Source organism: Ursus arctos, unplaced genomic scaffold, assembly GCF_023065955.2.
Source record: "Ursus arctos isolate Adak ecotype North America unplaced genomic scaffold, UrsArc2.0 scaffold_16, whole genome shotgun sequence".
Taxonomy (NCBI): Eukaryota; Metazoa; Chordata; class Mammalia; order Carnivora; family Ursidae; genus Ursus; species Ursus arctos.
Genome location: NW_026622830.1, coordinates 56,483,467 through 56,603,484, shown reverse-complemented (window position 1 = coordinate 56,603,484; position 120,018 = coordinate 56,483,467). Strand labels below are relative to the sequence as shown.

Here is a 120,018-nt window from a genome sequence, read left to right as displayed (position 1 = left end):
CTGTCAAGGAAACACGTGAAGAGATTTAATGCAGCTCAGCCCCGTGTGGGACATTTGGCAAAACTGATTTCTAAAGCGGGAGGCATGGTGGCCTCTTCACCAGGAAGGCTGAGAGACGCACCCACCAGCCCAGGTCTTGTGGTCGGGGTTTGCCGCCTCCCAGAAGGTCCAAGCTGCCTGAGGGGGAAGAGGACAAGCCTCTGGGAGCTCCCTCATCCATCCTGGTCCCTCCATGGAGAGAGGCCTACTCACCTGGAAACCTTCCCCCACGTGTTCTCGAGGCGGTGAATGGAGACACTCTGCAGAGCCGAGAGGATGGCATGTAAGGAGGAGTAGTTCCTCAGGGCTTGACAGGCCTGGGGAGGGAAGAGAATGGGCTGTCATGTGGGGAGCCAGCACCTGATTGGCTCTCAAGCTTCAGTCCCCCTCAGGGGAAGGCGCTCCTGCTGGAGGAAGCCGCTGTCCAGGGACCTGCCGAAGGGCACACGTGAGGCCCAGAGGAGGAGGAGGATTTTACCTCACTCCAAGGAAGGAGCCAGGCAGAAACGGAGCATCCCAGCATAGGGCCACGCAAGGGGAGGTCAGCATGCCCCTGGACCAAAGAGCCTAGGGACTGCACAGTCCTAGGGCAAAGACCAGGGCCTTCCACCCTGAGACCTGATCAAGGGAAGAGCAGTGCCCGAGACTCAGGAGAGCACCTCGGCTGGGCTTCCCATTGCATACCTTGGCCACCTTGATCCAGTGCTCCACCACCATCGCCCTATCCCGGGCTGTCATGCTTGGGTTGCCAAGGCAGGTGGTGATGACACACTTGGCCACACCGTTGAACTGGGCGACAGTGGCCCGGACTGTGGGTGCCAGGTGCTCACTGCCAGGCTTGTTGCGCTTGGACCAGACGGAGCCCAGGCACTAATGGGGCAGCAGCTTCTTGAACAGCTCCTAGAGAACAGGGGGACCTTGGTTCACCCAGCCATTTCCCATGCAAGACGCATGTCCTACGTAGGGGTCACAGGTCAGAGCTGGACCTCAGGGAGCTGAGAATCTGGCCTGAGCCTGGGTGGAGACCGTGGATTTCATTCCATTGTTTTTCACTGAGGGAACAGGGTAGAAGGACAACAGCCCCAGGCATGTAAAGCTCCACTTCCCAACAGAAGCAAGGCACTTCAATATCCCCCTCCAGTCCTGCAAACTATGTGCATTATTCTCTTTTTCTGTGTTGGAACAGCGCCACACTAAGATTCACGCTGCTCAACAACATGATGCAGCTGTGCGATTACTGAGAATCTATTTGTTTTAGGCTTCTAACAAAATATCTATTTTCTCTCTTTTGAACATATATCTCACTCAGTAGTGACAGCTCAAGTTCTTTTTCACAATGAATGATTCAGAAATAAGTATCAAAAACAGATTTGAAGAGAACAGAAGAGACAATTAAAAGATACGGAAACATCCTACTTAATAAAAGGCCATGTATTTATGTTCTGAGTCGAATTTTAAAGCTTTTAAAACATTTTATTCCTATAAATCCATCTTAGATAGCAACTGGACCTCACAGAAGCACTTAAATAAACGTTTACCAGTTGTATCCTGGCGAACAATATTTCTTGCTTTCTCAGCTCCCCGTGCCCCAGATGTGGTGGCGCTCCTCGATAGCACTGGCTCGGCCACATCCGGGTGGCTCCGCCAGCTGAGAGAACAGGATCTCCCCACGGTGGCTCCTTTCGGAGAATAGAACACAGCCTGATAAAGGATAAGAAAAGAAAAATAATCTAAAGGCTGACTTCCTTATCATTCATTGCATAGCCTGTGTTACTCAGCAGATTTCATAAATCCAACTGTATATAATCGGCAGCTTCTCTTGTTGCAAAATTAGGTATCACTTCTCTGCTTTCCTCTCCTAGAGCTCTGGTCAAGTATTTCAAATGAGTGGTCAAGGATCCAAGAGAAATACAGGAGATAAGAGACCAAGACAGAGATTTCTGCACAGGTAATGTGCTGGTGGCTGCCACCTATGGGTGGTTTTCACACCCAGGTTCCTGAGAGTATATTTTGTTTCCACAAATCCAGTGCTTAGAAGGCAAGTATTTTTATAATGAACATTTGAATTTATTTTTATTTTTAATTTAAAAAATTTTTTTAAAAAATATATTATGTTAGTCACCATACAGCACATCCCTGGTGTTTGATGCAAAGTTCGATGATTCATTAGTTGCGCATAACACCCAGTGCACCATGCAATACGTGCCCTCCTTACTACCCATCACCAGCCCATCCCATTCCCCCACTCCCCTCCCCTCTGTAGCCCTCAGTTTGTTTCTCAGAGTCCATAGTCTCTCATGCTTCATTCCCCCTTCTGATCACCCCCCTTTCTTTATCCCTTTCTTCCCCTACTGATCATCCTAGTTCTTATGTTCCATAGATGAGAGAAATCATATGATAATTGTCTTTCTCTGCTTGACTTATTTCACTTAGCATTATCTCCTCATAAGCAAGATGATAGATCAATCAGAAATATTTGCCAAAGGCATTAATTACATAATTGAATTCATTCTGTATCATTCCATAAACTGTTTTTCAGATTGTTTACCTTCCTATAAATAAATACAGCCACTCACAGACTGCAGCGAAGATATTATAAGAATCAGTCCCATTAATGACATGTTTATATGGTTAAGTAATCACCATAATTGGTTCACACCTCCCCACATCCACATCCTCTGTGGGCCTCTCCCACAATGACCCTGGGCTTCATCACATGATTTGCTTTGCTAGCAAAATGAGCAAGCAGAGATTTGAAATGCGTTGGAAAATCTGGGCTTGCCCTGTTGCTGCTCCTGGAAACCTAAAACCTCACCAAAAAAGCCTGAGCTGGCCTGCTGGGCAATAAAAGGTATGTGGCCAAGTCCCCCCATCACTGCCCCAGCTGACAGCTGGCCAACCCTAGAGCTGCCTGGCTGATTATTTGACAGCCTAGCTGACTACAAACACAGAAGGGAATCCAGCAGAACTCCCAACTGTGTCCAACCCAAACTGCCAACTCATAAAATCATGATTTAAACAACTGGCTGTTCCTTTAAGTCACTATGTTTTGGGGTGATCTGTCACACAGGAAAAGCTGATACAGTCTATAATAAGGCTATTGTTGAGGCTATAGTCTACCCAAAGCAAGCAATGTATACTTTATGCATCTTGGGAGAAGAAACTCCTCCCAAGTTTTAGGACCAAGAAAAGCTATGTATCACCTAAGCTGTCGATGTTCCCCATTTGTAATCTGTGATCCTCTGCTGTAACCCTGTGAAGATCAGAGTCACATCTAAGCTTGCTCCCCTTCTCCCTCCCTAGCAAGAATAGGGGGCTCTCTGGCATGCATTCTGGCATCTTAACCACTCCGGCAACTCCGCTCCCTTTAAATTTGCCCCAGTGTCCTTACCCATTTTATCTATTGTATTATAGGTACTTCTATGAACTGCCTCAAAATCTTTACACAATAAATTGGAGTACAAGGGAATTAATCCCAAGACTGTGTCACAGCCTTAAAACAGTAATGAAGACAAATTGTTGTCCCCAGTAGAAACCACCATGGATGTTTTCCACCTTGATCTGACTCGAGGTCTCAAAACAACTTTTATCTAGAAACAAAAAAAGCCAAAATGACTCCCATCTGAAACACTCAGAATTTTTCTACCTTGCCTAAGCAGGCACTGGAATACGTCTTTCTAGTGTGGTGCCTGGAGCTGGACTTTCCCAGCTTCAATTTCTGGCTTTCCCACTTCTCAGCTAGGTACCTTGAGTGAGCCCATCACCATGGACTCTCTGTACTTCAGTTTCTGTCTGTGATACCTGGATAGTAACTCAGAAGTTACCAAGAGGGCGAAGAGAGAGAATACATACAAGCACGAGCCATTATTATTATTCCTGTTGCTACTACTGCTACTCCCCTTCATCTTCTTTCTTCCTCCACAGCCCCTTCATAAATTCATCATCCTTACTACGAGGACAGAGTGCTATGAAACACCATCCGACACCACCATTAAAAAGACACGGCCTGTATGGTTTATTCCAAAATTCCATGCATTAATTGCCTATATGTATAGACACACTCCGCCTCCATCTCAGACATCTGGTATTTCTCTGTAAGAGTAGAAGTACCTTTGTCTCGCTGCTTCTTTTCCTTTTGTTCACTTAGTTTGTCTAGAGGTAGGTTTGTCATCTCAACTCCGTAACAGTTCTCGCCAGCACTGCTGTCTAGGAGTCCATGACGTTGGCCCACTCGTTTATGAGTTCTTCCCATTCCGTGAGGGAGGACAGCACACCAAGGAAGTCATCCCAGAGCTCTTGAGAAATGTACACACACAGGTTTGCTCGGATCCACGCCACCATGAGTGTCTAAAACCAACAAGCCAACAAGAGAACTGAATCACCCTCATTTGGAAGAAGAATGAGTTTTAACAAAATATTTTAAATTACTAGGAATAAAATGAACTTTAAAATAAAAAGCACTTGATCTTGATTTTCTTTTAGCGTCTCAAAATTTATTTGATCAACTGTAATCAGGATCTGAGCTACGGAGAAATCAGCTATTATCATGAACAAAACTACTGGTTCAAAATCCCCTGGTGTCTGCAGCTAGTCCTGGCTGTAACTTGGGAGAAGACAAAACTCTCGGTATAACAACTATTCTACTTCTTTTTTTTTTTTTTTTAAAGATTTTATTTATTTATTTGACAGAGAGAGAGACAGCCAGCGAGAGAGGGAACACAAGCAGGGGGAGTGGAAGAGGAAGAAGCAGGCTCCCATCAGAGGAGCCTGATGCAGGGCTTGAACCCTGAACACCGGGATCACGCCCTGAGCCGAAGGCAGATGCCCAACGACTGATCCGCCCAGGCGCCCCTGGAATTTACATCCTAAAATAATCATTTTGATTCCTGTGGTTTCTGTACCAGTGAACTTGCTACCTGATGGGATTCCTTTGGGCCCACCCTCCCTTCATGGGAGAAAGGAAAAGGCTGGACTCCACAGCCCTAGGGGCCCCTGCCAGGTCAGTCCTGCCTCATTTCTATGCTTTCCACCAGGTGCACACAGAGCTTTCCCTTTAGTGCTGACTCAAGGACATCCAGAAAAAGCATCCAGGGGACACCTGGGTGGCACAGCGGTTAGGCGTCTGCCTTCAGCTCAGGGCGTGATCCCAGCATTATGGGATCGAGTCCCGCATCGGGCTCCTCCATTGTGAGCCTGCTTCTTCCTCTCCCACTCCCCCTGCTTGTGTTCCCTCTCTCGCTGGCTGTCTCTATCTGTGTTAAATAAATATATAAAACTAAAACTAAAAAAAAAAAAAAGAAAAGAAAAAGCATCCAGAACACAGGTGTGGTAACGGGGCCCCACTGAGGACTTCCAGGAGGGAAGTGGCCACCAGAGCTGGTTTGCAGCAGCCCTGAGCACTGAGCACAGAGGCCAAAGCCCACTGACAGCAGGGCTGACCCAGCCAGGCCGCCCCAGGGCAGCGATGGGTGGGAGGAACACGTAAAGGACGGGCTGGAGAGGCATTTTACAACTAGAACTGAGGGGCATGAAGAAAGAGGGTTACAGAGTGGCTCTGAGGTCTCTGTTGCTGACAACGTCTGAAAGCACCTCCTAAGCTGGAGTGATGCGCTCATCATGGGACGGGGGCGTGGGAAAAACCCACAGCACTGTGTACTTTCGGGGTATTATAAATACAGAGACACCAAACAAAAACAAAGGAGAAAAACGAAAACATTTCGCATAAGCACATTTTCATGACGCCACTATATGTTTGACGGTACTATTATTCGGTCATTCTGACAGTCTGTCATTTCAGATAATTGGTTTACCAAAGTGAATTCAAAGCTTCAAATTGGAAGCAATAAAAATCAGTTAACAGCATTTCAGAGCAATTAACAACCGCTCCTGGGCTTATGAAGAAGGATAGAAAACACCAGTTGCATTGCTTTTCCACAAAGCAGTCTGATGACAATTTAAAATGGAAAAATCTACTATTAAGTAATATGACTACTTTTCATTCAGTAACATTTTTAAAGCCAATAATAAAAATAAACTATCAAAGTGCTGGATACTTACCTTCTTCATAATTCACAGAAACTGTTACAGAAGATTGATTATCATCTTACTGTTCACTTTGTAAAGCCATCAGTAAGTGGAGGCTTTGACGTTCTAATTATTATGTTGAAAAACAGAAACATGTTTTACAGAATTAATGAATTTGAAATAAACTTACCATGTCTTTTTATTCATTGTAAGCTCCATTATCATGCGCCTACGAATAATCAAAACAGCTTTACAGGCATCAGCTTGTTCTCTTAAGAGCATGGGAACTTCAGGACATGGTTCCAACAAAAAGACGTTTGCTGCATTGGTCAAAAATACCTTGAAATCAACAAATTTTACAGTAAACATATAAATGGAACTAAACACATAAATCTGAACAAATTTTTCTTAAAGATAATGATATTAATTTCCCTCTACTAAACAATCACCTTGGAGTCATTTCAACTAAGGCAAGTGGTACCAACACATACTCAAGATTCTTTAAAATGCTTCTCTTAGAATCACCTGACACACTTGAAAGACCTTTCCTAGAAAAAAATTATTAATACAAATTAATAGTGCAACTATAGAAAATTTATGAATCAGAAAAGTTTCTGAAGACTTCTTTTTACATTACCTCAAAAGAAAAGGGGAAAACGGTAAGATAGGATCACTGCTTCTGGGTGAGAAATTTTGGGGTCGGGGACGGGGAGAGGAAGAGGAGCAGTGGTCAGACAGTGGCTGGGAAAAACCATCTGATTGCTGTGGAATCTCCCAGCACATGAACTTTGCAGGTAGGAAGCACGGCCAGCACCACCCAACACGGGCGCAGATCTCTAGTAGCTGTAGGGAGGCAGGAAACCGGCACGGCCACATGGTCAACAGTACAGAGCTTCCAGGTGCATATACCTTGACTAGGAGAACGATATTAGGCAGTAGGATATAAAACCTATGTGAATTCTTGAGATAAAAACAGATTTAAAAAAACTTAGATGACCAGCCAACAGCTCTACACTCTACCTCAGACCTTTGGGGTACAAGTTCACTGTCCATTCCTGTCAGGGATGTTTCAGTAGAAAATGGTGAGACGCACAGATGTGGCCTGTTACGTAGTCGTTAGTGACTGCTTAGGGGCACTACAGTAAAGTTACCACTGTGTTACTACTGACACAGACGACACCAGTGACCCTTCAGTTTAGGAGACTGAGTTGTCAGTCTGGTGATGAAGGTGGATGGGTACCATCTACCTAGATCCTATGCCTTCTTAAGTCTCCCTTGTGTTCAGCAGTACAAATTCAAAGGATCTGGGAACAAACAGAATTCTCTGGCTCACCTGGGAATGAAATCTATCAACACAACATCTTAAAATAGATGCACAAACGGACTGAAGAAATTAAAATAAACATGCTCAAAAGTCAAGTGGGTGAATTTAAATATTGACAGCCTCTAAGATTATCTTGTGCAAGATTAAAAAGGTGTCAGGGCCTACTTTTCTAGAAAGAATTACTAAATAAGCACTGTAATAATTGGTAACAGATGATAACAGCAATTGTGAAGACTTTCCTAGCTTTCAAGTGGGAAAAAGGAAAACAAAGAACTTTTTGACTAACCAACTCTAGCAGTGGTAGTATAATTTTAGTGGCCATTTTATTTTTTTACTACCCTGACTGAGATCAAGACCTGAGCTGAGAGATCAAGAGTCGGAGGCTTAACCGACTGAGCCACCCAGCTGCCCCTCGCGGCCATGTTTTTGGAAGACGTATGGCATAGACGATCTGCTGCAAGACAGATCTTTCACTCAAGGTATTTGGTTTCTTGATGTGAATTGGAAACTTTGCATACTCCCAAGTAAAAGTGAGGAGTCTTCATATATTCTCCGCTCATTTTCTTTTTTAAAAAAGATCAAAATGCCAACTCCATGAATCTTTCTTACTACCATGTCAGTACTGGTTAAGGTAAAAATTAAAAAAAAATTAATACGTCCAAATTGTACCTCTCAACAGCAACTGGAGAAGAGTACTAGCTTATTCAACCTGTACTTGGCCACTTTTTCCTAATGAACCAAGGAAAGGACCAAAGATACTGGATACAAAGAGAACAAACACAGCTATTAGAATCCAAACTAAACATTTTTGAACACTGTTGTGCTACAATCAAGTGGAAAGTATTTTTTCTTGGTTTGGCCAAGTCGATGTAACTCATCCTTTCAGAAAGCAAATTAATACTCTCCTGAACCTAGGGAGATACTGGCAGTGGGATGGCTGAGGACGGCATATGGCAATCCACTTGGAGGACAAGGAATACCAAGGGACACAGGCTAGGGACTCTGGCATGCACTTCTCTGGTGAGGGCACAGATTTTCCTAACAACTGGCACCAGAGTTCTCTGAAGCTACTCAAGTAAAATCATCTTCATTTTGTTTCAAGTTGATTTCCAATTATTTGCTGATTTTCACTGAAAAATGAGAAGATTCAATAGTTACAGAGTATTAAACTGCTAATGAACCTGAAAGCAAAAAGGATACCATGACAAGGAATCCTACTGAGAGATGGATGACAAAAGCATGTCATTGAAAATTGGGCAACAGGCAAGCTATGCCTATGCTACCTCAGGTGGATATGGGGTAGAGGGTGGGCGCCAGGGAGCAGGGGAAAAAGAGGCATTCTGTGTTTTCACTTAGAGACCTAACAACCTTCCACGTAGATGGGGGCCAAGAGGTAATCAATCTCCCAATCCCCATTTTTGAGGTAAAATCCTGAGGTCTGGGAAGATTAAGTGATCAGCCAAAGTTGTTCTTTCCAATGTTCCCAAATGGCACTGGTTCTATTTAAATATTCATACAGATAAAGATTTAAAAAGTAGAGCATTTATCATCAAACAGGCAATTTTTAAGAAGAATATTCTTTATGGGATTATAGAATCACCATGCTTGTCTTGCAAATTAGAGTCCAGATGACGGACTAACTCCCCATATGTGTTCAGGACTTGCTTTTTAAGATTTGGATCTCAGTCATTTCACATTCACTGCGTAATAATCCCTCTCAAAAACCTGCAACCGGCTCATAGGTCTCCTTCGACTAGAAAAGAATCTTTACAAACTGAAGATGAGCGGTCAGGAAGAAAACTCAGAATGAGAACTTAAGGGCTGTTTACTGACAGGTAGATACAAATATCCCCGTACTTTAATGATGCTATCACAATAAACAAAATGTTCAATGGACTCCAAGCGGAGGTCTTTATGTTTCCGGCCAGCCACGTACCTGCAGCATAGCCTGGGCCCCGGCTTTCCCGTTCTTATTTTCTTCTTGCGTCACACATCCTCTGCTCACTGCACTCGTGAAGGAGTATGTTCGTCCCCAACTGGAAGATCGCTTATGACGAGAACCGTCAGATGAGGTCTTTAGAAGATAAAAACCAGTTCACGGAGGGGGAAGAAGTACATGTTCACATATTTAATTCCTTACACTTACTAAAATTCATGAGAATAGAGGTTTTAGAAGGGCGAGTCTTTTTTCCATTTTGTTCACCACCTCCAGCACCTCAAACAGTGCCTAGTGTTTAGTATGTGCTGAAGAAATAAACACAGGTCCAGTGACTGAATGAGTCTCTAAAACAGATCTTTAAAATGTGTGATAAATTCCATTTGCTTATCTATTCGTTTTGACCTCATGACCAGTTATTAAAATGATTTCACCAATATTAAAAAATCAAAAATTATGGAATTAATACAGATATTTAAAAGTGATATGCCTTTGATTACAAATAGTCTTAAATGTTTGTTGTTAATTGCTACAACACCCACTTTTAGAAATAATTTCTCAGGGGCGCCTGGGTAGCACAGTGCTTAAGCGTCTGCCTTCGGCTCAGGGCGTGATCCCGGGGTTCCGGGATCGAGTCCCACATCGGGCTCCTTCGCTGGGAGCCTGCTTCTTCCTCTCCCACTCCCCTGCTATGTTCCCTCTCTCGCTGGCTGTCTCTCTGTCACATAAATAAATAAAAATCTTAAAAAAAATAATTTCTCAGACTAGTTTCAAAACAGCATGCCAGAAATAGAAATATGACAGATATTTTGTTTCAGGAAGAGATCCCACTGTGTCGTTTTAGGTTTATCCAGCCTCTAGCTTTACCTAACCAGGACGAAAAGTTCCATTCCAGCAGCACTCACTCTAAGGACAGCACCCAGCCCTGAAGTGAGGCTTCTTAAGAGAGGAGATAGCACTCATTATTGGGTTAGTCCTTTCGGCTGCTCTGGGCAGGCCACTGCACAAGACAAGACTGCCAAAACATTCTAAATTTAGTTTCTCAAATGCTATTTGTTTAAACATGTCAATACCAATACGGCAGTGACATTTTTAGTCTCATACGCAGACGTGTGAACATACGATGGTTCATAAAACAACTCTGCCGCCACAGTGAATGACGAAGCTGCCATGCACAGCCGGACCTAGCCTGAGGGGAAGGAGGTGACCAATGATCCTGAAGACAGCCCAGAAGCAGCCTCACTGAAGCAGGTCCTCACGGAACCCAGCAACTGGATAGCAGCAACTACGATAAAAGAGCCCCGCTGGCCTGTGCCCCACTGACTGGCACCCTCGCCCGATCGGGTAGACTTTGCTAAAATACGGGTACTCCCAACTGAAACAAGCGACAACGTATTACCTCTTTGCTGTCAGTCTCTGAAAATCCTAATTTTTCAGCATCTTGTAGGGCAGCTTCTTTTTTATCTGGTTCTTCCATGAACACAGGTTTGTCCTGGAGGATCCACTTTCTGTACACTGGAACTACCTTCCTTGTTACAGCGATGTCACAGGAAGGCAACAAAAACGCCTAAAATAAAAAGAGAAGACTCTCTTTAACTCCACACCTGCTCAGATCACTGTAACAGACACATAACAGACATTTCTAATCACCACCACCAAGTTCAGACTTTCCTCTGAAACATACGGAGCCAGATATTTTTGTGCACACCAAACTTGCTGAAGAAAAAAGGCATTTTCAATTGGGCCAGAAAATGTCATGCAATTTACAAATAACTTCTGTATTCTGAATATTTTTTTCACAAAAATAGCCAACATGCATGCCTACACAGATACTTTAAGTGGCTACATAAACCATAACAGTTATACAACCCAATGAATTAGAAATTGAGTATAAGACAACAGACAGACTACTGCAGCCAGCTGCAGCCAACTGTCACATCTCCGCTAACTCCATGTGCAGGGATGTCATGCTGATGACGGAAGGATTATTTACACCACAGAAGTTGGCTAATAACTGGAGCCGTTCTTTTTTCTTCCCCTTTGTCTTTCTCTTCCTTCCTTCTTTTTCGCCCCTCCCTTTCACCTTACCATCCCTTTCTGGGAGCCCACATTCACCAGCATACCAATGAGTCAAGACTGTACTCAGGTGTCTGTACTCACTGGTATGCTAGTGAATGCCGCTCGCAGAAAACACATGAAAGAGAGCCTCTGGCCAGCTGTAGCACTGTGCACATTGATGTGAACTTTCTTTTTTCCGATTTCTCACATTTATTTGAGAGAGAGAGAGAGAGAGAGAGCATGTGCCCAGCAGGGGAAGGGCAGAGGATGAGGGAGAGAGCAAGCAGACTCCAGCACTGAGCACAGAGCCTGACACGGGGCTCAATACCATGATGCTGAGATCACTGCCTGAGCCAAAACCAAGAGTCAGACTTTAGCCGACTGAGCCACACAGCACCCCATGAACTTTTGAACATTACAGACTCTCTTTACACATATGCATGTAAGACTTCTGATTTAATGTAAGATTCCAAACATATAAACAAAACGGTAAAGGAGAAATGTATTTGCCTTTTGAGTATTAGCTCTAAGGAATATTTCTGACTGAGGGGTAAACACAAAGGAGAGGAACTCAATACTACAGAAGTGTTTTCATTCCATAGATGAAAAATTAAGCTGAGGCTCAGAACACATGAGATATTTTCCCAAGGTTACAAAGTAAGTTAGCGATGATTCTAGGTCTTGAAATCTCAAGATTCAGAGATTTCATACTGTCCTTAATGTTTATGCTACAGGATCCAATGACAGGCAGACTTTAGTGTAACAAGGATTCATGCAATATATACATTTCCATCGATGTCACATCAAATTGCAGAATAGAGGAGTCTGTGTTATAACAAGAAGGTAACATATCAATGTAACAAATATTCTGACATGTATCTCAAGAAAGATCAATAAAGACAAAGAAGAGTATGACAAACTACAATGGTGTCCCACTCTAATGTTGTTCCAAATTGTATTACAAATATTTTCACACATATAATAAAGTAGAAATACTTTAAAGTGAATACCATGTACTGCCGCCTAGATTCTACCATTAGCATTTGCTAGATTTGCTTACCACATACCTATCAACCCACCCCTATTTATCCTTCTTTCAACCCATTTTATTTTTGATGCATTGCAAAGAAATCTGCAAACATCAGTACATTTCACCCCTAAACATTTCAACATGCATATCACTTCCTTAGAGTTCAAAATTTCTTTATGGTACTTTACATAAAATTTATAAATCAGGAAATGCACAAATGTTAAGTGGACCATGTGATGAGTTTGGACAAATGTAGACAATGAGGTAATCCAAATCCAAAATCAAAGGTATATCATGTTATCCTCCTCCTAAGAAGCAAAGAGAAATGTTCTCTGTAGGAAAATAAGGTCACAGTAAAACCCAAATGATTTGTACAAACTGTCCGGTTAATATGATATGTAGCATATTCATTAAAAATCAGAAATATGAGAAAAGAAGTCAACATTAACAACACCACAATAAAAACCAGACAATACTTTAAAGACATAGGAGATCAGGATAAAGAAAGTTTCAAAAAGAAATGGAAATGGAATTGAAAAATAAAATAACCAAAATGAAAAACTCAGTGGGTATGGATTGACAACAGAATGGACATGGCTGAAAACAGGATGAAAAAACCAAAGGAAACACCCAGAGTGAAGCACGGTGAGACGAAAGGACGGCCTACTCAGAAAGGAAGGCAAGAGAGAGAACACAATGAAGAGCTGCTCCTATACTTGGCTGCAGAGGCACAAGGAAAGAAGATTAGCAAAAGAGGGCAGAAATGATATTTGAGGAGAGAATGCCCGAGAATTTTGCCAAAATTGGTAAAAGATGTCAATCCACACACTCAAGAATCACAAACAAGCAGGGTAAATACAGAGTACCTTACATTAAAAGTGCTGAAAACCAAGAACAATCAGAAAATCTTACAAGCTTCCAGAGGAAAAAAGAGACATTTCCTCCAAAGGAGCAACCACGTGACCTCACATGACTTCTCAAAGACAATGCAACAAATATTCAATGCGCAAAGAGAGAACAGATGCCTGGGTAGAATTCAATATCCAGAAAAACTGCACTTCCAAACCAAAAGCAAAATAGAGAAATTTTCAGATACAGAAATGAGAAAAACTTTTACCAGGAGATCTGACCTAAGGGAAATACTAAAAGTTATTCTTTAGGCAGAAGGAAAATAATTCTGGATCAGAGATTTAGGAAGAGATAAAAGTGCAATAAACAGGTAATTATTTGGATAACTCTAATTGGATAAAATATATATATGAATATATATATATATATAAGAATAAAACTGGGTAAAATAATAAATATGAAAGAGATAATATATGTGTACACATATAAATAATATATTCATAATATGGAATTCCAATACAGATGGTCCTCAACTTAGGACAGTTCAACTCAGAAGTTTTCAACGTTATGACAGTGAGAAAGTCACGCATAGTCAGTAGAAACTGTACTTTGAATTTTGATCTTTTCCTGGGCTAGGGATATGTAGTATGACACTCTCTTGTGGCGCTGGGCGGTGGCAGTGGCTACAGCTCTCAGTCAGCCCTGGGATCGCAAGGATAAACACCTGATACACTTACTACCGTTTTGTACCCATATAACCATTCTCTTTTTCACTTCTAGTATGGTATCCAATAAATTACATGAGATATTTAACACTTTATTATAAGCTAGGCTTTGTGTTAGATGAGTTAGTTTACGTCCATCAGCTCCTCTGTAAGCCTTCCTGTCTGTCTGCCAGGCTGCTCTCTGTTTATATCCTGCCTTACCCATCTCCTCTCTGCCAGGCTCTTATTTGCTTCTCTAGCTAGCCAGGCCAGCAGTCAAATAGACACACGTAGGAATACCTGGAATGATACTCTACAAACATCAACAGTGGTTGCTTAATGGCAGTATTTTGAGTGATTGGCTTGGGACTCTATTTGTCTAATGAACATTCACTTTTTAAAACATAAAGTTATTTTTTAAAACAAAACCAACACCAACAAAACAACACAATCGACAAATAACCTTTAGAGCAGTGCTTTGAACTTTTCAGACCCATAACCTAAGTAAGACATTTTACGGAAACATATATGCATTTGGATAATAAATGTTGTTTTAGAAGGTTTACAAAGAAATACTAATCCTTAGAATATGCAGTGTACTCTGAAATGTTTCAGTCCATCCTATTCTATTCTATTCCATTATTTTAAAACAATACTGGCCTTTTTTTTTAAAGATTGTATTTATTCATCTGGGAGAGAGAGACAGAGCACAAGCAGGGGGAGAGAGAGAGGGAGAAGCAGACTCCTCGCTGAGCTGGGAGCCCAGTGTGGGGCTTGATCCCAGGACCTGGAGATCATGACCTGAGCCGAAGGCAGACGCTTAACCATCTGAGCCACCCAAGCGCCCCAAAAGACTGGCTTTTGATACGTTGACTTCATGACCTACAAATGGTCACAACAGGTAAGAAAAACACTGGTAAGAAGACAAGTTTCCAGCGGAGTGACCCCGAGACCAGAACTGCCCCACCTGAAGCTTCTACCACTCACTGCTAGCCTGCCTGCTGGGGGCAGCAGTAAACTGAGGCTGCCCTGAGCACCACTGAACCTCGTCTCCCCTCACTTACCATCTGTTTCCACTGTCTGCAACCTACCGAACCATCCAGGCCAAGGACACTTGCACAGTTAGCCCCTGCCACGAGCCTCTCTGCGCTCGGGGCCCCTTGTCAGCATTTATTTCGACACCACACCCATGGACATCTGACCTTCTTCCATCATGCACTGTTCTCTGGTGCATACACACACATCTTACCTCCCTCACTGAGAACATGAGCTTGCTGAATGCACATTTTAAACCTTAATGGCCTTTAGGCCTAAATATTAAATAGTCTCTGAACACTTTAAAATTGAAAACGAAATCACTAGGAAACAAGTCACATTTTGCCATCCTGAAAAGAACAATAAAGAGAAAGACAATTATCATATGGTTTCACTCATTTATGGAACATAAGAAGCAGGAAGATCGGTAGGAGAAGAAAGGGAAGAAGAAAGGGGGGGTAAACAGAAGGCGATATGAACCACAAGAGACTATGGACTCTGGGAAACAAACGGAGGGCTTCAGAGGGGAGGGGGGTGGGGGAATGGGATAGACTGGTGATGGGTATTAAGGAGGGCACGTATTGCATGGTGCACTGGGTGTTATACGCAAGTAATGAGTCATGGAACTTTACATCAAAAACTAGGGATGTACTGTATGGTGACTAACATAATAGAATAAAAAAATATTATTAATTAAAAAAAAAAGAACAGACAAAAAAACCCCGCCCCCCCCAAAAAAAAGAACAATACATCATTGACCACAAGAGGGCAATAGAATGCAAATGTTAAAACCCATGCCCCTTCAAGAATCTCTACTTCGTATTTTCACATGCACAACCCTTACAGTTTAAATTTCACATATATGCTTTCAAATTAGATTTGATGAAGAATAATGAGAAGGTGTAAATAAAATGTTTTTTGCCTTCACGGCACAAAGATGTCTCAGAAGTTCGGTCATGAATACAAATGGCTAACAGACACATGAAAAAATGTTCAAAATCATTAGCCATCAGGGAAATTCAAATCAAAACCACACTGAGATACCACCTTACGCCAGTTGGAATGGCAAAAATAGACAAGGCAAGAAACAACAATTGTTGGAGAGGATGTGGAGAAAGGGGATCCCTCCTACATTGTTGGTGGGAATGCAAGTTGGTACAGCCACTCTGGAAAACAGTGTGGAGGTCCCTTAAAAAGGTAAAAATTGAGCTACCCTATGATCCAGCCATTGCACTACTGGGTATTTACCCCAAAGATACAGACGTAGTGAAGAGAAGGGCCATATGCACCCCAATGTTCATAGCAGCAATGTCCACAATAGCTAAATCGTGGAAGGAGCCGAGATGCCCTTCAACAGATGACTGGATTAAGAAGTTGTGGTCCATATATACAATGGAATATTACTCAGCTATCAGAAAGAACGAGTTCTCAACATTTGCTACAACATGGACAGCACTGGAGGAGATAATGCTAAGTGAAATAAGTCCAGCAGAGAAAGACAACTATCATATGATTTCTCTCATCTATGGAACATAAGAACTAGGATGATCGGTAGGGGAAGAAAGGGATAAAGAAAGGGGGGGTAATCAGAAGGGGGAATGAAACATGAGAGACTATGGACTATGAGAAACAAACTGAGGACTTCAGAGGGGAGGGGGGTGGGGGAATGGGATAGACCGGTGATGGGTAGTAAGGAGGGCACGTATTGCATGGTGCACTGGGTGTTATACACAACTAATGAATCATCGAGCCTTACATCGGAAACCGGGGATGTACTGTATGGTGACTAACATAATATAATAAAAAATCATTAAAAAAAAAAAAAAAAAAAAAAGAAGTTCGGTCATGAGAAGTCTGCAGTTACCTACTTGGCCCAAGCTACTTCAGAACTGAATTTAGATTGGAGTGAGGACTAAATGGAATGCAGAATTTAGAGCACCCTCTTGCCAGCGGTGCAATGTCAATAATGGATGCAGACAAAACTTTCCATATAATAAATTAACAGTTTACCCAATAAAGGTAAAACCACATCAGTTTAGCATTATCTCACGTGCAAAATTTACAAGCTTTGTCAATCATATCTAGTCTTACAGTAAGCACTGGCGTCCAAGAGCTTAAAACATTGCTACAGATCAGGGCCTGCAAAGTATGGCCTGTCATCCAAATCCAGCCTGCCAAGTGACTTTCCTAAATAAAGTTCCCCGGGAACGCAGCCACGCTTCTTCGTTATGTGCTGTCCATGTCTCCTTTCTCACTACAAAGACAGAGCTAAATAGCTGTAACAGAGTCCGTGTGATCAACAAAGCCTGAAATACTATGATCTAGTCCTTTACTCTATAAAGAATATGACCTCTATCCTCAATTATATGACCGTAATCACTTGAACTCAAATTAAATGGTTAGAAGTACCTTCCGTGGGTACAACAGGAACGCAACAGGGCAACGTTAACGGACAGACTCGGGTAGATTTTTAAGTCCTGGACTATTATGATAAAACAATGTTTTGTCAGCATGACATATACAGTATAGGCTAGAAAGGGATGACACAGCAGGTGCGGGGCTCCAGGGAGCATGCTGCTAACCACGGCCAAAGGAAAAGGAGGGAGCAGGAGTGCGAAAGCCCCCTGCATGGCTTGTCCAGGGATGGCTCACTGGAGGAGCTGGAGACGAGAAGCACGGGAGGGCTGAAATTAATACGCACACAAGGACACGAGCCCCGTTAAAGAAGTGGTCAAGTCATGAGGAGAAGCTGATGTTAGGGAAGAAAATAAGCTCAGCTCTGGCCTCGTCATCATCAAGACACCACTAGAAAGTCAGACAAGGTCACCAGGGGGCATTTTAAAAGGCAAGTGTGCAAACAAGAAGCAAGGTCCAGACAAAAAGCTTGAGTGAGAGTCTCACGCCACATGGCTGCTGGCTCCGAGCCCGAAGGAAGCAAGTGTGGACTTACAACGAAGAGGCTCAAGCCCAGAACTTGGTCAATTCTTGGAATCTGGGGTCAAAGAAAACAGAGGCCAGGAAATGAGACAGAGAAGACACAGTCAGGGAGTGAGAATATTACACTAATATTTTCTTAAGTCCAACCTTTTTATTCACTAAAATACAAAATACGTGAACACCTCCAGATTGCTGTGGATTACACTGGGACTTTCATTGTTGGTTGATTTTTCCTTAATGACAGTCTCAGAAGTGAAAGGGTTCATCGCTATCTAGAAGTCTTGCCCCTCCTCGGAAAGCTCTTCATACTGCGCATGCACCGGTCACGTGTGTGCACAGGGCTCCTCCCCTTCTCCCCACGGACCACAGGTCTCTGCCATTCAGGGGCCTCACCTTCTGTGCGTGTGCCCAGACTCAACAGCTAGTCCCCATCACATGCACACACCCACAAAAGAGCCAGGCTCTGTCTCCCAGGGCACCGGTACCAAGATGCAGGTGGCCAGTGGCTCCAGCCCACACCACAGGTCTGCTGTCTTCTCCGCTGCACCGCGGGTTCTGTTTCCTCTGTCAGAGCTTCTCCACAGCAGCACGACTAACATTTGAGGCCTGATGTTCCCTGTCGTGGGCTAGTGCAGGCCCTGTCCTATGCCTGTAGGATAATCACTGGCTACTACCCACTAGAGGCCAGCAGCATTGCCCTCTCTCCAGTTGTGACGACCAAAAATGTCTCCGGACAATGCCCCTGGGGGGGCAGAGCCAGCCCCGGTTGTAGCTCAGGGCTGCTAATCGTTGCCCGGCCTCTGGTCTCTCTCTGCCATCTTCTTCCGCACTTGCACCTGCTTTCTTGTTTGTACTTCCCCTCCCTTTTCACTCACCACAGTGGCCACCACCAGGGTGCTGTACCAGCGTCATCCCTTGCTTTCCCCTTATTCCCCTCCCCAGCCAACTTTTTCCTCTTACGTCATAAAAACCTCAATCACACGTTCATGCCATGTGTGTTTGCAGGGAAAGTACAACCATCTGCAGAGCCTCCACAGAGCTCCCTCTGGCCCTTGGGACAACACCAGCCTGGGGCTCCTCTTTGCCATGTTCATTGGTTGATGAGTATTCAGCAAGAGCTTTCTTCCCACCTACCTCTGGGTTTCAAGTTTCTTACCGACACGTGAGGATATTTTTGGAATGATTTGCTCAGATATAGAATTTCCCCTCCACATGTAGGAATTTTACAAAAACAAAATCTTAAAGAATCATACACAAAATCACAACACTCCGCATGAGAAATTAAAAGCAGGATTAGAGGGATCATTATTCAGTCCAGTAATGTAGCCCAACTCATCAGTAGTATTTCTTGCAGGACTATGCGCAAAAGAACAAGAACAAGTCTCTTCAATTTCATGAACTTATCACACACACACACACACACACACACACACACACACACACACACACCTGCGTTAGCAGACGTCAACTATCCGGGAGCTGAAGAAGCCACACCAATTCAAAGTCCCATCAGCCTGGGGTGTTCTGGATCCTCTCCACCCCCACCTCCACCTGGCATTTCTCTTTCACCGTGGTCACTGATATTTAGGGCAGTAAGTGTAGAGAGGACTGGGAACACCCTCATTTGATGACTGGCCATTTTGGAAATCTCCTTTTGTGAAACACCTGTTTTTTCTAAAGAGTTGTCATTCCCCCTCCCCAACCCCCATCTGACCTGTAGGCATGCCTTACATATTCAGGGCACGAGGCCATTGTTAGACTCCTATCTTCTGCCACTCCAAGACCTGTCTTTCACTCTCTTGGTGGTATCTTGCAAAACTTATTTTAAAAATCTTTTTATTTTAATGTTCTCTTTTGAGGAAGAAAGTTCATAATTTTTATGCAGCCCTATTTATTCGTTTCCTTTTTAGGAAATTCTTTTAATGTTTTGTTTATAAAATATCTGCCTACCCAAACGTTATAAGAAGATCTATTTTTTCTAAAGTTTTATTACTGACGTTTAAAAAAATGTAATAGGGGCGCCTGGGTGGCACAGCGGTTAAGCGTCTGCCTTCGGCTCAGGGCGTGATCCCAGTGTTATGGGATCGAGCCCCACATCAGGCTCCTCCACTATGAGCCTGCTTCTTCCTCTCCCACTCCCCCTGCTTGTGTTCCCTCTCTCGCTGGCTGTCTCTATCTCTGTTGAATAAATAAATAAAAAAATCTTAAAAAAAAAAATGTAATAGTCTCACAAGGAAAACATGCAAACAAAGTAGTAAATACAATTCTTTTGGTTCAGTTAAGGGTGGAAAAAATGCAAGGTACACACAAGTTCTGCTAAGAGTCTTAAGTGTCCATCTTCATTAAAATACACAACTGCCGAACAATGAGTTTCCCTTCTACATCTACTCAGAGCGAGGTCAACAATTTACTGCAGATATTCTGCATGGGGCGGTCATTTGTGGAAGCACACCAGAGTTCATTTTGAACCGAGGACTTACCAGGCACTTCACATGCACTCTCTCCTAAGCCACGCAGCTGTCAGAGAACAGAGTGCAGTGAGCCACGCTTGGCAGGCCAGGAATCGGTGCTCTGCAAGCAGCAGCGGTCGGTCCCGAGCCACGCCTGGCAGGCCAGGAGACGGTGCTCTGCAAGCAGCAGCGGTTGGTCCCGAGCCACGCCTGGCAGGCCAGGAGACGGTGCTCTGCAAGCAGCAGCGGTCGGTCCCGAGCCACGCTTGGCAGGCCAGGAGACGGTGCTCTGCAAGCAGTAGCGGTCGGTCCTGAGGCTGCACGCTCAGGGTCAGACAGGACACAGGAGGCTTTCACTAGGAATGTCATCTCATTTAATGATAAGGAAACAGACTCTGGATCAAACACTGGGCAGCCTGGCTGCACACCCCTGCTGTGACCAGCCAGCACCCTGATGATGCTGACGATGGCCTCAACGGACACATCATGACTACTCAGGGCCTGACAGTGATGGTTATGAGGACGTGACCCACAGCCTCCTTGTAGTCAGCCATGGGCCTGACAGAAGCAGGAAGGATGTGGGCTCTGCACCGGGACCGCCTGGGCTGGGACTCTGGCTCCGTGGCCCATCCACGGTCTGCCATCGCCTCTCTGCACCTTGGTGTCTTGGCAAGGTTGTCGGGAGCGCAGAACACCGAGCACACGCACCGGCACACAATAATCGCGGGCTCCACGGATTACTTATCACCCTAGTCATTACTCCACAAATACTGACTCCAGCACCAACCCCATCCTAGGTACAGCTCCCGGGGTTGGGAAGACCCAGTGAACAGAACAGGCAAAGTGCCGGCTCTCTAAAAGTTTATATACAATTTGTGGTGAAAGTCAGACAGCAAATACACAAACATCCGTGGGGTGGCAGTAAGCGTGACAAAGACAAATAAGCGAGTTAAGGGTGAATAACAAGTGATGAAGCATTATTCCACACAGGGTAGCTGGCAGAGGACACTCTGATTCAGTGACATCTGAATGAAGATCTGAGGGGAGGAAAGGAGTCGTTCAGTCATGTGCAGGGACAAGAGTTCTGACCTGTTGGAAGAGAATGGGTGACAGCCCTGAGGCTAGAGGATGTGTGGGAAGGCAAAGGCAGCTCGAGCCCAGAGCGCAAGCACTGAGTAGGAGGGCTGCAGGGAGAGGTAGGATCGGGAAGTGGCAGATCACAGAGGGCCCTGCACGTCCTGACTACGGAGCTCGGAGCACTGGGAGCACAGCAGGGTCGTCACAGGATGTACGTTTCTCAGACCAGGCAGGTGACAGTGTGTAGGACAGACAACAGGGCCCAGAGGAAGAAGCAGGAGGCCCGGAGGCGAGCACAGTACCCTGGCTGAGAAGTAATGAACCAGGTTAGTATCTCACCCTGTTTTCACTGATGGGAAAGACGCTTCAGGGCTTTAGGTAAGTGGCCCAAGGTCCCACAGGTAGGAAGAGGCAGACAGGGATTCCTCTGCAGCGAGTACATGCACAAATGCCGCGGAGCAGAATGAAACTAAGAGAAGGCCCCTGTGGCTCAAAAACAGAGGAAGAGAACTGACCTTACGCTTGTGCTGGCAGGCCAGCTCTTCAGATCGTGGGAAGGATTCTGGTCCCTGCTTCAATCGGTACAGTCTGGCTTGTCTGTCCCCCCACAGCCCTGCTGAACTGCCCAAGGTTGCCTGATCTAATCGCATTCCATCACCCTGGTTCAGTCCTTAAACCACAGCACCCAACCCCCACAGCCTACTCGTCCACGAGTGCTGACATCCCCACTCCCCTCTCGTCCATGAAACTTACCATTCTCCTTACCCTTCCGTTACTATTCTAAGAGCCTGGCTGCATCCTGAGACACATTTCCACTATTCTGCTGTCTGCCATTCCATGGATTTTTGCATAGCAGCTAAATATAACAGGCCCCAAATACATCGTCCTTTTGCTTCTTCTAAGAAATAACTTCCTATTAAGGCCACTGACACTAACCTCCTCAGTCTTACCACCAACAATGAGCACCAAGATATCCATAAGCTAATCAACTAATGGCGAGGTGGAGTAGGAAGTGTTTGGACAAAGAATCTGTTAACCTTGATACTGAGAAGGGTCAGCTAGCCAGTCTGTGTGTAGTGAAATAAACAAACCACCATTTCCAGAAACAACACAGATATTGTTGTTTCTTGATGGGTCCTGCAAATAATGTGGTATTGGACAACTCTTTCTTACAACAGACTTCCATTTAAAAATCCTCAAAGAAGGATAGAGATAGAAATTCATCATTAGGCAAAAATTACAGCAGTAATAGCTGTAAGAATCATCAATAGTACTGAGATTAATGGGTGAAAATCAATGAGAAACAGAATACCTGCATAGTCTCAATATATCCCCCAGCACATACTTCTAATTACAAAAGAGAAAACAGTAACTTCACGGTGGAGAAACCTGGCCAGCACCTTAAACCAAGTGATCCAAGTGCAAATCACCTGTAAAAAGGAGTCGCCTCATCATCACAGACTTCCCGATAAGCTGTGCTGTGACGGCTTCAATAGCCTGGCTGTCGTACTCTTGCCAACAACACGCAACGTCAATATAACCATGAAAAAAACCCCAGACCAACCCCAATTGGCAGACACGGTACAAATAACCAGTCACGATTCTTCAGAAGTGTCAAGTTCATGAAGGACATAGACAGACTGAGAAACTGTCCCAGATTAGAGAAGACTTAAGGAGACCGTGAACAGCCACACGGTATCCTAGACCAGGAAAGGGATGGTAAGTGGGACACCTGTGGAAATCTGAGTAACATCTGTAGATCAGTTAATAGCACTGTATCCATGTTAAGTTCCTGGTTTCAATTACGTACTATGTTTATGAAAGTTTCAACATTTTAGGGGAGCGAGGTGAAGAGTATGCAAGGCTTCTGTCAACTATTCTTCCAACTTTTGATACATATTGAGAATCAAAAGAAATTCGCAGACTGATTGTTCCATAACCGTGGTAACAACACCCATAACACCCACCAGAACCGCTCTCCAACCAGCCTCTCTGGAGCCAATCTGTGGCCGCAGACCCACCGGACACGGACGGACACTGACCTATCTCCCTGGTGCTCGTATCTGGTGCAGAAGCATCCAGTACATGTTTAACACCAGCAAACTGAAAGTCCATCCTCGTTTTAAAGGTATCACTTCCAAACCCGTCAGAGCGCTCCTCTCTTTGTTGTCTTTCTGCTTTAAATCTCAGCAATGCAGGATTACAATGAAAGACTTACTTTTAAATGAAGGCATGAGCAGAGGCAGTGTCATTTCAAGGTAACACAGGAAACCATGAAGCATAAATGAAAGCTTCCTAAACTATCATTATTCATTTTCACTTGTCATCTTTGAAAAATGGCACCTTTCCTCTATAAAAGACTTTTTCTCCTGCCGAGGTCTGAAACCAGTGGTGTCCTTGCAGAGCGAGGGGCTGCTACACGGCAGGGACAGAGCAGCGCTAAGCAGGACCGTGTCTTGGTAACAATGAGGAGGGTACTCTGCACTTGCTCGGCAAAGCCCCACAACACTTTCTCAAAGGCCACACGAGCCATGTCTCAGACCTGGCCCTCGAAGCCCTGGATTCGACATCAAAAGGACTGGACCATTTCCCCCAAAGCTCAGACAGTCTATTTATACCTGACTAAGCCAAACAGACCACTCTACACAGGTGACTCCAGATACCCAAATTTAATTACCAAAATTTGGTTCATTAGAAAGATCTAAGTGCTAAACTTCGAAGTTGAAATCTGTCTGGTGGAAATCTCTCAAAACTGCAGGACACTGTTTGCTGCAGTATCGATTAGGACGGTATTGTGACGTCCTGGGGTGTCTCCCTTATGAAGACTTGGGGGGCAAGCTGCTCCTCCCAGAGAGGCTCTGGATGACTTCCCTCTGGTCCTTTACTTACATGAGCCACATTGTCTTACTTAACTGATGTGTTCCCAACAATATTCTTTTAGGGTTTTTTTCTTCACTTTATAAAAGCTTATCATGCTGTATGTCATCTTCTGGGACTTACTTTTTTTTAAATTAAGGTAAAATTCACATAACAAAAAATTAGCCTTTTTATAAAGTGTACAGTTCAGTGGTACTTAGTGTACTCACAACACTTTCCTGGAAGACTCAATTCTGCCACGAAGTTACGTAGCTAAGATTCGTCCATACTGCTGCACATCCCTACTGTTCGTCCATTTTCACTTGCATGACGTTCTTGCAACTCTAGCCCGGAACAGACACCTAAGAGTCTCTCAAGGACAAAATCTGCAGTGGAAGTGCATAGAGTGGGCAACGCCCGATTTTCAAGCTGTTCACCAGATGGCTGTACCCATTTACCTTCTCACCAGCAGTGCAGGCAAGAGCCTGCTGGAGCCACCGCCTCTCCACTGTCAACAACTTACTTTTGGCCACGCGGAGAGTGGCAGACGGATCGTGCGGCCCAGATGCCCATCTCCCTAATGGGCGAATGAAGCCGACAGTGGCTGCCTATGATTACTGGCCAGACTTGTGTTCTCTTTATGACGATACCGTCGTGTTTCTGGCCCATTTAGTGAATTGTCTGCAATTTTCATATCAACCGGAAGAACTCTTGACACCGTCTTTTGTTCATTACATATGTTACAAATATCACCTCTCACTTGCAACTTGCTTTTTGCACTTTTAAAAATATACCTTTTGATATACAGAAGTTCTTTATCTTAATAAAGTCAAATCTGCTTTCTTTCCATTGATAGTGAACACTTTGGGGGTATTAAATCTTCCTACTGCAGGACCAGAGACACAGTCAACTCTACTTTCCATTAACCTTTTTTCTCACTTGATCCATCTCACATGGGTGTCTGTGTATTATTTGAGGTAGGATCTAACTTTGTTGTTCTTCCCACAAGGAGAGCCGTTCATCAAATCAGCCCTTTCGTTTCCCCAGTGGCGAGTCATGATGCCTCTGTGAGGTCACACTGCCTGCCTCAGTTACAACCCACTGTGTTCTGCAAGCTAGCTCACAGAGGTGTTTGAAGAGCTGAGGACTCAGGAGAGCACGCTTCTATCTCAGGATTACTGGACCATATCAACAGAGCCTATAGCAGAGAGTCCAAAAAAAAAAAAAAAAAAAAAAATCTATGTTCAAAAACCTCCCGAGAATGGAGATTGACATCCAATTATTCTGGTGAGTCCTTTGACTAAGACCTTACTTCTCAAAACTAAAGCCAGGCGTGCGGCTGCCCTCACAAAGCCACCCATGAACTGAGAAGACGCCTGCTAGCGAGGAGAAAACACTATCAATCGTTCATTTCTTGTCCGTACCTGTTTTACACAGGAGTAGACAAGAAACAGCTGAGTACATGGACTCCACTCTCTACCCTCCACCAGTGGAAGCTGTAGGATGTCAAAGAAGCTGTTAATAAACCTCTCAGAACAGCAGGTTTCTCACAAGTAAAGTGGAAAAAGGTGAGTACCCACCCACTTGATAAAACTATCATAATAAGAATTAATTTTGGTAAAGTAAGCCAAGTGCTTCGCACAACGCCCTCCACATAGTAAGCAACATGTATTAGTGTGAAAACACTGCAACGGACACACACTAGTAAAGAATACACGTTACTATTCCACCATACTGTGTTTCCTCTTACTTGACACTCTCATCACCACTAATTCACTTCTCACTTAAAAAGTTTTTACTGGGTGCCTACTACTTACCAGGCACAACTAGCTAGAAATGAGGCACAGATCAGACAGTAAGACCAAGGCCCTGTGGGAGAAAAGTCATCCAGTGGATCGGCAGTGGGCCCTACAGACAGAACGGTTGGAGAAGACCACAGGAAGAGGGGAGAGCAGAGCACTCGCCCTAAATGATGGGAGGTCCAAGCCATGCTGGAAACAGCAGGGGAGCACATTCACCAGAGTCCCAGCAGGTACAAAGACTCCAAGGAGCAATACACACTTGGCTTGTTCAAGAACCAGTAAGAGAGCCATGTGGCTAGGGTGGAGCAGGTGGAAAGTTCTCCAAGATAAAAGTCTGTCCCATTCACCAGGCAAGAAAGCTGGCGGCAGAGAAGATCCTGACCCAGTACTTTTGAAAAGGGAACACTGAAATGTCAGAGTGCAAGCCGCCGGAGTGCAGGAAGGGGAGTGAGAGCAAAAGGAGATGGGGTTGAGAGATGATCAAGACTCTCGAGTTGGCTCCACGGATGATGAGGAACTACTGGAAGCCTCTGCAGAAATGATTTACATATTTCCCTGGATGTGTATACTTTTAAAGACTTTTCAGCAAGTCCTATGAGCTCTACCTTAAAAAATCCTTGTATAACTGCTTTTCACTCCTTCTATTACTGCTTCCGCAAGCTACCAGCTTTTAGGATTTTTGTCTGGTTAGGCAAAAACTGGTTTATTGGTTTCCTGTAGGTCTATTGAATGAAAGTGTGATTTCGATGCCAAACGCAGGTCTACAGAGAAAAGAACGAGGAAAAAAGGTCACTGGAGCAGCCCCCAAATTTAAATGCTAAGCAGAAGACAGTGAATGGTCAGTAAAGTAGGAGGGTTGGGCACACAAGAGGTGAAGCACAGAACACTGTTAGGTAAGAAATGACTGACAGCATCAGCTCCTACAGGAAGGTGGACTGGAGGGCGAAGGGGAGGAGCCCATGGGAGGAATAGAACAAGGCAGCAAGCCAGACCCTCAGCAAACTGGGAGTTTTACTTGGAACCATGAACTATTTAGGAATGTGTTTTCAAACTGATTAACACATTGCCATGTGCAGGCCTCTGTATTTCCATGTTAAAAAGGATAGTGAAAATCATAATTTAAAAATTGTTTACTATTGTTTGTTTTCTTTTTAATTATTAGGAGAGCTAAGTTTTAATCTTTTATTACTATTTTTGCTTTATGTATTTTGAGAAATGTCTTTAGAAACTTACAAGTTTAATAGTTCCATCTATTTCTACTCTTCATAAATTCTTGTGAAATGAGCCTTTTATTACTATGTGGTTGTTCTCCATATCCCTAAGAATGTTTTTCTGTCTTGAAACTTTTAAAACAGGATATTAATAAAGCAATACCAATCCCCTCATCCCCCTGGTGAGTAGGTAGGAAAATTCTTCTATTCATCCATCCATCCTTCTCCTATCTATCCATCCACCCATCTCTCCATCCATCCATCCATCCATCCATCCATCCATCCATCCATCCATCCTTCTCTGTATCTATCCATCCACCCAACTTTCTATCCATCCATCTACCCAACACCCATCCATCCATCTCTCCAAACACCCATCCATCTATCTTTCTATCCATCCATCCTTCTATCCATCTATCTATCCATCCATCCCCTTCTCTAACTACCCATCCACCCACTACCCATCCATCTTTCTATCCATCTACCCATCCACCCACCATCCACCCACCCATCCATCCATCTTTCCATCCATCCATCCATCCATCCATCCATCCATCCATCCATCCATCCTTCTATCCATGCATCCACCCACCCACCCATCCATCCATCCACCTGCCCACCATCCATCTATCTAAATAAAATTAAACAGAATAGAATGCCTCTGGATGAAAACCTTAGAATTCAGTGTTCTAGTGAGGCTGGGTATGGTTTTGTGAAGTACATATGTAGACCTATATGTACATAGTTCTGAGACACGCACATGTGTATGTGTACCGCATCTTAAGGTAAAATATTTCTTCCTGTAAGTCACATAAAAATGTCTTCAACATCACTGTTTTAGATACCTGTCATAAAGAGCAGATAGCTGGACTCTATTTTTTAATCACACACTAACAATCTCTGACCAGTTACTGTTAGTCTGCTTGAGCTTATTTCCAAAGTCTAGTCTGTGACTCCTCTTTGTCCTGCTTTCCAGTCCCTTCCTTCTCTCCTTGCTGTGGGTCCCTAACACCTACTCACCCACATATTATTTAGCTTATAAAATCTACTTCTAATGTTTCATGGCTGTCTTAATATACAATCTTTTTATTTTTTATTTTTTTAATACATAATTTTAAAACGTGGTTGAGAGCTACAATTCTGACTACCTCTCTTCTGACATGCATCCACTATTTGGGTTCTACTTTTTTAATATAAAAAAATCAGTTCTTATCATTATTTGTTTTTAGAGCCAATGCTTACTTTGAACCACCCAATTTTTTCCCTAGTACTCCTTCCTGTATCTGAAAACCACTTTGGAAATCACTTTTCTTTCTCCTGAAATATGTTTGTAGGGTGGCAAACTCTCTGAGGAAAGTACCTCTGTCACCCTGCTCTTGAATGGCAACTGAATCTGACGAACAAATACAGGTTGCCAGTTACTTTTTCTCACCACTTGGAGAGAAATGTGGAGAATTGTGAATTTTTCCCTGGTTGCTTTTAGCATCATCTCTTTTTCTTTTGTACACTATTTGACTATAATCCACCAAAGTGTAGATTTATTTCATTAACCCTGTTTGGGATCTTACGTTAGTCCTATACCTGAGGACTTCTGGTATTTGCCACTTCTAGAAAATTCTCAGCTATTGCCATTATCTCTTTGGAGTATTTCTTTTTCCTCTTTCTTTCTATTCTCTTTGAGAGCCCTGCCCAGAAATGGGTTGACCTTCTCATTCTTCATGCTACATAACGTGCTTTCATACCTACCACATGTTTATCTCTGTGGGCTATCTTTTGGGAAAATTTTCTCAGATCCACACTTCTGTTTACTAATTTTTCAGCTATATCTAATTTGCTGTTTTATCCATCCAGTGGTTTCTAGAACTTGTGTTTGGTCTTTTTTCAAATCTACTTGGTTCTTTTTAGAATAGTCTCCTGTTTCTTACTGACACTTTAAGTTCCGCCTCCTTTGGCATGCATGGACAGGCAGTATAAAGCCTAACCCTCCCAGAAGCACCTACAGGGCCTACCTGTGCCTCCAGCCTCTTGTCCACACACCTTCACTGGTGCAGACAGTGCACTGTCAGACCACTTCTTGGAGCTAAAACCGCAGCAGTCCTCCTGAGATGGGCACGTTCATTGAAAAAGCCTGCACCGTGAAGTCAGCTACATTCAAGTCAAGCTGTGTCCCGAGCTCTGTCCGTAATTGGAACTTAAATCAAGTTTGTTGCTTGTTTCCTCCGTCTTCACCTTATAAGACTGGGGAGAGCTATGTGACATACATATTTTACAGGCTGCAAATGTACAAAGAGTGCACAGCTGGCCTGGCGCCTGGCTCCAGCCACGACTCGGTGACGATACAGCAGTGGCGGCATCTTCACACCTCTGTCAGCGTCAGGTTCAGCACTGCGTGTGGCAAAGTTCTACCTCGCCCAGTCTATGCTTGCCTTTCTTTTGAGGGTTCAGGCTCCATGAAAAAGAGTAGTGCCCACTCACCTTTACTTGATATCAAGCAAAATAAATTGGCTTAAAAGAACAGAAACAGAGCTTGTATATGCAGAGGTCTACACTCCGCATCTTACTGAGCACTAGGGCTACCGTCATAATGCACTGTGCCTCTGACTTGTCCATATAAATTAAGAAGGAAATAGAATTGTATGGAATAAAAAAACCTACAGGTATTTTTAACTAACTTCTAGGTATTCCTGGCTTTTAAACACTTATTTGATTGACTGGCAAAAGAGCTGGAGGTCAAATCTCTGCTAGCCATTGATGTAACCCAACCAAACTATATTATCACGGAATATCCTGTTAGCTTGTCAGTTCCAGCTGTTTGATAAAGCTGAAAATACAAGCATATTTCTCTGGTAAACTGTAACTAGGACAAGATCGCATTTGACTAGAGATTTATTAACCTCACATGTTTGTTTTTCTTTCCGAATGTGTCTTCTAATCGATTTGGGTGCTGAACTGAAAGTGACCAACACTGAGTACCATCCCCAATCCACAACCACCTTTGTCTCTGTGACTGTGTCTACAAAAATGAGGGTGCCTGCGCACGGGGCTCACCTCCTCTCACACTCTAGTGTTTTACACATATGGTTTCCGACTAACGTGTTGCTCTGCTTAACAGTGGAAAAAATTATTATTTTTTGGAGAGAACCAGAGAAAGGACAATTGTAGAGAATCCTTTTAATTCACTTTCAGTCACAGCAGTCTCACTAAGGTCAGGACGAGTCACTACCTCATTTAATTGTAGCACGTGAACGTCAAGTACACACCCAGTCCTCTCAGGCGAGCCGGAGCGTACCGGGCTCGCGAGCCGTGCTGCCCGTTCATGAGATAATTAGATGTGGTCTCCTCAGGGCTCAGGAAGTCCTGCTGCACAAAAGAATGCTAACAGGACAGAAAGGAAAAGAATGAGGAATTGAGCTCTTCGAGCCGAGGCTGAAACAAAGGAGTCCTGACAAGAGAAGTGTGACTAGCCAAAGGCCATCACCACAGAACCCCTGAGAAACTCAGGCAGTCCAGAGTCGGTGGTGCCACAAAGACAGACGGAACAGAAGTCTAGAAGAGATCACTGGTTAATCATTACCAGCCAATTTTATTTATACAGGAGTCGTAATTACAATCAGTAAGAAAATTAAGGAAAGACGTTCATCCTCTTGTGTGTGATTTAATATGCAAACAAATCAAGTGTGAGTCACGCCAAAGTAGGTATGTAATCTTACTTCCACTCCTCTGGTGGGTGTGCAAGTTCATACTTCTCCCTCACATTGGAGACACCCATATCCAAATGGAGCCAGTGAACCTCCTCTGACCGCAGGTGACTGAGGCGAAATCCATAGCAGGCCACGTGCTTTACTTTGTGACTGTCCACTATCTTCTGAATGATCCCCTAAAACATACCCCCCACAAAAATGACTGTTATAAACAAACAGAAAAAAAACAACTGTATGCTAAAAATTAATGCAATGTGCATTTCTTTTAGTTAGCAGAAATCTTTGGTAAAAAGAGTATCAAGTTAAATAAATTACTTCATTTTTCTCAGGAATCTTTTTTCTCAAATAGTATTTTTATGAACAAGGAAAAGTTCTGAAAAAAACACAAGAGGCTCTTCCCTTTTCATTAGTGATAACCGAGGCACGGAAACGTAACATGCATTTCTGCAGCTCTACCTCTGCGGCACCCCCAAAACCTGACCAAGCGTTCTGGCCGCCCCTGGAGGTCACGTGCTGAGAACTAGACCTAAGGAGGGGGTCCCACTTTCTGAACCCAGGACAGCATACTGGTTTAGACCAGGCTACAACTTCATGTCATTTCTTAAGAAACACAGTTAGAAACATACAATGAAGGCCACGCTTCTGATAGTATCGATGATGTAGGAGAAGTTACTGGAAGCTGGGCCTACCCAATCTACTATGAGCTCTCTGTCGCTTACAATGCAGCAATCTAAAATAGTCCCCAAACCTAATGCTCCTGACACACGTGCCCATGAGTTCAGAGTTGAAGGCGGCAGGGAAGGCTGCCTCGCAAAGATGAAGCTTATCCTGGGACGAGGGCAAGGAAGCCGTAACCCCGAGTCTTGACCTGTGCTCTCACGGTTGTGGAGGTCTCGTGCGTACAGGGACGTAAATGGGCAGCACATATGGAAGACTCACATGGGAATACAGCAGAGACCATCCGCTCCCTTACGTGAAGGTGTGCTCATGATAACCACTGCACTCTTCTCAACACTTCAGGCCATTCATAATTTTTAATGAGGCTGCTATTAACATGCAAATGACTGCTAAAGAAAATCACTGTTTTTTTAAATTAGCAATTAACTGAAAGCATCATATTACTTGTAATATAAGGCACATCTTAAAAAGTTCCTACGTATACTAAATATGTCTATATTAGGGCATGATGCTGTTGATAATAAGAATGTTCCTATCCCTACTCATGAGAAAAGAGAAGTAACGTGTCCTATATATGCAAAACCTGTCAAGGACCCAGTGTGTCCACTCTAAAGGCATCATCACCTGCCCATGCTCAGCCTCCCCTTCAGACTACTGGATCCCAGGAGAAGGTTGTGTATCAAGCACGGGAGAGTGACATCATCGGGGAGAAAGCACGGACAAAGGACAGGCTGGAGGCGTCAAAGGCAGATGAGCTCTCTGTGGGACAGGAAGGATGTGTGCAGCCTACAGATGTCTGGGTGAAACTGAAGTAAGCATAAATGTCCTTCCTGGCTTTTGATTCAAGGCCCAGAATCTCTGTCAGGCCACCACGAAAGACGCTGCAGGTTGTGTCTACCCAAGGGCACCCAGCCACGGGGCAGCGGGAGCCGAAACCCAGCCCGCCCCCTAGTCTTCACCTCTTGTGCTCTGGGGCAGGGGATCTGCCTAGGGGGAAGAGACAGCCATTTCGAGTAATTCTTTCAGCGGCAACTTCTGCAGCTTCTCCTTGCCAACAACACAAATCCCTGAGCTGCACAGGACAGGCACTGGCGCCGCTTTCGAATTCCCACGAAAGCGCTTTGTCTTCCTGTCCCAGCTCTGCCAATTCACTACCGAGAGCACACCGACACCGGTGGCCCTCACTAAAGCTCGGGTTTTAGCACATCTCTTTACTCCACAGCAGCTCCCTGCTAGCACAGATTCCAGAGCTGCCTCTCTACTGTTAGGGCCGAAGTTTATGTTCACATCCGTCCCCAACCCTCTGTCTCACCAGGTCTATCCTTCGGGGACAAACGGTTTCTTACTGTTGATGTACCATCCACAGTCTGAGAGAAATCCTACCCTTTCTGGATGCCCTCCCTGATGACCCCTAGCAAAGGTTATCTTCATGACCTCTCAAGGAATGGGCACACAGATGCCTACCTGCAGAGAGGCAAGTGTACGGACGCTTAGTCCAGAGCTGTGGAGCCCAGGGGAAAGACAGGCTCCCAACCTGGAGTTTTATGGGATAGATACAGTTTTAGTCCATTCACTTGATCACGCGACCTGAAGACACCCAGTGTGACCTCAGGTTGGGTTCTGTTGAACAAAGAGTTCCCATCCTACAGAACCTCCTCATTAAACAAGGTAGCAACTTTCACTTTCCACTAAAAAATTAAAAGCAATAAACACACAGACATTTCCCTTTATTTCACGTTTTGCTTTTTCTTTATGCTTCCATACTGTGTTCTGTCCTGTTTCTCTAGAACTCCTGAATATCTCACTGCTGACTCAGTTTGAATGGTGGCCAAGATTATGAATACACAAGGACTTCTATATTTGAAGCTCAGTACATACACTCAGTAACTTAAATAATTTTGAGAACCAAATATTTGGTTCTGCATAACTGAAAAATAACTTTGAGGACTAGGTATTTAGTAAGGAATGCATACTCAAAAAAAAAAACAAAAACAAAAAAAACCCAAACCCAACATTACTACCATATGGAAAAGTATGCATGTATTATTTCTGGAAGACGTACATTCAGAAAAAGATCTCTAGGGAGATAACAGGACAAGGCTTTATAATTTGCCACTAATGGCAGCTGAATTACATTTAAATTTCTCATCCTGGTTTGATGTCCCAGGACAATCCTACCCTACAGTAGATAAACCTACACTTTGCTACTCTGAACTATCCCTTTACTCATCTGTATCATATCCCAGAATTTGGAAATATATAATTTTCCTGATTAATTTTCACATGAGATATTCGCAGGAAAAGAATTCTTCTTGAGGATGAAAAGACACTAGCCAGTGTGTACACGAGGCTCCCATCTCATCAGGAACAGAGCACGTGGCCTCAGAGCCATTCTACTACGGGGGGACAGTTATTGTCTTGTCAGCTTCCTTGCTCCGGGGGAGAAAGGGAAGTGGAGGTGCACGCAATCCTGCTATGAACGAGCTTCTAGCTGGCATCGTACACATGCAGCAGCACTGCTTAGAAACAGACGCACTGGGTCAAAAGCTACTTTAAAATGTGACGTTTTGGAAGTATGGCCACCAGGGAAACTATACCAATTATACTTGGCACACAATGTTAGAGACTGTCCTTCACCTCATGCCAATGCTGGGTAAAATTAATCTTAAAGTGTTTATCGATGTGACGGACCATAGAAGGGGGGCATTTCATTATTATAATTTACATTTCCCTCATTATATACTAGTGAGATGACACTGTACTTTCATTTCTAAAAGTTCTTTTTATGATTCTGCTTGGTTCCACTTGGTCACTTATCTTTCAGACTATGCTCTAGAAAGAAATAATGACCTTTCCACTGGTAGAAAGAAATCCTGCAAACCATTCCTTCATGTTCATCCACTCTTGAATGTTCACTCACTCTTTTGGTCATTTGCATCTAGCCTACATCTGGTGGTAAGACAGCACCCTTAGCCTCCAAAGCCTTAATCTAGAAGGAGAGAGGTGAGCATGAACAGTCTGTGGGGAAGGTGGCAACTAGATAACAAGAGATACTTGCTGTGTCTAGCTGTCTTCTCACAGTGATTTGCAAGATGTCTTTATTCTGAGAGAGATCTAAAACCACACACTGTGTTGTGAACAGTGCTCGTGTCTCTACTTCCCCCCAGGAGTTACAAGTGCACTCATCACTACTGATCTGTTTGTTACAACGTCCGGCCGTTATTTTTCTGCGTCTCTCTTTCAGATGCTCCTCACAGTAAGGAAACCGACAGCTGTTACTGTCCTCGGCTCCTCCTGTGCAGGTCTTTCTGTACCACAAAGAAGGCGTGGAGATCCACACCCTGCTCTCCAACATGAGCGCAGCCCTTCTGTCGGCTCAGCACTCACGCAGAAGTCGGCCCCAACTCGGCCAAGACAAAGCACGCCTGTGTCTATCTGCTCCCTACTGCTGCTGTAACCAATAACCACACACGGAGGGGCTTAAAAGAACACAAACGTATACTTCTCCGTTCTGGAAGATCCCAAATCTGAAATGGGTCTCACTGGGCTAAAATCCAGGTGTTGGAAGGGATGTGCTGCTTTCTGGAAGCTCTCGGCTGGCTTTCTCCAGCTGCTAGAGGCCCCTCTGTGCGTCTGCACTGCAGCCAACCCTTCATCCGCAGTCCCCTCCCTCGGACCACAGCCAGAAAAGGTCTGCGGCTCCTCATCTCCCCCATCTCAAGGTCATCTTCATCTCGGTAACATCTTCAAAGTCCCTTCTGCCATGGAAGGTCACATATACACAGGTTCTAGATTAGGATGTGGACTCTTTAAGGGCCATTCTTCTCTCTACCACAATCGCCATCTCTAAGCATCTAGTGATAAGAGAATTCTTTCTCATGCTCTTACTGTCTCATATTCTTCTTAACACTGCTTTTGAGTCTGTTTTTTTCCTTAAGGATTTTCTTTCTAGTTTCTTCCTGGATGATACTCTCCCTCCATTAAAGGAATAATTTAACTAAAATCTCTGTAGTCCTTTCCTGCACCAAAGTTATCTGAAAAACCATAATCAGTGTTCGAGCTTTTAAATGCACATTCACCCGATCCTCTATCAGACAGAAAAAGTTTACGTTTGAGACACACATAAGGCATCTGTGACACCACCTAGCAGTGAACACTGGAGACCACGGGACTACCACACACTGAGTTCCCCAGGCAGCCCTCTGGGCTGAACTCAGGGAAAACTGCCTGCTGGCTGCCTTCCCCTACGGCCACTAGCCATTCTTAGCACAGCACTGTTCACAGAGCTCCTAACTCCCACAAACTCAGAGAATCCCACACTGTTCACGTGTCTGCCCACTCTGGTCAGCAAGCCGATTTTAAATTGATCAGAATGCTTCTCTCTACTGTTATTCTTCCTACTACCAGCTTGGTTACAATAGTTAGTCCTAATCCAACCAACTCCATTCACCTTTTAGCAAACTACAGGACTGAATTTCTTGTGTTCACTTCCTCTTGCAGGTTCAGGTAATTACATCACCTTCCTCTAGAGGCTCACGACGAGCACTGAAACCTCGCAGTGTACTACGTAGTCAGGAAAGGGCACTGGGCCTGTTAATAAACTTGAAGATAACTTTGAAGGTGACAAGAATATTGTCCAACAACTCAACTGCAACTTAATCTTTAGCAGCATTATATGGTACTTGCCCAGATTTGGTGTCTGGGTATAAAATGGATTATTCTAGACCCTGTGATTTAAGGAAAATAGTAACAAGGTAGGAATGAAGGTCTGACAGAAGTTATCAGTAAGGACAGGTATGGTTTTCAATAGGTGTAATCTCTGATTATCAATTCAATTTCTTTTACGGTCATCAGTCTACTACTTTCTACTTCTGCAACCAATGTTCCTAATTTACATTTCTATCAGAAGTACTCCATTTCATCTAGGATTCGTGTAGTTACTCCAATGGGGCTCTGTCAAGCACCAGTCTGTGTGCCTGCTAGGCCCTGCTGAAGATGCCGGGGACAATACCAGGAGGCAGAAAGGCCCCTGCTGTCACAGAGCTTACGGTCTAGGGGAAGAAAGCAGAGAATAAAAGAGCAAACAAATCAAGAAACAAGACAATCTCAGCAAGGACAAATCATCATCAAAATGGGGTGATGGGCAATAGAAAAGGTGGCAGAGAGGGAGCTCTCTGGGGCTGAGAGGCCGAGGGAACGAGGGCAGTCACTGGAAATAAGAACAGGCCACAAAGAGCCAGATCCTGTAGGTCCTCGTAGGCTGCTGAAGGAATCTGGCTTTCCTCTGAGAGAAATGGGGAGTTGCTGGAGGTTTTGAGCAAATGACTGATTACAAGACTGGCATGTTAGAGAAACGGCGCAGGAAGCTGAAAGTCAAAGGGAGCGAGCTGGAGGAGAGAAGGTCATGGGGCGCGACAGGGAGAGGAGAGTCAGGGGCTTCTGAAGGACCTGAACGTTCACCCTACATGAGACAGGAAGCCACAGGAAGGTTCTGAGTTGAGGAGTGACACGCTCTGGCTTTCATTTTCATAGGGTCACCTGGCTGCTGGGCTGTGAACAGACTCAGGGGTTCCAGGGGGACAGCGGGATGTCAGGAGACCATGTGGCTCGAAGAAGGTGTCGCAGTAGGGGTCAGATGAAGTGGGTGGATTCTAGGTGCATCTGGGGACCGTGTGGCAGGACCGGCTAACGTACTGGGTGTAGGGCGTAAGCAAAGGAGGAGCAACAGATGATTCTAAGTGTCTGAAAGAAGGGAAGCCCTCAGACTGACACACAGTCCTTTCAGAGTCAGAAGCGTAGAGACGGAGGAGAGGGGCAGATGCAGCTGGGCGGCACACAGGTCCCAAGTTCAGAGGGAGACCAGTCAGAATGAGGGCAGGTGTGGAAAAGGCAGAGCTGGATTAAATGGTGGTCACAGCTTGAAGAGACCAAGAAGATGGAGGAGAGGTGCACGGGGGCTGCACGGAGACCACAGCACGGTGGTGACCTGTGGCCGCCTGCATCCCTACAGCACTTCTTTCTGGGTTCACGGATCTGTTCTATTATGTCTCCTGTTTTCTTAAAGACAGCCTGTGGGATTAACGTTCTACACCCTTATTTCTCTAAAGACACCTTCATTCCCAGTCTTCATGATTGGTAGTCTGTCTGGAAGACTTCTGCGGTACAACTCACTTTCCTGAGCCCTGAGAAGATGCTGTTCCAGTGTTGTCCTGCATCCAGCATTGCTGATGAAAAGTTTGATGTAAATGTCATTCTGTTTCCCAAGTAGGGGATTCCTCTGGTAGAATCTGGAATTTTCTATACACCCTTATTATTCTGAAGTACCACTACAATGTTTCTAGATGACCATTCTTATTCAATATAGTCCGGCATGAGTTAACCCCAATCTGAGCTCTGGAGCTGCCTGGGCCTTGCTACTGACCCGGGGCCAACGCTATGGCCGAGGTAGGTGATGTCTGCCCCCGTGGGCTGCTGCTTATTTAGGGGCAGGATGCGCCAGTCTGCCAGCACTTGGCAGGAATCATGACCGGCGTTATGACTCGCACCTGATTTTGGTCGCATCTGGGCAGCCACACCAGCCAGGTTGAGGCAGATGACGTAGACAGAACGTGCTTACGTGCCCATCTCACAGAAACCCCCCCCCACCGAAGAAGGTGCTGGGCCTCCTCCTACACAGGTGGCCACGTGGGCCAGGGATGGCCTCCGAGTGTCCGAGGCCATGAGGCCTGCACCTGAGACACTGCTTTGTACGCTTTGCCTATAAATGCTGTAGTCCTAGGAATCCTTTCAACAACCATTTAAATTAATTAAAATAAAGTAGCACATATCTGTAAAAGGAGTAAAATTACTAACTGCAGCATGAGAAATAAAACCTCTATAATGAATTACAACAAGAATCCAGATATTTTCTCAACGCCTCCAAAGGTGCTGGTTCTTGAGTCAAGCAAATTACCTTCTACTGAGCACAACTGTCTAGCAGAAATGAAAATGCAAGCTGTACATGTTCCTTTAAAATTTCTAAAAATAAATAAATAGAAATGGGTGAATTCCATTTTAATAACATATTCCATTTAACCTACTATATGTCAAGAACATGATCTTTTCAACAGGCAATCAAAACAGGTTATTAATAAGATATTTTACCTTCTTTTTTCACACTAAGTCTTCAAAACCTTGTATTTTTACACTTACAAGACATCGGCTGAGACTGGCTACGCCCGGGTGTCCACCTGCTGCACACGGTGCCCAGAGCAGGCAGTGCAGCAGGGTGGGGTCTGAATCGAATTATTCAGCTCCTTTGGGTTGTTTTCTAATATTCGGTTACTTTGGATAACAGTAAGCTATCTCTTTTCAGAAACTGGGTGGCCTGGTTTCCTCTTTGCTACCATTATTAAATGGTCTGTTGCTTTCTACCAAGTGCCTATGCTTCCAATCTGAACTCAGCCCCGCACCCATTTCTGCCGGAGGTTACTGGGCCTCAAATGCTGCCACGTTCCTTCCACTGTACCCCTAATGATATATGCCGGTTCCTTTATCTGTAGTGTTCCTTGTGTGGTGCTTCTTGGGGAGAAAGACTGCATGGACATGTGCTTCAGTACTATTCTGTTCAGTTGTGCAAATCCATTACTTTAGAATTAAACTACTGCATTTTCAAATGTTATAGCATTAAATGAACATGAGTGATGAATAACGCCCACCTTCCATCACAGGAAAAGCTGTGGTGAACCAATGCCAACTCAGAGTTCTTTGCCTCAAGGTGAAATCATCAACTGATGGGACCTATTTAATTTCAAACATTTATCAATTACTATGAAGTAAAACCACCTGGTTCTCAGTCACATGGATTTGCTCATATTGATCTTCATAAAGGTCCGACGAATATGTTCTCATAACTTAGGAATGTGAATCTGGTTTAAGTTCTTCTTCACAATATAAACGTTTTCATCTGGTAAGTTTGTAACATTGGCTAAAGGCTTGACATGTGCCCAGGGATCATTGGTTTTCTCCTTGATATGGATCCTCTTGTGTATAGTAAATTTGATACCAAAACACCTTTGTCGTGGAGCCTTTCCACGGTGCATTTTCAGTTATAATCAATCTTGAATGTTTGCTAAATGTCTTGTCAAATTCACATCTCTGAAAGGGCTCCCCTCCTGTACAAATACTCGGAAGTTTATTAAGGCTGATGCAGTGCTTTAAGAGACTTCCTCATTCACTGTAACTGAAATTCACAAAGACTAGAACATATACTAAGAGCCTTCCCATAAGCTCTACATTTGCAAGGTTTCTCTCCAATATGAATCTTCCAATTAACATTAAGGTAGAACACTGGCTGCTGGCCTTTCTACCAAGTGACTCTGTTTATAAAATTAAATATAAAATAAAACTATGGGAAAGCTAGAAAAAGCTATCGAGCTTCATAAAAAGTTGAAGCTTTTTAAAACAAGAGACTACTATATTTCAATTATACCACAAGTAGATGTTAGTACATATTTAAACCCTGAATGAATTATTCACCTTTGAATAATTAATCCACCTGAACAGTGAGTACTGCAATATTATAGAGGTAATGGAAATTACATAGAACTTCAATGTAATACTGTGCCCTTCAATCTAAATTCTGTCAATCCCTTTAATTTGCTTAAAAGTACTTAAGGCATATAAGTTTAAGAGCAGCAGATTAAATAGCTTCATTAGTATAAAAAGAAAGGGGGGAAAAAAGATGTATCTGTTCATCCTGGCATTGGACACTGTCCTCCTTAGAGATGAACACGGAGTAGGCAGAGGGAAGGAAGGAGCAGTTTCTCTGTAACACCTGGCCAAAGTAAACACCTGCTGAAAACTGGCGTCCTGAACTCAGTTGTCTGAAACCACACTGCTACCCTCTCACCCCCCACTCTCAGCAATCTTGGCCCACGAAGCGCCTCTCACCTCTCTTGGCCACGATGCTCACTGGCCGCCCACAGGCTACCACCCACACTCAACATTACTCACACAGGCAACCTCGCCACCAGGATTGCCTTGGGAAGCACACTCTGCACTGCAACTAAGGCCATGGGTGTCTCCTCCCCACCACAGTAGACAGTAAGCTGTATGAGCAGGGACCCTTTATATCCCCAGAACCTTGACAAATGTCTGGTGTGTGGAACCAATCAGTTTTTGAAGAACCTATCCTATCTGGAGTCATGCAGATACCTTCAAAATTCACTTTATAGAAAATAATTTATTTCCTAAGTATTAGAGGTTGTTTTAATTGCTTTGTTCTCTTATGTCCTAAAATGTTAAAAAAAAAAAAAAGAGAGAGAAAAACATCAATAGCATTATATGAATAACATGATTCAGTTATTATTTTCCTAAGATATTTTACAATTAAAATTCTGTCAGTCACATATTAAGTGAATAAATAATATAAAGAAAAAGTTAACATCACTGTAATATGGGAATAAAAATTTTTATCTTTTTTGGTGTGTGCCATTAACCTAGGCCCATGTAACTTTAATGTCCATGAAGGGTCTCTCCCAGGAAAATGCACTTACCCTGACATCGGTAGCATCTCCATGCCTGATCATACTGGCCCAAGCAGCTGGCTCACTGCTGTTGTCAAAATAATGAAAGACCTTCAACACTCGCTCCATTGCCCCAGGGGAACATTCCACTCCGGTACCCAGGTGAGTTGTGGTACTCGAATTTGGTGTGTGATTCAAGTTTGGGTCAAGGTAAGCAGCTGCCATTATTTTGCTAGATGCTATGTATCTGTCATACTCTAGAAGGGGGAAAAAAAAGCTGTCAGTGTACCATATTTGAAATCTATTAAAATGTGGTTAAAATCTATTAAAACATGATATACTGATCCTTATATTAATAACACTGCTCTATGTTCTTCCCCTATGGTCATGTCATATGCAGAAGGTGAGCATCGGGAGAGCAGAGACCTGACTGACCAAGATAATCGCTGTACTCTCCTGCACCCAGAGCACTACCGAATTCACAATAGCATAACAAATATTTGTTAAATTTTCTTAACAAATTAAAAGACCAGGAGTCCTATTTTAGCTCTGTCAAACATTCACCATGTTATCTATGAACAATGTCACCTCACCGTCCACCCTTTTAAAATCACAGCCTTTAAATCTGTGGAAAACCTCACAGGAAAGCCAAATATGTTAATTTTGCTGACTACTTCTGAAAACCTATACATGAGATGCAAGTTCTTTCTTCATACAATAAAAATGCAATGAGTGGTCATGACACATACGAGGCACTGGTGACAAAAACCCCAGAGTTAAAACCAAGTCCTCCCACTTATCCAGTCCCTCAGCAGGAGAGTCAGACAAGTCACAACTGAAAATAAAACGAAACCAGAAAGCACAAACCAACCACTGTCTGGTCTGTCGGTGTGATAGGAAGACTTCCATTTGAATGTGGGGCAATAGCTTGGCCAACATGAACACTCCCACTGAGAAAAGTCAGGTTAAAAACCAGACCAACGGGGCGCCTGGGTGGCACAGCGGCTAAGCGTCTGCCTTCGGCTCAGGGCGTGATCCCGGCGTTGTGGGATCGAGCCTGACATCAGGCTCTTCTGCTATGAGCCTGCTTCTTCCTCTCCCACTCCCCCTGCTTGTGTTCCCTCTCTCGCTGGCTGTCTCTGTCTCTGTCGAATAAATATATAATATCTTTAAAAAAAAGAAAAAAAAAAAAAAACCAGACCAACGTTTGGAGTCCAAGACATTGTGAGGCAACCAGGACAGCAGGGGACATAGGTGGAGACATGAAGAGACACTGAACAACAGCTGCCTCTTCCCAAAGGGCATTTGCCAATTCTGGGCCTTCAAGAGCCTGAAGATCCAAGAAAAAGCCACCAATGAGAGAGAAACCGGCTGAGCTTTTGGCAGTGAGAGACCAAGTTATGAGCATGGGGACCCTAGGACTCTGGTGAGCAGGACAGGCTGGAGAACTGAGCCACACACTCCGCTAGTTGTCCCTTTAAGATAGTTACCAATCCTGAAACCAAGCCCAACGGGAGCCATTAGAAGCTCAGTGAAGCTGAAGACAGGCAGAAGAGACTAGGAGTCCACCTGGGCCCAGCAGACAAAACGGGAACAGCATGACAGACAAACTCAACCTAACCAACAGAAAGCACTACACCCAAGCGCAATTCACCTCCGCAAGAGAAGTACCCACTAACTACGCACAGGAGGCAGTCACTAAAACTGACCACGTGGCGGGTGAAAGAGCAAGATTCAATAAATATCAAAGGACTAAAATTATTAAAAGTATATTCTGTCTCTAGCATTAAAGCTGGACAACAACAAAATAATTAAAAAATCACCAACTGTCTGGAAAAAAATCACCGTTTGGAAATTAAGCAACATATTTCAAGTAACCCATTAGCCAAAAAGAAACTCAAAGTATTCTCAATTCAACAATACAATTAAAAAGAAAGATCAATACTACATGCAGACAGAGCTGTCATTAGAATAAAATCTACGCTTTTATTATTTTTTTTAAAGACTTCATTTTTAAGTCATCTCTACACCCAGCCTGGGGCTTGAACTTACAACCCTGAGATCAAGTGTTGCACGTTCCACCTACTGAGTCAGCCTGGTGTCCCTAAGATAAATACTCTTAAATGCATGTATTAGAAATGAAGATTGGAAATTAATCATCTAAATATCCATATTTCACAGTACAATTTGGAAGTTGAACAAAATCAAGGTTTGGTTTTTTTTTTAACAAGAATAATGCAACTGATAAACCTCTAGCAAGACTAATCAAGGAAAAAAAAGATAAGGCGAAAACTAATGACAGCAAGAATGAAGCAGAACAGATAACAGAATGTTAATAATAGGAAGTAATGATAGAATATCAGATATTATTAAGAATATCATGAACTATGTCAATGAACATAAAAGTTGAGATGCATACACAATTCTTTTTTAAAAGATTTTATTTATTTATTTAACAGAGAAAGAGCACAAAAGCTGGCAGAGGGGCAGAGGGAGAGGGAGAAGGAGGAGGAGGCACCCCAGTGAGCAGGAAGCCTAGCTTGGGGCTTGATCTCAGGACCCTGGGATCATGACCAAAGCCGAAGGCGGACACCTAACCGACGGAGCCACCCAGGTACCCTGAGATGGGGCATACACAATTCTTTACAAAGTACAACTTAAGCCCAAGCCATTAGAAACTGCTGCTGTACGAAACCAAAACCATAAATATAAAGCCCATTTAAATAGACCTATTCCGTTAAAAATGGTCAATCTGCAATTAAAATTCTTCCCACAAAGGAATATCTGAATTCTTCCAATAATTTAAGGAAGGATAATATTAATCTTACAGAAATTCTTCCACTGAACAAAAAGGGAACATTTCCCAACTTATCTTATGAAACCAGCAAAACACTGACACAAAACCAGTCAAGGACAATATGAGAAAGGGTACGAATCAATCTTTCTTACAAACACAGGTGCAATAATCTTTAAAAAAAAAAAAAAAGATCAGCAAATGTCATCACGCAATATTTCATAATGTATCATGACCAAGAGGGACCCGTCAGAGGAAGGCAAGGGTGGATAAACACTCAGACAGAGGTCTCTGTTTGCAGCAGTCTTCGTCACACTGTCAGAGCACGGGAGCCACCAAGACACCCTACAGCAGGTGAAAGGATAAAAAACACTGTGGTCTATCCAGGCAATGGAATATTTAGTGCTAAAAAGCAATGAGCTACCAAACCATGAAAAGACTTGGAGGAAACTTCAATGCGTATTACTAAGTGAGAGAAGCCGATCACACTATATGATTCCAAATATATGACATTCTAGGAATGGCAAACCCACAGAGACAGTAAAAATTTCAGTGGATGCAGAGTTTGGGGGGGGGGCAAGGATGAAAAAGTGGAGCAAAAAGGACTTTTCAGGCAGCAAAAAGATTATGTAGGACAGTATAATGAGGATACATGTCATTATATATCTGTGCAAACCCGCAGAACGTACACCACAAGAGTGACCCCGACAGTAAACCGTGGACTTCGGCGATAACTGATGGGTCCATGTAGGTTCACCAGTTATAACAGATGTACCACTCTGCTGGGGGATGCTGATAATGGGGAAGTGTAGCAAAAAGCCTCGCTTGGGACTTCTCATTCCATAGTTGAGACCTGCTCAGGCATCAGAGCTCTGACACTCAGCACACTGCCCCAGGCAGCACTGCGGGGAGGGTGGGGGAGGGGGGTGCAGGGCAGGGCTTCCTAAAACGGAATGCTAATCTCGCTGCTGACTATCGGAGCCTCCGCTCTCCCTTGAACACAGAAGATAGACACCTTTTCTGCTCTTGAAAGAAGTAGGGCAGTCCCAAGTCAGGGTGTGAGGAAACAAGGTGCTGACAAAACTTGGAGTTCAAGCTGGGCCTCACCCCACAGTCTGATATAAATACTCCATAAAATAGCACAGATGCAAGAGAGGAAGCAAAAAACTCCCAGAGTTCCCTAGCTGATATTCACTATAACACCCCAAGATCCCACCAAGACAGCAAACTGATTCTCCTTGAAATATGCCAGCCCTTTAATAAAACTTGAGATGTCTGCCAGAACATGAGAGAAGGAGCAAAGAATGCAAACTGTTACAGCTCAATTTTAAAAACTTCAGACATAAACAAGTTTGGAGAGTTTTTAAGAAGTTGGTGATGACCCTAGTTACAGGAAATCCTTAAACAAACTAGACTGCTGTAAAAACCTTCCTCTCCCAAATGTTGTTCTTTCACACAAGATTCGGGTTTCTCTTCTCATCAAGAGTCTAATCTGAATACACTAAATTTCCTATATTGATTTTACTTAACAAAGAGCTAACGTTACTTAAATATTTAATGTTATATCAATACGTGACCGCCTGTATTTTCCAAAAGTCGCCGTGAAAGTGCCTCCTGCTCCAGTGTGACTCTGCCTCTCTCTTCCACAGGTGGAGGCCACGTTCCTTCCCCTCACATCTGGGGGGGCTCCTGACGCACCTAAGAAACATCCCGCGCCAGGTATTAAGAGGCAAACTAGGTTCCCTTGGTTCTCTTGGGCTGCTCGCTCATGAAACCCAATCACATGCTACCCAGAAGCGCAAGAAGCCCGAGAACTGAGCTCCAAGAACCAAAGCCTGAGCTGAGCTGCCCGCTGACAGGCAGCATCGAGTTCCGAGGCCCGTGGCAGAGCCAGCCTCCGAGTGGGCCCTCTGGCTGCCCGCTGTGCCTCCTGAGCTCCCGCCACATGGAAACAGCTGTCCCTGCGGAGCCCTGTCCAGACAACAGATTGGAACAAAATAATTCTTGTCATTTTAAGCCACTAAGTGTTGGGATGACTTGTTATCAGCAAAGATAACTAATATCGCATGGATCCCAACTAAAGGAAGCACGGGTGGTTCTCGCTTTGCACAGGAGCGTGGGACCTACGATGACTTGACAAAAGTGGTTTGAACAGCACTTGCCTTCTTCTTCCCCTCGCTCTATGACGAAAGACACGGAGTAAGTATCTTTCCAATGCCTTGGCAAACTGTCATGCTCCTTTCTAAGTTTTGGGTCAGCCTCCATCATTGTAGCCTCGTACATTCAGTGTCGTAAGCCACCTCCTAAACCGCCTCTGCTACGAACTTTCTTGCCACGTCTCCTCCTCCGGAACATCCTCTTTTTTGTCACAACTCTCTTCCTCACTTGTCAATAAGTTCACCTTTATTTGCAAAGCTCCTCTGACCACACAACTAGAAAGTCTGGCTCCACAGCAAAGTCAACATTCCTACAGTCAGCTATGTGCTTCTGTGACCGTCTCAGTCAGAACGCTGCACGGTGACCCGCACGGCGCAGGAAGCTTCTGCCGCACCGCACACCACACACTTACACTCTCCGTTACTTCCCGCCGCACTGCTGGGATTTCTGCGTCCGCATCACCTCCAGCTGTAGCACGCAGAGCCTGCCCAAACTCCACACACCGGCTTTAAGAGCTGAAATAACTGCTGGGTCCACTGGCCAGAGTAACGCAACTAAGTCCGCTGGTTCCTAAGGCGGCTTCATGCAAGCCGAGGGCTCGGCTGCTCCCGCTCCACGGTCACCAGCTTCACAGGACCTCGGCCCGTTCGATTTCACTTCCAGTGTGACCATTTCCTGCTTCAACACTGCAACTCATCTTTGTTGTCCAATTCCCTCCTGTGATGATCCATTTTTGTAAAATGTCACAGGGGTTTATCCCTGGCAAACAAGAAGGCACCACGACTACACATTTGCTGTCTGTGTATAAACTGAGTAACAGACGCAGGGTGGCCAGTCAGCAGCAGACTGGGAAAGAGCTACCGTGACCGGCCGCTGGTCACACTTCACATCTGTTGCTTCTGTAGTGATCTGCAGACCGAGTCTGTACTTGATGCAATTGCCCACAGGTGATAACCTGTGTTAACTAAAACGGAACCATTCTGTTGAGGACGGGCATTATTTAAGCCACAGAAATTGATATTCGTACATGCTGGAACCATGCAAAGCATGGACTGCCGGCATAACAATTCAACTAATATCTTCATTACACAGACTGTTTTTTGGATTTCGGATAATATGGCAAACTATGTAAATCATTTACTTTACTTGAGATATCACTATAAAAATTTTAATGCTATATATCTCATGAAAATATTCAACATTAGTCTTTAATATCAACTATAAATTAATTTCTAAGACTGCTAACACCGAGACCTTGAAAGTAATTGGTGAATAATTTCTGGAGACTTAAAAAAATTCCTAAGGAAATGAGGAATGGCAAAATATAAAGAATACAACTGTGCTGAGTTACATACAGTCTTACTTAATTCAGCCAATTTAAACATGTTATTTGTAAAACCCACATTAACAAAGTGTTGTTAAGATGAACATGTTTTAAATCTAAAGTTAATGTGACAAGTGTAGTTAAGTCATAGCAGTTAAGTCATCATAACCTACTTGTGTTTGTTTATGTATTTATGTTTTAAAGATTTTATTTATTTACGAATGTACGTTATGGGAGATTACTGACTCAATGAAATGATCCAATGTCAGAATCATCAGCATCCCCGAGGGGGTGGAGAAAAACAGAGGTCTAGAAGAGATATTTGAACAAACTGTAGCTGAAAACTCCCCTAATCTAGCAAGGGAAACAAACATTCGTGTCCAAGAGGCAGAGAGGACCCCTCTCAAGCTCAACCACGACAAACCTACGCCACGTCACGTCATAGTGCATTTCGCAAATATTAGATCCAAGGATACAGTATTGAAAGCGGCCAGGGCAAAGAAATTTCTCACGTACCAAGGCAAAGGCATCAGAATTACGTCAGACCTGTCTACACAGACCTGGAATGAGAGAAAGGGTTGGGGGGGCATTTTTAAAGCTCTTTCAGAGAAAAACATGCAGCCAAGGATCCTTTATCCAGCAAGGCTGTCATTCAGAATTGATGGAGAAATAAAGACATTTCAGAATCGCCAGTCATTAACCAATTTCGTAACCACGAAACCAGCCCTACAGGAGATATTAAGGGGGGTTCTATAAAGGTAAAAAGGCCCCAAGAGTGATACAGAACAGAAAGTCACAGCCAATACAAACAAAGACTTTACTGGCAACATGGCATCATTAAAATCATATCTCTCAGTTCTTAGAGCCAATCAAATGGTTTAAACACTCCCATAAAACACCACAGGGTTGCAGATTGGATAAAAAGAAATGACCCATCCATTTGCTGTCTACAAGAGACTCATTTGAAACCCAAAGATGCATTCAGACTGAGAGTAAGGGGATGGAGTACCATCTTTCACGCAAATGGACCTCAAAAGAAAGCTGGGGTAGCAATTCTCATATCAGATAGACTGGATTTTAAACGAGAGACTATAGTTAGAGATGCAGAAGGGCACTATATTATTCTTAAAGGAAGTATTCAACAAGTGGATATGACAATTATAAATATATATGCCCCCAACAGGGGAGCAGCAAGATACACAAGCCAACTCTTAACCAGAATAAAGAGACATACAGATAAAAATACATTAATAGTAGGGGACCTCAACACTCCACTATCAGAAATAGAACACCCCGGCAAAAACTAAGCAAAGAATCAAAGGCTTTGAATGCCATACTCGACGAGTTGGACCTCATAGATATACATAGAACACTACACCCCAGAACCAAAGAATACTCATTCTATTCTAATGCCCATGGAACATTCTCAAGAATACACCATGTTCTGGGACACAAAACAGGTCTCAACCGATACCAAAAGATTGAAATTATCCCCTGCATATTCTCAGACCACAACGCTCTGATTGGAACTCAACCAGAGGAAAAATTTGGAAGAAACTCAAACACTTGGAGACTAAGAACCGTCCTGCTCAGGAATGACTCGATAAACCAGGAAATCAAAAATCAACTTAAACAATTTATGGAGACGAACGAGAATGAAAACACAATGGTCCAAAACCTATGGGATACTGCAAAGGCAGTCCTAAGGGGAAAATACATAGCCATCCAAGCCTCACTCAAAAGAATAGAAAAATCTAAAATGCAGCTTTTATATTCTCACCTCAAGAAGCTGGAACAGCAACAGAGGGACAGGCCTAATCCACTCACGAGGAAGCAGTTGACCAAAATTAGAGCAGAAATCAATCAATCAGAAACCAGAAGTACAGGAGAGCAGATCAACAGGACTAGAAGCTGGTTCTTTGAGAGAATCAATAAAATTGACAGACCACTGGCAAGACTTATCCAAAAGAAAAGAGAAAGAACCCAAATTATTAAAATTATGAATGAAAAAAGGAGAGGTCACGACCAACACCATTGAAATTGGAAGGATTATTAGAAATTTTTATCAACAGCTATATGCCAATAAACTAAGTAATCTGGAAGAGATGGAATCCTTCCTGGAAACCTATTAACTACCAAGATTGAAACAGGAAGAAATTGATTTCTTAAACAGGCCAATTAATTATGAAGAAATTGAGTCAGTGATAAACAACCTTCCAAAGAACAAAACTCCAGGCCCGGATGGTTTTCCTGGGGAATTCTACCAAACCATTCAAAGAAGAAATAATACCTATTCTCCTAAAGCTATTTCAAAAAATAGAAACAGAAGGAAAGCTACCAAACTCATTCTATGAGGCCAATATTACCTTGATCCCCAAACCAGGCAAAGACCCCCTCAAAACGGAGAATGACAGACCGATTTCCCTAATGAATATGGACGCCAAAATCCTCAACAAGATACTTACTAATAGAATCCAACAGTACATTAAAAGGATTCTCCATCATGATCAAGTGGGATTCATACCTGGGATGCAAGCGTGGTTCAATATTCGCAAATCAATCAGCGTGATACATCATATCAACAAGAAAAGACTCAGGAACCATATGATCCTCTCAATTGATGCCGAAAAAGCATTTGACAAAATACAGCATCCTTTCCTGATTAAAACCCTTCAGAGTGTAGGAATAGAGGGTACACTTCTCAATCTCATAAAAGCCATCTATGAAAAGCCTACAGCAAATATCATTCTCAATGGGGAAAAGCTGGAAGCCTTTCCCTTAAGATCAGGAACACGACAAAGATGCCCACTCTCGCCACTATTATTCAACATAGTACTAGAAGTCCTTGCAACAGCAATCAGACGACAAAAAGGGATCAAAGGTATCCAAATCGGCAAAGAAGAAGTCAAAATGTCTCTCTTCGCAGATGACATGATACTCTATATGGAAAACCCAAAAGAAGCCACTCCCAAACTATTAGAAGTTATAGAGCAATTCAGTAATGTGGCGGGATACAAAATCAATGCTCAGAAATCAGTTGCATTTCTATACACGAATAACGAGACCGAAGAAAGAGAAATGAGGGAATCCATCCCATTTACAATAGCACCAAAAACCATACGTTACCTTCAAATTAACTTAACCAGAGACGTAAAGGGCCTATATTCTAGAAACTATAAATTACTCTTGAAAGACATTGAGGAAGACAGAAAAAGATGGAAAAATATTCCATGCTCATGGATCGGAAGAATTAACATAGTTAAAATGTCCATGCTACCCAGAACAATCTACACTTTCACTGCTATCCCGATCAAAATACCGAGGACATTTTTCAAAGAACTGGAACAAATAGTCCTTAAATTTGTATAGAAACAGAAAAGGCCCCAAATCTCCAAGGAACTGTTGAAAAGGAAAAACAAAGCTGGGGGCATCACAATGCCGGATTTCGAGCTGTACTACAAAGCTGTGATCACAAAGACAGCATGGTACTGGCACAAAAACAGACACATAGACCAATGGAACAGAACAGAGAACCCAGAAATGGACCCTCGGCTCTTTGGGCAACTAATCTTTGATAAAGCAAGAAAAAACATCCGGTGGGAAAAAGACAGTCTCTTCAATAAATGGTGCTGGGAAAATTGGACAGCTACATGCAAAAGAATGAAACTTGACCACTCTCTCACACCATACACAAAAATAAACTCCAAATGGATGAAAGACCTCGATGTGAGACAGGAATCCATCAAAATTCTAGAGGGGAGCACAGGCAGCAACCTCTACGACATCGGCCAAAGCAACCTTTTTCATGACACATCCCCAAAGGCAAGAGAAACAAAAGATAAAATGAACTTATGGGACTTCATCAAGATAAAAAGCTTCTGCACAGCCAAGGAAACAGTCAAAAAAACTAAGAGGCAGCCCACAGAATGGGAGAATATATTTACAAGTGACACTACAGATAAAGGACTGGTATCCAAGATCTACAAAGAACTTCTCAAACTCAATACACGAGAAACAAATAAACAAATCAAAAAATGGGCAGAAGATATGAATAGACACTTTTCCAATGAAGACATACAAATGGCTAACAGACACATGAAAAAATGTTCAAAATCATTAGCCATCAGGCGCCTGGGTGGCACAGCGGTTAAGCGTCTGCCTTTGGCTCAGGGCGTGATCCCGGTGTTGTGGGATCGAGCCCCACATCAGGCTCCTCTGCTATGAGCCTGCTTCTTTCTCTCCCACTCCCCCGCTTGTGTTCCCTCTCTCGCTGGCTGTCTCTATCTCTGTCGAATAAATAAATAAAATCTTTAAAAAAAAAAAAAAATCATTAGCCATCAGGGAAATTCAAATCAAAACCACACTGAGATACCACCTTACGCCAGTTAGAATGGCAAAAATAGACAAGGCAAGAGACAACAATTGCTGGAGAGGATGTGGAGAAAGGGGATCCCTCCTACATTGTTGGTGGGAATGCAAGTTGGTACAGCCACTCTGGAAAACAGTGTGGAGGTCCCTTAAAAAGTTAAAAATTGAGCTACCCTATGATCCAGCCATTGCACTACTGGGTGTTTACCCCAAAGATACAGACGTAGTGAAGAGAAGGGCCATATGCACCCCAATGTTCATAGCAGCAATGTCCACAATAGCTAAATCGTGGAAGGAGCCGAGATGCCCTTCAACAGATGACTGGATTAAGAAGTTGTGGTCCATATATACAATGGAATATTACTCAGCTATCAGAAAGAACGAATTCTCAACATTTGCTGCAACATGGACGGCACTGGAGGAGATAATGCTAACTGAAATAAGTCAAGCAGCGAAAGACAACTATCATATGATTTCTCTCATCTATGGAACATAAGAACTAGGATGATCAGTAGGGGAAGAAAGGGATAAAGAAAGGGGGGGTAATCAGAAGGGGGAATGAAACATGAGAGACTATGGACTATGAGAAACAAACTGAGGGCCTCAGAGGGGAGGGGGGTGGGGGAATGGGATAGACCGGTGATGGGTAGTAAGGAGGGCACGTATTGCATGGTGCACTGGGTGTTATACGCAACTAATGAATCATCGAGCCTTACATCGGAAACCGGGGATGTACTGTATGGTGACTAACATAATATAATAAAAAATCATTAAAAAAAAAGAAAGATTTTATTGATTTGACAGAAAGAAAGAGAGAGCACAGCAGGGGGAGGAGGAGGGGGTAGGGGCACAGGGGACAGACAGAAGCAGACCCTGATGTGAGGCTCTATCCCAAAACCCGGAGACCATGACCTGAGCTGAAGGCAGACCAACTGAGCCACCCAGGTGCCCCCACTTGTATATATTTAAACTCAGAAACAGAGAGGTGGCCACTGGCCAACACTGTCATCTATAAAAGGAGGAAAACTTAGAAACAATCAGAAATAACCTTTTCCATGGATCCAATTAGCTAAACACCTAAAACAAATATGAAAGAGATTCTATCTTGGGATCCAGATGGAAAACTGATCTTTTCCTTTCTGAATATTATAGTAACTTTCTACATTGGACATTTCTAACATTGCTAAGCCCTTCTCATTTTTTGTACTTGACAAAAACCAAAACTATACAACTGCTTTGTCAATTTAGAATATTAAAAATAATTAAGGCATACCCTGTGCTGGATTTCCTAATTTTTTTTAAAGATGTATTCATTTATTTGAGAGAGGGAGGGAAGGGGAGGGAGGGAAACATGTGAGCAGGGTGGGGAGAGGGCAGAGGGAGAGAGAGGATCTCACACAGACTCCCTGCTGAGCGCAGAGCCCAACATGAGGAGGGATGCAGGACTCATTGCCGGGCTCAATCCCATGACCCATGAGACCATGAACTTAGCGGAAACCAAGGGCTGGACATGCAACCATCTGAGCCACCCAGGTGCCCCTGGATTTCTAAACTTCTGATTGCTATGTTACGGAAGCCACCTCTGTGTGCTCGGGTGGCTGCACTGATGGCTCTAACAGGCATATGTCCTCCCATTTAAAGCCTGAAGCCTGTACTAACACCTGTGAAGGTAAAAGGAGAATCCTGGAGGCCCTACACACAACAAGCAGGTCTTATGTTTCCACTATTTCCGGTATCATGAAACAGTTGTCCAGTTCGATTTAATGAAGCCAGAAGGACTTCAATCAGATAACCCAACTGACCCTACCAAAACTCACAGATACTAGACATCTTTATCTTACGTTGGTTCAGTCTACTAACCTGTTCAGTGACCGTTCCAGTCCTCTCTGCCCTCCTACTATCTTTCCCTTTCCCTGTCTTTCCAAAACAAGCACATTAGCGGACAATCTGTCCAACTGTCTATTTGATTCTCTATCCTTACAACTTTCTAACAAGGACCTTAGAACTGAAGCTAGGAACACAAATGGTACTGTACTTCACCCCAAATCTAAGAATCACATTTCCTTTCACCTCCGATACCAGAATATTATTAACCCCAAGACACCTAAACTAGGCTCCAGGCGCCACTAACTAACCAACAATACTGGTATTTCCCTGAGCCCCAACGGAGCTCAGGGACTCTGAGGAATCGGGAGAACACGTGACCCCGAGGATCAACAGTCTGGGCCAGCAGCCTTCCTCAGAGAACTACACCGACACTAGTATGGCTCTATTTAAATTCTCTCAGGGTATCTGTATGCCCCACCGAGACCAATTTAATTACAGACTGACTGTTAAAAGCCAGGTATCACATGCAATAGATGTATATTCTCTCAAAATATAACCACCCAACTATTCTTTGTGGAATCAGGTGATCGCCCCCAGCGTACCTGATCAAATGAACTCTGCAGTTCCTTGTATTTAGTAACGGTCGGAGGGTCTGAAAACCTGTAGTTCCCCGGTCTGTAGGAGGGTCTCTACGCCGGCTAGGAGCTCCCAGCCGAGAGCACGGGACCATGTTACCGGTAGCTACGGCCCACGGAACACGACACCAGCCCAAGCTCTAAGGGCTCACCTCACCAGCAAAAGTTCATCGGCTCACAGGCTTAGATGTTATAGTCATTCTCGACCATTCACTGGATAGCCAAGGCGGAACTGTACAACAGGTATACTGGGTCAATAATTTAGAAAAGGGGAAATAACTGATGGATTCGAGGGGGAAAAAAAGTCCACTTTGTTATCCAAGACGGACCAACCTGATCCAAGAGACTTTTTCTCTCAGGCCTTAAGCGAACTAGAAAACCAGCCATAATGAAGGTTCCCCCAGTTTCTCGTGACTGTTGTGTTAGCATCTTCTTCTGTGTTAGGTAGCTAGATATTTAAATATTGTAACAAAGCCACTGTGCTGAGCTAAGATCCAATTAACGCTACAGTAACAAAAGGAACCGAAATGGATAAAAAGGTGGTCTGGAGAAACCATGATGAGGAAAATGGCCCAGAAGTGGCCTAACTAAAGAAGAAGGTACTCCAAGAGGCCACTAGCCGAAGTCACCCAATAGAGGAACATGTCACGCACACTGCACTGTTTCTAGGAGCACCCGCAGGGAACTGAGGCTGCCTCTCAGACGCCATCCATGTGCTCCAAGCAAACTTCGATAAACTGCAGCCAATCAGCCAGAGGTCAGATCAAGACACAAATGTAAAGGTGCTGCTTAATAATTTCCATCTTCTCTATTCTAACAGAACAATAACATTTAGTGATATGAATGCTGAAACAAACTGGCCTATCCATACAACAGAGCAGAAGAGCATTCAGCCATAACAAGGACAAAGTCCTGGTACCACTACACCATGGATAAACCTTGACGTCATTGGGGTAAGTCAAAGAAGCCAGACAAAAGGCCGTAGGTTGCAGGAGCCATGTAGATGACAATCCCAGAAGAGGCAAATCCAAGGGGACAGAAAGCAGGTACGTGCTTGCCAGAGGCTGGAGGGAGGGAGATGGGGAGTGCCTGGCTATGGGTATTGGGTCTCTTTTTGGGGTGACGGAGCCAGACAGCGGCGATGTTCGCACAACCCTGTGTGTACACTTAAAACCACATGGAGAATTTCATGTCACATGTGAAATTCTGTTATGTGAAATTTATCTCCATTTTTAAAATTTATTTTTTAAGTATAGTTTTTCTATGGCTCCAAAATCTTAAACACCAACAATGCTAATAAGCGTGGCAAAGATGTGGAGCAAATAGAGCTTTTCTATGCTGGTAGCTGGGCTATAATCTGATACAGGCATGTCGGAAACGATCTCTGCTACAGGTGGAGAGCACCGGGACACACACTACAAGCAGCCACTTCACTCTTAGGTACATGCCGAAGAGAGACCCAGGCGCAGGGCCACCAGAAGACGCATGCAGGGGGCGCCTGGGGAGCGCAGCGGTTAAGCATCTGCCTTCGGCTCAGGGCATGATCCCAGCGTTCTGGGTTTGAGCCCCACATCGGGCTCCTTCGCTAAGAGCCTGCTTCTTCCTCTCCCACTCCCCCTGCTTGTGTTCCCTCTCTCGCTGTCTCTCTCTGTCAAAAATTTTAAAAAATCTTAAAAAAAAAAAAAAAAGAAGACGCATGCAGTATTCATAGCGGCACCATTCACATAGCTCAAAACTGGAAACAACCCAACCATCCATCAATAATAAAACAAACTGTGGTATATTCTTAAATGGAATACTATATAGCAATGAAAAATGAGGAAGTGCTACATGCAACAACTTGGATGAATTTCACGGACATTATGATAAATAGGCAAAACAAAGTCATGGTGACAGAAATCAAAATGTTGGTCACCTTCCCAGGGATATTGATTGAAAGGAACCATGAGGGAGGCTGCTGGGGCTGGCGACGTTGTAAACACTGATATGGAAGGTAGTAGTTAAACCTACACCAGGATACACAAGACGTATGCATTTTACAGTACACACACACACACACACACACGCACACATTTATTTACAAAATGAGAACAAAAATTTTCCCAGAAGACAAATGACCAAAAGCAACATGCCATGCCAAATGCACTGGCTAAAATCAACTGCCTGAGCCACAATTATCAACCTAGCAAAGAAACGATTCACGTGGGCACATTTCATAAACGGCAACTGTTCTTGATTTTTACGTTTCTGCCTAGGCCTCTCTTCTAATTGTACATGAACATGTTATTGTGCAAAACAGGTAAAATGAATGATGCTTGCAAATACCAAATTACCATTCATTTACCATCTTCTATGAAAGGAGTTCTTTACACACATACTGACATACATATGACAGAGATCTTTGAGAATCTGTTGAAAAATATGAACATTTTCAAGAGAAAATGCATATACATTAAAACACAAAATTTTGTATATGATTGAAAAGTTCATGGATCCCCTAAAACTCAAACTTGGACCCCAGCTCTAAGACCAACAGTCCAATCAACGGAGGCAAATGTCTGCCACTGCCAACACTCATTACAAACAAAATTACTACTTTCTGGGTGACTCTACATGCAAGGAGGACATAGGTCATCTCGGTTAATTTCATTTCCACCTCAACTGCTAGAGGTGGGTGGTGCTTGCCTGGTTACAGCGACATAAAAGTCTAAGATGAAAGACACTGCATGTTCCAAGGACATAAGTCTCCTCCATGGCCAGGTGGTGACAGTGTGACACTGGGGCTCTGAAGTCCTTTCAGTTAAGGTACACCATACATCTAAACACTAGGGAGCCCTTTCACCCCCACCTAACAATGTTCTCTGCCCCTGAAACCCTCGACCTGGGGGAAGCAGCCCACTTTCATCAGTATGCACACATGCGCGTGCACACACACAACTACTGTAGTCCCCACACTAGGAGTAAAAGAGTGTACCCTGATGGGTGCGGCACATCTTGTCACACCTATGGCAGGAAAGGCCAGAGAAATCTGGCACATCCTGGAACGGGGCTTCCTACTGCAGCTTCCCCGCGACTGACTGGCAATGGGAAGAAGAAGGCAGGAAGACATCTTTTTCCTTATCACTCAATCACTGGTAGCTAAAGTGATGAAAAGAAATAGAGGAAGTATGGCCAGATGGAACGGGTGGACGGCCGGTGGGAGGCTGGATTGGTGTGTCTGTGTCACACGACAGGACCCCCAGGTTTCCTGGAAATCACAGCAGTAAGGGCTGTCCCCTTAAAGCCAGGCTGAGGAGGTCCATGCCTGGTTCCTAATTACTTCTACTGAGCACATCAATCAATGATACACATTCTCGAGCACATCTTTGTTACTAATTGCAAATCTCCCAGAGGAAAGAAACACAGCTAAAGTATTTTTCTATAATATTACTTTATAATTGAATTATATGTTTAAAAATGTAAAATAAAAGAGTTAATGCAGGCGTTCAAAATCCATGCAGAAAACGTACATAACTAATTCCTCCAGCACTGCAACATTTCTGAGCTTGTATCTATCATTGTGCACACTGCATCCAAACACTTTCCTTACAAAGAAACTATCTCAATACGAGGCCTTCGAAGAGCAGAAAAATCACGCTTGTAGCCGGGGGCAGGGTGCTCCTCCGGAACCTCTTCTCTACAGGCGTGAGCACTTGGCCTACACCGGCTTCAAGCACCCACGTTCTCCTCGCCATGTTCCACAGCCGTACTCCAGAGCAGTCTTCCCTAACAGGGCTCTCATGCTTCCCCCATTTCCTTGCTACCTCCTGTTCTTAGTCATGCTTCAAGCTTGGCTCCTGGATCCCCTGTGATGAGCCCTGCTAGGCAATGCGCCCTGTACTGGATCCCTGAGCCCTGGGAGGGTTACAGATGCTGAAGCGTCATGTCTGTTCCCCTGAAAGCACTTTCCAACTTGAAAGAGGTGTGACAACAGCGCCTAGCCCTCTGTGATGTCTAGAGACAGACAGGGAAAGCTCCTTGTTACCAGAGGAAACGAAGAAGCTGCACCCAGTGGGCTAGGAGGTAAACCGAGAGGCTGAGAGACCAAGTCAAGGAAGGAGGTGCCAAACGCACGACCTGGTCAAAGGAAGAACCTCTCTCTGCACCCCAGTGCAGTGATGGGGGGAGGAAATGCCTGCTGAGAGGGAGTTCCACAGAGCTTATAAAGAAAGGAGGTGCAGGCAGGACACGCAAGGAACTCATGGCATTTTGCTGAAAAGGGAGAATGCAGACATGGGGACCCACCTGCAGAGAAGGCAGGGACTTCTGCTGGCCCTGTGCATGCCACATGAAAGCCACACAACAGATATACCAACTGGAAACAGGTCAGGTCAGGTTTTGCAGATGTTCACTGAATACATGACTAAAATCTCACTGTACTCGAACACAGTATATACTCAGCCTCTACTAAATAAGAAAAAACCTGGGGCGCCTGGCTGGCTCAATCTGTAGAGCATGAGACTCGATCTCAGGGTTGTGAGTTCAAGGCCCACATCGGGGGTAGCGTTTACTTAAAAAAAAAAAAAAGGCAAAATTGAGTCTAGTATTATAAGGTAAAAAACAAAAAGCCTTTTACTGAATATTGCCAATGTGCTAGCCACCTAAGCAGTTTTTTATATACATTACTCACTTAATGTAATCCCGATACAAATCCTAACAAGTACACATTAACCCTCCCAACACAGGAGAGAAAAACGAAGACATAAAAATGAGGGAGGAGCAGGGTCTGGATGGACCACCCTCCTCAATAAGCAGCTAGAAAACTGCACAGAACATGGGAAGCAGCTGCTTTTACCCCGACACACGCAGCACCTCACCATGACCTCTGAAGGAGGGGACAGATGGAGTGAGACCTGGCTCTCTGCCAGGGGGCAGTTTCTGGACAGCAGCGCAGGGAGGGTAACCCAAACAGAGCCTGATGAGCTCAAGAAGAACAGAGAGGCAGGACAACTAGAATTTGCCAGAACTCGTGCGGAGAAAAAGTTCCAAATTCTCCATGGAACTCCCCTTGAACATTTGGGTATTTGAATTCATTCGTTCATTAAAATAGTCCTGTCCAGTGGTTCACAAAGAAAAAATTAATGTTTTTAATGGGCTTGGATCATCATCTTAACATTTCAGTCTCTTAAAACTAACTCCAGAACTTAGTGTGAAAAATTAAGTTAGGAGGGGCTACGGTATCACAGTGCTGAGACAGAGGTCTGGGCTGGCTTCAAATCCAGCTCCACGAACATGCGGTTAACATGCCAACAGGACATTTAACCTAGTTGTGAACACCAGTGTGCTGACAGCAGGACAGCAGTGACTTCACAGGACTATCACACGGATTGAATATAAAAACATATACAAAGACAATGTGATCTAGAATGTGCTACATACACAACGAGGAAGCCAATGCCAATGATTCATTTGGTCATGAACACTTGTCCACCAGGCAGCAGGAACTGATGTGCTCAGTCTGAGGGTCTGATCCGCAACCCCACCCCACACGGCAGCTCCCAGGAGTAGCCTCATCTGGGGGCGCAGACAGTGAGCGGCTGCACGACTTGCCCCAGACCCTGCGACTCCCTGTGCTGGCTCACAGTCTACACCCGCCAATCCGAGGACGGTCCACGGACTAGCAGCACAGGCATCCTATCATCAAGAGGCTGTAAGAGCCCTACCACAAACCTACTTAAGAAGAGTCTGTGCTTTAGAGACGCCTGGGGGGGGGCTCAGTTGGTGAAACATCTGCCTTTGGCTCAGGTCATGGTCCCGGGGTCCTGGGATTGAGCCTGGAGTCAGGTGCCCTGCTCGGCGGGCTGCTTCTGCCTCTCCCCTCTACTCGTGCTCTCGCTTGTGCGCTTACTCTCTCCAATAAATAAAATCTTAAAAAAAAAAAAAAAAAAAAGAATCTGTACTTCAACAAAACTACCATGAGATCCCTATGCAAGTTTTGTCTGGGAGCCACAACATTAGGTACCTGTATCAAAACAAAGAAACGTTCTAATTTTCTTTACTGTATTTATTTACTTCCCACCTACTCATTCATCCCCTCGCCCCAACCAAAACGTATTATAGTAGACTATAAGGTGCTTTCCTGGGCATCAGGGTATCAGGACAGACTGATACTAGGAAAGAGACAGACTGGTCATCAGGACAGAGCAGGACACAGGAAATAGCCCCTGCCCCTATGGCCCTTATAAGAAAGACCAGCACAGACAAGTACATGAAGAACATGGTGTTAGGGGTGATGCCGGGAAAACAGGTACCGCCCAGACATGGGGCATGGTCGAGTTCCTAGAATATGAGTTCCAAGCCGGGATCTTGAGAATGGGTACGTCTAAAGTTACACCCAACAAAAGACATGGCTGCAGGTGTACGTTAGTGATCCAGGGAGTCAATGCAAAGGTCAACATGGCTTTAATTCAAACAGCAGAGAAGCTAGACAAGGCCCAGCTCCAGAGGCAGGTGGGGAGCCTGAACGGTCTTAGGATATGCACCTGGGCAGCAATTAAGCCCATACAGACCAATCTGAAAGCTTCTGTTATGATCCTGACAGCACTAACTATGGCCCAAGAAGTGGAAAGATTTGAGAGCTATAAAAAAATCAAGAGGACAGGGAGTGACTAGATTGCCCACATACAATTAAAGGAAAGTCAGCAACCATTTTTCTTGCTCAGGTAACTGAGTGGGAAAGTGATACCATTCCATGGAGATATAGAACACAAGAGGGGCAGAAACTGTCAGAGGAATGAGGATGAGCAAGAAACAGAAGAGTTACTTCGGTTTGGTATTTGTTACTGGGAACAATACAGCCCCACATGCCTGAACTCATGCGAATAGAGATGCTTCCTGCCTGGAGTCAAGGAGTGGGGAGCAGGGAGCTGGACTTCTGGAAGCTTACTCTGGGAAAGGGAATAAGGCTTGGTGGACCCCATCTGCTCTCAGGCTGGGGGGTGAAGGGGGAGGCATCTGATATTCTGACTGGGGCTCTTTGAAGTCTTCCAAAAAAACCCTATAATTTCACAGCTATAACAGAGTCTTTGTACTCCTAAGAAAGAGACGTAAATTTACCTTTGGGAAAATATTTCCATAGGTTCTTTCTTTGGCGAGCATTTTGCAAAAGCAAAACAGCATAATGACAAAGACTCCCAATGTGGAGTTAAACTGCTGTGCCTAATAAAAGAGCAATTTCCCTACTATACAAACACTGACCTGGACCTCATCATGGTAAAAGCTGCTCCTGAGACAGGAAGGTTTGCATCTAGACTCAGGGCTTCCAGAGGTTTCTGTAGGTAATTGTTGATGCAACATTACCATGCCAGGACTGTTCTAAGAACTTAAAAATGAAATAATTTAATCCTCATAATAACCTTATTTTGGGGAGCGCCTGGGTGGCTCAGTAAGTTAAGTGTCCGCCTTCGGCTCAGGTCATGATCCAGGGTTCTGGGATCAAGTCCCACATCGGCAAGGAGCCTGCTTCTCCCTCTGCCTGTCCCTCCCCCTGCTTGGGTTCTCTCTCTGACAAAATAAATAAATAAAATCTTAAAAACAAAACAAAGCAAAAGACCTTCTTTTTCCCCCACTTTCCACATGTGGGAACAGAGAGAAGTGACCCGCCCAAGGCCACATGCCTCCTACATGAGCCTCACAGCCAGGCAGTCTACCTCAAGACTGGGCTCTTGCTTGCCAAGCCCTGCTGCTGCTGGATTCCCATCCTCTCTTGAAAACACTGTCACTGGCGGGTCTCACTCCTGCGTGGCAACATACAGTAGAGTGGCAACAGGTATTCGCCCATCATGTTGTTACCACACACCCCTGTCCTGGGCCAAGGGTCAGCTGGATATGGTATTGCTACTGCCCGCTTTTCCATGGCCACAATGTTTCATGTTGTCATCCAGCCATGCCTGTCTCCCAGGGGCAAATGAATGTGCCACACCACCCTTAGATTAGTTAAGTTGAAAATACTTACTTTACCAAATACTAGGCTAGGCACTGGAACAGATGTGTGGATATATATATATATGACCCTACCCTGCAGAGCTCTCAGCCTAGTCAAGGGAGATACACACATGTAACTAATTACAACTGTAATAAATACTACTAAAAAATGGCAAGAGTAGGAAGAGTTGTAAAGGAAGAGACCTCACCCCTTCCACAGTTAGAGCGTCACAGCTGCACAGGTGCCGCAAGGCCGCAAGGAGGCTGTCTTGCCACGGGAAGGGCGGAGGAGGAGAGGCCCAAGGGGTAGCCACGGGGCTTCAGTATCCAGGAACCTGCAATCTGGAAACCCTTACCCTTTGCTTCCAGAAAATGTCCTTGTATCAGATCTTTGATGATTTAATCCTTTTGTCTCTTTCTACAACTCTTATTATTTGGATGTTGGACCTTCTCAACTCATCATCCTACTTGCTTTCTTTTCTCCCTCATTTTTCTTTCCTACACATGTTCTGAGAGATATCTTCCACATTATTTCCCACTGCTCTTACTGAGTTTATGTCTACTTTGATGCTTTCAATTTTCCTCTTCTTTGAATGCACTTTTTGAAAGAATTCTAGGGGTGCCTGGGTGACGCAGCTGGTTAAAGCATCTGACTCTTGGTTTTGGCTCAGGTCGTGATCTCAGGGCTGTCGGAGCGAGCCCTGTGTCAGGCTCTGCGCCCAGCAGCAGAGTCTGCTTGGGACTCTCTCCACCTCTCCCTTTGCCAACCCCCCAAAAATAAATAAATAAATCTTAAAAAGAAAAAAAAGGATTCTGTTGGTCTTTCATGGATGCAGTTCTACTGAGATTTAAATTTTTTATCTTCTTTTAGCTTCTTTCTGCTTGTGGTTTCCTCTTTGTTACTCAAAACTGTTTTCTCTCTCTGTTTTGGCTTCACATTTTGAAAGCAAAGGCTGTCTTTATTTTTTTTATCGAAATATAATTGGCATACAACATATTAGTATTAGGTGTACATGTAATGATTCGACATTTGTATACAATATGAAATGATCACCATAACAAGTCTAGTTACCACTTGTCACCATAAAAAGTCACCCAAAAAAAGAACTTTTTTCTTGTGATGAGAGTTTTTAGCACTTACTCTCTCGGCATCTTTCAGGTATACACTACAATATTATCAACTACAGGGAGCATGCTGTACGTTATAGCCCCACAACTTATTGATAACTGGAATTCTGTACCTCTTGACCCCCTCACCCATTTCGCTCACCCCTCCAAGCCCCCCTTGAGCAACCACCGTTCTTTTCTCTGTATCTAGTTTTATTTGTTCGTTTGTTTTGGTTTTTTTGGTTCCACTCGTTACTGAGATCACAAGGTATTTGTCTTTCTCTGAAAGATGAGTCTTATTTCATGTAGCATAATGTCCTCACAATCCATCCCATGTTCTTGCAAATGGCAAGATTTCATTTTAATGGTGGAATAATACTCCACGGTATGTATTTATATGTGTGTGTACGAACGCACACACAATCTTCTCCACCTATTCACTCATTAATGGACACTTGGGTTGCTTCCATGTCTTGGCTATTGGAAATAATCCTGTAATACACATATATCTGTTCAAATTAGTATTTTCACTTTCTTTGGATAAATACCTCATAGTGAAACAGCTGGATCATATGGTTAATTCTACTTTTAATTTCTTGAGGAACTTCCATACTGTCTCCACAGTGGCTGCACCAGTTTGTATTCCCACCAGCAGTGCATGAGGGCTCCTTCCTCTCCACATCCTCAGCAACACTTGTTATTCTCGTCTTCGTGATCACAGCCATTCTGACAGGTGTGAGGTGATACCTCACGGTCGTTTTGATTCGCATTTCCCTTACGATGAATGATGCTGGGCATATTTTCACGTATCTGTTGGCCATCCGGATGTCCTCTTTGGAGAAATGTCTACTCAGATCCTCTGCCCATTTTTTTCAACACTTTTTTTTTTGGTATCGAGTTGTATGAGTTGCTTATATATTTTAAATATTAGTCCTTTATTAGATATATGATTTACAAGTATTTTCTCCCATTCTTCAGGCTGCCCTTGTCTTGCCCTTTGGTTGATGGTTTCCTTTGCTGCACAGAAAATTTTAGTTTGGTGTTGTCCCACTTGTTTCTTCTTGCTGTGCTGCAGAGGCTGTCTTTAAACACCTGGTTGTCGAGGAGCCCTGTACATGCGGGCGACCTGATGATCTCTGCACTGAGCAGAGAATCAGCTGCTTGGCTAGAGACCCCAGAACGTTAGTCTGCCTTTTCTCTTGGACCAGTCTCCTTATAAAAGAACGTTTCCATCTCCTGCTAGGATCAGGTAAAAGACTCCTCACAGGATTCTGGGAGCCAAGGAGAAAGAAAGCGTGGCTAACTTCACTTAATCCCCAATTCTGAGTGCAAGAATTCAATTTCCAGGGGCGCCTGCGTGGCACAGAGTTAAGTTAAGCGTCTGCCTTCGGCTCAGGGCGTGATCCCGGCGTTATGGGATCGAGCCCCACATCAGGCTCCTCTGCTATGAGCCTGCTTCTTCCTCTCCCGCTCCCCCTGCTTGTGTTCCCTCTCTCGCTGGCTGTCTCTATCTCTGTCGAATAAATAAATAAAATCTTAAAAAAAAAAAAAAAATGCAATTTCCATAGTAAAACTGTTAACAACCTACAATGGGGAAAATAATGTACTACAATAGCATTTCAACTATTATGGCTTTGACGACTTTCAGTGGTTAGGTAGGCACATCCCTTAGATTATCAAGACTATTAAAGCATCTCTGCCTTGAGCCACCCATTTACTTTCTATGGGCAAGACACCCTAGAGATTATAGGACACCTAAAACTTCACCTAAATCACACAAATAAACCTTTAAAAGAATGAGCCCAATCTAGTCCCTGAGCCTATAACTGAAGAAGGCTGTGAATTCTACCGAAGAGACAAGTCTCAGTGACGGTTCCACAGGCCGTGACTTCCGAGCAAGATCCCGACTGAGAAGCAGTGCGTGTTACTAATGTTAAAGACTATACCTGCCTCCCCCGCTCCCAACAAGTGACTCTTAAATTATTAGAGGCTCCTTGTCTGCAGAGCACAAGCAGTAACACCCACCATCCTAGAGGAGATAATGAAGGTAGAGTGCTTATTACCAAGATATATTAGAGACAATGTCAGCATCCAATCCGTGGCAGCAGTGCTTAGGAGGGATAACCTGAATTCTCTAGGCCGATGAAAGGGAAATGCTAAGATTGTTTTCAAAATGGAAAGCCTAAAAGGCCCCCCCCATTTAATTAATACTTCAAAAGTCCCATCATAGCCCTAAAAAGCATCTTTCCTGCCACACTTCAAAGCTTTATGAATCCTTGTCAAAAAAAGAAAACAACAGACTATCATTCCCACTATAATACTATCTGGTATGTTTGAAATCTGTAATTAAACCCAATGACCAAATGAAGCACAAGTGTTCCAAGAATTTTCCGCTAAACCTTGCCCTATAAAAAGACAATATGCATTTTTCTAAACTGAAAATATACCAGCAGTACACCATTCCATCATGATCTTACATAAAAGTTAAAACAAACAGAATACCCGACAGTCTGATATTATCTTCTCAATGATTCTGTCAACTTTACAACAGGTAAGATTTTCACAGTAGAAAAGTAAAGTTAGTATATGATATTCTGGAAGTATTTTGTTTCTCTTAAAAAAATTTAAAACGGTTAACAAAACAGACCTTGGGGGAAATACAACATACGGCCTCATCCTGCTTAACAAGGTCCTAAGTTTTTTCCTTGGTTTTTGTTTGTTTGCTTTTAATATAAGACAGACTATGTATATCTTTCAATACAACATTTTTCTGGCCAACATAAATATAAGGAAACTTTATATTCACGTCCCCTAAACTCATTACATAACATTAAACAAGACTGTGTGAAAAAGTCTCAAGCTGCAATCCAAATAAAATCTGCAGGTCACTGAAACCACCTACAGTCTGAAAAGCAAGGTGTCCGAAAATCAGGGGAACCCTCCCTGTGGAAGTGACTGCTGCAGAGCTCTTTCTTCCGTCAACATCCTGACACCTCTCACAGCACCGCACAGAGACATTACAGTATAAGCGATGGGGGTGTAAACACAGCTCCGGTCTGAAATGTTTCCACCTGCGGCATCAGCCACTGACGGAAGCTCATCAGATGTTCCCAGCAGCACAGCCACACAGAAGGAAGCACTGGGCCTCTCTGGCACCCGCTCCAGTCCGACTCTGCAGGAGCTGCCCTTCATCCCCTGAATCCCTGCCCAGCGGCTCTCGGCCCCCTTCCCCAACATTCAAGCCTCAATTCTTCTCCTTGCTCCCTGGTTCTAGGAAACGGTTTCCTTTTCTGTTATAAGTTTTGGTTTGCATTTTTTTCTAACAAATTCCTTTAACGCTGTACCACTTTATTACACGTGTAATATTAGGGTATTTTTAAGCATTTAAAATCTCATATCTCAGATTTTATATATACTCTTTTCCCCGGGCTTTAGGAACCTGGCTTAAGATACCGTGTTGATGCATCTGATCTTCCCTTTCCAAACTGAGCACAATGCCAGACCTCCAGAGCTGCATCGCTGCGTGGGGGCTGCACACACGGTCCAATTCTGCTAGTCCGGACTGGAGCCTAACGTGTGAGATGCACAAATCCCGAGCACAGAGCTCCACGGATTTCTACATGAGCACACACATACATGCGTGTGTGCATCCCCATCCCTGGAATACAACTACACAAGACATAACACATTCCTGTTGCTGCTTTACAGCCCTTTGTGACTAGTACCTCGCCACCAAATGGGACTAAGACTCCCAGTACTGCCACGAGAGATGAGTGTCCCTAACTTTACATACACTGGTCATGCAAACGGAAACATAAGGGGACACGTCCCAGCTTGTTCTATGAGAATGGCGGTACTTGAAATGAGAGCACCACAAAAAGGTCACAAGAAAAAAAATGACAGATTGATACCCCCACGCAAATAGATACAGATTTCCTAAACAAAATATTGCCTATCGATCTAACAATATATAAAAGGATAATACAACATGATCAAGTGGGATTTACCTCAGAAATGCAAGGCTGATTCAACAATCGAAACGTAATTCACCCATTATTTTATAAAACAGAAAATTTCTACAAGCAATTCAATACACACCGAAAAAGCACTTGACAAAATGCAACACCCTCTCACGATTTAAAAACAAAAACAAAAACACAACACCTCTCAGAAAACCAGGAGTTAAAAGGAAAATTTTTACATTCAGCGGAGGACCTCTACCAAAACAAAGACAAAACGAGGACTAAACCCTACTCGACACTGAGAACTTGCTCCCTGAGGCCAGCACATGACAAGAACACTGTAATGAAGGTGCTGGTCAAGGCGAGAGAGCAAGACAGAGAAATAAAAGACATAAAGATTGGAGAGAAAAGGTTATTTTCAGATTACACGAGCATAGATTTCTTTGGATTTTCTACTTGCTCCAGTAAACCACCAGAACCAATAAGTGAATTTATATTAAGGCCACGAGATAAACGAACAAGGTGAACCACTGCCACACTTAAGCCAAGCGCTGCCCCTTACAACGGCGTTGGAACAGCACGAAGCCCCCCAAACTGAGACGTACCGCACACAACTGAGGGAGCTCACAGACCTCGCTACCTGGACAGGTTGACCAGAAGTCACACTATTGTTCACAGGCCAGTTCGCCCAAATCGATGCACAGATGTGACAGGGCCCCAGGTGAAACAGAAGGGAACCCGAAGTCTGTCAGCTCCGGAAGCTGCTGTCACTGGCAAGGCACCGCCCCCTGACCAAAGACTCCGCCGCAGACTGTGCGCAGAGGGCGACACGGACACACACTCCGGAGCGTCAGAGCACAGGAAAGAAGCCAACGGCACGCTGGTCTTCACGCTCAAAGGAAAAACTTACCACCACTGCTTGGTTTTCAACATCAAACTCCTATAAAACATTTAGAATAGGACTCATTTTCTACAACTTTTCAGGAAGAAAGGTATAGAAATGCCGACGTGTATCATCTGAAGAAGGTAAAGAAGATAATGTAGACGGGCATATAAACCTCCGCTCTGGGAGCTACAGTCAATCACACTACCATTAATACAAATATTACTCAAAGGCAAAACAAAACCACTCAGTGATAATTGTTTCAAAATGGATTTTTCTCTTTAACTGAAAACAGATAAAGTTATGAAATACAGAAAACTGTTAAATTTACAATAAATTCCTAATAGTTTGAACAATTACAGATGAATTTGAAAGGAAAGATTTGTGAAAATTCCTTTAAAAACTCAGTGTCACTAACCATTCAGGCACTACAAAGAAGTTTTTTAATTTTCACAAAAACCTCCATGACCCTTCTCATCTGCCTCTAGTGATCTGAACCTCTGTCTCTGCAAGCAGACAAGGTGACTAAATCCATCAATCTACTCATCGGCTCACTACAGGAGTCTAGCAGTGTGAGGCCCTGGGGGTGCAGCATTAATCTGGAATGAGCAGTTCCTTGCCTGGTGGGGGGCGGTGCATTTCACTGCAGGACAGCAAACAGTGCAAACAAGTAGACCCCAGAGTGTGCCGGCTGGTGAGAAGGGCGAGCAGGAGCGGGCGCCGGGACAGATGGGGACAGTGGTGCCGGGAGGAGGGTGATCGGGGGGACGACACACTCTACGGGTTCATATAATTACTGCTCAACCAGGAGACTGGGGGCGGGGGCCATGACAGACGGACGGAAGCCTGCGATAAAGCATCAGCTGGTGCACACATTTCCTGGCGCGCGCTACGTGAAACGAAAGGTCCTACGTGAAACGAAAAGCTCTAAAACTGCACATGAAAAGAACATGGGGAAACCAGCGGCTTCTTCTCCAAACACAATGAGGAAAGTGAAACAATCTGAGAGACAAATTATAATACCCACCATATTATTTCTGTGCATGAGGAAGTTGATGTTAATAATATCCAAACTAGGGCTGAAAGGGGGCTCACTGTACTCTCTCGGTTAAGACCTCAGAAGCAAAGGTGAGCCCTTCACGGAGAACACACTGGCCAGGCTGTGCTCCCGTCTCTGTCCAAGCACTGCCCTACTGCGGTGCTCCACCCTGCACCATGTGTTCAGTCCCCTAGCCCAGCCCGCCTCTTTGCAGCACCAGAAAGGCCTACTTAACACGAACTCCCCTCTTCTGTACACCTACCACATGCTGGGGGCGCAAGCACATTCCACTGACGCTTACCAACAATTCGGATTGACAAGGAAAGGAGCACACACTAGGAATCTAAGCTAGAATGGCTTGGTGGTTTCCAGGGTGTCCCCAGGTACAGGGGAAAGGCACTGGTGACCAGGCAGCGGGGGACAGAGGTAGATAAGGTGTGCAAAGCCAAATGGTGGGTGAGCCTCCCAGGAAAAGAGAGGACAGTGTCAAGTGGGTGGACAGGGATAAGACAAAAAGGCTGGAACCACACCTGGGGAGCACAGATCTTTAGGGGCAGGGTAAAGGCTTACAAGAGCCCCGCCCTCACCCCTTAGAGACAGTGGGCGGAGGAGCAAGCCTTCCCTACTCACCTCTCTCCACGAACCTTAACGCAGCCTCCAACTATAATCAGCAGGAAAGCCCATGTTTGCCTAAACACTCCACACACAAGTTCATTTCCCAGTGCCTTTGCCCCCAGAATTCCTACATAAGTATGGAAGATCTCCCCACCGTCTCCACCGGCACGAAAGAGCACCTCCTTTAGAAAAATGCCCCAGATTTCAACTATTCGGGATTTTTTTCACTCAACAAGCACTGAGTGCTGATAACATGTCAGACCACATGGATTCAAAAAGCAGTAACGTTAGAACCTGGCCCACGAGAACTGACAACCAAGGAAGTGAGACAAGCAAAGAAAGTTGAATGAGTTACCAGCTAAGCCTGTGTGTGCAGAGCTGATGCACAAAGATGCCAAAGCCCAGCCCTGTGGTCCAAATGAGAGAGAGGGAGACAGGCAGACACACACACACACACACACACACACACACACAGCCATGCCCTAGGGCAGAACCCTCAAAGTTTCCCCTTTAAAAAGAATGAATGTTCCAAGCAGAAAAGCAGGAGAAACAAAAGCATAACGGGACGGGGGGGGGGGGGGGGGGTGTGGCATGAAGAGGCACCAGCCGGCAGTGCTGAGGCTGGAGCCCATCAGAGCCGAGCTGAGGGCGAGGCCCGTGCAGAGGAGGCAGTGTCTCACAACATCGCTGGCATCAGGGCAAGCGGGGGACAGACTGGAGCTCAGCATTCATTCTCACTGAGGGGCTACTGTGTGCCAGGCACCACGAGCTGTTTCCTCATAAAACTTCATCACTCTTCTGGAAAGCATTTAACACCTTTTACTGTAAACGTATAGATGTCCAGATTATTTACATAAATACAATTATAAAATAAATTCACACGCTCACATATAAATGTATTTTTAATCTGTCTTCCCCACAAGTCAATTAGCAACTTAAGCTGTCAGACCGGATGGCCACAATCCCAGAGGAGTGGCAGAGGCCCACGGAGATTAATTCCCAGGGAAGCGAACAGGCCCTGGGAGCCCAACCGAGGCCCATCTGTTGAGAGAGCTAGAATGCGGTGTGTGCTGCTATAGAAAGAGACTCAACCACCAATCTACAAAGGCACTCCTGCACGATGACTGGCTGGGCCGCCTCAGTGACGGGATATCCATAAAGATTTTTCCATGAACAAATACATGGAATCAACAGTTTAAGATGATCTCTTGGATTTAAGTGTCATGATATATTCTATGCTCAGGTTTTAAGAAAATATTAAAATTTATGACGGGGGACCCTGGCTGGCTCAGTCAGTAGAGTGTACGACTCTTGACCTCGGGGTTGTAAGTTTGAGCCCCACATTGGGTGTACAGATTACTTAAAAAATAAAATCTTTCAAAAAATAAAAAATTTAGGACAAATGTTTAACGATCTGAATGTCACATTTTCCATGGAAATCTATTTAAAGGTCTTAAAGGAAGAGTCAGTAACTAAGTTAACATGTACCACCTAGCGAGACGCCACAATACAGGCTTTGTAGGTTAACAAAAAGTAACCGATCTCGTCCCGCTCTGCTTTTTCTCACCATCTCCACCTGGAATGCCTTTCCCCAACTACCGCGAGCCCCACTCACCATGCCCGGACCTGCTCCCTCAGGAGGACACCATCCTCCTCCCTCTGAGCTCCCCATCACTGTCTTCCCCATCAGGATTCTCTACCTGGTCTCGCCTGCTCCTGCAGAATCTGCCCTACGCACCTCAACCCTACTACCATGGGAGAGTAACCTGTCCAGCATGCAAGAAAACAGATGTCCCTGGGGGTGAAGACAGAAGGAATACACATGAGCAGATGGCAAATTTTATTAAGAGGCCTTACTGTCAGGGAGAGTGAGAACTCTTAAGAATATCAAGCAAACAGGAAAAAAAAAAAAAAAGTGGCAACTGTTAAGCTCAAGAAAACAGGAAAACAAAAAGTTGAACTAAAAGGGAATATAATCATGCTACATTCACCAGCTCAATAGTGAGCAACATTAACAAAGTCAAAACAATTCGCCAAATTATGGCTCTAAACAAAAATTGTGCTACAACTATGTGGGGGAAGATGGGAGTTCAAAATGTAACTTTGTCTAAAAGTGACGCATCGATGGCCCTGCCTCTACATAGATATTGCTGGGAACCGTGGACAGAAATGCTACAAGAAACAGATAAGCAGGGTTCCAGGCAGCTCTGGGAGGCGGATGGTGGAGGCAGGACAGGAGCCCGCTGGGTTCTGCATGAACCATTCAACACTGTTTTACTTTTGAACACATGCACGTACCACCCTCTGATAGAAGTGAAATTTCTAAGTAAGAAAAAGAAAGAATCCTTAACAGAAGCACTTCCAGCAGGACATAAGTGTTTTCCTACAACTTTTCAACCACGCTACCCCTTGCCCCTTCAACAGTGTCTCTCCACCCTCAGGACGCAGGGCAGCTGAGGACAGCGTGCATGGCCTGAGACCTGGCATCAGCCTGCCGGCTCCGTGCTCTTGAGAAAGCTACTGTAAGCTCTGAACCTGACCTTTCCCCGCCCGGGACATGAAAACACCACCACGGACCTCAGGGACCCGGCTGCGTTGCTCTGCACCCAGACGGTGAGTAAGTGTGAGGATGACCGTACACCCTGGACCTAAGTCACCCAGATGCAATCTGTCTCACTACCCTCTCCCCCTTCACACCACCGTCCAGGCGGGCTTTCATTCTGACCACGCCCCCACACTGCGCCGAGCACTTGCCAGAGTGTCCTCCAAGTCGCCAAACCCGAAGGCCAAACCTCAGTCCTCATCATGACCTTTCCTGACACTTCAGAGAGTTGATCACATCCTCCTCCTGGACACTTCTTCCCTTCTTCCCATGGTGCCAGTGCTTGTGGTCTTCTTCACACCTGCTCTGTGCCAAACACTGCTCATGTTCGTCCTTGAGCACTCGATGGCAGAGTGACCCGAGGCTCAGGCTTGCTTGTCTTCTCTGTGCTCACTCCCTCGGTGACCACAGACCGTCACTGCGTTTTCATGGCCACTTCCAGCTCAGACTTCTCTTCCAAGCTCCAAATGCCTATTTACAACTGCCTACATGACATCTCTACTTGGATCCCTAACAGAATCACAAACTTAAAATGCCTACAGTGAGCTCCCCATCTGACCCTCTAAACCAAGTTCCACCCACAGCCGTCCCCCCATCTAGTTGCCCAGGCCAAGAGCCTTCTAGTCAACTCAACTCCTCCCTTTGTCCTCACACCCCTTATCCAATCTGTCAGCAAATCCTACTGGTTCTACCTTTGAAATACATCCAAGGCCCAACTGCTTCTCACCACCTCCAGTTTTCCTGCTCCAATCCCAGCCTCCGCTGCCGCTCACCTGGTTCCCTGAACAGCGTGCCGACAATCTCCTGGTTGTCCTCTACTCTCCCCCACCCTCCAACCCCCAACACCAGTGTCTATTCCCAACACACTAGCCTTGCAAACCTCAGCCGAATCTCAGGGCTCAACACTGAGGGAGGGACAGCTGCCCTCCGGAGCCGACAGCCAGCACCGCCTTACCCTAGCGACTCTTTGTTTGGACAAACAGCCCCAGAACCTCACAGTTCAATCTATGTCGATTGTTCTCAGCTGCCCTGACGCTAAATAACCTATCTTTATTCACCAAATGGGGGGTTTCAGATGGGTCTCCGGGCAACCTTCCTTTCTGTCTACTGCCTCCCCACACCCCATTAACCCTGAAAATAATCTCCATACATATTTCAGCAATTCAACTCCTCCAAAACTTTGCTTTGCTTTCCTAGAATTCTGATTGTAAAACACCTCCATCCCAAGTTCTGCCTTAAGAATGCAACACCCCAAAACAAATCAAGAACCAAGAACCTGATCCATCCTGCAGGGGCTCAAGTGGACCAGGGCACTCAGGTACATCAAGGGACCCGGATCTCAGAGGAACACCATTAAGTCGATGCTGTACAAAGCCAGGCTTACTCGTGTGACCTCACCAGTTGTCCAGAATTGGGGGAAACAATTATAGAAACACTGGTTATAAGGTATTTTTCCTGGGTTTACATATTTTCAAACGGGGGGGAGGGGAGGGGAGGGCCAAACTAGAAGCAGCAGATTATATCTCGGTGCTCAAAGTTCCACTGAGCCAAGAACGGGCTCTCAGTTCCCTGTCAGGCATTCGTTCCGCTGCACATCACATTAAGAAGAAAAATTTTGTGTAACTTCTGCTAAATATGAAACTGTCTTGGGCTCTACCATGACGAATGATTTTTAATAGCTAATGCTGATGAAAAGTTATACTTGATATTCTCCCTCTTGTTTGGATCCACTAAGAAAAGAGAACTTATTTTGTGGCAAGCATTAAACACTACTTCATCCAGCATTTAGTGAAAACTACCCATGGGTCAAGCAGAAAACATGCAGAAACGAAATAACAAAATCTTTGCCCTTAAAGATGCAGAAACAGACTTGTACCCAATAAATATAGCCCACTGTTACAGGAAGAAACATCGAAATGTGCAGGGAGGGTGGGGAGGAGACAAGGGATGTAAACAGCTGGGCATGGCCTTCTCCAAAAGACAGCAGAGTCACACCTGGCACAGCACACAGAACAGGTGCCTCTCGTAGCCAAGAAAGGGTAGAAGGAATCAGAAAAAAGGAGCAAGACTTCCAGGCCTTACTTGGAAACTGAAACTTCGTGACACAATTTTCCTTCCCTTCCCTAATACCTAATCCTGGCAGAAACAAAAGTGGGTTTGGGGGAGAAAGGAGAACAAAGGAGGAAGGTGAACTGACCCCCAGAAGGAAATGGAAAAACAATCCAGGGTCCTGCCCCTTGGACATCTAAGACAAACACACTTGCCAAAGTCAAATTCAACGTAATTATAATGATTTTGAATTCTGAATCCATGAAGTCTAAGTTTATGGGGCTTTTACACCAAAGCAATGTATTGCTAAAATCTTACCAATGCTAATACCACAAGACAGATTGATGAATCTTCTATCAACGATCTGTCCTCGATTTACCACTAGGCCTACCAGAAAGAGCAGTCTTTGGAAATAAGACAAACTGGAATAGAATCTCAATTCTATAACCTCCCAACTGTGGAGTGCAGCACAAGTGCCAAGGTTACAAATTAACAAATCACAAATAACCCAATCTCTGGAGCTTAGTTTTCCTCTCATTAAAGTGGGGGAACTGCCACCGAATAGCAATTGCTAACATTTGTGAATGCTGAGCACATTTCACATTTCTTATGGCATCTTCACCACAACCCTAGGAGAGCGGTCCCATCACCAGCACCCTTTGTCAGAGGAAAGAGCTAGGTTTAAGTAGTCAGTGAAGAGGGGCGCCTGGGTGGCACAGCGGTTAAGCGTCTGCCTTCGGCTCAGGGCGTGATCCCGGCGTTATGGGATCGAGCCCCACGTCAGGCTCCTCCGCTATGAGCCTGCTTCTTCCTCTCCCAGTCCCCCTGCTTGTGTTCCCTCTCTCCCTGGCTGTCTCTATCTCTGTCAAATAAATAAATAAGATCTTAAAAAAAAAAAAAAAAAGTAGTCAGTGAAGAGTTCGCATGGAGAGAAAGCTAGGTTTCAGTAGAGAAGAGTTAGTAAGTAAGCAGCCAAGCCAACATCTGAATCCAGAGCCCAGAAGAATAAAACACGAGTAAAAAGCACAGGCTCCGAAGCCAGACTGAGTCTGAATCCCAGCTTTGCTTTTTACTAACTTAGTAACCTTTAACCTCTGTTTCAGTTATGCAAATGTGAAACAGGGGCAAAGGGTAGCCTCATTCAGGGGATTACTGCCAGAGACTCACCTAGGAGCTGGATGGCCCAGTGCTGACCCTGTTGGGCCACTCTTCTAGGGCACATGCTGCTACTGTCACAACTATCAGGGACAGGACTGTCATCCTGCCTGCCTCTCTCCACACATAAAAGGCACTAAACAACTAATATTTCTTCCCTCACCTACTCTGCAAAATCAACTAGCTTTTATTTGTTTCTAGTATACGTCAAAGAAACCTTAAGACAGATGAAAGAAAAATCAAAACAAAAGGAAAAACCAAAACACAAATGTAGCAAGAGAATTATACTCACAGTTCTGAAGGCCACGGTAACTCTGTGAAGAAATCAAACGTGGGTTTAAAGGAAATGCTCCCGGTTTCTCTTTCCTCTTTCCATAGTCCTCAGAGAACCTGAGAAGGAGAGACAACATGCGCATTAAAACCCCCTTCCTTTCACTTCTTGAAGCTCTACTGAACTCACCCCTCAGCCAGTTCCATCACCTCCCACGCAAGCCTACTGGGCAACGCCTGGGATGAGGGGTGAGAAGAGGGCACCACGTCCCTGTCTTCAAACCTATTTCTACTTAAGAAACACACAGGAAGGAGCGCCTGGGCGGCTCAGTCGTTAAGCGTGTGCCTTCGGCTCAGGGCGTGATCCCAGAGTCCTGGGATCGAGCCCCACCTCAGGCTCCTACGCTGGGAGCCTGCTTTTTCCTCTCCCACTCCCCCTGCCTGTGTCTCCTCTCTCACTGGTATCTCTCTCTGTCAAATAAATAAATAAAATCTTAAAAAAAAAAAAAAAAAGAAAAGAAATACATGTGAAGCAACTGGAAACTATTCAAACATATCAAAAATCATAAATTAACAGGGTGTGGTTGGCTAATAAGTGCACGATACAATGACAGAGTATAGACATCTGTTCCACTGCCTTCCATCAAAACTATACTAAAGAGATATTTTTTTAAAATGTTCTAAACAGGGGCGCCTGGGTGGCTCAGTCTGTTAAGCATCTGCCTTCAGCTCAGGTCATGATCCCAGGGTCCAGGGATGGAGCCCCAGGTCAGGCTCCCTGCTCAACAGGGAGTCTGCTTCTCCCTCTCCCTCTGCCCCTCCCCGTTTGTGCTCTCTGCTCTCTCTCCTGTGCATACACTCACTCCCTCAAATAAGTAAATAAATAAAATCTTTTTTAAAAATGTTTGAAACAGCACAGGGAGAACTGAAAGGAGAAAAAAGCCAAGATTTTTGAAGTACTGAGGAAATCTTCTAACATGGAAGATTGAGACCCAAACAAAAAAGTAAAAAGAAGAAACCTGGAGGAGACAGAAACTATAACAGACTGAAGTAGAGTAAATGAGGCAGCAGGCCCAAGAAAGCCAGGTCCTAATTCAGCAGTGGAACACACGGGAACCACTTCCACTTGCACAGCAGTGTCCTAGAAGAACAGAAGTGGCAGCAGCAGCGTAGACAGAACGGGGGTAAAGAAGGCATAGCCCCAAATACAGAGGAGCCGGGGAAGGCCATGGAAGCTGAAACCAGAACCTCAACCTCAAGCCAGGCACAACGTGATGCCCCCTCACTCTGAAAGAAGATGGGAGGGGGCATTCCCCGGAAAAGTAGAGGCGTCTATGGACTGAAGTCACCCTGCCCAGCTGCACTGAACAGACCTGGACTTAATGACCGTATATACAGTGAACAGTGAATTCTCCAGCTCTCCTACAACAGACCACACACGCACACCGCTGGCTTCCAGATTCTGAAGTCAGAATTGTGCCGGAAAGAGACTGGAGAATATTTCTGGGGAATCTGATCAGCTCCAAAAGACAGATCTAAAGATACTAACCCTGGGGACCCCCAACACATGGCCCACCCAGAATACCCTGATGTAAAAGTCAAAGGGCCCCACCACGTCAGACAGGAGAAGGAAGGAAACAACCTAAAAGAAACAGAGACTATACAAACTATCAATAATATAGAGGTAAGACAACACTGCAATCAATAAAGAAAAACAGGATGTTCTTCTAGAAAAATAGAAAAAGAGCTCTTGGAAATCTAAAGAACCTTTCTGAAATCAGAAATAATAAACTAAAGAAAAGGTTAAGTCAAACTGAAGTCATCTCCCTGAATAGAGAATAAAAAGACACCCCCCCCCCAAAAAAAAAAGGCAGAAAAGGAGGAGCAAAGGAAGGAAGAAGAAGAAGAAGAAAAAGGTATTAAGATAATTACAACCTTTGCCCAGGACAGCCAAGTTCCGGATAATAAGACTTCCAGAAAAACAAAATAAGGAAAAGCAAGAGAGAAAACCTCAGCACAGTAATGCCAAAGAGTATTCCCAGAACTGAAAACTCCCAGTTGCCAGAATGAACGGACCTGCTGAATATGCAGCACAGTGGATGAAAACCGACCACACAAGGTACACCATCACGACATTTCAAAAGACTTGGACAAATTGTAAAACTCCTACAAGCTTCTAAAGATGGGAGGGGGGAAAAGTTACATACGAAGGAAAAATGAGAATAGCTTCTGAATTCTAAAACAGTAACATGAAAACAAGAAGGCAATGGAGCAATCTTTGAATTTATGAACAAAAATGAATTCCAATACAGAACTCTATACCCAGCGAAACCATCAATCAAGTTTCAATCATGCATGGTCCCAAAAGGTTTGCCTCCTAAGCATCCTATGTCAGAAAGCCCCTGGAGAAAGTCTTCCACCAAAACACGAGCATCAACAAAAAATGAGCAAGGCATGAGCTTCCATTAGAAGGGATAAGGGAATCCCCAGGACGACGATGAAGGGAGATTCCAGAATGGTGGCTGTGCACCAGGAGAGAGGGAAACAAGTCCAAGCCGGAGCAGTGTTGCTCAAGAGGAGGGCATGCTGAAGGCTGTCTTCAACTTGTCCAAAAACACTGTACTATCTTTTTAAAGTAATTAACGCCACCAAAAGGAAGAAGTCAGTGAAGAAAGACAAAGACAAGAGTTGCCACAAACATAAAATCCAACTGTGGACAAAAGCCAAACGATGAGAACAAAGGAACATCCAGGGACAACACAATAAAAGACCGAAGGAGCAAGCAGCTCAGAAAAGAACAGAACAGAGATCTCCAGGAAAATGTCTGCCAAAAATCAAATGTGAAGAAGAGATGAGTCTGTATGACCATGAAGAAAAATTACTAAGAGGCTACTGGAAGGTATGGGGAAAATAGGTCTGGGGTAGGGGGTAAATTACAATAGGTATAAAAAGGGTTAAGAATGTGGGGGACTGATGGGGCACCTGGGTGGCACAGTGGTTAAGTGTCTGCCTTCAGCTCAGGGCGTGATCCCGGCGTTATGGGATCGAGCCCCACATCAGGCTCCTCCGCTGCCTGCTTCTTCCTCTCCCACTTCCCCTGCTTGTGTTCCCTCTCTCGCTGGCTGTCTCTCTCTCTGTCGAATAAATAAATAAAATCTTTAAAAAAAAAAAAAAAAGTGGGGGACTGAAGAAAGATAAGTACCCATCATAATGGTCTGGGCGTACCTCTATCTCAGGACTTACCCACTGTACCATCATCACTGACTGACTTCTCTGTCTCCCTCCCTCGGCTGCAAAGACCTTTTGGAGAGGATCATTTCTCATCCAGTTATCACCCTGCAGAGTCCAGTACAACGCCTGCTACAAGAGTATACACAAAAGCAAAGGGTTTTTGTACTTTTTTGCATTTATTCAGGTACTGAGTATCTACTACACATACCTGCTATCCTTCCGGAGAACTAGAATTCAAAGACATATGGACCTTGCTTGCCTTTAAATTTAAAGAGTTTCAACTTTTTTTCACACCTGAGAAAACAAATATTTCTCCTATATCCTCACTCTCCCCAAAATATGAAAAGTTCACCAGGGGCTTACAGAACTTTAATAGTCCGGCTATCACTAATGGATATGGAACCCAAGACCTGATGACACTTGCTTGACATTGTATGCATTGTGTAATATGAAAAGAGTGCCGGCTTGGGTATCAGGACACCTGGTTTCTAGTACTTTAGAATTACTCCTTTTGAAGAAGAGGAAATCCCAACTCCTTGATATGACCTGTCGGTCCCTGAATGATCAAGCCCAGTCTGACTGTCATGCTATCTCCCGTGAATCCTACAAAGCGGCAACATTAAGCCATTTTCGGTGTACAGAACAACCTGTGCCCTCCTCGACACCTCCTCCACCTGGACCTTCTTCCCCGGGCTAACCTGGACGCATGTGCGGTGGGAGCCTTGCCCTTCCCCCAGGTGAGACACCTCTCTCCTGTACCCCTCAGCACGCCTTCACATGACACCAGTATCTGTGGAGTGGCTGACAAATGCCATGCACGGCCCCAGGCCCCAGGACACAAGGCAATAGACGAGAGAGACGCAGGACTCTGCGGTGGTGGAGCTTCCTGTGCAACAAACTAGAGCGGATGTTAAATCTGGCCTGTCAGTGTCTTCCTCCACCCAAACAGCAAGATTCTGGGGACAACGACAGCCTAAGTTCCACAGCCTCAGCACCGCCATCCCAGACAAATATTTAAAGCACTATTAAATAAAACCAAAGTGAAGGTCAAAAAGCCCCAGTGCCTGCAGCAGGTGAGTACCATTTGCTCTTTAAAAGCCCTCTTTTTCTACTGTCGTTGTTTGTTTGTTTGTTTGTTTATTGCCTCTTGTCTGTTAGGAGTATAAACCTGAAAATGTCATTCAGGGAAATCTTGCGAGTCCGCTGGAACTGGCTTTATTCTCCTTACTAACCGCAAACACAAGACAGCCCAGTTACTCCCCACGTCTGGTTTCTGTTCGCCACTCTATAACCAACAGCGCGCACTGGACCGAACACCTAAAACACACGATCAGAACACATGCACTTGATGCGTGAATGACCTAATGATGAATACATGAGCGTATACACTGGCTTTGAGGGCCTTATAATTGCTCCTCACTCTAGTTTCTATTTTAAGGAGAATTCAAGCAGATAGCAACACCGCATTTATCAACACTGGACCTGCTGGATGTCTACCATTTGAACTGCGGGCAGCTTAGGGCCACGTCCAGCATGGAACTACTAAAATACAAGCATAACAATTTGAACTAGTTCAACTAGGGCAGAAAACTAGGTATTTCCCCAATCCTATAATTAAAATGCTTAAATTCTTTTGCTCCAGACAAAGAAAAATTAAACTTGGCTCATTATACAATGAAATAAATTGCCAGCTCCTTGAAGGTATTTGTAAGATGGACAATCTCTACGTTTCTGGCATAAGTGGGGACATTTATACGTACACGGGGTCCTCAGGCTACTCTGAACTCTCTTCCCCCTAACATGCAAATGAGAATTTCCCACCAGTCACAACACACTCTGAATCTATGCTTCCTGAACAGGTAACATACTCCACACAATCACTTTGCTTCTAATGGTCCTGTTTCAGTGCACAGTCCAACCTGGACAGTCCCTGACACCCACCTCTCACTCACCCGGACAACAGTGACAACCTGCCATCTGCGGAGGGTGTGGTGTCATAGCAATCTCTCCCAAGTGCTTTACAAGCACCAGCTCTGGAATCCTCACAGCCCTAACTGATTACTACTCTTGTTCCATTTTGCATGTGAGAAAACAAAGTCCAAAAAAACTTAAGACATTTTCCAAGGTCACACAGCAGACAAGGGAGAGAGAGATCAGGCATTCAAACACCAGCTTACCTTAGAATCATGATGCTATTCTGGCTTCCCAAGTTACCCAGATATTATTACTGTTAAAACAATGGACATGATTTGGGCTTTCCAAAGCAAACATGACAGAAAGATTCTTTCTGAAGCTGAGTAACAGTCAACATGACACACTGCCATATTAGAAGATCTCTGGCTTGAATTAACCATGCAGGCTGAGCCCCTGGCAGGAAATGGTCCGCTTGATGCTAACTGCCAAATAAAGCCCCAAACCACTGTTTCTCAATGCACAACATTCTAACCATTTAAATTATCTGTGAAGGTCTCTAATGTCCAAAATATATAACCACTTCACACAGGTGTCCCTTCCTCTAAGCTCAGTGTACCAAAGGTTTCTGCACTCAGGCAAGCCGTAGTAACCTGTACTGAAGAACACAGGTCAGAAGAAACTTTCTGAAAAACCAAAAATGTATAAAGAATGTAAACATGATTATGAAAGTTATCTGGGCAAACAAAAGCTTCTTTACGCTTCAAAATCATTTTCTAGTCAAACACATTCTAATACTAGACAGTGGAGCAGCTCATAGGTCATAGGTCACCGCATCCCATTCATCTGTGTGCCAGCGCATGGAACAGGGTCTGCGGTCCAACCGGTAGTAAGCTACTGATGATGTGAATACATTAGGGAAATGAAGAGGCAATATTACTAATGGCTGAAAAACCGGTATTAGGAACAACAACAACAACAACAATAAATCGCCTGTTCTACATGCAGAGTACACGGTGAATACCAGCTGCTTGCACTTCTTAGATACGCTGGTCAAACTCATCAGGGAATAAGATTAGCTTTTAAATCCCCACAACAGAAATAACTACATCACTGGGAACTGTATTTGCTGAACCTCAGGCTGATTCTTCCCTAACTAGCCATGTACTAAGAACTATGTTCTGTCACATTTGTCAAAGAGTTATGATAATCTCCACTTAACAGATAAGAAAACAGATTTAGAGCTTAAGGAACCTGGTCAACATGCAGGGAATAAGAATCGAATCTGAGGTTCAAAGCAAGACCTATCCAACACCCATCCTCTTAACCACCATTCTGTTCTACACTGTAAATAATATCCATAGAAAATTCCACTGCGCAAAGGCTCATTAAAAATATGAAAGAAACACTATTCTACTCAAATTAATTAATAGGCACAGTTAACATATTCAAGACAAGACAACACTTCAATTGTACACATATGAACGAATGGGCTACTAAGGTATACCTAAGGGTCATTCTGTCTACCTGAGAGAGGCACCAAAGTAAGGACCCATGAACCAAATGCATGCAGTACTTAGCAGGAAATCTCCTGCAAGGCCTGGGAGTGGTAAGTGATCAAGAGACACAGTCGTGCGGGCATCACTGGCCTCGGTGGAACTGGAGATCACTACCTGGGCAAATGGAAGCAGTTTGCAAAGCGAACGGTCCCAGATCTAGGTAAGGAAGACGAAGCACATTCCCTCCTGCCTCTCCTAGAAAGAGCAACTAGGAAGGCTGGAAAGAGTAACTGCAGAAGCTCTCTGACCACTCTGAAAAGTAAACTGGAGCAGGGGGATTAGGAAGCAAGACTGGATTTAAACCACGACCAAAATCAGCAGATTTCAATACAATGGAAAGTCTCCTTGCACGATATCCTAAATGGGGAGGGCACACCCCAAACTTATTCAGCATAGGAAGAACCAGAAAAGCGTCAATTCCCGTGGGAGGAGAAAATCAACACAAGCCAATATCAAGAAGGAAACAAATATGACAATCAGCCCAGAGGGACTTTAAAACAACTACTGTACAAATAATTCCACAAACAAGCATACACACAACATACTCGATATCGCAAATTCTTCTTTTCCTTTTCTCTCTTAAACCCACTGGCTCTGGCCCCCACCACTCCACGAACTTCTCCCTCTAAGACTACCGACGACCTCTGCACTGCTCAATCCAATCATTAGAGCCCAGGGCTCGTCCTTTCGACAACTGACAAGAGCTGATCTCCCACTCATGTTCTCGTGATTTTCTTCTTACCCCACCGATGGCTCCCTCCTTCCAGAGTCGCCCAGGGCTCTGTCCTTTCTCCTCTCAGCTATGCTTACCTCCCAGGCAAGCTCATTCAAATGCTGCTTCTATGCTAACAAAGCTAAAACTTGTCCCTCCAGCTCAGCCCGACTGCCTGGCCTTGCGCTGGACTGACCGCTGTTCACTCTGCACCGCAGCCCCACCGCGGCCTGCTCCTGCGCATCACCGAGACGGCAGAGCTACTTCTCCCAAAACCCCTTCCCGCTACAGCTCAGGGCGGCGGGCAGGGAACGCTAATAAGAGGCAACGTGGGCAAAATGAAGAGAAACATCATTCTCTTCAACTCTGCCAGCCCTCCCAGCGGTAGGGATGGATTCTAATTCCCCGTACGACTAATTGTCGAGAATGGCCCGGGTTTTCCTGACCAAACCCTGGCAGGTGTACTCTCTGCCGGGCCTGCTTGTAGGCCCCTTGGGGAAGTGGAGCATCACCGAAGAGAACTCAGTGAAACGTCCCACACCTCCAAGCCCAGGTGCTGACTGGCCCGCCCCCTCCACAAACCTTCCTACACACAGCCTTCTCCGTTCACGACAACGTCCGCCTTCCAGCTGCTGAGGCGAGAAACAACGGACGTCATCCCTGCCGCCTGTCTTCCTCCCACATTCCCCATCCAGTCTTGTCAGCAAGTAATGTTGGTTCTTCCCACAAAAGAGGCCCAGACGCTGTCCCCTCGCCATCATGCTCACCAACACCATCGTGACCGGAGCCACCATCCCTCACCGAAATGACTACAGCACTCCGGAACAGGCCTCCCCGCTCCCAGCCCTGCCACCCTAGCATACACGCTCACCACGGCAGACCGATTCCAAGCCTAGATCAGACGGCATCGCTTCTCTGCTCCAAACCCTAAATGGTCCATCATCTTACATGGATGACAACAGAGAGTCAGTGAAGGAACGAGGCGAAGGACTGAGCCAACTGGTGTTCCCCACACTGCTAGGCTGTTTGTTCAAGGGGTCAATGGGACTGAAGAAGGGGCCTCTGAGGGCAGTCAGTGTGGAACTGCTGGTGAGAACACTTTTAAAGATATTAAGAAAACCCTGATTTAATACAACCTGGAGTAGAATCTGCTAAGACACATTATAACTGACGACAGTAAAAATATCTGCAGAGCAGAAAAAGGGTTAGCTGGAAAATATACAATGATGAAAATATAAGTTGCTTAAAGCATTTAAACTATGGTTATTCAGTCTATCATTCATGAGCAGGAGCTTTGTGGAAAGTATTCGAACCCATCATGTGTTACTGAGCCAGTAGCACCAACGGCAACCTCATGAAAATAGCCTGACTTGTCCTACCACACTGCAGTTCAATGGTTTGTGCAAGGCTCTGTTGTGACTTTTCAACCACAGAGCCAAGACTGAAATCTATTTGAAAAAGACCCCCCCCCTTTACTCATCACTATTACCAAACACTCAATTGCTTCGGAAATTAGCTTTTGCTCCTACATGTTAACATTTCTTCATGAGCTCAGCCTAAATTGACAAGGCACAGCAGCGCTCATATGAGGGACTTCAGGAAGTGAAGGTATTTCAGTGGCTGCAAGCATCTTACTCACAAGCAACGTCCGACGCGGCCACACGGCTCCCCCGCCGCCACAAGTTAGAGCAGCGCCTGCTGACTCACTCGGAGGAGCGTGCAACTCCTGACCTCAGGGTGGAGTTCACGCCCCACGCTGGGCATAGAGGCTAATTAAAAATGAAAAAAATTAAAAGTTAAAGAGAGAAGTGGATTTGTGTCCCCACACAAACGTGTAGCAGACGTGTTTTGAGCTCAAACTACAGTTCCAGCGGCATTTCTCAAACCTCAATGCAAGTACAATGAAAATTCACGTATCTCAAACCCACTTCACTGAGCAACTGAGGCACTTCCATCAGACCATCAATCAGAGAGAGGAATCTGCGCTGTAATGACGTGCGGAAAGGCAAACATCAAAAAGAATCTAGTGGAATTCTATCGATGTCTGCCAAACGATGAATACACTAAACTGAAATGATATGCTCCCGAACTGGTATCAGTGTGCAAGAGCACCTACGAGTATGCAGACACTGTCAGAGATGACATCTGTAACCTTCCGTGCAGATCAGCCCCGAGACTGAACATTTGTCATTGGTTGTGATGATACGGAACACTACCTGTGAGCTCCAATTACAAAACATGTTATCCAACCCTCCCCCGAAAAAAAATTCCATTCTTATTAGACCTGTATTATAATATATATATATATATACATACTCAATTATTATTTGAAATTCTGTCAATAAAAATTTTATAGATATTAGTGTTCTCTCCTGTTATGTAAGTACTTACATAATATCCTTCATTTTGCCTCTTAGTCTGCAAAACCTAAAATATCTACCATCTGCCCCTTCACAAAGAAGCCTGCCGATCCGTTTCAGTCATCTTCCCCAGATCTTCTGAACCCAGGTACAGCTAAGGCACATACCACATATCTTTAACTTCTCAGCTGTTTTTTTCTTTTTAACTTAAGTCTGTCATTTTACCTTTATTCCTTATAAATTTTACCTTGTTGATTTTAGCACTTCATTACAACCTGTCGAAGTATTTTCAAATCCTGATTCTAAAAATGAACGGTCTCCCAGCATTAACTCCTGTTCTTTACTCAAATTCTTGATGAAAACATTACGACAGGTGTCAAGTATGACACACTTCTGGAGACATCTTCACTTGGGTGCAGAAATTCTGGTATTTTAGTTTTGTGGCAAATTACACTACATGTGGTTGCAATGTATCTTCTACCTACGAGCAGTAATTTCTTTTCTTTTTTTTGGAAGATTTTATTTATTTATGTGACAGAGAGAACACAGCAGGCGAGTGGGAGAGGAAGAAGCAGGCTCCCAGCGGAGGAGCCCGATGTGGGACTCGATCCCGGAACGCCGGGATCACACCCTGAGCCGGAGGCAGACGATTAAGGACTGCGTTACCCAGGCGCCCCAAAAGCAGTAATTTCTTGAACTCCCTAGTAATGACAGGAATAACAATTTACTTTCTAGGCTGTATGCAGGAAAGGATTAAGCTTGCCCCAGGGAAGATTTGGCCATTGCCCAGCTCCTGGGAAGTCACCTCTGAGCCTTTGGAATCCCCTGCCTGATAAGGCGGTCTTTGTTTAGCTGGGGGCCTTCGGCCACACCAGACAGTCCATGCTAACAATTTGATTTCTGGTGGAGCCTTGGGCCACACACGACACCAGTTTGATCTCCAGAGGGATTGGAGACTAAACTCAGCCATGTAGGCAGTGCCTATGGGACAACCCCCAATACATATCCTGGACACCAAGGCTCAGGTGAGCTTCCCTGGTTGGCAGCATCGGTGCTGGGAGAAGTCAGCACACCTGCACTGCGAGAGGACAACTAGAAGCTCATGCTTGGTCTTCCCTGGACTTTGCCCGGTGTGCCTTTCCTTCACTGTTCTGTCCACATCCTTGCCCTGTAATAAACCATAACCATGAGGATAATGGCTTCTCGCAGTTCTCTAAGTCCTTCTAGTGAACCACGGAACCTGCAGGTAGTCTTGGGGGCCTCCCAAACTCTAGGTCCTGATGATTTACAACGTCCTTACAGCAACACTTGTTCTTTCAGCACGAGGAGATGCTAGTTTAAAATGCAGGTGACAGGGGCGCCTGGGTGGCACAGCGGTTAAGCGTCTGCCTTCTGCTCAGGGCGTGATCCCGGCATTATGGGATCAAGCCCCACATCAGGCTCCTCCGCTGGGAGTCTGCTACTTCCTCTCCCACTCCCCCTGCTTGTGTTCCCTCTCTCACTGGCTGTCTCTGTCTCTGTCGAATAAATAAATAAAATCTTTAAAAAACAAATAAAATAAAATAAAATAAAAAATAAATAAAATGCAGGTGACAGGCTTCCACATCAGCAATGATCATCCAACATCTCTGTGGGATAATACCAGGCATTTGCATTAAAAAAAATTTTTTTTTTGAGAAAGAAAAAGCCAGATCACGAGGCGGTGGGGCAGGAAAGGAGACTCCACACTGAGCACAGAGCCTGACACAGGGCTGGATCTTATGACCCTGAGATCATGACCTAAGCCCAAAACAAGAGTAGGACGCTTAACTGACTAAGGCACCAGGCCCCCCCTGCCTGCATCTCTCATATACTCTCCTTGGTGATTCTTACATACACTACTTTCAGGACCACTGACGTACCCAAAAACTTCCTGAGGCAGTGACCGTCTTTTTTTTTTTTTTTAATTTACTTACTTAGTCACTTATATAATCTCTACACACAACGTGGGGCTCAAACTCACAACCCCAAGATTAAGAACCACATGCTCCACCCACTGGGCCAGCTAGGCACCCCAGGACTGTCTTCTTTTTAATGAATCCCCATCAGGACAAGATGCTCAAGAGTCAAGAGTGACTCAGGACAATGCTCTAAATCTGGTAGAGAAGTGAGAACAACTGGCATTATTAGTCTTCTAAAACTTAGACTATATACACGTGTGAGATTTGTTTTGTCATTCCTCAAATATCCAAGACAATGTAGAAATAAATGACTGAATGCAAACCACAAGTTACTTGGATACAGTGTGAACAACGGATTCAACGGTGTCCATTTCTCACCCATTTTTCAATTACATCCATTTTTTTCAATCTCCTGACAGTTAACAGGAAACCTGAGTTTTAGAAGCTGTCTTCATACCCTTCTCATCTACTAAAAAGATCACCCATGAGCTAAAGGTCAAGACAGCTGAGAGAATCTTGAGAGTTCTCCTCTGTCAGTATCAAGGAGCCATTTACCCAAGGAGCCTTACCCTGTTATTTCTTCATCTCTAAAGTGGGAGCCCCGGACCAGTTGATCCCTAAATTTAGATCAACCTCTAAAATCCTAGACTACCTAAAACAATAAAAATAAAGGAGGCAAACACCCAGTGGAAAAGTTTAGAATTTCCAATGAAATAGTTGAAAGGGCAGACTCAAAGACGAAAATCAAACATCAACTCTTCACCAACCAAATCATCAACCGTCACCCGACAAAAATTAATTCATATGTAGACAACTTGCATTTAAACTAAGTTACTCCTGCTACCTCTTTTATCAAGTCAATTCCTTAGGACACAAATAATGTATTTTTCCCAAAGCAAAAAGCAAAGCTTTTTTTTTGCCATGACACAGCCAAGGAGACGCCAAACTTTTTACCTACACTGGAATCACAATTATCCCCAGCCTGAAATCTTAAGGGTGATATTTTAAACAGCCTAGGGGTTTTCACTTCTAACGTCTACACCATCACTGAATTCCATCATTTCTTAGATCTTTGCCATTCATGACACTTGGCCCTTAATGGAGGTCACAGTCCTGTCAACAGGAAAAGGGAAACTTTCTCAGACATAAACCCATTTCCAAACGCTCCCCTCTAAGCCTCAACTTCTATAGGGCAGCCATATATCACCAAAAACAGCAAATCTCTGCACGGACTGCTATAATCTAGAGTCTGTAATTCCTAAATTACATATAACGCTAATGTCAAACACGAACCAATCCAGTTTAGACTCCAGGACACCACATTCATCTGCCTGGTGCGAACATAAACCACCAATTGCCCAGTTCCTCCTGCATCTGTTCACGGAAGAGCTAACTGTAACAGGACGAGTTAGGTACTGTCTTACAACTATTAACTATCAACGCACTTCTGAGCGGACAGAAAAACTACACTCCTTTTTGGAACGAACACAGCCAACTAAAAGTGACACTGGTCCATCTCTCAGAGCCATGGGACTGTTAAGATATTCCTAATAGTTTATAAACTTTAGCTTCATCTCATGTACAACAGCATGTTGAAACATCCATGCCAACGAGAGTCCCAAACTCTCCTGGCTGGCCTTCTATGTACAAAAACCGGGCCTTGTTTTGTCTCTCGGAGGCCAGGGGAGACATCTGCACTGCTGGCTGGTAGACCTCGGTTGGTACAGTTGGGCTCAGGTGACAGCTTCATGGGCCTGTGTTTTATGTAGCGGTCTGGGACGTATGACACTTACAGTAACAGTCCTGTGATTTGGATGCTTAGCTTTCCCTTACAGCCTCACACCGTGCAGAGTGTCAGACATCCACAGTCCAATAACAAGGAGTGCCCCCGCCTTGGGCTGGGCTCACTTTTGATAATGGGACGAAAGCCCAAGCATCCTACCCCAGGAAAACAGCTCATGTGCATACACACAATTCTGCGTACCGCTTCTGGGGTTCATGGACCTAGGAGACAGCATTTCCTCCTTAAGCAACAAACAGTCTGATCAGTAAGCACTTAAAAACAAAAAGATCTTCATGGACTTTTCACCAAGGGAGAAATCTGGGAGCCATCCTGGAATTGCTCTGGACACCCCCTCTCTCAGCCCTGGCTCTTCATTTCCCAGGTCAGAGCCTGGAGACTGGCTGAGAAACAGGCTTCAAATCACCCTCTCTCCAGTTCCTCAGTCACGCCCTTAATTAAGGCCTTCTTCACTTGTGTGTACAACGTAATTGTAGAATTAAAAGGACACAGGCTGTTAGATTGGACCATCTGAACTTTGCCTATCACTTTACTAGCTGGGCGACAGACACCGGGCAGCCATTCCCTTAATGACAAAGGCTTGGCTCCTCTCCCTTCTGAAGCGCATGACTGCAACACCTCCTTGACCGACCCTTGTACTAGTTAACCACCCGCTTGCCATAGGAATCTGCTCCCGTCAGAATCAACCACACGCTGCTCTGATCTTGTCAATAGTATCAACCCTACCTCCTTCTCGACCCAACCCTTTCTGTACTCCTGAACACTAGTAAAAACATCCAGTCTCACAGACCCCAGCCTCTCCCGCCTCTGCACCTTTAGAGCGGGCATGTCCTCCACGAGGCCCTGCCTGCTTCCCACCTTCCACTCTCTTTCTACAGATCCCTGCAGACAGCCAGACCTGAAGAGGTCACGGCATCTGGTCCACAGCCAGTTTCTGTATGGTTCTGGGCTAATCAAGGTTTTTACCCTTTCAAGGTTGTTTAAAAAAAAAAAAAGGCAGCTATGTGACAGGCCCTATGTGGCCTACAAAGCCTGAAATGTTTACTATCTGACCTTTAACAGAGAAAGTTTGCTGACCTCTGAGCGTGACCGTGACGGGGACATGCCCTCCAGGTCCTCAGAGCACTCTGCTCTGGCACTATCACTGCAAGCATCACACTGCACGCTGACTGCCTCACTCCCCTCCTGTCTGTGCCCCCGGGGGCTGACACTACACCAGGCACAAGACAGGTATTTAATACTGTTTACTCCTGAACAACTGGGTCCACGTATACACAGATTTTTTTTGATACATGCCGCATAGTAAATGTAGTTTCTCATAATTTTCTCAACATCCTCTTTTCTCTAACTTACCTTTTTATAATACAGTATACGATACACATACAAAATATGTGCTAACTGCCGATTCTCAACTATGGGGAAGGGTCCGGCGGCCCGCACTGTTCAGGGGTCAACTGTCCTGGCACTTTACATGTGTACACCATCCCACATAGTAACTGCACGCAGAGCTTCAAAGATCACAGATACTAGAGTTTATATAGACAGTACCAGAAGTCACGTGACTAAAGGCAACGCACCAGTATTTGTACCTCAACCTTCTGTTTCCTAGTTAAGATGCTCTTTCTACTAAAAACACCTGCGTCTCTACACAAACTATGATACCTAGACATCTTTGATTACTAATACCTGAGACTTTAGCTAAGGGTAAAATTTAATTTTTGACTCGCTATTTAATTTTGATAATTTTCAAATTACTGCTACTTTTTGTAAATTAAAGAAAAAAGAAAGAAACAGACACCCTAAGGAAACACTAGGCAGGTATTTGTAAATTAAATATCAGTACTTAGTGGTCTTCTACTCAGTGCACCACAGCCTCCCATGATCCCACCTATACCGGTATGAGAACCCACACCACCTTAGAGACAGGCTCCATGATACGCCTGTCAAAGAGGCTCAATCCTCTGTCTAGCTGTGCCTGCTCTAGGCAGACTTCGGAAAAAGTCAAGAGTCCGGCCAGCACTGTGTAAGAGAACGCTCCATGACGATGAAAATGTCCCATCTCTGCACTGTCCGAGGTGGTAGCCACTAGCCACACCTGCATACTGAGCACCCAAACTGGGGCTAGTGTCACTGTCAAACAGAACTTTTCATTTTATTTAATTTTAATTTAAATAGCCACACACGGCTAGCAACGACTACAGGAGACACAGATCCAAGTCTAGACTCCAAACACCGCAGTGAAATAAAACACACTTTTCCCTGTATCCTTAACTACAGGCTATGTTATCTGGCCCAATCATTCCCCTGAAAAAGACTAAAAAAGATGGACAGAATACTTTAAAATCTTAAAATCAACCAGAAACTGACAAGACAATAAGGAAAGAACAGGCCAAAATTAAAGTGAAATCAGGAACCCAAAGAGATGAACAAGCACAGAAACCACCTCTGCCCTGCAGTCATTTGCCAATTCTGAAAATTTTCAACTTTCATTTTTACAACCATGCAGGGAAAGAGGAGTAAGAATCAAAAGCTGGGTCCCTTAGGGTGTTTAACCAAAAACACTCCCTCCAGAAGCAGGGCCCTAAAGGCTACAGAGCTCAAGATAAAAGAAACCAGAGGTGAGTCACCTCTCCAGTAAAATCACAGCACTGGGCGGTCCAAAGTACCTCAAGCCTTAAACCTGCTTTAAACTGGTTGAAGCAAAAAAGAAAAAAAAAAAAAAAAAAAAAGAGCTCTCTGGAAGGAGCTATATCTTCATTCTATGCCTCAATAGACTCCTACAAATAATCAGAACTAAGTTAAGAATCCTACAAATAATATTCTACACCATAAATAAAAATGAATCACAGACCTAAATGTAAACCTGAAACTTTTCTAGAGGGGGATGGAGGGAAATAAAGGAGAAAACCTTTGTGACCTAGGATTAGGCAACAATTTCTTAACTACGACACTGAAAAAGCACAGTCCAGGGGTACCTGGGGGACTCAGTCAGTTAAATGTCTGCCTTGGGCTCAGGTCATGATCTCAGGGCGCTGAGATTGAGTCCCAAAGGCAGCAGGCTCCCTGCTCAGCAGGGAGTCCGCTGCTCCCTCTCCCTCGGCCCCTGCCCCCATCCCGCTCTCTCTCCCTACCTCAAATAAATAAATAAAATCTTTAAAAAAGAGAGAGAGAATGCAAAAACAAACCATAGCATGAGAGAAAAGCACAGCACACATCTGACAAAGACTTGTATTCAGAATATATAAAGAACCCACCAATAAGAAAAAAAAATTTAATAGCCAAAAGATTTGAACACCAAAAGATACACAGGTGGCAAAACCACAAAGAAAAACCATTATGCACCTATCGGAATGGCTGAAAAGCTGAAACACTATCCATACCAAATGCTGCCCCAACGATCCAGCGTGACTGGAACTCTCACACAAGGCTGGGAGGAATGTGAAATGGTTAAGCCATTCCAGGACAGAGTTTGACACTTTCTCAAAAAGCCAACATAGGCCTACCACAGGATCCAGCCATTACAGTGCTAGACCCAACCATTTCCAGGAAAAACAAAAGCCGATGGTCACATGAAGACTTGAGCAAAATTATTCAAAGGCTTTATTTGTAATAACTCAAACCAAGAAACGACTCTCCACACACTGATCACGTTCGACGTCATCCCAAGCAACAGCAGGAAGAAATTCCTTGCAAGTCAGCAAGGGATTCTAAAACAGATACAGATCTGCAAAGGGTCAAGGAGGGCCAAGGTATGCTTAAAAAGGAACCAAGTGGGAAGAGTTCCACAATAAGACCTGTTATAAAACTAAAATAATTGAAGCAACTTAAACTGGGCAGTACCAGTGGAATTCAAGAAAGTCCAAAACAGATGCACATACACACGGACCTTTCATTTCCAAGAAAAGGGGCACTGCAGAGCTCTGGGGGAAAGATGCTCTTTTCAATGAACGGTGTTCGGACAACTAGCATGTCCAAAGGTTAATGAAGCTGGATTCCTTCTTCAGATTATGCACCAAAACCAATTCTGAGAGAATTACAAAGTTAAAGGTTAAAAGCAAAAGTATAAAAGCATTTAGAGAATAAATGAGGAACTAGTTCATGACCTCAGGGCAGGGAAAGACACAAAAAGCTTACAAAAGACTGACAAATGGCACTAATTAAACTTAAGAACTTCTATTCATAAAAAAAAAACACACACACAAAAACCACTGAGTCAGTGAAACTGCATATGACAAAGTGGGAAGAGACAGCAGCAAAATACATAACCAACAAAGAATGTGTGTTCTGAATATATATAGTCTACAAATCAATTTAAAAATAACCTAATAGAAAAATATGGGCACTTCGAAAAACAGTGCATCCGAATGGCCAGTAAATGTATAAAAAGATGTGCAACCTCATTGTAACCAGGAAAAGGCTATTGAAAACCACAAGGCAGCAACACAGCAGAAACCTCCAGAAGGGGCGGGGCGGGGCGACTGACACAAGACCAGAGCAGGGCTGAAGCAGTCATTAGAGAGAAGACTGGGGGGCAGCTGGAGCCTCCCAGCACAGCGGGGAGCAACAGGAGACTCCCTCACTGAGAGGTGCTCCAGGCCAGGCGCTCTGATGTACATTTAGTGGGGTCACAGTCTATAACTGACTATAAACTAGAACTTTAACTTCACTTGACCAATGTAAGGAGAAAGAAACTGTTTCAGATCACTTTTTCCCACCAGCTCATTCCTTTTATTTTCTCCATCACAGGGCTACACCACTGACTCAGTCTGATGGGGGCCAGAAGAGGACGTGGAAACATCCTTTGTACTTCGCGTCGACATTATGGTAACCTAAGTCCACCCGTCTGTCCCTAATTCTCTTCTCTACCTTAGTAACAACTTCCACGTACTTCAAGGTCACAAGGCCCCCTCAGCAGGAGCACAGACTCTTCTTCAATCATTAAACCAATGACTGAGGGCCAACCCACTATAGGAGGAGGAGGAAGCTGTGAAGGACCCACAGATACGTACAGGATAATACAGAGTCCGTGTCCCTGAGCTCACAATATTCTATTTGCCTTCAGGTGCGTCCAACTCTGCATAAGACATAGCAGAAAGTAAGCATATCACCAATTCCATCTTTGAACACTAACTTTTATCTAGCTCTGATCTTAGGGAAAAAATAAAGGACAAAGGCAAAACAATACATATTAAATTTAGGTATGACTTTAATGCTAGGCATAGAATCAATTCACACAATACTGTTTTAGTAGTCACCCCAAGACTTGGAAATCATCCTGACTCTAGTATAAGCAAGCCAATCTCTCAACACCAAAACAAAACCACCAGGGAACACGTGCCTTGAGCACCCACATACACACACTTTCCTGCTATCTGCCAAAAACCACAAGTCCAGGGGCCATACAAATTGCTATTTCAATGCAAAATCATTTATTTAAAATCCAACCAAGAATTTAATGACCTCAGCATAAAACATTCAAAATCCCTAAACAAAATTAGTTGTGAGGTCTTCCCAAGACTCTAGAAAACCTGAAAAACATACTGAAAAAGAGTCCTGAAGTGAAGGCAATCTCACTAGCAAATCTAAGTGGTCAGAAGCCAAACACATGCCTCTGCCATTTACGACTGATTTTTTGCCTGCTACGACTTGCATTTCTCTTAAAACACTCTCAAGTAGTGGTTGACAGACATTAGCATGCAACAAAAGCTCCTGGACAGCATGTTCAAACAGACTGCGGGCCCCACCCCCCGAGTCTGATTCAGGAGGTCAGAGGTGGGGCACGAGCACAGGCATTTCTAAGCCGGCCAAGTGATGGTGATGCAGTTGTACTTTGAGAACCACTGCAAACAACCAGTTTACTGGTTTACTGTGGTGTGCGCACGCAGTGTTTCCGTTCGCAATAAGCAAGACCAAGGGGAACTTGCTGAGGAAGAACAAACTCTTTTTTTTACCCAAATACTGACTTTTCTTGCCTGAGTGAAGGTAAGTGACCTGTTGCTCAAAACGTTTACTCTGAACAACAACGTAAAAGACTCTCTAAGCAGATCATCGGAAGGCCGGTGTGTCATGGAACTGGCATTACAGTGTTAGGAAGATGGATTTTTTTTTTTTTTTTAAGATTTTATTTATTTATTTATTTGACAGAGAGAGACAGCCAGCGAGAGAGGTAACACAAGCAAGGGAAGTGGGAGAGGAAGAAGCAGGCTGCCAGCGGAGCAGGGAGCCCGATGTGGGGCTCGATCCCAGGACCTTGGGATCATGCCCTGAGCCGAAGGCAGATGCTTCACAACTGAGCCACCCAGGCGCCCCTGGGAAGATGCATTCTTAAAAATGGTTTCAGGGCATAATGTAAAACCCTTGTAAAGTACATGATGAATCCAACTGATTAGTAGAAGATACATTAGAGCTTCTAGACCAGTCATCAAGGATCTTTTATAAATCCCAATTTCCTAGGTCTTCAGAATATAGAATGAGTCCTAACGAACACATGACCAATTCCTACAAAATTAATTTCTAGAAAAAAAAACATTTGAAAACTATAAAGGGACAGAGAAATGCCTTTTTCCCGCAGCTCAAGTTTCATGATATTTATAATCTAAAATAAAGCAGACAAACATAGAAACAGATAATCCAAGTTCTCCCTGGTATCAAGTCCTACCTGGTTTGTAAGTAAGGTTCTTTACCAAGGCAAACAAAAAACAGTGGACTGCTGACTGACGCAGGAACAGTTCTCCAACAACGAATGAGTCTGGGTTCTTTCATTCAATAAATATTGTGTCAGACACTGGGGATGCCATAGTGTGTAAAACAAAGTTTCTGCCCTCGTGTTGCTTAAATTCTATAAAAAGACACACAATGCACTACAAATATGGAATGTATAAAACCACTTCAACTCTTTCTTCAGTCCATCAAAGACAAACACATGGTGCTTTGGTCCCAAGTAGACCCAACAAACACCTACCGTTCACAGCACAATCCAAAGCACCAGATGGCAGGACTTTTAAGATAGAAAATGGAGGCAGAAAGGAGATCCTAGGCACAGACAGCCCATAGATACAACTTTTTAGGTTCTTCTGAGCCTTGGTTTTGGTCCACTGGCCCTAAATAAAGGAGGACAGAGTACGTCAAGTCTTAAAAGCACGATGGAAAATTCTAAATCGGCGAGAACGAGCACATTCACTTCAGAAACATTTATAGAGCAGCAATGTGTTAGAGATTATAAATTCTAGGATTTACTACAAGGGGATGAAACCTGCATGAGAAATTTACAATTTACTTTTCCCTCACATTACACCTTGCTTCCCACAAAACTATATTCATAAACACTGACACCCCCCCCAAAAAAAGTCACCAATGAAAAAACTCTGTAACAATGTAGAGGTTACTAAAGCACAACCTTGAACAAATAAGCGTCAATCACTGCACTATGCATTATATATTTGTATTTAACTGATTTTAAATTAACTTAAAATAAACAATTTTGGTATGTTCATTAAAATGTTTACCTACACCATGTTGGCCAGATCACAGCTTCATGATATGAAAGCGTCAGATTCAAACAGAAAATATAATTATTTCAACTCTCCCAGACACGGTACTTACACCTGCATGCTACTCACTCCCCCTTCGGAAGGCTGGGTTCAGATCTGTGAGACTACTGCTGCTCTAGTCCTGTCTGGTCCTAGAAGCTGCACAGAGAGTTCAGCAGGCCCAGCCAACAAGGACCTACCCCTTGTGGGCCAAGAGGCCCACGGCAAGCTCCTCGAACTCCAAACTTCCAGTGTCTCCTCTGCAAAAATGAGGATAGCAATAGCACATTCAATGGTTCTCAGGAGGAATAAAGGAGAAAAAGCATGAAAGCAATCACCTCAGGTCTGGCACGTGTCATCTCCCAGATTTAATTCATCGGTAAAAAGGTAGTGACACCTACCAACAACACACAATACCCCACACGTAGCAGTAACATTACATCTCCTCCCCTATCAGTGGATAACATTCACATGTATGACTTTGGTCATTTTTCTTGTTCTGAAAAATGAGTTTACAGTAAATGCCAATGTATATCAATAAGATCTAGGCAGAATTCGTTTCGTTCAATACAAAGCTTGCAAGGAAAGACCTTCATGTCCTGACAAATAAGTAAACTCTGTGATGATGCTACTTGTTTCCTTCTCGGAGGCTTTCAACTGCTAAAAAGTGGCAATAGTGCTACCCAGCCAAAAACATCTATTTCATACTTTCCTCTAAAAACCATTTCATTAGTGTTTATGCAAATCAGACCATAATTAACAGCATTTGCTAAAAATCTCACCTATCCTGAAAGTTGAATTACATATGCCTATCTGAATTTTATTTCCATGATAGAGCCTAGCAAAAAAAAAAAAACAATACAATTGTTATAGACAGGAAGAGAGGGGGTTCTTCTGGTACTTTATAATCAGAAACACATTTATGTAGTTCTGAATGGAAAGATTTGGCACCATTCCTAGAAATTAATGCCACAAAGTGGTAGACAGCAATTTCATTTCTCCTACACTAGGTTGCCTTTTGGTAGTCATGAAATGGAAGAGAGAAAAAAAAAACCTTGCACAAATGTTAGCAGAGAGAAAAAGCCATCAACGGTCAAATAATCCACTACAAAACATGGTTTTCAGAAGAGACATAAAAAAACAACTACTTAAGGCAGCTGGCTGAGGCACTGAAACACAGGTACACCCAAACAGGAGCTGGAACCGCTCTCATCCTCTTCCACCGAGGATCCTTCTAAGGACAGAGATGCGACTTCAGATTTGAATGCTTACTGCACTCACAAACTTCCTGGAATTTACTACTATTCACTCAAATAAGGTCATTTACTTTGCCCAAGTTTTCAGAATTTGCATTTTAAATAATTTCTATAGGCATCAGTAAAAATTCCCAAAGACCCCCACAGCAATATTTTGCTAATTATTTAAGGGATTTTAGTAAGGAGATACAGTAATGAAATAAGTTCTTAAGCTTGAGCTTTAAGACAAAATAAACTACTACAGAAACTAAACTTTACTGGTTTACAAGCCAAAAAAAACCCCCTCATTTCACAAATGATAGAACTTTTAATTATATTGAAATTTAAAACAAGATTTTAGCTGAAAACTGTCTAAACTGAAAATGTTTACTTTCAAAAGTTAAAGACTTACATATTAAGACTTTGACTCTCATCTTTCCTGTGCTACCCTTGAGACAAGTATTTTCTCAAAATTAAGACACTTAAAAATACAGGAAAAAAGGTTTCCATAAAATCTTTAGAGATAGAGAAGTAGCAACTCAAAACTAACATCCAAAAAAGAAGAGTCATGTTCAAAATGACTCTTTACTACACGATAAAACATATACAGTACACAGAAGACACTATAATTTTTCCTGCGGGAACTAATCAGCATTTTTTTAAGGGGATATCTTTAACAATACAATTGTTATTTAGACAATTTCTCAAACTTCCCAGCGAGAAAAGTTATGTGACTTGCTGAAGAACCCAATTTTAAGAATTGGGATGTCAAGTTCTCTAATTTCCAACAATGGGCATGGAGTGCTAGAGAAACGATGTTACTGAGAAATGTTCTAATGATCCTCACTGCGGCTCCTAACTTCTGGTTTCACCGGACACTTCCACCCCATCGCACTCATGGAGCTTCACTCCTAATCACGACTCACCTTCAGCGGACCGCCGGCCTGAAAAGAGGCTGAAGTCCTCTCTCCTGTAGGGCTCTGCCCCAGGACTCTTGGCCCCAAACCTTAAACACTAAGTTCTGGATTCAATGTCTTTATTTATCCAAGGACTTGCTTCTTGATGCATCATCACCTCTGAACAATGCGTAGGTCCTTTTATTCAGTGTATATACTCAAGTCTTAGGTTGATTGTGGGACCCTTTAAAAGACAGCAATGGGTTTTAAACCATCTTTCCCCAGTTTTCATTATTAAATCGGAGTATATGATAATCACCGGAAAGATATTACTTAAAGAATGTGTAACATGGGATCTTGCTGCTTCGACAACATTTAGCACACAAATTTATTCAAGACACGAGTGGTAGGCTCATTCAGTGTTTCACCTTCAAGGACAGCCACAAAGAGAAAACAATGTACTCATAAAGACACCGGAACACAAACTTTCTTCAAAAGTTTCATGTGTTTAAATATTGCAGGATGTTAAAAATTATCTCCAAAGCACAATGGCATGAAAAAATTACCTACATTGGATCTCAACAAAAATAAGGTGAATGCTAATTTGCAATGTATCTTTCCATCACTTCAATCTTTCACGTTTTCAGAGATGAGACAACGGACCAGAGTTCACACACTTCCAAGAGAAGACTGCTTCCATTATGAGTTTTACAAATAAAATATTAAGGGTGAGGATCTGGTATTTCATTTCAAATAGTAATGGCCTATTTTTCCAACCTGGAAAATGTTGACATTCTACCTAAGAATCCCAGCGTTGCTCGTCTTATGTACAGATCCCCAAATCCTTACACCGCCTTCAGCCTGAACGTATTTCAACCAGTTCCCATAATTACTACATTACTATTATCTTAGTCTCACTGCCAAAAACCCAGCTGCAGGCTAACTATGCAAGAATGAGACACTGTTGAAATGACTAAAAAAAAATTTCTTTTTACCCTTAGCGCATTAAGCTAAATCCTGCAATTAAATAAAACCAAGTAACACACACACCCCTCCTCCTCCTCCTCCTGAGAAAAGAAAGGAAACGAGAGAGAAAGAAACAGCAAGTCCTTCTTCCACCTAAGTCAGAAGCAGAGCTGGGGGCTGGGTTGGGAAGAGGGGTAAACTTGGAGGCACAATGAATAAAGGAGGTCTCCGGGGCTTTCGCCCCGAAAACCACAGGGCCACAGCAAGTTGAGCGCCAGCTGCGGGGAAGGAGCCGCCCGGATCCGGGTTCGAGGCCCGCCCTTCCCTGCCTGAGGGCCAGTGAGTCCCCATATCGGGTCCGGGCTATTCCTCCGCCCCACCTCCAGGTCCCCAAGGATTTCCCTCTTCCTCCTCCTTCCTCTCTCCCCCCTTTTATTTTTGAGGCAATCGGCCGGCTCCCAAGGAGGCCGGCTGGCCTCCCCAAGCCCCCGGCCTCCCTGTGCGCTCCGGCCTCAAGCCCCTCCGTCTCTGCGAGACCCCCGAATCCACCAACCTCCCCATCTTTCACGAACACCCCCAGGCCTTCTCACGTCCCCCAAACCTCCCCGTTTACCCGAGCCCCCGGGCTCCCCTCGTCCCCTGGCCTGCCGGAGCCCGCCGACCTCGCCACAAGTCCGTCCTCCACCCATCCCCGTTCTCCCAGAACCCGCCCCCTCGTCCCCCTTCCCTGGCCTCTCCTGTCCCCCCGCCGACTTCCCCACATCTCCGTCCTCCCGGAGACCCCCAGTCCGCCCCACATCTCCCGACACGCCCGCGCCCCGATCCTCCCCACAGCGCCGTCCTCCCCGGGCCCCTCCCTCGTCCTCCCCACTTCTCCGGCCTCCCCACATGGTAGGCCTCCCAAGCGGCGCGCGGCAGGGGTCCGTCTCCGCCGCATCCGCCGCGCGGACCGGCTGGTTGGCCCCGCTCGGCCCTCCGCCCGCGGGCCGCGGCCCTGCCAACCCGCAGCTCCAGGAGCCGGCCCACCCGCCCGCTTCCCGGCCCCCGCCCCGTTCCCGCACTCACTCGGACCGCGCGGGACACCAGGAGGCGAGGGCAGACCACTGCGAGGCGGCGCCGCGAATCGACGGGCGGCGCTCCCTCCAACGCCTCACGCCGCGGGCGCACAGCGCTCCCGGCCCGGCGGCGGCGGCGGCAGCGGCGGGGTTGCGCTCTCGGGTCGTGCTGCGTCGGCGCGGGCCGCGCATGCGCGGCGACCGGCTGAGGAGCGCTTCCCCGCCACGGCGCGCGCCCGGCCGCGTCCCCGCGCCGAGCTTCCGCCCCCCCCCCCCCCCCCCCCCCGCCGGGAGGACCGGGCATGCGCTTGGCGGCCCGCGCTTGCCTTGCAAGTCCTGGGGCTCCGCTCCAGAGACCGCGCCGGACAGTCGCGCCTCTCATTCAGGACGGCAAGGGACTGAGCGCGCATGTGGTGGCCGGGTCTGGGGAAGCCTCGGCGGAGGCCGGGAGGGGCGGACCGCCGAACTGAGGTCCCTGGGGTCCCACTGGTGGCACTCTGCGCCGGCGGGGCTGGACCGACCTCGGGGAAGCCCTCCCACCCGCTGCCCTGCCCACCACAGCCCGGACGCGGCCCTTTTGCAGGGCCTCCCTAGCCCTCCGCCCTGCAGGGCAGCCCCAGCCCCGGAACCCGCAGGGTCGCGCCCCGCAGTGGGCCGGGGCCTGGCCCGAGTCCTCGCAGGTGTCTTCGCCAGGCTTCCTGCCCACCCCGAGGAGTTAGGTGTCCTGGGCCCCTCTGCACACAGGAGAGTGAGGCTCAGGGATGTGTTCCGTGGCATCACAGCTAATGCTGGGCTGTACTTAGATTGGATCCTGGAAAACGGCCTGAAAGAGGCTGTGGGAGGCGGCTGGAGGTAGACAGATGTGGGGCCTGCGTGCTGGTCTCTGGGCTGGAGAAAGAAGAGGACCCCGGGGATCTGGGAGTCACCAGGCCAAGGGCAGCTGAGCAGACCCAGGACACCAAGTGGAAGGGGCAAAAATGCACTCGTCCAGGGGCTTCTTCAGGCATCCTTAGGAGCCTGGCATTTGTTCTTTAGGCCGCAGGCAGCCTGGGGAGGGTTTCAAGCAGGAAGTAATATCTGATTTGTGTTCTTTAAAAAAAAAAAATGACAGCCTTGCGGTAGGAAATGAAACCAGAGGCAGGGCTACTTTCATCTTTATGGGGTCACTTTGATCCTCACCACAAGCCAGGAGGGTCCTGGGATGGATCCCTGCATTGGTCTCCCCACTCAGAGGGGAGTCAGCTTCTCCCTCTCCCTCTGCCCCTCCCCCTGCTCTCTCTCTCTCTCAAATGAATAAATAAAATCTTTAAAAGAACAAAGGTAATAAATATCCCAAACTCATCATTTCCTAATGGCTTTACTACATACTGCCATCATCTACGCTCTCGTCTGTTGTATCTTTACAGCAGAAATCCACGGAAATGACATGACGAGCCGCTGACGTCTCTTCCTGACTGTTCAGTAAGGGCAGGCTGGGAGCTTGAAATCAGCCACGGTGGGAATATGCACCCCATGGAGACTGGCACACGCCACAAATCAGCACACCGCCCCCCCCGCGGGAGCCTGTTATATTTACCAGCGTTGCACGGTCTATGTGCTGCATGGTGAGATGACATACAGTCTGGAAACAATGAGACAGGGACATTTAAAACAAAGCTTCATTTTAGTCCAACGAAATGAAATGCATTCTGAGCACCTGCGAATTCCGTGCCCACCTCTTGCTTCCTCCGCCGTTGACTCTCCGTGATGACAGCTGTGATTTGTGAGCGCCTGGTAGATGCCAGGCGTATGAAGTTGTATTCTCTTATTATCACTTTCCGGTTCAGTGTGAATATTGTCCCATTTCATGAATGAGAAAACGGAGGCACAGAAGGGTTAAGACACTGCCCAGGATCAAACCTTTTGCTCCCTGCCTCAGGGCCTCTTGTCTGGCTCCGTGTGTACCGTCCCCCTTTCTTGCCCGAAGCAACCCAGAATCCGCGACTATGTCATTGGTCGTGTTGTCACTTTAAGTTCCAATTAGTCTTCATATCCACTTGTTCTGCGTTTTCTGAAATGTCATTTATTCTTTGGCTTGAGTGATTTTCCTTTCCATCTTCTCCACTCTCTGAGATTGCATTTAATGGCGACGTTGATAAAGCTCTTTTCTTTAAAGTGATCTTGCCAAAGCGAGGGGTACTTTATAACCTTCAGCAGATAATTAATGCGTGTGACAACCCACAGACATTGCACACACTTCAGCAGGAGGATTGGGAGGAGTTCACAAGCACCTGAGCTGGAAATAAATTACAGGGGAAAGGCCTGCACCCCCTCCCCCGGGAACCCACACTCCGAGGCTGGCACCTCCTCCTTCCCGCAGCATCCTTGTTAACAGTGTCGGCAGCCAGCGTGGTCACCGTAAGGGGGAAACCGAGGCAAGGAAGTGCCTCACCCAGGGCATCAGCAAATCAGCACCAGAGGTGTGTGGGACACAGGAGTTCTGGGCAGAACCCAGCCAAGAACGGGGATTACCTCATGCTAAATCCAGTGTTTGTTGAACGACTGAATGAAGGTTTCCCTATGTACTCCTTTCTCCCCGTGATTATGTACAGCGTGTTACCTTTGACCCTCTGGCTGTGGTTTTGTACTTCTTGACTTGCCTGCATGGTAAACTCCTTAGGGTAAGGAACAGAGTGGCCTAAGCTCCCTAAAATTGAGTTCCTTCGTGTTTACAACGGGGATCATGTGGCCGTTACAAGGAATAAGCAGCATCTGCCTAGGAAAGAGCGGGCGTCTTGTTCACAGCGCATCTCCTGCACGGATGCTCATCTGATAGGGGCCCTGGGTCTGATGCAGGAGGGCACGAGTGCCGCGGTCACCGCCCCCAATACGGACCTGTAGTTTGTAGCTCATCTCGTGTGTCGGGGAGAGTGACCAGGACTCTCTGCTCGTTCCACAAACGGGCTTTGAGGACACATATCTACACAGAGAGCCTTGGGCCTAAATTGGCAGCCCAGAGCCGCCTCCACGGGCAACAAAGGAGCTCTGGGCTCTGCTTGGTTGGTAATTACCATCTCCACCTGGAAAAAACCCTGGTGACTCAGCCGGTTGGAAATGCCACCTATGCCTCAGGGACAGGAAAAGAGCTGGGACCTCGGCCAGCCCCAAAGGGAGGCAGCGGTCTGGCTCCCGGTGAAAGTCAACGTGGCTTCTCACTCGCCTCTCAGGAAAGACCACACAGCTGGGGACCCAGAGCTGCCTCTTCTGTCACGTCGCCCTGCTCAGCCTGGCGCCCCTGCTCTGTGGAAGGACAGAGGACTTAGGTGAGCTCCCGGGTGGCCCCTTGAGCTCTGAAGTCCTGCGAATTCACAAGAGGCTGACATTTAGCCTGTGGCAGGCTATCGGCGGTCCCCACCGGAGCTCTCCGGGGCCAGGACGAAGCCTGGCTCTCACACGAATTGCAAAGCCAGCAGCGAGGCTCAACAAACACATCGCTGTGCCGGCTTTAAAACAACGCTTTAGGAAACCCCCACCTCCAGCAGACGGCCGTGCGGCAGCAGGCAGATCTCGAGGACACACAACCAACCCGCCAGCTCCTCGGTGTCGCGAACCAACTGAGGTTGGTGCAGATCAGAGCAGGGCCCCAGGCGCACCTGCGAGGGGCAGGCCTGCAGACACAGACCTGACAGGGCATCAAACAAAGGGCGCTGAGCTAGGATGGTGGCGGACCAACGTGTCCGATAGTGACAGGTTTCGGGGAAAGACTTCCATGTCAACCCGGCCAGGACCGCGTGTACTTGTCACCCTGGGATCCACCCCCTTCCAAGCAAGTGGGCGGCCTGCATTTAAATATGTGGATATGTTTGTATCTCTGGGCAGAACATAGCATTTGGGAGCGGGCGGGATGTGTCATCCTGTGTTTCTTTTCTATCCACGGGGATGCCAAGTCGGGGACTCTGGTTCAGATGAACACAGTTGTTTGCCTTAAAGGGTCAGGAGGCAGAAAGTGTGACTTAGAACGGCCCCATGCAGCTCTGTGGGAGATGCGTTCTGGGTCGTCCTTGAGGCCTGACACATGGGAGCAGCTTCTGCATCCAGCTGTCTCCTTCCAATTGATACATCAAGCTGCAGGTGTTCATTGAGTACCTACCATGTGCTCGATGCTAGGCCACGTACCGTGGAAGGGCAGAGAAGGTACCAGCTGTGCCACAGGCCCATGTAGACCACAGGGTCACCTGCTGGGGAGAGGAAGGGCCCATGCCCATCTCCTCTCCCCTCCAGGCAATGTCCCTGCTGTCCCTTCACACCTTCATTTTTCCACAGTCACCCTATGCTGATGACCCCCAAACCTGGACCTTGGGCCGGGCCTCTGCCCAGACTCCAGACTGGGGTCCAACAGGCACATTGAGCTCACAGTTCCCCCAGATGGAAGCCCCCCATTCCTAGCAGGCTGTCCTTGCTCCTGGAGCCTGGGCCTCTTCATAGCCCCCTCCCCAAGTCCTCCTTCTGCCTGTCCCCTCTACCCACCCCGTTACCAGTTCCTGTTGCTTTCCCAGGCCAAATGTTCTCTAATCCATCCTGTTATTTCCATCCCCACCTGGACCCCCAGGGCCGCCCCAGTTCCTGGCCTGCGCAGGCCTGGGTCATTGTGTCTTCCCTGGACTGTGGAGGCTAATCTATATCCATCCAGTACATTCGTTTTGTGCTAAAGTCAGCCAGAGTCCATTTGGATTGCTTGTGCCCAATGAGCCAGAACGGCCCCCCCCCTCCCCTGCCCTCGTGCAGAGCCAGCCCTGCTATGTGGAGTGCTCTCTCTAAGCTGGGCAAGGCACCGTGTCACCTGTCAGTTTTGGGGGTCCTACTCTTGGCCCCTGCTCTTCCTCTGACACCCTCAAAATAGTGACAGTCACACTGTGTCCAGATCTCAGAGGCAGAAGGCTGCTGGGACTCTGGGCCTGGTGGGCTCAGTGGTGGGGACTGTCTCTCTCAGCTCCTGGCTGCTTCTCGCAGGGGCACAGTGGCAGGGCCTCGTGAGGACACCCCTGCCCAGCCTGGACTCCCCCATCCCTGGGCCCCGCACCTAAGACAGAAACCGGCCAATAAACACCATCATCTGAACCCGTTATGCCTGCCTCCTTGACCAAGCGTCAACACCGAAGCGTGTTCCCTTCCGCAGGAAAGGGACAGCTAACAAATTGTGCCAACTCTCCCGAGAGCCATAGCTGACCAGCATGTCCCAGTGGCTCCCGTGGAACCACAGCTGCCATGGTGAAGGGGAGAGAGCCCATGCCTCCGAGTGCGAAATAGCTGGGCTTACATCTTGGCTTGGTGGCTTCCTAGCCATGGGACCTCTGGACAAGTCACCTAATGTGTTGAGATTTTCTTTTTTCATTTACGTTTTACTTATTTAAGTCATCTCTACCCTCAAGGTGGGGCTTGAACTCACGACCCCGAGATCAAGAGTGCACACTCTTGACTGAGCCAGCCAGGCGCCCCACCTAAAGTTTTTGAGTCCCAGTTGTTCTGTCTGAAAAAGTAGGGATGGTGATACTTCGTTGTCAGACTGTTGTGAGCAGGGAAGAACCGAACACGTGCCAGATGTGCATGCGGTAACAGATGCTCTCTCATCGACCCCCTGCCCTCTCCCCCAGTGTTTGAAGGAAGGGGCAGGACAGCCCCGGCCTCTCTGCACCTCTCCTGTCTGCTTGGGGTGTGGGGAACGGGGGCCTGACCAGCAGGGGCCTGACCAGGCTTGGTTCCACTGGTCCTTCCCTCACTGCCCTGCCCTCCGGTCACAGCCTCACGACACAGGGAGCCTATAGGACAGGGCTGGCCAGCCTGCAGCGGAGAAGTTCCGTTCCAATTGGGGCGCACAGTTGTGGCTGTGAGTCAGGCCTCAAGTTCAGTCTCCCCCTTAATAAAGCCACTATTTGCATCTCCAGCGTCTCTCTCATTGGCCTAGAACTCAGGAGGGAAGAGGGAATTTATTTCCTTAGCAAATATTTGAATAGCGCTCTCATGCCAGGCCTGATTCTAAGAACTTCGCCGATCTCAACCCATTTAAACCTCAGAGCAGCCTTGGAGGTCGCGAGTCCCGTGACCCCCTTTTGACAGATGACCCTGAACTCCAGAGAGGTAGCGGCCCAATCGGCCTGCAGCTGACTGAGAGCCGGGGGAAGGTTTGAGCTCAGGCTGCCCAGCGCCCAGAGCCCCACTCTACATGTTGGCCATGTCTGGAGCCTCTGCCAGCGCGTCGCGTCCTGTAATGCTCCTTCAATCCGCAGAGCACCGCAGCCTGTAAAATGTATTAGGCTGAGAGTCCTATGTTAAGACAGAGCATTGGCTGGGAGGAAATAGATAAGGAATTTGGGCTTCCCGGAGCTCTGGATCCCGCAGACCCTCCCCTCCCGCGGACCAGGGCCACTGAGCCCTAGCTGGGTGAGGCCTAGGAGGGATCAGAGGAGCACGCAGGGGTGGCTTCCTTCTGGTCTGCGCGCCTGCAAGCAGAAGTTACTAACTGGATACCAAAACACACCAGCCACGGCGCACATATCTACTAAACGTGGAAAACATCCCGAAAGAGGAGAGGGGGAGAAGGTCGCTTCAGACCAAGGATAGGCAGGCAGTGCAAGCCAGTGGGCCCAGGACCGCGGCGGCCTTGAAGGAAGCCTCGTGCAGAGGTCCTAATGCCCAGGAAGCAGATGAGAGTGCAGAAGCTCAGGCTCCTTCTCTTTTGAATGATTAATGTAAATTTAGTGAGGGTGCATATGGCAGGGGGAAATAGCAGCAGGAAGGCTGTGCACCCAGCGGGGGCGGGAGGGGGAGTGGGTGCCGGCGGGGGCTCAGCACTGCTGGTCTGCAGCTTCGGGGGCAGCCCAGCTCCACCGCTCCCCAGCCGGTGGCCCGGACCTCCAATCCCCAATGTCTCCCTCTGGGGTGAAGGGCCTGCTGGCATGGGAAGGAGCTCCCGTCAGGAGTGGCGGTCGTGGCAGTCACAAGCTGTTCCTCGGGGGGGCACTGGGTGCAGCCCAGAGGAGCTGGCCTGTGGGGGGCAAGGAGTCTGGTCAGCCTGGGGCAGGACAGGAGAAATATTTCCCGTCAGGGCCACAGACTCCCTGGAGTTCTCCTGCGACCAGCGTGGGCACCCAGAATGTGCTGGACAACCCCCACAGAGACTGCCGTGTGCACCTCTGGAGCCTGGACCCTGGCCTGCGGCGGCCAGCCTGGTGGGCGGATGGATGGGAAGGGCCATGGTCACAGGAGGCAAGCAGTGAAGGCCCGGCCCACCCTGTCTGGGCAGGGGACTGGCTGGAGGGCTGGCTTCCTGGGTGTGTGACCAGTCCAGTCACACAGCGCCCTGTGCTCAGAAGGGGACTTATGATTGGGGTTCGACACCCTGCTGTCACCATCTGGAAATTCTTTTTTCTTTTTCTTTTTTTCTTTTTTTTTTTTTTTTTGAGATGGAGAGACAGAGAGAGAGAGAGCATGCACTCAGAGGGAGAGGGAAAGAAATCTCAAGCAGACTCCGCACCCAGGGCAGGGCCTGACTTGGCTTGATCCCATGACCCTAAGATCACGACCTGAGCCGAAATCAAGAGTCTGATGCTTTATCAACTGAGTCACCCAGACACCACTTGAAATTATTCTCTCTCTTTTTTTTAAGATTTTATTTTATTTATTCATTTGACACAGTGCGAGAGAGCACGAGCAGGCAGAGCGGCAGGCAGAAGGAGAGGGAGAAGCAGGTTCCCCACTGAGTAGAGAGCCCGATGGGGGGCTCGAGCCCAGGACCCTGGGATCATGGCCTGAGCTGAAGACGCTTAACCGACTGAGCCACTCAGGTGCCCCAACCCCTTGAAATTCTTCTTAATTGTATCTTTGAGTTTTGTAAGTGAGGTCCAGGGACAATGCAGCAGACTGGGTGGGGGGCTTGGAGCCTTGGCCCCACCCCTGGTCACCTCCCGGCCTCCTTGCCTCCTAGGGTCCTGAGTCCTGTCCAGCCTCACCCCTCCTGCACCCACCCCAGGGCTGCCGCCTTCCACCCCTGGCAAGCGGGGCATAGTCGTGGCTGCCCCCACCCTTGGCTGGTAGTCCCACAGCACCCTCTCTGATCCAAGCACCAAACATGTCCCCGAGCTGTCTAATCCTTTGGAGGTTGTTCTCCACGATGGTTGGGGTGATGGCCCGCAGGAAAGGGAGGTAGACTTCCTGCCTCTGGCTGGAGCGCCACGTTTTCATTTTGTACTGGGCTCACAAATTATATAGCGGCCTGCGTGGCTGGGGCAACAGAGAGAAGCCATGAGCTTAGAAGTTCCAGCAAGAGGGGCACCTACTGGCTCAGTTGGCAGTGCATGTGACTCTTGATCTCAGGGTCGTGAGTTCAAGCCCCACGTTGGGTGTGGAGATTACTTATAAAACAAAACAAAACAAAACAAAAAAACAAAAATGTTCCAGCAAGAGGGGATGTCTCCCTAGGGCCCCCTTGCTTCCCGTCAGGGCAACAGCCTGGCTTGGAGACCACAGGCTCACCCCACAAGACTCTCAGCCTCTGCTTGGAACCCACATCCCCTGATCTCCACGTGCAGAAGGACATTTTCTACAGGACGTGGTGACAGTCGAATCGTCCAGCAAGAGCAGGGCTGGGTCAGACTGGGCAAGTCGCTCCAGGCTAGAGAGGCAGCAGTTGCTAAGATTCCTAAACTTGGAACCGTCTGGATGTTAGGGAATCCAGGCGGTGTGCAGGCCCAGAATCGAGGCTTGGCAACAGGGAAAAACCACCGAGCGTCAGGAGGAAGACAGGCCAGACTGCGTGGCCGTGCATAAGAGCCACAGAAGCGTGAATTTTATCTTTCTGGCCAGTTCTCAAACTGTGTCGGACGGCCAGTGGTAGAGGCCAAAGTGGTTTTATTGGAGCAGACATTTCCTGGAAGTGTCCTCTCTGCTCCTTACAATGGATGTGAACGGTGCTGCATAAGAGAATCACTTTATAAAAATATCGCGGAAGGCATCCATGGACGGGGGCAGTGGTGCTGCCACGCCAGGGGAAAATCTTCCTTTCCTCCAGGAAATCGTCCTCCCAGGGCCGGTCCGGGGGGAGGAGCCCGGGGGAGGTTGAGGGAGGGTGGCCCAGGATGGATCGCTCGGTTAAGAACTGAGAGACCCGTGCAGTCATGAACACATGTTTTAAAAAATGTAGGTAGATGTGCAAAGACGTGCAAGATACAGTCCCCCCTGGTGAGTCTCCTGCCCCAGCAAAGGAATGATCCCACATCGGCTACCGGGATGGGTTTTCTATGGCTGCGGGAACAAACCACAGCCTGTAGGGCTTCAATACAACACAAACTTCTTTTCTTACAGGCCTGGCCGCCGGCAGTCCGATGTGGATCCCATGAGCTCAAGTCAGGCTGTCGGCAGAGCTGGTTCCTTCTGGAGGCTCAGGGAACACTGCTTCTTTGGCTTTTCAGCTTCTAGACATGCCTTCTTGGCCTCTGGCCCCACTTCAGAGGGACCCTGTAATTACACTGAGACGACTAGACAATCGAGGAGATCGGCCCCTCTCTGGGTCCTTAACTAAGTCACACCTACAAAATCCCTTTTGCCACATTAGGTCACGCATTCACAGGGCCCAGGGATTAGGATGTGGACATATCTGGGGGAGGGGGAGCCATTATTCTTCCACCACACTCACAGTTACAAAAAGTCGAAGCATCACAGTGGGACAAGGGGATTTAGAGGTCCCAATACGGAGAAGTGACATTCGACTCGGCGATCTGGGAGGACCCCATTGAGGAGGTGGCGTTTGAGCTGAGACAGCAGGTAGGGAGCACAGCAGGCCGAAAACAAGACCACAAGCAAAGGTGCTGGGGTGGGGGGGTAAGGGGTGTTGGCTGGAGCGTCAGGCAAGTAGAGGGGGTGGACAGGCACATGGTCATGGTGCCTAAAAACCCTTCCCTTCCAGGGAAACTGTCACAGGTGACCCTCAAAGCCTCATGGCCTTGACCTTGCCAGAGCCCCAGCCAGGGAGAGCTGGGCAGGGTGGGCAGCTCATTCCGGAGGAAGCCCGCGGACCTGCCATGCAGATGACCCGGCTGCACTGGAAAGCTGCCCAAGCCAGGGCGTTTGGCCAGCTGACCTGTGTCAGGAATTTGGACAGGGAGACATGGAGAGAGTCCTGGAGTTGCTGGTGGTGGCAGGAGTTCAAGGACACTCAGGAAGAAGCCCTGCGGCCAGAGGGGCTGCCAGGGCCCGAGGGAGCTCGAATCCTGAGGAAGTAGGAGGGAGCCATGAGTAGGCAGAAGGTATAGAAAATCTAGTTGTGAGTGAGCCAGAGCTCCGAGCTGGCCGGTGGCGGCAGGAGCCCTGCGAGGAGGCAGGAGACACAGTGCCCAAGAGGCGGCGGGTGGATGAAGGCCGGCATCCCGTGAGGGGAGGCCACTCCGGACCAGCCAGGCCCCAAGGCTCTCCATGGTTCCTGGCCTCCCCCGACTCTCCCGGCTTCCCTGCGTCCCATCCTGGCTGCAGTCCCTGGGGCGGTCAGAGTAAGACCCTGGTCCTGGGGCTGGAGGACACTGTGAACAGAGCTGCGGAGGGAGAGCAGGCCAGGAGGGAGGGCAGCGGAAGTCCCAGCCCCGCTCTCTCAGACAAGTCCCTCCCCTCCTGTGTCCCGAAGCCCGTGCAGTCTCTTTGCCCAGCCCTGTGGCCCCAGAGCCTCCCCCATCCCTGGGAACTGCGAGTGGTGACCCCAGAGTCCAGCCACGCGGGAGCCCAGCTGTCCACCATTCCTGCTTCACGGGAGGCCAGTGAGTTCTGTCCGGGGACCTCTGGGGAAGCTTCGGGGCTGTCTTCAGTGGGTACTTACCACCATCCCCCGTTCACAGCGTGGGACGTCGGGCCAGGTGACTTTCCCACGGTCACACGGCAGGGAATACATCTCTCTCCACCAGATGTGCTCTGAAACCCCACCATGATTTCAGAATACACCAGCTCACCAGTTCATTTATCCAGTGGTACTGGTGCCTGCGATGACCTACTCAGGGAGACACGCACACGCTACACGCGCACGGCTGGAGCTTAAGACAGATCCTTCCAGACACTACAGAACAGGGCCCTGTGCTGGCGAGGGGCTCTTCCGGGGAAAGGTAGGGGCCAGGAAAGGCCTCTCTGAAAAGACAGCTTTTGCAAAATAAGTCAATCGGAGAAAGACAGTGATCATCTGATCTCACTCATATGTGGAATTTAAGAAACGAAACAGAGGATCATAAGAGAAGGGAGGGAAAAATAAAATCGGATGAAGCGGGGAGGAAGACAAATTGTAAGAGGCTCTTAATCACAGGAAACAAACTGAGGGTTGCTGGGGGCGTGGATGGGGTCACTGGGTGATGGGCATGAAGGAGGGCACGTGATGGAATGAGCACTGGGCCTTATATAAGACTGATGAATCACCGACCTCTACCTCTGAAACTAATAATCCATTATGTTAATTAATCGGATTTAAATACAAATGAAAAAATTAAGAAGAAAAGAAAAGGTAGTTTTGGGGCAAAAACCCGAATGATGAGAATGAGCCAGCCGTGTGAAACTCTGTGAATACAGCGATGCCAGCAGGTCATGAACTCTGTATTTGTTTATTTATTAAAGGCACAGCGTTAAATCAGCAGCATTTAAAGTGCATTTACGGTGACTTTGGGGCAGTTGTAGGAAGTCACCTGAGCAGGTGCGCAGGGGTGGCTCACAGTCTAATGCAGTCTAATGCACAGGACCGAAGTTACTGCCGTGCGTGGGCTGCTGGCCGGCTGCCGCCCTGGCCCGTGTGCTCTGCTCTTCTTCCCCGCCCTTCGAGGCCGACCTCCTCTGACCAGATGGAATCTTTAGGTTTCCCAGAGCAGGTGAAGGCAGAGGGGAAGCGGAGAAGCAGGGATGTGTGGGGGAGGCTGAGCACAGGTGGTGTGGCAGCTCCCGAGGAGGAGGACACATCGATGAACTGTGTCAACTTTCTGGTATGTGACAAATAGAGTGAAAGGACTTGAAGAGATGGACATTGCCCTCGAATGCTGGACCGTGCTTTTCTGGCTATGACACAACACTGGGAAGGGATGGCGTGGGTCCCAGCTTCGTGGATGTTGCATTTATAGGTCTAACCTACTGTCTGTGGCCTTGGGAGGGAGTTTGGATTCTATTTGAACGGTGACTGGAGGCCACTGAAGAGGTCCTTGAGTGGGGGTGTGATGCAATGTCATTTATGTTTTTAAAATCTCACCTGGACTGCTGTCTGGGGAGCGGGCTGCCGGGCAGGCGCAGGCTTGAGCCCGCAGAAGGCCGGGTGCCAGGACCTCCATCTGACTCCCCGGTCCTCTGGCCTGTGCTGCTGAGGTCCCAGCATGCCTTGCAGCCACCCCTGCCCAAGGGCGCACTGTGCCTCCGTCCACGTGTCCCGGTTTGGAGACAGCGAGGCCTCTTCCCTCTCCCCCAGCCTCCATCAGCACAAGGTGCCAGAGCCAGATTGAGTCCCTCCCATGCCCCACAGCCTCCCTGATTCTCTGCACACAGTCTTCCCCCCACCCCACTCCGAGGCTCTGGAGGAGTGTTCAGAAGCTGACGAGATGTAAGCCTCTTGCGTGCGCACACGAACGCCATGGCAACGGCAACGGCAGGACAGCAGCAGAGGAAGGCAGCCTGGAATTCGCCAACCCAGAGAGCCAACCATCTGCGAGGCCAATGCCTCCAAATGTCACCTTTTCTAAGTGCTCATCTCAGCCCCGCTTTGCACAGAGCAGAGGCGACAGTGAAGCGGCATGAGAATCAACAGCGAGTGCACGTGAAACCCTGTCATGTGTGTATGTTCCTGCTCCAGTGTGACCGCGGAAAGGAAGCCAGAGGGACCGGTCTGAGCTAGCGGGCAAGGTAGACGTGGGGCTGGGAAATTTAGGTCATTCGTGAGCGGAGGGATTCTCCATCCACCTCCATGCCCATCAGGCTTCTAGAAGTCCCCTGTCCGCAGAGGTAAAAGTCTCTACGTTTGGATCAAAGGCCCCAATCAATCTGACCTCTGGAGCTTGGGTTTTCACAGACTTGCCTGTCATCCTAATGGCAGTGACAGTGATGGCTTTCCCACGGAGTATGTGACATCTGCTAGGACTGTGCTGAGCCCTTCGTGCATGTTGGCTCACCCACTCGGCAACAAGCTTCACAGGAGGCACTCTGCTCACCTTCTGTATGAGGGTGAGGGAAGATGCTGAGAGGCGGTGAAGTGCCCATGGTCGCCCGGCTGCTGGGATAAGGAAGAGGAACTGAAACGCAGAGGTCCCGCTCCAGAGCATGACCTCTCAACCTCCACGGAGGGGTCAAGGCAGCCTGACTGATGCACTAGTCCAAGCGCTGGCTCTCTCATGTGGCTTCTGAGGAGCTCTCGCACCAGGTGCTATGGACAGTGTCCAGCTGTCTTGGAGGGTTGAAGTCCGGGCTAGCGGACCACAGGGCTGAAACACACAGTGTTACAGGCTACAGCAAGCAGACTGTGCGTGCGAGCCCGCAGGGACACGGTGATGGCATAATTCACAGCAGCAGCGTGCTGCTCCAACGCTGGTCACCAGCTCCTTGTGCCCACCTGCCCTTTCACACACGGCTCTGTCAGAGCCCTTGGTCCAGGCCTGGATGTAGGACCCCCTCCCCACCCCCACCTTGCCCCATGCAGGAGCCTCACCCTTTGCCTTTCTTCAAGCCTGAGTCTTGCCACCAGCTGCCAGAGTGAGAGGAGACGAGGGTGGGAGGAAGGTGCAGACTCTGGGGACCAGTCTGCATGGTCTGTGAAATGGGCGAGAGATGGTCAGAGAGGCAGCCACTTTCCCGCGCGTGGCCTCTGAAGCACTGTGACTCCATCCACTGGGAATGTGACCCCAGAGTAAGAAAGACCCAAATGTGCGAAGCATTTCAGAGGACCAATCCACAGTAACTGGAAACCGATTGAACATGGAGTTTTGGAGCAGGGGATTGAGAATGACCCTGAGGTTGGAGCCCAAAGGCCTGGAAGCATCCAGATATCCCACCTGGGCCACCCCACCCTCCCTGGAAGGTGGCCGGGAGAGAGTGGAGCCAGAAGAGAGTCCAGTGGGGACCACATGTGGGAAACAAGACTGGATCAGGCAGCCAGCCAGAGCCCCTAATTGGGGTCCGGTGGCCAAAAGCCCGAGGCAGGCTGCCTATTCCACCTGCTGCCTGCACCGACCTGGGCTTTGAGAGGACGCTGGGAGCAAGGGAAAGCTCTTCTCAGGACAGTGGGGGGAGGGGCTGCCCTAAAAGGGGCAGGGGCAGGGGCAGGATGGAGGTTGTTAGAAGAAGCAGTGACAGGGAGAGGAAGAGCCGTTTGGGGAACAAGTGAAACTGGCTGAGAACGTATAGTTAGTGGTGGTGGAGGGGACTGAGCCAGGGGCCCTATGTGGGGGCCAGGAGCTCAGGGGAGACGTCAGGCTGGGCGGCGCAGCTGGGTCAGGGATGATAACAGGTGCTCTTGCTCCCTTGTAAGGACACAGCTTGGCGTCCTGCCCTGCCCCTTCAGGCAGCTTCCTTGTCCCGGCACCATGTCCCCAAGACATGCTCAGGGCTACCTGGCAGGTCTGGGGCCCCTTCCTGCCTCCCCACCTGACCCCAAGCTCCCAGAGGCCTTAGGCTATGCCCAGTTCATCTCCGGAAGCTCAGTTTCCCGCCAGGCCATCCAGCCGCAGCACGTGTGGGTCAGAACGTCCTCCAGACCCAGGGGCTTGTCAACTCCTCTCTGCTTCCTGTCACCCAGCCCCACACCGTTGTCTCAAACAACAGAAACTTATTTTTCACAGTTCTGGAGGCTAGAAAATCCAAAATCAGGGTTGGCTCTTCCTGGCTCACAGACAGCCACCTTCCCACGGTGTCCTCGTATGGGAGGGGAGAGATCTCTGGTGTCTCTTCCTCTCCTTGGAAGGACATCTGTTTCTACAGGGTCAGAGCTTGACCCTGACGACCTCCTTAAGGGCTCTGTCTCCAATGTAGTCACACGGAAGTTTAGGGCTTCAACATATGAATTTGGAGGGGGACACAATGTCGTCCATGTCATCCATCTAATGGTGGCAAGTCCCGTTGTTTGAATGGGGCCCCCCAGAAGGATTTGTTGAAGCCCTGACCCCAGAGACCTTATTTGGAAAGAGTGTCTGTAGACGTAGTCAGGTTACTTCATGTGGGTGACGCTCACCTAAGAGGGCTGGTGTGCCCGTAAGAAGGGGAAGGGGACACAGACACGGGGGAGAGCTCCAGGGGACATCGGGGCAGAGGCTGGAGGGACGCCGAGGGGCACCGAGTAGCCCCGCCACAGCCCGAAGCCAGAAGAGGCAAAGAAGGGCCCGGCCCAGCCACACCTCACCTCACACCTGCGGCCTCCCAGACTGTGAGACGACATGTTTCCGCAGTTTGAAGCCACCAAGCTCGTGGCACATTGTGATGGCAGCTGTGGGAAGCAGACACATCCCTGCCCTCCGCCCCCCCCCCCCGCCCGGGACAGCCCCTCCGTCTTTCTTTTCATCTAGAAGCCCTGCAGGCCAGGCAGACTGCCACCTGTGGGTGCCCACGTGACCCGGGCTGGCGCACCCCTTTGCCCGTGCTGTTCCTCTGCCTAAGCTGCCTTCCCCTTGTCCGTCGGCAAACTCCTACTCATCCTTACGGTCCAGATCAGAGGTCTGGGGCTGTGATGGTTTCCGAGTATAGATCTCCCTCAGGTTGACTCTCACACGTCATTCCTTGAACACTGTGCTGAAAGCGACAGAAGGGCTGTGTGCGTGCGGAATGGTTGCCGGAGCATCGGACCCTCGGGATTGCGGACTGGGAGCCAGGACCACGGCCACCACCCAGCCTCACCAGGGAGGATCGGGGGGAGTATCATACCACCTATCCCCAGCCCCAGAAAAGATTAAAATACAAAATTCCAAGTATGGTTTCTGCCAAATGTATACAGCATTCACACCATCATACACTTGAACCATCGTAAGTTGAGCCATTGTAAGTCAGGACTGTCTGCAGGGTCAGCCGTTGCCTCCACAGCTTCTTCCAGCCCGTCCCTTTCCTCACGGTCCTCATGCTGCCGCCGGGTTCCTGGCTTCCCATTTCCCATGTATCCTGTTCCCCCTCCTCTAAGCATGAGCACTGAGAGCCAAGAGTACAGCGCCTGGCCGAGACCCGGTGATGCCGGTTGGATGAAGGTATGGAGAGCTGGCTGGCCGGCTGGCTGGCCAGTGGGCAGAAAACCAGGGCCGCTTCAACGCGACCGGCTCTGTGGGAGCCGTGTGCCAAGTGCTCTGCCCTGGCCTTAGCGTGCAGCCAGCCAGGCTTCGTGGGACCCTGATTTTTTTTTTTTTACAATTTGGGGAGGGGCCCCCTTTAAGAAAAAGAATTCAAAAACAGGTGCAGGGCGTTGAAAGTGGCCTGTGTGAGGGAGGGCACCCTGAAGCTTCACTGACCTCAGGGCTGCTCACTTGGCTGGAAAAAGCGAAGCTGTGGCTTGAGTGCAAAGGGGCAGGGACGCCCGGGTCGCAGGCACTTCTGCGCATTTCCCCACTTCCTCCCTGCTCTGACCGCAGACCGCAGACCGCACTTTCCCACTTTCGCAGAGATTGCTTCTCCTTGAGACAGCAGGTCGAAGGAGGCGGCCCAGGAAAGCCTGGGTCCCCTCGGCCCCCCGCTGGCCGGGGCTAGTGGGGACTTCAGCGTCTGTGCTTTCCAAACCCAGTCCCCCGGCCGCCCGGGGTTCCCTGGGATCTCCCCAGAGGCAGCGACACACGCAGGGAGGGAAGCTGCGCGTGGAGTCAAGGAGCAGCTCGGTCCCACCCTGCTGGTCTCGACAGAGGAGAGGGCCTCGCTCTCCCATGCAGAATCCCTTTCCAAAGCTGCCTGAGGGACACATGACCCCCGCTGGGCGGCCTGAGACCGCAGGAGTGTCCTCTCCTGCAGCCCCGGAAGCCAGACGTCCAAAGCCAAGGTGTGGGCAGGGTTTCCTCCCGAGGCTCTGGGGGAGGATCTTTGCAGCAGCTTCCAGCTTCTGGGAGCTCCTGGCGGTCCTTGGCATTGTGCAACCGTCACCTCTGTCCACCTCCAGAACTCTCCTCTCCCCAAACGACACTCTGTCCCTGTTACACACGGACCCCCTGTCCCAGCCCCTGGCTCCTCCGTCCACTCCGTGTCTCTGCGAACTCAGTGACACCAGGGCCCTCACAGGACTTTTGAGATGGGCTGATCTCACTGACAAGTGTCCCTGAGGCACATCCATGTTTTAACAGGTGTCAGGCTGTCCTTCCTTTTCAGGGCTGAGTAATATTCTACTGTGTGCGTGTGCCACACTGTCACCTTCCTCTGTGCCCAGACACTGGGGTCACTTCTGCCTTCTGGCCACTGTGAATAGTGCTGCTGTGAACACGGGCAGAAAATATCCCTTGCAGACTCTGCTTTCCGTTCTTTTCAGGAAATACCCAGAAGTGGAATTGTTGGATGAGAGGGAGACGCCGAGACAGAGACGAGGATGGAGAGAAATGTCTATATAGAGAGGGAAGCCGACATAGCGAGTCACAGAGAGAGACACAGAGACAGGCAGACAGACACACACACACACACACAAAGAGCCCAGTCTGTACACACGGCAGCCACTCCGGTGGTGTCGGCTCAAGGACCGGCAGTCTACATATGGACCGTTGCCGCCAGTGTGGACAGGGGCTGGCACCCCGGTTGCCCACTTGGAGCCAGCCTGAGCCAGGCCTGGTTTTCAAGCTCCTGCTGGGCCCCAGGCACAGAGATAGACACACAGATACTGAGACAGAGACTGATGGGGAGACAGGGAGAGAGAAACAGGGAGAGACAGGCAGACTGCCCCTCAGCTGAGACAGGCTGAGAGGGATGGAAGGGTCCCTCTGCTTGCTCTAGGCTGCAGGCAGTGGGCCAGCACGTCCTTCTCCAGAGCCCGTGTAGCCAGCCTGGCTTGGAAGGTTCTTTGATTTCCAGCTCCCCCATTTGTTAAGCTATAGAAAGGCCTCCCCTGTGCCTCAGGGGAGGGAAGCAGGGTTCCAAAGGCTAATATAGAATGTGATGACACCATGTTTGGCCCAAAGAAAACAACCCAGAGAAGCCGGGCTGGTTCTCAAATCAGCACCATGTCATCAAGCATGAACTATCTTGTGGTTAAGGTTGGTTTGGGTGGCTTCCAAGGGAAGTTCAAGTTGCTTTGGCTTAGGAGACACACTCATGCCTCTGTGTGTGTGGGTGCCTATGGGTGTATGTGTGTGGTGTGCGGTGTGTGTACTGTGTGTGTATGTATGGTGTGTGTGCGAGGTATATGGTGTGTGAGATGGTGTGAAGTGTGTGGTGTGTATGCTGTGTGTATGAGATGTGTGGTCTGTGAGGTGTATGCTGTGTGTGGTGTGTGTGGTGTGTGTGTTCTGTGAAGCATGTGTGGAGTGTGAGGTGTGTCGTGTTTGTGAAGTGTCTGTGTGGCATGTGTGGTGTGTGCTGTACGTGTAAAGTGTGTGTGTGAGGTGTGTGTGGTATGAGGCAGACGTGTGTGGTGTGTGTGAGGTGTGTGTGAGGCATGTGTGAGGTGTGTGTGAGGTATACATGTGTAGAGCATGTGGTGTGTCTGACGTGTGTGTGAGAGGCATGCATGTGTGAAGTGTGTGTAGTATGTGGGAGGTGTGTGTGGTATGTGTGTGACATGTCTGTGAGGCTTATGTGAAGTGTGTGAGGCATGTTTAAGGTGTACATGTGTGGAGCGTGTGGTGTGTGTGTGAGGTGCATGGAGTGTGTGGTGTGTGTGAGGTGCATGGAGTGTGTGAGGTGCATGGAGTATGTGAGCTGTGTGTGAGGCATATGTGCTGTGA

At 46.3% G+C, this 120,018-nt stretch overlaps 1 protein-coding gene across 2 annotated transcripts; it reads right to left on the bottom strand.

The window, feature by feature from the left end:
- Positions 1-4,186: 4,186 nt before the first annotated feature.
- Positions 4,187-101,324, bottom strand: LOC125282002 (focal adhesion kinase 1-like). Of its 2 annotated transcripts, XM_057312991.1 has the most exons (7): positions 101,172-101,324; positions 75,989-76,086; positions 41,248-41,474; positions 10,723-10,890; positions 9,324-9,461; positions 6,254-6,402; positions 4,187-4,386 (listed from the first exon to the last, which is right to left on the bottom strand). In XM_057312991.1, coding segments are annotated over exons 3-7 (651 nt in total). In that variant the 5' UTR covers positions 41,443-41,474; positions 75,989-76,086; positions 101,172-101,324; the 3' UTR covers positions 4,187-4,385. The 2 variants fall into 2 exon arrangements, with proteins under 2 accessions (XP_057168974.1, XP_057168975.1); XM_057312992.1 differs by lacking the exons at positions 4,187-4,386; positions 6,254-6,402; positions 9,324-9,461; positions 10,723-10,890 and adding an exon at positions 30,882-31,209.
- Between the last annotated feature and the right edge of the window lie 18,694 nt (positions 101,325-120,018).

Bases quoted from the DNA above. Each gene is read 5' to 3' on its own strand.
- LOC125282002 (XM_057312991.1), bottom strand. From the start codon at position 41,442: ATGGCAGCTGCTTACCTTGACCCAAACTTGAATCACACACCAAATTCG. The intron at 10,891-41,247 runs GTAAGTGCATTT...TTTTTATTTTAG, and splicing joins GAGATGCTACCGATGTCAGG to GCGTTTTTGTTGCCTTCCTG. The intron at 6,403-9,323 runs GTACGTGGCTGG...GTTGATTTCAAG, and splicing joins GGGCCCAGGCTATGCTGCAG to GTATTTTTGACCAATGCAGC.